At 42.2% G+C, this 134,934-nt stretch overlaps 3 protein-coding genes across 5 annotated transcripts; 1 reads left to right on the top strand and 2 right to left on the bottom strand.

Annotated features, from left to right (window-relative positions):
* The first annotated feature begins 14,884 nt into the window (after positions 1-14,884).
* Positions 14,885-34,212, top strand: LOC147197728 (uncharacterized). Its single transcript, XM_086126408.1, has 11 exons — positions 14,885-15,115; positions 15,394-15,515; positions 15,675-15,702; positions 15,774-15,820; positions 15,931-16,081; positions 16,182-16,455; positions 20,799-20,904; positions 22,233-22,379; positions 23,491-23,551; positions 28,847-29,010; positions 30,686-34,212. Exons 1-11 carry the CDS (start codon positions 14,950-14,952, stop codon positions 30,707-30,709), a joined length of 1,290 nt encoding a protein of 429 aa, XP_085982534.1. The 5' UTR covers positions 14,885-14,949; the 3' UTR covers positions 30,710-34,212.
* Positions 34,213-41,122: 6,910 nt separating this feature from the next.
* Positions 41,123-45,536, bottom strand: LOC147197727 (uncharacterized). 2 transcript variants are annotated; one of them, XM_086126237.1, is made up of 4 exons: positions 45,023-45,536; positions 44,210-44,431; positions 42,683-43,865; positions 41,123-42,319 (listed from the first exon to the last, which is right to left on the bottom strand). In XM_086126237.1, the coding sequence occupies exons 2-4, from the start codon at positions 44,346-44,348 to the stop codon at positions 42,133-42,135; spliced, it is 1,509 nt and encodes a 502-aa protein (XP_085982363.1). In that variant the 5' UTR covers positions 44,349-44,431; positions 45,023-45,536; the 3' UTR covers positions 41,123-42,132. The 2 variants fall into 2 exon arrangements, with proteins under 2 accessions (XP_085982363.1, XP_085982364.1); XM_086126238.1 differs by lacking the exons at positions 44,210-44,431; positions 45,023-45,536 and adding an exon at positions 44,063-44,190.
* Positions 45,537-66,478: 20,942 nt separating this feature from the next.
* On the bottom strand, positions 66,479-124,897 carry LOC147197726 (alpha-2-macroglobulin-like). Of its 2 annotated transcripts, none has more exons than XM_086126130.1 (36): positions 124,714-124,897; positions 123,062-123,242; positions 122,249-122,405; positions 118,953-119,005; positions 114,722-114,742; positions 114,169-114,337; positions 114,000-114,084; positions 113,664-113,781; positions 113,460-113,574; positions 113,263-113,372; positions 111,596-111,751; positions 110,565-110,801; positions 110,363-110,426; positions 106,597-106,742; positions 106,309-106,458; positions 105,059-105,256; positions 102,404-102,497; positions 101,877-102,021; positions 101,540-101,765; positions 101,119-101,245; positions 94,190-94,311; positions 94,034-94,085; positions 93,321-93,404; positions 93,012-93,188; positions 92,313-92,394; positions 89,908-90,064; positions 87,678-87,752; positions 81,261-81,423; positions 80,801-80,997; positions 80,501-80,716; positions 79,834-79,952; positions 76,001-76,091; positions 75,841-75,909; positions 68,482-68,587; positions 68,233-68,274; positions 66,479-66,940 (listed from the first exon to the last, which is right to left on the bottom strand). In XM_086126130.1, the coding sequence occupies exons 1-36, from the start codon at positions 124,794-124,796 to the stop codon at positions 66,918-66,920; spliced, it is 4,410 nt and encodes a 1,469-aa protein (XP_085982256.1). In that variant the 5' UTR covers positions 124,797-124,897; the 3' UTR covers positions 66,479-66,917. The 2 variants fall into 2 exon arrangements, with proteins under 2 accessions (XP_085982256.1, XP_085982258.1); XM_086126132.1 differs by having other exon boundaries at positions 101,877-102,018.
* Positions 124,898-134,934: the final 10,037 nt, after the last annotated feature.

The raw sequence follows: 134,934 nt of genomic DNA, 5'->3' as shown, positions 1-134,934 counted from the left end.
TGTTTTTATTCACAGAGACTTGGGACTTGAAAGTTGCAACGTGAGACTTACTTGCTATTTGCACATATGTTACACCTTTGTTGATTATTGGCAATATGCTCATTCCATTTATATTACTAAAATACAGTAATCGTTTTAGAGGTCGTGCAATATTCTTATTCTTATTGTTATTATACATTTATTCGGTACAAAAAAACCCGAAACGACATTCGAGAACTAATCCTAACCTCAGCCTTGTCTTTGCTTTTTTACATCGAAGATGACGTTTACAGAACGATGTGGGGACAAAATGATGTTTGTCGCAATGTCACCAGCAGATGGCCCCAGATTAACACGGACAACTGCAAGGAAATTTAATACTGCGAAGAATTACCGGCTGTAAATTTAAGGATATTTCATGTATATATCTACGAACAGTATGTATAATTATATATTGTAGATATGTATTTAATAAAATATATTTATGAGTGTAAAGGCATTGTAATTTGGTAGATCTCGATAAATTAGAATACTATGTAAATTTTGTATTCATTGTTCAATTCCACAAAAACACCAAATTCACTGCAGTAAGATATTTGAATGCATAAGACCATAAGCTACCATTTTCTCCTTTAATAAAGAGAACATGAACATTTCACATTTGATGATAGAATGAAAGCACTGAACGCTGTTGTCAATCAAGTTAAGACATGTCATGATCTAGGCTACAAAAATCACACTGATCTGCACAAATCATGTGTTTGTCCAGTGTTGGACTATTGTGCCTGGGTCTCGGATTACAGTAAACAAAAACACTGTGAAAAAATCTTATGTAGGGCATTAACATATTTCTTCGGTGTACATAAAAATGTTCCTACACATATAGAGACAGTCACTGGGAACCATGTTAAGTGAGTTATGTTGGTAAAATGGTATATTGATAGAATAGGTTAATTAATAGGTTGGACCCTTAGACTAACTAAATATAAGTGATTAAGTCCTATCTAATTAAGTAATTTGGAGTGTGCAGGCAAAATAATATTTTTTGATGCTGATCCCCTGTATTACTATTTATAGGAATAAATTGAGATGTAATGTTGGAGAAATAAAAAAAATAATACAACTGTAATGTGTAAGCACAGTTGATCTGTGAAGTCTGTAAATCCAAGCTTAGAACCTGTATTCTATTGAAAGATCATTTTGGTCTTGAACTGTATGTCACGCTGAATCAGTCCAAAGATCGGTGTGTGCTCAGTTGAGGTCTGGTACTCTGACTCTGGTCGAAACAGATTTTGATTGCTGTACTATAAAGAGAAATAGTCAAATTTAGATGTAATTTATGCTGTTTCTCAATTCCTCTGCTACTACCTCAACAACGCCCAGACAGTCGTTGAAGTGGTGGATGTCATTGCAAGATAGCCAAAAAATAGCTTATACAGTCGCTAAATCACTCTGTTTTCCATCCACTTTAACTTGACAGTTATTTACTCTTGCCGTACGCCATGGTGCACTCACGTGATCACGTGAGGTAGCTGCAAATGGTCAATATGCGCCAAGGAAGCATCATCTCAAAGCTTGCAAGACATCCACCGCGTGGGTGCCTTGACATATTAAATATCTAAAATGGCACGTGATAAACCTTTTTTGTTCTCATATTACCGATAAGCAAGCATGGGGTTTCAAAACTAAAGGGGGGGAAAAAAACACTTTTAATGCTCTTTTTTTCCTATTATTTAGTGCTCAAATATATTATGTTTTCAGTGTATTTTAAAATATATATTAAATAAAGGGCTTCACATGATTCCTCAGTCAGCATTGAGGCTGTGGGAATGATTACAGTTTGATAAATCACCAGTAGATGACAGAAGTGGTGGTTGATGGTTCATGAAGTGACGTGCGAAAGCAGTGTGGTGTTGAGAAAATGGCAAAATACCGGCACCTAACTTTACAACAGAGCTTTTTCAAAAAAGATGACCAAGTGCCATCGTCATCCCTGACGAACACGTGCAGACACACACACACACACACATGTGAAATGTGGGAGGAAACCAGAGTACCTGCAGAAAACCCACGCAGTCACAGGGAGAACATGCAAATTTCGCACAGGAAGGCTGGAGCCTGGAATTGATCCCATGTCCTCTGCACTGTGAGGCAGACGTGGAAACCAATCAACCACCATTTTGCCCTCATTTCATCAACTAAAATGTATATAATACACAATATCTTTGTAATGATGCTTGTCTGATGTGCATAGATGAAAGTTGCTCAAATGGGCTGTCACTGATAGAGCGCTGTTCTACCTCAGGTACTCAAAGCACTTATATTGTTACCTCATTCACCGACTGATGACGCAGCATCAGGAGCAACTGAGGGTTCAGTAGCTTGCCCAAGGACACTTCAGCATGGTCGCAATGGCCCGTGAATCGAACCACCAACCTCGAAACATCCATGCTCACACTCACACCTAGGGACAATTTAGAGTGTTCAATCAGCCTGCCATGCATGTTTTTGGAATGTGGGAGGAGTACCTGGAGAAAACCCACGCAGGCACGGGGAGAACATGCAAACCCTGCACAGGAAGGCCGGAGCTGGAATCGAACCCGGTACCTCTGCACTGTGAGGTCGACGCGCTGCCAGTCGACCACCCGTATGTGTGTGTGTGTATATATATATATATACATATATATATATGAATATATATATATATATATAGAGAGAGAGAGAGAGAGAGATTGATTGATTGAACTGATATTACTTACAGGCGGCCTGGTGGTCGAGTGGGTTTCTTACCCACATTCCAAAATCATGCATGGAAGGCATGACAATAAGTAAAGGACATTTATCGCTGAAAACAGGATGGTTAATTGGTACTTGGGAAATTGCTCACACTGCACCCTTGCAATGAAGCTTTTTTTCAATGACATAAAATTGTGTTTTTCATCTCTTTGACATGACAGAGAACATATTTACATTTTGGATTCTAATGTCTACCATCAGACATTTGTGGTGTGTTCTTGATTCAATACACTTATGAAACGTGACACAGTTTTCTTTGAACAACCACAGAATCCAAATATTTATTATTCATTGTCAAATGTCTCTGCACTGTGGTATGAACTGATTATGCAAGTTTTGTAATGTGTTCCAGTCCAGGCTGCCTTTCACCCACATTCAGTTGACATAGGCTCAAACTGACCTGGGACCCAACTAGGAAAAACGGGCAACCACAACAAAAATGGATGAATGGATAAATGATCCTCATTTCAAGCATAACAGTGCGTTAATCGGTTCTAATTCCGTTGGTGGACCCTCTCTTTGGAATGACCTCCCACTGAACATTCAGCAAGCCCCCCCTCGCTGCCCAACTTTAAAATTCATCTCAAAACTCATCTGTATTCTTTGGCATTTTATTCAACATGACTCAGACTTGATCTGAGTTTTACTGTTTTGTGCTTTCTCCTGTCTTTGTTATTAATTATTGTTTTATTGTTGTATAAAGTATATGATAGTTGCTCCATGTACAGCACTTTGTAAACAGCGATGGTTGTTTTAAAGTGCTCTATAAATACAGTGATGTTGAGTCGAGTTGAGTTAATCACACAATATTTGAATGAGTAATAGAGGTGACAAAACACCAAAGCACAAAAAGGTTATGCGATGCCAGTGTTTTTCAAACACTGTGCCGCGGCACACCAGTGTGATATTGTCAGATGTGCCGTGGGAAATTATCCAATATGTATGCCTGTGCGGTCTATCGCATGTAGTAAGTAAGCTTAAACTCCATCTCCAAACAAAACACCCTTCACTTCGAAACAAAATGTAGAGTATTTGTCTACATTCATATCAGGTCGTTTGCAAGTCATTTAGCACCAACCTTGACCAACCGGGGGGCGGCGGCGCTACGGTATCGGCGCGTCTAGGCGGGATTCTTATTTTGAGGCGTTCAGTCATAATCCCGCAGATGGTAGCCTCGCACCATTGGCTCCTCAGCCAAGCACATACACCAAATGTCTGAACCTGCGGTTCCTCTCGTACTGAGCAGGATTGCTATTGCGACAACACATTATCAGTAGGGTAAAACTAACCTGTTTCACGACGGTCTCATCCCAGCTCACGTTCCCTATTAGTGGGTGAACAATCCAACGCTTGGTGAATTCTGCTTCACGATGATAGGAAGAGCCGACATCGAAGGATCAAAAACTGTCTCCGTGAACACACGGAGAAACAAGCAACAGTAAATGAGAGAGCCCTGAAAGCAAGTTACCTTGTCGCTGAACTTAAAAGTCCTATTATAGCAATATAACACTGTAATTGTTAAAATGAGCTTTTTCACATTTTCAGCTCATGGTGTGCTTCAGGATTTTTGCAATGAAAGAAATATGACTTGGCTCGAACAAGATCGAAAAACACTGTGCTATGCTTCTCTGTCAGATCATTCCAGAGAAACAAAAGAGCATATTACCAGTTCTGCTCTTAAGTCTGACAGCTTGTGTTGGCATTTCCCACAGTGTGAGCTCTTTCTCTTTTGAGGTCAACCTTCATGCTGTCAGCTGAAGCCTTTTTATTCAAATGAAATCATAGATAATAAGCTTCCATTGTCAGTGTGTCCTGATTGATGATAGAATGGGGTTGAAGAATTAAGAATGAAAATAAGAGTTGCTGTTAAATGTCTGCATTGTCACCTTGCAGAAGTCTTTGTGCTCTGCAAAGTGTCTCACAATCATAGAACTTCAATCAGTTTCATTCAAATTCATTCAACAATTTAGAGCCACTTTAAAATGGTCAAATAAGTGGCCTAACCCAAAAATTATTATTTCAATGGCTCGCACAAATGACAATAGTTAAAATAATATTTAATTTAAAAACAGCTTTAGCTCTAGGTGGGTATTCACCATTATTTTGCACAGAGTGGCACTTCGCCAGGATTCTTTTTCTCTCCCGGAGCTAAGGGGGGCTTGACCGATATGTGGAAGTGCTGAGAAAAAAACTTTCGAGTTTATCTCAGCTTTCAAAGAATAATACACACTAGTGGTGCACAGTAGAAACGTATATTCATCATGAGGTATGAATTTGCCCGAAGGTAGAGAATTGGACCCGACTGTCCAATCGCGGTCCGTTTGACAGAAATGCCCAAATTGTACATCCATATTACCTTGCTGTTTTCCGCTGTTCTCATTGGGGAATGCCTGTTACACACTATTTTGAAGCCTCCGCACAGATGAAGTGCGGCTGGTGCTTTTTCCAACTGGGCTCATTTTTCCAAACTGCCTCTTTTTCTTCACTCCCCTGGGGAAAATGTTATTTTTAAATAGTTTTTATTTTTTTTTGTTTGTTTTGACAAGGGCAGCCGGGTGAACTCTTGTGAGGATAAAGCGGATCGGGAAATGGATGGATGGATGGATAATTTTTACAAAGCGATCCATTGCTGAGATGGTCTGCAAGCTAACTCCAATTTAAGGCGCATTCCGAAATTCACCCATGCACTACTCTGAGAGTGGGTCACGGACATACTGTAAATGGATGGACTATCAATCATTCCTGCACTGCTGAAGCCAGAGGGCAGCCATCTTACGTTGCCACTGTTACTGACAACTTCTGTTATTATTCACGGAAAACACCGTTATAAGTGCGTGTTTTAGGCTAACGTCTCTGAATGGAGTAATAAGAGCCTCTCAAACAACCTGCTTCGCTGTTTACATCGACCATTCAGAGTATATGACCTTAATATCGTGAATTGTGACCTCCAGAGGTTAGGTTTACATTTCGCAGGGAATTTTTTTCCTGATGGGCTTTGTTTTCATTTCATTGTTGATGGTTCTGGCAACATGTCGCAGATGATCATTTGACTTAGTAACTGACTTACTGGTACAATTGTTTGTCACACATGGTGGCTTTTTTGCACAAAGAGACAGAAAATAATGTGAAAATGTGGCAGAGAAATCAATGCATTTAAGTTCGGTGGGCTTAGTGATTAGCAACCTAAGATGTCTGCCAGTGGCTTCACTCCTTCCAATGAAGAGTAAGCGGCATTGTAAGTTCATTTATATATAAGTTCGGAGAGCTAGAGTGTGCTCTGGTCCCATTCCGAATGCAGCTCGCAATGGTGTACCCAGTCACAGCACCTAGTGGTGTTTTGGTGCACTCTGAATAGTGACAAATTTGAGCAACAGTCAAAGATTCCAAATGGTCGAAGTGAACCGGCGCGCGCTCAGCGTGTATTTCTGAATGCAGCTCTGGTCCGTAAGTAATAATAAGATTTACCCCATCTGTTCATGTCATCATGAACACAGATGGGGTACAGTTGCAAAACATAAACAGAAAAAGGAATTGTATTGGAACAGAATGGCTACTTGTCAACTTAAAAAATAAATAAATACAATCAATAAATAAATCAATTTCTGGGGTTGTTGAAGGGGGGCTGGATAGATTTGTGATGGGGCTGTAAATCCCCCCCCCACACACACACACACACACACACAGCCATTTCGTGCCATACATGGCACAGTGTCGACATTTTGTGCAAAGAGGGCAATATGAGAGGAATGATCTGAAAGGGGATCGCCACATCCAGATTTTTTATTCGGCTGTATTTCAGGATCATTCAATTGCCATTGAAGTATTAAAAATTGTCAGATATATTTTTGCATAATACCATTCATTCAATATTTCAAATGAATAAAGGTGGTGGTTAATAACAATTAAAAGTTAGTGTAAATATAATTTCAAAAGGCATTTATACTTTTTTCCAGTCATTTTATAAATGAGATATGTTAGCATTCTACCTCCTTTGTTGTCAAACGTGATCACGTGAGGGACCAGAAATAGATAATATCGATGTTTCGTCTCTTGAAAATTCACAGGACTGTAATTCCTCAATCCTCCCAGATGATGAGACTTCCAGTGTAACACACCCATCGTTATAAAACTCCTCTGCCAAGAGAAGTTGAACCTGTTTTGATTGCACTTGAGCGAGAGCAAAGAATAGACATGTTAAGAATCAAGACACTGATTTCCTGGAAGGTTCTAAGAGTGTTGGGGTTCAACACTCACAAATAACCACAAAGTAAAAAGAAAATCCCTCCGACGTTTTTGCTGTTGTTGTGAATTACTGTTAAATAACTGCCTAAACTAAATAAATTGATGCATTTGGTAACTTCAATTCATTTTATACCATTTTTTTTCTTTCCTCTCAATTTGAACCTCATATTAGAATTGTTTCTTGATTGAAACAAGTTCAATCAACATTCTTTGAAACCCCTAAGGCTCTTGTCCTACACTAGGGGTCGTGAACTCCGGTTCCTTGACAGCCATATCCTGCTTGTGTTAGATCTCTCTGTACAGTGGTACCTCTAGTTACGTATGTCTCTTCATATGAAATTTAATCAAGTTACGAAATCCTCAAAAGGAAATATTGCCTCTTGTTATGAAAGAAGTTTCAAGATACGAAAGGTAAAAATAGAGCATGGCTTGCTTCGCGCAGCTCCGTGTTTCCTGAACGCAACATACTTACAGCTGTTCTGCCATTGGCTATTACCAAGCATCATCCTGGCATCCCATTGGCGATGAGGGACCTATACAGCAGTGTTTTTCAATCTTGTTCGAGCCAAGGCACATTTCTTTCATTGAAAAATCCTGCGGCACACCACTACCTGAAAATGTGAAAAAAAGAGCTTATTTTAACAATTAAGTGTTATATTGTTACTATAAGCATTTTTTTAACATTGAAAATGAACGCAATATTATAACACATTGAATAGGAATCAAATCAACATCAAACCAATGTTTGGTGCATTCATTTTAATGGCAAGTTAAAATATAGTCAATGAGAACTTTAACTTGCTCAGGGTCGGATTTTTTTCTGTGACAGCCGGTTCTTTTTCTCCCGGCCGTTTGTGCTCTCCCGCAATATTGTACCAATCCCTTTTCCCATCTTGAGTCTTTGTATAATTCCAACATCATTCAAATGACTTTTCTGCTAAATGCCTCGCTTGAGGTAGTCCAGCTTCCATTTAGTCCGTATTTTTCCATCTGAAAATTTGCTTACAGCTTAAGCTTTACAACATATTTTGCAGAACAGACCTTTCTCACCCGAAAAAGAAATATCTCACCCAGTTTCACTGCTTGTTCTTCTATTTGGCACATACTCCGACAGCCATTCCAATTTTTAAAAAAACGCAGTTCATTTTTATTTTGGTTTGAGGAGTCGACGCATCACGTTCACTGCCTGGTCGTTTCGCTATGATAAAGGATTAGCATTAGTGTCACTTATGGAGCAGAGAACATAAGCAAGTGCTGTCAATGCCGTGATTGACTGCAGAGCGTCATTGCATCGTATCGTGTGATTGGCTGGACGCCTGCCACTCACAGAATTACACAGCAAATTGATACAGAAAAAAAAGTTGCATATCTCATTCATTTGCAGTGCGTTCACTGCGCTGGATAGGTTTTCTTGTGCACTCAGAGTGTACGACCAGCGCACAGTTGCGCAGCTTAGAGGGAACATTGGTGCCGTTGCATCTCCGGTAAATGTAAATCTAAATGAAAGATACCTTTCATTGTATTGCCTCACGTCGGAAACTTCACTTATCTCGAAGCATAAGACAATTTCCTAGCTGCTGCTGCTCCCTACCGGTATGGAAGAGTACTACATGATTACTCTTCCAGGCGATCGACTGCACAGGCATACATATTGTATAATTTCCCACGGTACACCTGACAATATCTCGCGGCACACCGGTGTGCCGCAAGCACAAGGAGATAGCTATGTGTCTATGTCTGATAGTTTTACGTAAATGTGAATCACCCTGAAAAAGTGTTCACCAGTTCGGCGATCGCTCACTATGCTGATGTTTGCCTTGGACATTTTTGAAGGATTGTTAAAAGCCGACAAAAGCAAATGTCCTTGGATCAGTTCTTTACAAAACGCCGAGCAAAAACCACTTCTGAGAAAGAAAATGACCTAAAGAGGGCAAAAAACGATGAGGATGCAGTTAAAAGTTAAATGACCATCATTTTTATTCTTTACTCTCTTCTTTGTTTTTTACACTATGCACAACTCTCATTTATTGTGCAATAATCTAATTGTAACATGTATCGATTACATATTTTGATGTTTTTTTTAATGCTTTAGAAAACATTTATGTCTGAATTTTGGCGGGACTTGGAAAGGATTAGGGCATTTACATGGAAAACGCGTCTCTGCTTGCAAAATGTTCTCGTTAAGAAATTTCTTCCAGAACCAATTCCAGTACTTCCGCAAGTAGACGTACCACTGTTCTTCAACACACCTGATTCAAAACATTATCTCATCAGCAAGCTCTGTAGAAACCTGAAATGATCATGATCAAGGAATATGAATAGAGAGAAAAATCCAAAACAGGCAGGGTATGGCTCTCTAGGAACTGGAGTTCCCTACCCCTGTCCTACATAGTCACAGCAATATCTCTTTGCTTTAGCTGGCGGGCAAACAGCCTTAAAAACATGTGCTTGCACTCAGAGAACAAGTGCACATTCTTGCAACCCTATAGGATTGTTCTCAAATCACCGTCGAGCATGCGGTATGCTTTGCAATGCAGAACTGTAATAGTATTTATGAACAATTCCAGTCCGGCTTCCGTCCCCGTCACAGTACAGAAACAGCTCTCATAAAAATCACAAATGATCTCTTCATGGCACCAGACTCTGGCTTAATCTCCATCCTCATCCTCCTTGACCTGAGTGCAGCTTTCGACACCATTTCGCACTCCATCCTCCTTAATAGACTCTCCACTATAGGCATCACCCACACCCCCCTAAGTTGGTTCCATTCATATCTCACTAGCTGCTCTCAGTTCATCCAACTCAATTCCTTTACTTCACAATCCCTCCTTGTCACTTCTGATGTTCCCCAGGGTTCTGTCCTGGGTCCCCTCCTTTTCATTATCTACCTTCTTCCGCTCAGCAATATTTTTTGCAAATTTGGTATTCACTTTCACTGCTTCGCGGATGACACCCAGCTCTACCTCTCCAGCAAACCCTACGCCTCCCTCCCACCCTCCTCTCTCTCTCACTGTCTTTCAGAAATCAAATCTTGGTTCACCCATAACTTCCTCAAGTTAAACAACAATAAAACAGAACTTCTCCTCGTCAGTACCAAATCCACCCTATTCAAAGCCGACAATTTTTTCCTCACAATTGACAACTCCACTGTATCTCCTTCCCCTCAGGTCAAGAGCCTGGGTGTCATCCTCGACAGCTCACTATCTCTCCACTCCCACATCAATAACATTACCCGGTCCGCATATTTCCACCTCCGTAACATCAACCGTCTCCGTCCCTCTCTCACTCCTCACACTACTGCTATCCTTGTTCACAGTCTCGTCACCTCCCGCATCGACTACTGCAACTCACTTCTTTTCGGCGTCCATCTCAAATTTCTCCATAAACTTCAACTTGTTCAGAATTCAGCAGCCCGGATCATTACGAGAACCTCCTCCTTCCATCACATCACCCCCATCCTCCGACAGCTCCACTGGCTCCCTGTTAAACTTAGAATCAATTTCAAAATACTTCTTTATGCATTTAAAGCCATCCATAACCTTGCCCCCCCCCCCATCTATCAGATCTTCAGATTTCCATTCCTTCTCGCTCACTCAGGTCTTCATCCTCCCTCCACCTCTCTATACCCTCTGCCCGTCTCAGTACAATGGGGTGCAGAGCCTTCAGCCGCTCTGCCCCCAAACTCTGGAACTCACTTCCACCCAATATTCGTAACATTGATTCTCTTCCTACATTCAAAACACAGCTCAAACCTCACCTATTCAGACTTGCTTATTCCACTTAAATTTATCTCCTTTTTATTTATAATTTTATCTGTGGTTTTATTGTTTGCTCATGCCTGTAAAGTGTCCTTGAGTGTTGTGAAAGGCGCTTACAAATAAAATGTATTATTATTATTATTACCAGGAACTGCAGCTCAGGTATGAATGGTATGAATCTGTCAGCCCTGTGATTGACTTCTGATCAATCCAGGGCAGTGGTTCTTAACCTGGGTTCGATCAAACCCACGGGTTTGGTGAATAAGTCTCAGGGGTTCAACAGAGCCTCTGCCATGGAGGTTAAGACCACCAGACTCAACATGTCAATTACTGGTAGTTATGACACGCCCGCTTGTCCATCACTGGCTGGTTCATTTTGTGCACAATTAAAAAACATACTCTATACTTCTTCTAATTGTGTTTACTTTACTAGGTGAGCGAGCAGCCAGCATGAGCGATCGAGCTCCCTCGGCGGTCGACCCATTGATCCAGCACGGGCAGCTGAGTCCACCCCTGGAGGGCCAAGTGCCAACCGGCTGATCGCGAGCACGGCAGCAGCGGCGGCTGAACTCGCTCGACCACCGAGGCAACGTGAGCTAGCGAGAGCCAACCAGCGTGAGCGAACCAAGGGTTAGGTTCAGAACTCCGGCGGCGGTCGACCCTTCGGGCTCGGCACAAGCATCTGGAGCCACCACTTGGAGCCAACTGGCTGAACAGTGAACCCGGAAGCAGCAGCCAAAGAATTTCCTCGACTACCGCAAGCTGTATTGCCTGGGGAAGCTAAAAAAACCACTGCCACGTCATCAACATCCGGGTTGGCAGCAAGCCCACTGGACACGTCAACAACTAGCTTACAGTGGGCTAGCAACAAAGCCCGAAAGATGCCTCCAAAACAGAAACAAGATGCAAAGCAGGACGAAGAATTGATGACCCTCATGCAAGTCAATGAATTACTCCTGCAACAAAAAGAGCTTTTTACAGCGCTCATGCAGCAACAACAGGATCACTTTAAAGAATTTGTCAAGATGATACTTGACACAACAAACACACGACTTGATAGTTTTTCTAGGGAAGTACAAGAACTTAAAACCAGTATCAACTTCACCCAAAAGCAGGTAGATGACATTAAAAAACAGCTAATAAATGAAGCTGACCACGGTAAAAACATGCAGACTGAAATATATAAAATATGTGACAGTCTGTTAATATTAACTGATAAGATGGATTACTTAGAGGGACAATCAAAAAGAAACAACTTAATAATTGATGGAATTGAGGAAACACAAGGAGAAACATGGACCGAAACAGAGCAGAAAGTGCAAAAAATCCTCAAGGATCAACTGCAGATAAAGGAGACAGTTGAGGTGGAAAGAGCTCAACGAACGGAAAGGCATGAATCGGGAAGACCTCGACCAAGGCCAGTGGTGGTGAAATTTGAAAAATATAAGGACAAAACAATGATTCTACAGAGAGCAAAATATTTAAAAGTCACCAAAATTTACATTAATGAAGACTATACAGATGTCGTGCGCCAAAAAAGAAAAGAACTGCTCCCGAAACTAAAAGCAGCACGTGAAAGAGGGGAAAATTGCCTACTTGAGGCACGACAAACTCATTGTCCACCCTTGCACCAGTACTCCAAGACAACAGCCTCGAGTTCAACACGCATTCTGAGAATTGATCACCACCAGACAAAAAAAACCTTGACTCGACTGATATAGGAAATACACAACAAAAACATGGACTTCAAAACCTTTGATTATGCTGACCACAAGACATTCGACCCTGAGAACAACTTGGACCCGGACAATAATTTCTTCAATCATAATCACACCATCATAAACTCCAAGTATCATACAGACAAAGAATTCAACACAAATGTAGAACTGAAAAATACACTTTCAGTGATTCACTTAAACAGTAGAAGTCTCAATAAAAACTTAACAAAAATCCAAGAATATTTGACTAAATTCAATAAATTTAAAGTAATTGCATATCAGAAACTAGGCTTGACGATGAAAAAACAAGTGAAATGAAAATTGAAGGATATGAAATATTTGCAACTAATAGGGAAAACAAAAAAGGAGGGGGGGTCGCTATATATGTAGAGAAAGCTCTACGATGCAGTAAAATCGAGAGCCTCACAAACACAACAGAGAATCGAATGGAATGCCTAACTATTGAAATACATATTAACAATGCATCAAATGTCATCATAAACTGCATTTATACGACACCAGGATTTTGTCTAGACACATTTAATAAAAAACTGACAGATATGCTAAGTGATTCCAGCGATAAGAAAGCACGAATAATATGTGGCGACTTTAACATCGGCTTATTAAACCCAAATGAACTGGTTGGGTTCGGTACCTCTAATAAGGTTAAGAACAAATAATCCAGGGTCTAAATGCTCTCCTAGGATAGTTCCCTGTACAACCCCAACACTATAGTATGTGGTCCAAAAAGAATGGCTCCAGTCCAATGAATGCATGTCATTGTCATTGAATTACAATGTGCTTGCTATTGTACAGCATTGCAGGGGTCATTTTTCTCGATGCAGTGTTTCGTTCTATAAAATGCTTACACACCAAGTTCCTGCAAAGGCTCATGGAGTGCAGGAATAAGGTGGATAGAACATATAACAAAGGGAAACTCTGATATTTACAGCTTGAACATGGTGAAATGTATTGGGGAAGTAATCAAATTCTCAGTACCATCTGAGAGAGTAACATCATCGTTTTCAGCATACTGACGACTCACGTGCCCATAAGCAGCACAGGAGGAAGTACAGATATTTGTGTTTTAAAGATTTTTTTGAGAATCACAAATGATGGCACGATATGCAATCAAGCTTCAAGAGAGAGGCCCTGATAGCAGTGGTTTACGCTCAGGTAGCCATGGTTGAGGTCCAGGTAGCCGTGGCTGAGGCACAGGTAGCCGTAGTTGAGGTCTTGGTCGCTGCGGTGGAAGGCCTGGTGGCCTGGTACCTTTTGTTTATGTTAGTGTTAATTGGAATCAATGATTTTATTACTGCTTTGTTTTTGTTTACATTTAGCCATAATTTCTTTATGTTCTGTCCAATATGGCTGCCCCTCTGAGGACGAAGGACGTGAATCAGAGTGCTTGAGAATGCTGACCCACAATAAGATGAACAATTTAAAGTGTCAACAATTTGAATCAATTACAAAATATAGAAATTACAGGAGAAAACATAAAATCGTTTTTTTTTTTTGGTTTGTTTGGGGGTGGGGTTGAAAGTGGGAAGTTTTGCGATGGATAGGGAACAGTTTAAAGTTGGAACAGATTGAATTGGTCAAAAAATATATACAAATTAAAGGAAGAAAAATCAAAACAAAAATTGTAATTTCAAAAACTTTGTTTGTTATTTTAATAGGGAAAATGTTGACATTTTGGTTAATTACAATTTTTGGTATTGGTAGGGATAAAATGAACCGTTTCATGTTGCAACTGATTGAATCAGTCAAAAACTGCAGAAACTAGCGGAGAAAAACAAAACAAAAATACAGTCATTATTATTTTTGTTTTTTGTGTGTGGGGGTGAGAATGATTAATTTTGACTTTTGGTGAGTGGGAATTTTTGGCATACTGAAAATCATTCGCAAGGTGAATCGAATGAGCTGAATGTTTTGAATTGAAAAATGAAACATTGTAAAAATGAATGGTGATTTTTGGGAGTGAAATGTGAATTTTTTTAGAAAAACGTGAATTTTTGGATTGAGAAAAATTAAATCACACCCCTCGTGAATATCTGGAATAGTTTGAAGTTGGAACGATGAGAAAGATTAAAAGGAAAATGTGAAAGCAGTAGCAAGTCAATAAATGTGTGAGGTATGATAGAAATAGATGACTAAAGCAAACGGCCTAGAGTAGCATATCACGGGCTCGGCCGTCACACAATTACACGTGACCGAATTCAGGAAATTGGCGGAATTAGAAACTGTTGTGGTCGGTTTATGAAACCCATGAGCAATGTATCGGTGGGCGTGGTTAGTGTCACATTACCAGGTAGGCGTAGTATTTGTCAACAAACCAAAACTGGAGGACGTTTAGACTCACGCGGTTTTGTGTAGGCATTTGACGGAAGGTTTCATTTTGTCTGACAGTTCATTTTTCATCGTATAAACAAGTTTGTTTTTAGAAGTGGGCCAAGATGAGAGGACGTTCGAAAAGACTGGAGGACAAAGAGCGAGTGCACGGAAGAGCCAACAGCGGCGCGCATCCACTTTCTGAGTCCTTCAAAGCTGAAGCACACGCAGCAACCTCGGATGCAGCTGCCTCCGGCGTGTGCGCCCAGGAGGCGGCCGACTGGGAAACAGGTACCATGACTTGATGCGTTGTTGAATGAACCCCTGGGTGTCGTCAAATACAGTATTTCACGATTATTCACGTCGAAAGGAACTACGTATTTAGCCTACTTAACATTGATAGGTTCCACAGCTCCAGACAGACGTGATTAAGTCTTCACTGCAGTGTTTCACATGCGAACAAATGAGCAGTTATTCAGCATATACTTAATTCCTTCCTTTCACGTGTGTGTGTGGGTGTGTGTTTTCATGTACAGTATTATGATACAATTTTGCTTAAATCATCGTAGCTCCAAAGCACTGCAGTCAAGATACCAAGAAGGTCTACCTTGGAGTACGTGTTAAGATGCCTGTCAAAGATCTGCTTCGTAACATCCGTATAGCCCAGGGCAGGGACCCCCAAGATCCTCAGGTAACCTTCACCACTAAATCTTATTTCTGGCTCTTGATATGAGGGCATGAAATAACGATAAGTGCTTTGACACCCATTCATTATATCCGAGGAGCGTGTAAGAGGCGCAACAATGCCTAAAGAGTATCTTGTACTTTTTTTTTTTTTGCTATTTACAAGCAGAGCCTGCACAGCAAACGAGTACAAGGTAAGGACCAATTTTTTCATTAAGTCCTTTTATGTCAGCTTGAGAGATCATAATCAATGTGTCGTTTTCAGGGGACAAGAAGCGATTTAAAACTCGCACAAGAAATCGAACAAGCAAGGTCAGTGAATGTGATAGCGCCTCACATGTCTGCCGGTTGCCATAAGATAATGTTAAGCATTTGGAAACTTTCAACGGACCGCAAATACCTTGGCTGTCTTTCACTCACAGAGAAAACGCCCCACCAGTAGCCTGGAGGAGCTAGCAATCATCGTTGAGGTGCTAGAGGAGGATCTGAGGACAGGCACCACAAACAGTTCCACAATCCAAATGTCCTCTCCGAGCTCACCAGTATCTCCTGAGTTCACTTTTGAGTCAAATGGTAATTCATTTGTGTCATAGAGAAAAAATAGATGTAATAATAAGAATCATCATCATCATCAATTGCATAACCTCAATTTCTACTTTTACTTCATTACAAGGTACAGGTTACATGAGTGATGAGTCTGATGAAATCATCCCCAGCCCCCCTTCCCATACAGTCTACTCACCCGGGATCGTAGAGTACCACCAAAGCCCACGCCCTCCTGGCTTCCTGACCACAAGTTTTCAGCCCATGTGGACAGGAGACAGTTGGTACGCTAACTGCGCAATGAGAGGCTCTGAGTTCTTTTGGGCACAGTTGCAGAAGGAGGAGATCCAGCTGAGGGACATCTCTGATGTAGCACTGTTGGCCACTGACCAACACGGCCAAACGTGAGTTTAATGTTCATAATTGTCATACAATTGGAAAAAGAAGTTCAAGAATAAACTAGAGTTGCAAATAGCTAAAAAGGACCCTTGCAGCCATGGCAACGTTGTAGAATTTGCACATTGGGATACTGACACTTAGAATTAGTTTTTTTTTTTTGAGGAAGTACATCACATTAAAATATATTTGAAAAAATATTACCTCAATAAAAGGTAAAAAATTAGTCAAAATTTCAAAGGAAATGAAAAATGGACTTCCTATTGTTTTTATGGTAGGGCTTCCCAAAACTTTTTGTTGGTCTTGAGCTGTTACATATGCCTCCAATTTATCATACCGCTTGGTGAAGCGTTCAGCCAGGGTTGTCTGGTTAAAAAATTCTATAAGGCGCAACAAAGCCATTTTTTAAACCGCACAGTAAACGAATGAAGTAGTGATTATTTTGAAAAATGTGATGTGTGTGCCAAGTTATATGTTTTCCCAAATGTAAGCAACGCCAAAATTAACATTTTACTTTGCAGTTAGGGCACTGCCAGGGTAACCATTTTGGGCAACATGAAGAGCTTTTCCTTTATTTTATATCTCGAAAATCTTAAAATGAAGCACCGATAGTTTCAAGCCAAACTGATGAAATCTGAAAGAGGAGTTATCACCCCCCCCCCCCCCAATTTTGCTGCTGTAGACTGCAAATTTCCCCAGTGTGGGACAAATAAAGGTTATCTTCTCTTATCTTATCTAAAATGTGCACTCGATAAAAGCCCCCAAATGGGGCCAAATTTGAAAGAAAATTCTAAATGGTGAAACTTCCTGTTAGGTTTAGGATTTGGATCCAAGGGACTTTTTTTGTAGGTCTTCAGCAGTTACATAATGGATTTTTTCTTGGTGAACAGCACATTGCCATGGCAACATCACTCAGTGAAACAAAAATCTTTGTTTTTCCATCTCATCTTGAACATCTTATGATAAACACCTGCAGTTTCAAGACAGTCGAATAAAATCTCCAAGGAGAAGTTCTAAAATGCGATCTCTATAAAAGGCCAAACTCGAAAATTCAAAGTGGAAGACTTCCTGTTAGGTTTGGCAAAAGTCTTCAAGAGACTTTTACGTAGGTTTTGGCCTGGTATGTGTGCAAAGTTCCAATTAGTTTTGTGCGTGTTTAGACCCTTAAAATCAGCGTTGTTTTCTTGGAGAACGGCACGTTGCCACGGAAAGAGTGTTTCATGTAAAATCACAAACATTATGAAACCAAAATACAAATATGAGCTATATAGGGTCAGACAAAATGATCTGACTCATTTGTAGGTTAAATAAAAGGCAAATAAAGAAATAAAAAAATGTTTTTATTTCCGAAAAGTACTTATAATGCCATTCTGTTTCATTATGTTTGAAAAATTAAGTGGAGTTCTGGCGGTGCGAGGTCAGCCGGTTGATTTTCGTTTCAATGCAGATCCAGTAGCTCTGAAGTTGGTAACCCCGAACAAGATCGGGTTTCGAGCTGGTACGGGACCATGTCTACCAAGATTGAAGTGTAAAAAGGAACGCTTGTTGTGTTGCAGTTACATATTCGTTTGTTTTGATAAACGTTTCCACAATGAAAGCGTGATGCTCACCAATCCAATTCATGGCAGCAACCGAAAAAGAAATGAAAAACAATGGCATTATAAAAAAAACAAAGTAAAATGGCATTATATGAAAAAAAAGACATTATATGCACTTTGCGAAAATAAAAAACACTTTTGTGTTTCTTTACTTTATTTGCCTTTTTAACCAACAAATGTGTCAGATCATTTTGCCTCACCCTGTATAATCAAGTTTTCTTTAACTTTGTCGCGGGCACAACTGAGATTTTTTTTTTTTATCGCACAATAAACTAGTGAAATATTTGATGACTTTTCCTAGCCTGGTGTGTGTCATGAGTTTTCGTGTATGTTTAGACCACAGATGTCAAACTCAAGGCCTGGGGGCCAGATCTGGTCCACCACATCATTTTATGTGGGCCGCGAAGGCAAATCAAAAATGTCAACTTCCAAGATGCTTCCTAAAATCTCTTCCAAATTTAAAAATTATCATATGTAATAAATAAGAAACATATTGTAAGCATTTTCTTGTGACCAAACCCCTCATAACAGCAACTTAAACAATAGTTGAATAAACTGTTTTTGACTTTTTTTTAATATGGTTTCAGTCATAGCAGCCGTCAAAGGGAAACGGTAACTAAAATGTGGCCCACTACAAAAATGAGTTTGACACCCCTGGTTAAGACCCTCAAAATTAACATTGTTTTTTTGGCGAACAGTGCATTGCCATGGCAAGAGCGTCACATGAAAGTTCACAGTTTTACATTATGAAGGCCTGAACAATCTTCCGAACAAATATGAGGTAGATCTGGTTAACCCACTAGGAGGAAAAACATAAAAACAAACAAAAAAAAATAAAGCATGCATTTCCTTCAGCAAATACAGTAGGTGGTGCTCCCACTACAAGGACAAATAAGTTCAGATATGTCCTCAGACCTGTATTTTCATCAAATGTGTGACATTTTGAGAAGATTGGATAATCTGGATCAAATTGCATCATCTTTTATCGTCACTGTGAATCATCAGACGTTGAGGCACCGTAATTGCCACGCCCCTCACTGAAAAGTCGCAATATTCGGACGAGAGCATGATCATCATTTTCAGGCTTTCCTGACAAATTTTCAGTTGAATTTGTTCAACGGGCTCAGTGCAAGACATTAAAATGCAAAACAAGACATTTCTTGTGGCGCAATAAGTATAACAAAATATTGTCATTAAGATGTTAAGCCTGTGACTGTTCATATATGTGAATTTTGGGACTTTTTGAAGCATGTGTAGAGGAGCTATTAAACATTTCCTTTTTGGCAGTGACATTGATACACTGAACCCATGAGGTATTTGAACAACTCAAAATGATGCCCTCTTTTGTTGTCCCAGGTCTTAAAATGGGACACCCCAAGTTTGAAGTCAATTGGATGAACCCTCTAAGACACTGGTGTCAAACTTGAGGCCAGATCTTCCCCGCCACTTAATTTTATGTGGCTCGCAAAAGCAAATCATGCGTGCCAACTTCGCTGAAAATCTGTACCATAATGTCAAATTGTCCTGTGTAATATATAACATTGAGATTTTGCAACAATTTTATCACCGTGTTTCTACACACTTGAACAATAATTGAACAAACACCAAACAAATAGTTGACGAGAGTGATTTCAAAACTATTACCCCATCAGTTTGTTAGGTACAAGTAAGAATATGATGAGATGATTAAACATTTCTTCGGTTTCACTGTCGTAACAGCCCTACGCAGGAAGACGTAACTTCAAAGTGGCCCGTGGCTAAAATGAGTTTGACACCCTTGCTCTAGGACACGGGTACAAAAATTTGACATTCAAAAATTCATAGCTCACTCCCTGTGCAGTTTAGCATTTGGCTGCAATGGACTTTGTTGTATGTGTCAGGATGCTTGGCATCCCTGACAATTTTCATCGCCCGAGGTCAAACGTACCAGGATTCGATTTTGTTTTCAAACCCAAGGTGGCGCTACATAGCCATTTTGTTTGAAGCAACTTTAAAATACTGTATTGACATTTTCACCAGGCCCGATGAGTGTGCAAAATTTGGTGAGTTTTCGTGCATGCTTGAGTCCTCCAAAACGTGATCAATCTGCACAATATTAATAAGAATAATCATCATAATCCTAATAATAATTACGATTATTATTATTATCCTACCAAACTTATCGGGGCTGCACATCGGTCATCACCCTAATTATACCGCATGTTAAACAAGTTAAAAATCAGGTTTAGCGATCAATAAGATATTCTGTTTTTCCACAGAAACTAAATTATTATAATCAACATCTTTTCAGGGTGGTCCGGTGGTTTGCGCGTTGACCTCACAGTGCAGAGGTACCGGGTTCGATTGCGGCTCCACCTCACTGTGTGGAGTTTGCATGTGCTCCCCGGGCCTGCGTGGGTTTTCTCCGGGTACTTCGGTTTCCTCCCACATTCCAAAAACATGCTTGGCAGGCTGATTGAACACTCCAAAGATGTGAGTGTGAGCGCGAATGGTTGTTCGTTTCTATGTGCCCTGCGATTGGCTGGCAACCGGTTCAGGGTGTCCCCCGCCTACTGCCTGAAGACAGCTGGGATAGGCTCCAGCACCCCCCGCGACCCTAGTGAGGAGAAAGTGGTTCGGAAAATGGATGGATGGATCGAACATCTTTTCAATGTAAATGTGTGATGGTATCAAAATGTAATACTGTAATATTAAAAGCTTTTTGTTTTGTATAGAACAAATGAATGGCTTTGTCTCTCTCCCTCTCTTCACAGGGCTCTCCATAGTGTGGCGAGTGATGGCAAGAGGGTGCTGGCCTACGCGATTGCGAAAAGGATGGCTGCACTCAACAGCTTGGACTTAAAAGACTCTGATGGAATGGTAAAATACAAGTTTGAAATACTGTCTTGTACTTTAGGGGGAAATTAAATCAAGGTTTATTGCCACCAAAATATTACAGTTTTTATTGACTGCAAAAGCTGAATTATCAATGTCTTTGTTTTAAAGTTCAATATACAGTCATACCATAATCCGTTCCAGAAGGCTGTTCGAAAACCGAAACCCCGCTTTTTAAAAAAAAAAATCTTTATTGAACACGTCTGCTCACAATGGAACGCTACACGAGGAAGCGTCACTTTCTCGTCTACCCGAGGAAGTGTCACTTCCTCATTTAAGGAAGGCGAGAGGAGTCAAGTGACGCATTCAAGTGTGCTCAGTTTGGTCGAGAACCAATTTTCGGTCGTAATCCAAGGCATAAAAAACTTGAAATTTTTGGTCGAGAACAGAGACGTTCGAAAACCGAGGTTTGACTGTAGCCTGTCCTGTAGGTGTTTATTAAGGTGTGGTTCAGATGTCAAGAACTCATAGGGTCAAAATTTGGGAGACCGGTGCCAGGGGGGTCATGAAATGTTTTTGTGCCAGCGCAAGTCTAGTCTGGCATGTTTGGGGGTGTGTCACGCCTCTCTGGGCATTCCGGCGCATGGAGTTGCCTCAGCCCCAACTTATCCAACAATTTTGTAAGCGGAAATAGTCTGCACTCTGCATAAAAATGGGCGTATCATCATTTTCAGCCTGGGGCAATGGTCTAGTTCAGCACGCTATTGAATTTGGTAAACGTGCTTAGACTCAGTGTGCGTGATGTCGGTGCTCCTGATGCTTCTCGCAATTCGGTGACAAAAACTAGACTCAAGTTTAGACTAACTAAAAGCAGGTCTATTGTGCAGCGCAGGTTTTGTAACGCAATTTTGGTGTATTTGATTGAGGCGCAGGCAGAAAAAGTCCATGCTCCACGATCGTGGCTGGTGGATTATAATCGTGATCATCTTCACATGTATGACCAAATATCTGCAAGGAGAAATGCAGTTTACCTGCCAATGTCATGCACGGAGCAAATGAAAGATGTGGTCACGATTGGACGGGAAAAGGATCGTTCCATCTATCAGTGGCGCAAACGGCCCGTGACGCTTAACTGTACCTATGCAAAGTGGAGCATTAACCCAAAAGAAAGAAAACTCCACACAATTCGTACAGTTACACTGCACTTTGCGCTAGACTTGCATCGAGCATGAAAATTCGGAATTCGGAAGTTGCTATTCCAAGCTGCTGGACCCATTTTTTGGCTCTCTTGGATCCATCAGATCTAAAAACAGAATAATACACTGAATAATGAAGATGTTGATTTGCTTATGAGCTGTCTTTTATGTTTTCAGACCGCCCTCCTCCTCGCAGCCAAACACAACCATCACCTGATAGTCGAAGATCTGATCAATTTAGGTGCGCGTGTCAGTGAAAGGAACAACTCAGGAAAATCCTGCCTTCACCTCAGTGCTGAGAAAGGCTTCATCCGAGTGCTTGAGGTTAGAAACTTGCTTTTCGTAATACGTCATCAAATGTGTCGAGTTCCATATCTGCCCATGTGCTTTGTCCAAGTGAATTTAAGTAATAAAGTGGAAACAATCGAAATACGTGCTGTAGGTGCGAATTTATGCATAACCAAACGACAAAGTATTTTAATGACATTACAGCATTGTCTAAAAAGGAGTGAGCCAAAGATGCATTTAATTTGCATATGTTAACTGACCTGGTACATTTTATTATTCTCAGATGATTGACTTTTATTCCATTTGCATTGAAGTACCGGTACTTCAATCCGTGTACCATTTTGTCTTCTATTTCCAAATGGTGACGCAAACCCACCCAGTTAATTGTAAAATCAAATTCAGTCCTTCTTTACGATTTTTGTGTTTTAAAAGAGATGCGTTGAACCTTGATGTAATGTAGTAAAATTGGAAATGAACTGACTTTTAACATTCTTTGCAACTCGATGGCCCTACATTTGGAAAGTACCAATTACTTAGAAGTCGCCATGTAAAATGCAAATCCACACAACTAAGGGAGTGTTCGGAAATTCAATCTGACGTCCTAAGTCTAATCTGAGAGTTTTCCATTACATTCCAATTATGCGGCGAGTTTCCTAACCATCTGGAGTGTAGCAGAGTGTGTTTGGCATGCACAAAATAAAACATTTTTTATCTATGTATACATGTATGCGTGTGTGTGTGTGTGTGTGTGTGTGTGTGTGTATACTGTATGTATATATATATAGGTATGTATATATATATATATATATATATATATACACATATAGGTATATATATATATATGTAAACGCATTTTACACAAGACATGGTTACAATGATGTAAATAGTACACACAGTAAAACATATTTTGTCTTTGTGTTCGTGATGCTGGGATACCTTCTGAATTATCATAAAAGTGTTGTTAGGATTAATTTACTTACTACATATTCTTAATACTTTGCAGTCCAGGGTGTGTACTTCTTTTCAATTTCGTCTTGCCATTTGACTCAGTCACGGCTCTTAATTGAGCTCAACCATCTTGCTTGTGGTTTCTTTCAAGCTAGCAACACAGGTGACACAACTTTCTCACGTGTCCACTTTATTTTAGGTTCTGAAACGCGCTATGCTGGAGGGTGTGTACATTGATGTTGAAGCAACCGATAAGTATGGTAAGTCTTTGTGGAAATCCGCGTTGGGAAATTCCTTCACTTAATGTTCTTTGGATCTCTGGAACAATATGATGTCATAAGCATTGGTGTTTTGAACTCATTGTTTGTGTACAACTTCATTTCATCGTTAGCAAAGGTGGAATTAGGTCACATGCTGTCTGCTCAAGTCATTAGTAAGTCCCCAGAAGTAACAAATTACGATGGCAAATATCAAGCAAGTCTCATCCAAGCTAAATTTTAAATGGAGTCAAATCATCACCGGGGTTAAGCAAGTCAGAAGTCAATTCATCCAATCTTGAACAGTCACAAAATATATTAGGGTGAGAATACAATGTTGTCTCTAATGATAGCACCAAAATTGTATTTATTATGTTTTTATGCCTCATAAAAGTTAAAGAGAACATCAGCGTGTGAAATCAAATTTATATGTCAATACTAGAGCTGTCAGTTTAGCACGTTTTTATTGGCATTAATTTAAATGAGTTTCAACGGGATTAAATTTTTGCTCCACTGACAAGGCCAAAGTTACCTGTATCATACAGGTATACGATGTTTGCCACTGACGCGATTGTTACTTGTTTGGAACTATTTTGTGTGGAAGGTTACAGTGTTCCGTGTCCATATAAATAGAGCGGATGGAGCTTCTCTGTGTTCGTCTGACAGGGATAGTGCACTGCAGTGGTAGCGACCTCGCAAAAATAAAACGTCTCCAGTGTTGTCATTGAACCAAGTGTAGTCATCCGAAATAATGTCTACACAAAACCGTCGAGAGACTTCCGCGCAAGAAGGACCAACAGAATCACCATAGCCTGACTGTTGTGTTCAAAGCAAACTTGAGAAAAACGAAGTATGCAACCATGGCTTAAATCCACTATAGGCTGAGTACTAGTTTACCTTAGAGTTGCACTTTATAATGTTATATTGCTCTGTTTTGATTCCATAAAAAGAGCTGTTAAAGCAGCTGTTGTGTGACAAAATATATCACACGATATAACAATTTCGATTTTCAATTTTGGGGCGTCTTTCTCTAAGTTTACTTTGCGCTTGAGAAGTTGTAATTGTCTTGTCAATATTTGCATTTTGCACATAGAAAACTGATTCATGATTCCATGTTGATGAGAGCATTAAAATGGGGAAAAATAGAACAAAAAAATATAAAAGGAAATTCAGAAACAATCAAAAATGCGTGAGTAATCACGATGAATTTTTAGTGAATTTGAGTTAATTATGACAGTTGCATTTTTAATTAGATTAAATATTTTAATCGTTTGACAGCTCTAGACAATACACTACACTTAAAAATATATGCATCCCCAGACACTTTTTCCATCAAAGTTTCCACATTTATTCATTAAATGTGTTACAAAATTAAAAATAGTCAAGACATGATAGATGAGGTTAGAAATAATTTTTGTTTTTAATCCATAAAAATTTGGTCTTTGAAACTTTGCTTTTATAAATCATTTTGTACTCGCAGAACTTTGGCATTCTAGCTGTCAATTTGTTGAGGTACGCTGAAGGCGTTGTTCTGAACCTGCATCTTGTTATCGTTGCAAGGTTGCAAACCATTTTATAGATGTAAAGCATTTTTTTGATAGCCTCTGAAAATGCACCTGTAGTTTGTTCCATTTTAAAACCTAGTCTCAAATGACTTCTGACATACAGCCAAAAGCATAATGGTAACTACTGTTGATGTCCCTTAGCCAAAAGGCCAATGTGCCCTGTAATTTATTAGAGAGTAAACTAATGCCAAGAACACAAGTGAGTAACATTTCACAACACTTAACCAATACTCTATTTTCAATGTGGGAACTTGGCACACTTCAGTACTGTTCTGAAAGATTCTGCATACAAACGCAATGCAATGCAATTTTTTTTACGCCGTGTCTGCAATCAACTTTTGGGTTGAGCCAGGTACTCGTTTCAGACGAGCATCCGTTTTGAATAATACATTTTTGCCCAGGATGAAGGTACTCTTTGTCATTATCCGTATCCACGGTGATGGAAAATTGCCATTGAATAACTACTTATGAAATCACCCGTCCCGTTCGGCGTTGGGCCAATCACACACAGTCAAGTCAAGTCAAGTCAAGTCAACAGTATTTATAGAGCACTTTCAAACAGCCATCGCTGCATACAAAGTGCTGTACATGGAGCAATTTAACATGCACAATAAACAGTAAGACAAATCGGTAATAAAGGCGGTAGAAAGCACCAAACAGTAAAACCAAGAACAAATCTAAGTCATGCTGAGTCGAATGCCAAAGAATACAAGTGAGTTTTGAGGAGGGTTTTGAAGATGGGCAGCGAGGAGGCTTGCCGAATGTTCAGTGGGAGGTCATTCCAGAGAGAGGGACCAGCAACAGAAAAGGCTCGATCCCCTCTGAGCCTCAGTTTAGTTCTTGGTACTTCTAATAAAGTCTGGTCCACAGACCTGAGGCGCCGGGCAGGTGTGTAGGGGCGGATGAGCTCAGAGACCTCACAGTGACCGACTCTCCTGAGACAGTTTTCCTTAGAAGAGCAGCCGCGCTTGACTCTTTCTTACACGTCCTTGGGTGAACTTGTTTTGTAACGTAAGCAGTGCAATTTGGAAAGCCAGTGTTCGTTCTTGAAATCTTGAAAGTTTGACAAACTAAAATTTGAGACAATTTAGGATGATAGTGCATTCAACTTTGATTATATCTTGCAGCTTATATCAGCATCCCTGACATTTTTATAAATGGTGCAACTTGAATTGTGAGAGTGTGTGTGCGCAGAGGTCCCTGCTCCCTGCCCACCAGCCAGCCCACCCCTCACTCTGAGGCAACCTAGTTGATCCTGCCAATAGAATCTGCTCGACGATTAAACCATGCAAAAGTCTAAGTGCATACGGCCCGTAACCTAAACTTGTAACCTTCCAAGATTTTGTATGATTGCAAGGACTCACAATTGTAGTTCTCCCCATCTGCCTTTGTGACAATTGTGCAAAAAAAGCTCTCTTGTCGCTTCATAGGGATCTCATATCCAACCTGTCTAGCTTGCACTCTCTTTTTCACCAAAGTGAGATGTGAATTCACTCGGACAGAATGTTGACTGATGAACCCAAATTTGATCACTTCTCCCCATTGTAAATCCCTCCCCTGCCACTGCTACTTTTCTGGCTGCATAAACAAATGCACGTTTGAAGCTTTATTAGTGGCGCGTTGGACGCACTCCTTTCTTTTTGAAAGAAGGGGGCGTGGGGGTCAGAGTGGAAGTAAATTTTAAACACACTTTTTTCCACACTGAAGAGACAATATAAGGAACATTTTGTTATGTTTTTAGGTTACATTTGGTTTGGTGCTCTTTTTGGCGCCACCTGTTCTCGTCATCAGTGTCCCTTGTGTTTAACCAATCAACTCCCTCAACCCTTTGTGTCTTGTCCAGGGGTTTCTCATTGTCTCGTCATTTTGCTTGTATTTAGTTCCCTGGGTTCTGTCAGTCTTTGTTGGATCATTGTGAGCGTCAGTGTGCTCCTGTCTTTTTGTTGTTGTTGTTGTTGTTACTTTGGTTTCTTGGATTTCCAGGACTTTGTTCGAATACTTCGAGTTCATGTTTTCACCTGTGTACCCTGCTAGTGTTTTGTTTGTTTTTTGTGAAATACATCGTGCTCAGTCGACCCTGCTCCTCCCTGCTTTTTGGGGCCCAACGACTCTACCACCTCGCAAAACCTGACAGAATCACCCCTTTTTTATTATTTTTTTAAATTGTTGTTTTTTGTTGTTTTTTTTGGAATCGACTGTTTGTTTCAGTGCAAATGAAGCAAGGCAATCACAATCAATGAAAATCACACACATCATCACATGTAAAAATAATGAGTAAATGACCAAAAAGAAGGTTTGTGTCATCGGGGCTCTGGCCTGCCTGTGTGGAATTTCCATGCTCTGTTCTTTCAAGCTCTGTGTCGGTTTTCTCTGGGTACTCCAGTTTCATCCCACATTCCAAAAACATGTGCATGGTAGATTAATGGAACACTCTAAATTGTCCCCAGGTGGGATTGTGGGTGTGAATGGTTGTTTGTTTCTGTGTTCAGGCTCCAGCACACCCATGAGTCTCGTGAGAATAAGCGGCTAGGATAATGGATGTTTGGATGATGCAGAGATGTTTCAAAATTCTTAACCAATAAGAATTAGGAGTGATTACTTATTGAGTTATTAATTACTTGATTAAATTATTTGCGGATGAGCTTAAGGAACACTATAACAAGTGGAAAAGTTGCAGTGATATGATGGCCTCACTCAATAATTTTTAGCTTGTAAATCTTAGTCCCAAGTGTGAAAATTTGTGGCCCAGGTCTAACTTGAGTCAAGTCATGTGATTCGAATATTTTTAATATACAGACCTATATTTTACATGCTGAGTAGGTATTAATTCAAAGATTTACATTCACATTACAATTTGGGGTGGGGGGGGGGGCATGGTGGGCCACTGGTTAGCTCATTGGCCTCACAGTGCAAAGGTGGATCCCAGTGGGACATGCCATAAACAACTGTCAAATTGCCATTCCATTTTTCCCTCACTCGTAAACAAGACCCTCGATCACCTCCACTTGGGGCAGGATCTCATCCTCGACCTGGAGAGGTGGTGATTTTCATCTCAATCACTCATGAACAAGACCCCAAGATACTTAAACTCCTCCACTTGGGGTAAGATGCCATCCCCAACCTGGAGAGAGCACTGCACCCATTTCCAACTGAGGACCATTATTTCAGATTTCGAGGTGCTGATTTTCACCACCATACCGGACCACCTCAATGCCTCGGCTGCTCCTCGAAATTATGTCCAAAAAGGTTATGAACAGAATCGGTTACAAAGGACAGACTTGGCGGGAATCCAACTCTCATTGGGAACGAATCTGACTTACTGCTGGCAATGCGAACCAAACTCTGACATCGGTGGTATAGGGACCGAACAGCCCCTATCAGGGGGTTCGGTACCCCATACTCCCGAAGCACCCCTCACAGAACTTCCCATGGTCAAATGGGAAGTTCTCAAAGTCCACCAAGCAGATGTAGACTGGTTGGGTGAACGCCCATGCACCCTCGAGGACCATGCTAAGGGTGTAGAGATTGTCCACTGTTCTATGGCCGGGACGAAAACCCCACTGCACCTCTGTTTTGAAGAATATAAAATCACTGTATAGCTGTAAATGTGTGTGTAATTCCTTTTTTAAATTTTTTTATTCTGTGCTTATATTTTTCTGATGATAATTTGAATTTTATCTAAAATTATCTAATTTTAACCACCATTTAAAATGTGTATTGTATGTGTTCACAGGAATGAGTGTTCTTCAGTGTGCTTCAGTGGCCCTCAAGGCGACGTTGCAGCAATTGGAATTGAGCAAGAACCTCAGTCAAACTGGACTCCACATGCTCCGCAAAGAACAGCTTCTAGAGACCCTGGAGTGTTTACTGCAAATGGCCAGTTACTCTCATGTCATGGTTCGTACTCGTACAAAGACTGTAGAAGAGTTAGAATATAGTCCTATGCATGTCCATAATATTTTTTTTTGTTAAACTATAGCATGTATCCAGTGTGTATGGACTGTAGGCCTACAACTGAATCATAAATGTGTATTATTCCATTATCCCACATCTGAACACTACTACAGACGTCTACCAACTCAAAAATGGCTGAGGCACACAGCACAGAAGCATAAAGAGCCAGATAACTGTTCAGCCCATCATAAAGAGCCACACCACACTGAACTGAAAAAGTAACTTGCAATGTCCAACTACAATAATAGGTACACTTATATGTACACTCTAGTTCAGGGGTCACCAACATTTTTCAAAGTGAGGGCTCCTTATAAATGCAAATGGCTACCATCTTGACACTTCTGAAATAATATGCTCAAATTACATTTATAACTTATTAATAATTTATGATGTTTATTTCTGTGAAACCACTGATGAAATTGATCCAATTAAGGATGCAACACTCTCTATAAATCTCTCCAAGTGTTTAGATTTTCAAAACATTCCTAGAAAATCCATCACCAATGAGCTATTTGTAGAACAGGCCTGCAGGCTATTCTTTTGGCTCACGGGGGCGTTGGTGACCCCTGCTGTAGCTATTTCTAATATTTTCGTTACCACATCCAGCGCAAAAAGTATTATAAATCGGTCTGTATTATATTATTCTATTCCACAGCACTGAACACGCAATCTTGTTAAATGAAAAAAAAATACAGCTCTTTGATTGTACCAAATAAGACCTAATGTCGTAGCTGGTCATTGTGACCAGTTAAAACTCATTCACTCCCAAAGACATATTTGTCTTTTCACACTCCACACATTCAACTGCGGATACGTGGGGGGGGGGGGTTCAATTTTTCCAAGACTTAGGGGGAAAAAGGGGGGGGGGGTCTAGAATTGGCTGGTACTGAATGTTAAGTGCTGCTAGCTAGCAGCTGTCTGCCAGCACAACTGTGGGAATCACAATGACAGAAAGAGTGAAGGAAGAGAAGCACATGACTTATTTTCAGCTGTCTTGTGTCTGAATCAGAGGAATTACAATTCTTTACAAATGTAACAAATGAAACCTTTTATTGCTATGCCAAACTTCCAAGTGACGTCTGAAAGACACCTGGAGCGTCATTTTATCTCATGCTAATATTGACAAGACGATTTCAACTTCTCAAGCGCAAAGTAAACTTAGAGAAAGACGCCCCAAGCATGAAAATGAACCACCACCCCGCCCCCACTAAAACAAGTGAATATCAAAACATGGCTGCGCTGTCAGAAGTGAACGAGTTAAGGCTGAACAGTGTTAGTTGGTCTTTTCAGCTAAGTGGCTAACAAACAAACAAGCTACTGTATGTCAGTGCTCTGGCTGGCCACCAGTATGCCCTGAATGTTTTATCATCAATCACACGATGACAATTTTTTTTTCAGCGTAGGGACAGGTGTTGGCTCAGGCTCTTTTATGCTAAGTACTCCCTGTGGTTTCACAATGACTTGTGTAGCCACACGGAGTACTTTGTCAAAACATGACCAAGTTACCAATTAAAGTACAGCGTAGTACAAGACGAACAAGCATGGTAGTCAGGTTTTTCATCTCTTTGTACTACATGTGATTAATCTGAAGTTCCTTTTCCTTCTGTTCTTTCCACAGGGGACCAGGGGTATGAACGCCTAAGCTGCAGCATGTCAGCTCAGTAAAAGACCCGACAGTAATGTTCTGAGTATGAACAGGCTTGGTTTGTGGGAGACCATCAAGTGTCTTCTCTCACGAATCCAGTTCTGTTACGTAAAGCATCTAAGGTTGTGTAAATTCCTTTTTTTAAGATCTTCACAAAGTTTAGGTGCCCATTAGATGGTTTCTGTGAAACTTCACTGTTTGTTACGTTTGAGTAACAACTTGCCTTCAGTGTGTGGTCCACTTTTATAATCCTATGGAAAGTTGCTTGTATTATGCTGTCTAGCTTGATGGGATATGTTGGTGTACTATGTGCTGAATTCGGCTCAGGTTACAAATCCATGACCAAGTTCAACTAAAGGGTAGGTTTATTTGTATAAACACCAATGCTACTCCATGCACGCACTAAACAAACAAACTCCTACAAAGAATGGATGAGCTCCATCACAGACAACAATTTGTTTGTTATCAGCAGACAATTAACTTACCTGCCTAAATACACATAATTGAACTTGTGTTACCAGCTAGGACAGTTGTGGACATGTTGCAATGGTATTAAATTACTGTTAGCTGACTTGACGGTAATGTGATTGTGCTACTGTAAACGTAGCCCAATCCAATGTCATTGTCTGTTTGTGTCAGTTTCCAGCATTTCCATCTTGATATACAGTAGTGATAATCATTTTATAACCATGATAAGTGGATCGAGATCATACTTAAATATGAAAGGGCGTTATATTGTGTGTTGAAAATTTGTGTTGGGGAACTCTGTTACTTTATATCCTCCTGACAACCAGTAGTTCAAATTTGTCCTCTGTAGAGGACATTTGTGAACCTAAATATCTCCCACCCAGTGCCTCCAATCGCATTAACTCCTTTTGTTACTCGAAAGAGGACATTCAGTGCTTTCCAATGATACCAAATTTGTAGGGGTTAGAAAAAGTAAGAAAATGGCTTCCCTCAGTGCAAGCACTTTTTATGGGAAGAGGAAATGTAATCCTTTTTATCAAACACATTTTGTCTTGAAATGCTGTTGGCATTTTAATTGTAAGACTCTTGTGAACACGTTAAAGTGTTGTTTGAGTTGTTTTAAGTGTATTTGAGCCTGTTTAAAAAATGTAGTGGGATTTCAAACATTTCTTTTGGAGTAGTCCAATTACTTCACATAGATTGGGGAATTTCAAAATAAATGTGATTGGACAACATTTTTTTTCCTGGTAGTCAGGAGGATATTTGTTTTGAGATGGCGTGTTTCATGCAGGCACTTTGGGCCAAATAATCTTGTGTGCACGAGTTTGAAAAGTGCACAGCTTGCACGCTTTTCTGGCTGCGTGCATTCTCCCATGGACTTAAGCACTTTTCTTCTTCCTCACTCCAGAGGCTGTAGTAAGTCTAGCGCCTCGTGAAGGTGAAACATCGTGTTGCATGTTTTGATGGTGTTAACGACCCAGCAACTCATGCCGACAGTGTGGTACACAACTGGCCGAAACCACTCAGTGACATTCACTGACTGCCTAATGGCCGTATGTCTGTCCTTGCCACATTACTTTGATGGCCGAACATATTAATTGAACTCATTCAATGCCAGACGTTCTATAGCCTCCTATAGCCTCTCACGTGAAAAAAGACAAAAAACGATGTAGTTGGGATTTAAATCTTTCTACCTGTTTTTTTTTTTCGGCTTCAAACCTGCAACTGCCAGCTTGGAGTTTCTTTTTTTTTTTAATGAAAGAGCGATTACAACAACTACAGTCATTGTAATGGCACAATGATGAGTTAGATAATGAATCATTTTTTGATTCCCTTATATGCTGGTCATCATCTTTGTTGAAGTGACATGGCGCAAGATCTATAGAACAGCAGGAACATCCACCGTCTTACTGCTGGACCCCCAAACATGCATTCAGTCATTAACACAGTATCCTAATTAAAATACATGTATTCATTTTGCGACCTGTTGGTCGACTGGTTCGCGTGTCGGCCTCATAGTGCAGGGTGCAGGGTTCGATTCCGGCTCCGGCCTCCCCGTTGTGGAGTTTGTATGTTCTCCCCGTGCCCACATGGGTTTCCTCACACATTCCCAAAACATGCGTGGCAGGTGAATGGAAAACTAAATTGTCCTTACGTGTGAGTGTGAGAGCAGATGGTTGTTTGTCTGTGTGTGCCCTGTGATTAGCTGGCAACCGGTTCAGGGTGTCCCCTGCCTACTGCCCGAAGACAGCTCGTATAGACTCTGGCACGCCCCCCGACCCTAAGCGGATCAGAAAATGGATGGATGGATGGATGGATGGATTTCATGCTGAATAGAAACTGCTTTCCCACAAGTAGTGTGTTTGACAAAGCGATATGCACCTCCCACTGGCCGCTACGTAACGTACGGTCTATTTTTATCTTTAAAGTGTCCTAAATTGTTTAAATGGATTCGAATGACATTCACATGTGTCAGGAAAACTCCATGCACTTTGATTTACAGCCAAGCTCAGACTTAAGTGAGTCACGCCTCTTTGAGGTTGCGCACAATTTCCCAAGGTGTGTCAGAAGTCTGGATGGAAGAATGCACATGCCAGGCACAGGCACGTTTATTTTAAAAAAAAAAAGTATTGCGTGCAGACGGTAGAATATAGCCCTTGGTGAATTGCTTTTCATTTATGTCACGCTTTACGATTTCATCGGGAAGTGTATATTTTTTTGCTCATTTACAACTGTTAAACAGTTTTTCAAGCCTCGCTTTTAGATCACGAGCAACACTTTTTACTCTACAACTGTTATTATAATTCCTGCATCTATCCATCCATCCATCCATTTTCCGAACCGCTTGATCCTCACTAGGGTCGCGGGGGGTGCTGGAGCCTATCCCAGCCGTCTTCGGGCAGTAGGCGGGGACACCCTGAATCGGTTGCCAGCCAATCGCAGGGCACACAGAGACGAACAACCATTCACGCCCACACTCACACCTAGGGACAATTTAGAGCGTCCAATCAGCCTGCCATGCATGTTTTTGGAATGTGGGAGGAAACCGGAGCACCCGGAGAAAACCCACGCATCTAGTCAAATATATTCCAGAGGCATTTCTCCTGTGCTATCATTATGGTGTCTGCCTTGAATACAACGACCTGATGTTACTTTCTGATCTTTTGTCATCGCTTCAATTGTATCTGTATTTGTGCAAAATGTTTAATACTATAACTACAAGTTGCTTTTTGTTCTGATTTTATGCCAAATATCCGCGGACGTTCTGAATACGTATCCTTCGTCATTGGCACGATGCATAAAGCATAAAAAAGGGATTTACAAATAACTGTTGATTTTGGGATTATTTGATGGCAGAGCCAAGTTGGCAAGGCTGGTATTGAGGCATTTATCGTGGGAGATGTGAAAATACAGCATTTTGTGCCCTGCACTATAATGTACTTCCATGTGACAAAGAACTCTCTGTGGCGATGTGCGAATATAACTGTGCATTGCCATCTTTGAGAACGAAATAAAGGCAATCTATTATCCAAGTCGTTTGTTTTGAAGGGGATTTGTGTTTGGCAACATTCATAAATGCAAATGAAAAAGAGCTGAATGAGTCGGCGGCAGTAGGCCTTCATTTTTTTGTTTTTGTGTCACTGCTTGCCAGCTGCTCACAGGAGAGCAAGCGAGGAGGGGCACGCCTTGAAAATGAATCAGCGTCAGACAGTTTTGTTTAATTTGTCATATTTGCTTTAAATATTGTAAGAACCTTGGAAAGGCATCGGCAAGTGTAAATTAAAACGGTGGATTTGAGAAATGCCTTTCATATTTTGAATTGTTCATAACTTTCATAACTTTGCTGAAAAGATAATTGAGTGATATTGCGTAAAGAATGTAACAATGCTTATCTGCTCCAAAACGTCATCACTGTGGAACTGGCACAGGAAATATACATATGGATGGCGTGGGGGCAACAACAAGGGGTCACCATTCAAGCTGGCACCGCCACTGCTTATACTATGAGACTGCACGATCAGCTGATTTGGTTCTGTGCTCTTGGGGTGAATTCACGACTGTTGGGGAAACTCCACTTTCTACACAAACTAGTTCCAAGTTCGGGTCACAAATTTTGAAATGAGCTCCTTCACTACATACTTCATAATTCCAAATTTGTGCTCACTGTTCTCCAAAAGGCCAACCTGGTGGTCCAGTGATTAGCGTGTCGACCTCACAGTGCAGAGGTACCAGGTTCGATTCCAGCTGCGGCCTCCCTGTGTGGAGTTTGCATGTTCTCCCCGGACCTGCGTGGGTTTTCTCCGGGTACGCCGGTTTCCTCCCACATTCCAAAAACACACATGGCAGGCTGATTGAACACTCTAAATTGTCCCTAAGTGTGAGTGTGGGCGTGAATGGTTCTTCGTCTCTGTGTGGCAACAGATCCAGCATGCCCCGCAACCCCTGTGAGGATAAGTGGATTGTAAAATGGATGGATAGTTTTTACAAAGCGATCCATTGCTGAGATGGACTGCAAACTAAATCCAATTTAAGGCACATTCAGAAATGCACCCATGCACTACTCTCAGAGTGGGTCACGGACATACTTTATATGGATGAACTATCAATCATTCCTGCGCTGCTGAAGCCAGAGGGCAGCCATCTTACATTGCCACTGCTACTGACAACTTCTGACAACTCCAGATTTTTTTCCCTCCTGAATTCACAGTGATCTTCGCATAAAATTCTTGAAAATTATAAGAGAAGGATCATGGCTCCACCCTGTCACCTGACAACATGATACACCGTCCACTGTTGTAACTGCTGTCCCTGAAAGTGCGGATGGTTGTCATCTTTGTGTGACCTGCGATTGGCTGGCTACCAGTTCAGGGTGTCCCCCGCTTACTGCCCAAGACAGCTGGGATAGACTCCGCGACCCTTGTGATAAGTGGTTCAGAAAATGCATGGTGAAAATGAGCAGGAATGTAAATAATCACTTTTTAATTTGAGTGCGCACCCTGAAACTTTCGACTTGCGCCCGGAAAATCTCAGATTAGTGGCCACGGTGAATGCAACATGCAGCGAGAATGAGACGTCCACAAAGCCTGCGGCCTCATTGGCGACCGTCCCATATTCAGCCACCGTTGAAGCACTCCGAGGTTTAGGTGGTTAAGTGATTGCATCCACAAATGAGCAGTGGCAAACATGTAACAACTGGTAAAGGTGTCAAGATTCAAATGCCAGTCATATTTTTGGTTTGGCTGATGCTTTAAGGCCCTGCCCAAAAAACCCCAAAGAGAATAGATTTATCACGCTGCAATGTGTGAAAACGAAGGCTGTATGCACGCAACAGTGACAAGCAGGCATCATAGGTGAATTATGTGTTATTCAATGGTAGAACTCTTTACAACCTCTAAGGCAGTGGTTCTTAACCTTCTTAGAGGTACCGAACCCAACCAGTTCATATGCACGTTCACCGAACCCTTCATGAGTGAAAAACAAAAATTCAACTTTATATAAACTCAAAACATAAAAAACACATTTATTAAAAACAGAAAAAAAGTAAATAAAATTTCAAGACATACAGTTTTTTTTTAATATCACGACAGTCACACGTTGACTACCGAGCGAACTAAATTTCCCGTAGCACTGATTGGACAAGCAGTGTGATGTGATCATCTGCAGCCAGCAAGTGGGCGTGTCATAACTAATTGCCATGTTGAGTCGGGTGTGTCTTAACCTCCATGGCAGAGGCTCCGTCGAAACCCCTGAGACTGATTCACCGAACCCCTGGCGTTTGATCGAACCCAGGTTAAGAAGCCCTCCTGTAAAGACTTTTTTTAGTTGTTTTGTTCTGCAATAGGGCCCACAATTGAGGTTTTATAGTAGCTTTTTAACTCGTCACAATGAAGAAGAGTGACAATTTAAGTTGTTTATTTGTGTTGCTCTTAATCACAAGAGGCCCTTAATCACAAGGCTTGACAGGCCCACAGTTTAGCGATTTCCATGGCCCCCTGGGCAAGGAAAACATTCTGGAAAATCCTTTCAGGGGGTAAAAAAAAGGAAGAAATCTTGAGAGGTAATCACAGATGGAGGGATCCTCCATCCATTTCTTTTTTTTATTTTTATTTTTTGTGATAAATGCAATTATTTTTCGTGCAAAGGACAATCAAGTTCAACTGCATAGTTCCTGTGTGAAGCACACACAAGTGTTTTTCGGACTTGTTCTACCGGTGGAGGCAGTGAATATAAGTGTTCTTTTTGGGGACTCACTAACTAAATGCATGATCCTGAGAAGAGAGGAAGCCACTAAGAAGATGAAAAAGTTGTAGCCACGCACATCAACTTGAAACCAACGACATTGTAACAGACAGCAAGAACAAACACAACAGTGAAATTGAAATTGAATATCAAGAGAATTATGATCACCACACACACCTTTGTGAATGTTTAAAGAGGAACAGGTGATAGATGGAAGTACTAATTATCTATACAAGTTAAACCGGTTTCTGTCTTCCTTGTGTCATTGCAGTTTTCTTCTTAAACAGTTCTATGTAAATGTGCACAGACCCAAAACGGGCAACGTTCGCTTAGTCGGTGAAGCGTTTAGCTTGGAGGCATCGCACCCACATAATAAATGGTCCCGAAGGGGAGTGGTGGGGGTTTTTGCATTATCACACAACAACACACTTTAATCACAGGACACTTTATGTGTCCCCACATGCATTCTCACACTGATTTCAAAAATGTCTATAATTTTTTTTTTTGGTAGCACAACAGGTTTTTGAGATATTTTCATTTTTTTGTTTTCAAATTGACCTTTAAAAGCCTGGCCAACACAGATTTTACAATACGTTGTGATTTAGAGCTATTGCGTAAAAAAATATATATATATATATATATACACCTTTTGACGAACCTAATGCTTCATTTATAAACATTGCTTGATATATTACAATATTAAGAGAGAGAAGAGAGAGAGAGAGAAAAAACTAGGACAGGGTTGGAATAAGCGCTCAAAAGTCATCTAGTCTCCTTGTATCTCTCATTTTAAAAAATGAGTAAAAATGTGTTGATCGGTGTTATCATTCCAGACAATTTTAAAATGTAGTTCAGTGAGTTGTTGTTTATTAAGGCACTTATTTTGATTTTATTTCACCTATCAAATTTTTTCTTATTCAATTTTAATGATCACTAACAATAAGACCCTTAAAATAGTCTCCCTTAAATGAGCCAATGCGGGCCCGGCAGTCGAGTGGTTAGCGCGTCAACCTCACAGTGCAGAGGTTGTGGGTTCGATCCCAGCTCCGGCCTTCCTGTTTGGAGTTTGCATGTTCTCCCCGTGCCTGCGTGGGATTTTTCCGGGTACTCTGGTTTCCTCCTACATTCCAAAAACATGCATTGCAGGTTGATTGAACACTCTAAATTGTCCCTAGATGTGAGTGTGAGAGCGAATGGTTGTTCGTTTCTGTGTGCCCTGCGATTAGCTGGCAACCGGTTCAGGGTGTCCCCTGCTTACTCCCTGAAGACAGCTGGGATAGGCTCCAGCATGCCCCGTGACCCTCGATCGTGAGGATAAAGCGGTTCAGAAAATGGATGGATGGATGGATGATGAAATGAGCCATTTTGAAGGGGTGGTGCTGTTTGATGCAAATGAACCTCTGCTCATCCCAACCCGCTTTGCAGAGGGGCCAATACCAAGTAGAGCCTCGTTACCAAGACAACCTGGGCAGAGCTAATGTGTCAAGTGAACAACCCAGAGTCTGAAGAGAAAAGCAAGCTCCCATAAAGGTGAACTAAAAGCATTTTTTCTATTTTCACTCACGGAGACAGTACTTCACAACCAGGCTGCCAAACTACACTTGTTGCACCAAATTCAAAGACTCCATGGAGTAAATGTGAAACCTCAAAATTATTATCACTATTCTAAATGTTACTTCAGGGCCTTTCCGCCATTGGTGAAGACACACAGAGAGCTGACGTATTAAAAACGGAAAGGACAACATTAAATGGACAATTGAGAAAGGAGGACACAGATGCACTTCGGACATAATGGGAGTTCTCGACCCCTCGCAGTCTGTGAGGGATCTACACTTAGTGTCGCCGAACAATATACATACAATACATACAATACATCTTTATTTATAGAGCGCTTTCAAATCGGGAACATTTTCAACTAACAGTTGTAGATTTATGTTCATTGCCTCAGAGATGGTTGAGTTTGCATCCCTCATAATGGAAACATGACGTCTGTCCCTTATTTCTTATCAACAGACATAACCAGACTTCTTTGTTTCATTTAATCCACCGACATCAACAACCATTCACCCGGCATCCAAATGCCACCCACATCCACACAGCCGCTCAGAATGAAACGAAACCCGTCTTGCTGGTACAAACATAGCTTTAGAGAGCTGCAGGCCATTGTAACAATACTCATCCACTGTTCTGCTCCACCACCACCACTGGATGTGCGCCGTAAATCCTCCCCAGCCCACATAAACCCCCTTGTTCTTGTTTTCGCTTCTTGCATCACATCTCCCAGTGCCATGCTCTTCCATCACACACACACACACACACACACATATCTATATCTATATATTGATATATATGTATGTATGTATAAATATATGCGTGTGTGTGTGTGTGCACTTTATATTACGCAGGTATACTTTTTATAATTTCTCTGGCGCATGCAGTTTGTCACACGAAGCAAGTTGCTGTAATTAGTTAGTATGCTGAGAGGGACACCTGGTGGTGGAGGATCCGCTTTGGGTTTTGGAAGCTGTTTATTCCCACAGACAATGTGTCCGTGGCTCCCTGTACAATCAATCTCATGTGCCAATCAATCAGGTGCTGTTTGCTCGCCAGCGTCCCTGTCCGTCGTCCTAGGGCTCGAGAATGGTCATCATTATACGTGAAATAAAAGGAGGACCTTTTTATTGTTATTCCACGTATAAATGTAGCTTCCTTAAACTGCACCATTCATGTGAAATTCGCAATGTAATTAGAACGGTATTATAGGTTAAAATATATATATATATATATATATATATATATTTTTTTTTTTTCAATTGGCACATTCAAATTTTCGGAATGCTGGAATTAAGTGCTACTTTAGTGACGTGTCCAAAATAATAATAATAACATACAATCGATATTTAAATAGCGCTTTCACAACAGCCACAGCTGTAACAAAGAAATATGCTAATACGGTATGCAATAACATAACGTAACATGTTAAATAATCTTTCCAGAACATACCGAGCATAATGTTCTTTCCAGAACATTTAACATAAAATAACAATAATACAACACAGAAAATCGAGCAAGTGATTCAGACTCATCACGTTCATTTTGTACTATTTGTAGCTTCAGACGATTTATTTCACAGCACTCAGAATCAAGTTTCACTAACACATTGTTAAATGAATAGGCTCCCTAATTTATATCATTTATAGCTTTACAGCTCCCAGTTGATTTGCATCTAATTAGACGTGTGTGCGAACGTGTACATGACGTACAGTTGTCGATTAATGTTTATCTGTACAGCATTATATTTGCAGTATTTATGGAGTTCAAAAAATGTGATTCCTAAACGGCATAACTTTTTTCCCCCAATCTTTAAACTATAGCTACATTTTTAATTACCTTTCACCGCAGTGTAGTACTTCATTCGGGGACAAAAAGCCACTTTCCATCTTGATCTAATCTCAATATGATTTCTAATACTAATTTAAAAAATTAAAAATTCATTTGTTTTCTTTGACTTTTGAATCACCACGACTCAAACTTGATTTTAGTTGTTTTTGTGCTTTCTATTGTCTTCATTATTGTTTATTCTTGTATAAATGATATTTGCTCCATCTACAACATTTTGTCTAAAGTGGTGGTCGTTTTAAAGTGCTCTATAAATACAGTTGAGTAGAATTAAATAGGTGCACTTCTCTGTCACGTTATGACCACTTGCACAATATGGAGACACTCTTTATAAATATAAATCCATCTGAATTAAATGAACAGGAGAGTGAATCGACACTTTTCATGTCATTCCCTGTCAGCCCGGTTCTTTATTCTGATGGTTCAACTTTGCATCTCTTGCGCCTTCATGAAAGTATTGTGAGATATTGCCTCATGCACTTGAAAGGCCTTCTACTGCTGCGAGAGATACCAAGAGACTTCACTCAAACACACACACACACAGATACGCGCACACGCCCTTAGCTGGAAGATGATATCGTCAACTTCTGCAGAAAAAGACAGGATGTTTAGTGGAAAGGTGTCAGTTTGATTCCAGCCCGCAGTGGCCGAGCGACACAAATGCAGCCACCAAGAGCAAAGACATGGTCATACTGAAAAGGTTGCCAGCCAATCGCAGAGGTCATACAGGCATCCGCACTTACATTCACACCGACAACTAAAGGAGGAAGAAAAAGAAAAAAAACAAAGAGTCCGAGCCAGGGATGAATGAGACATGACCGCTTTATTTGGCTGTAATTCACCTGATGCATAATTTCCTGACATCGGCATTGATCAATAAAAGGACCTGTATTCTCAGAATATCAAATTGGTCAATAACAACAATTCCGTCCAGTCACACTCATCGTGAGTTTATTGTTGCGTGATTGTTTTTTTCGCAAAATACAGCCAGAAAACCAAAGGCAGAAGAAGAAGGTGAGGAATTTTGCTGGGACAATGAATTATTTAGTATTTCTCTGAGCCCCAAAACCAAAACCTGAGTATGAATCACACTGGCGAAAAGAGAACAAAATCTTGACCACATGAGGTGGGAGAGCCAGAAGTCATGCAGTAAACAGAACAATGCCTTCAAATAACACTCACACATGCTGTTCTCAAAATCAAACATGCATTGGTTATTTCAGTGGGGTTAAGAAGTGCAAATACACAATAATTGAACAATACAAATCCCTTTAATGATTCTGAGTATGAATACTTATAGAGCATGTTTACATACCTTTTCAGCAATCCCTCCCTTCATCTTAACGCAAATGGTAAATGAATATTATTCAGTAAAAATAAAATATAATATATATACTGTATATGTATATAATTTTGTGCGGCTCTGCCTTGATGCCACCAATGTGTGTGTCACAAAAACCACACGCAAATTCAATGACTATCACTTTTTTTTTTTTTCTCAGTCGCAAGCGTAAAACTCAAAGTGATCACAAAGGCTTGTGAGTTCAATTGGGGTCACAGTGGTCACGGACAAGTTCAGCATCTCCTCTGGAAATCACGTCACTAAGGCTTTGTAGAGTTCATCGACACCCTTTTTTCTGTTGTTCTTGATGGAAGCTTTGTTTTTGTTTTTTTCCTGCTCTCCTCTCGGCAGATTATTGAAGTCAACTTTTTTTTTTTTTAAATACCAAAACCATGCAACTACCAGTTCGTTTGAACAAGACTTGAAACCCATCTGTGTTCTTGGTTTGTTAGGGAGTCAGCGTGGGCGCTTTTTAGGCACTGCCATCTTGTTTGAGCCGCTGACTGCGAGCCTTGTAGACCTCGATGAGTAAATCTTTCACATACTGAATCTCTCTTTCCACCGATTCCGCCTTGTCGCGAAGTTCCCTGTTCTGCCCTTCCAGTCCATGAAGCTCCTCTTCCAGAGAATCCAACTCTGCTCGTTTCCGCAGCCTGTACCTGCAGAGGAAATGTGTTTGTTGGAGTTACTTTTGGTTGGTTGCCTGGCATCTTGATGAATGAGATGAAAGAGTGTGGAACCTTTTGGGATGTCTCTTGGGATGTAAGGAGTGAGAAGTGCCGACTCAAATCAATTTACCGGACATATTGTACATTATCATACTTAATCAGGGTACTTCCTTTTAAGATATCCTTTATTTGTCCCGCAATGGGGAAATTACAATTTTGAGCACCAAACAAACTCCATGTCAACATTTGACATTGAGTAGCCCATCTTCAACATCCAAAACGGACTCCAAAACATTCAAGCGCCATGATGAACAGTTAAAGTGCGCGGGGGGGGGGGGGGGGGGTCAAGTTTACCTGTGAGCAGCAGTTTTGTTCTGGTCTCTCTTCTTCTGCTTTCTCTCCCCAGTGTTCAAATCCAAAGAAGCGGTACCAACCACAAGCGTCGATTTAATGGAGCACGGCTCATCCTTTAGCCTTTGGGTCGGGCGGTGGATGGGAGCGCCGAGGAGCGTCCCTTCGCCCTCTCCTCTGGACAGACATTCGTAACTTTGGTCCGCAAGGCATTCCGGATAGAGGTAGTGGCCGTGTTGGGGCTCCACGGCTTGCGACGGCTGGTCGAGTTCACCGATAAAGCTATGATATGGCTCTGTGCTGGCCATGGATTGCTGGAAGTAGCTGTCGGCAGCCATCATTGTCTCTTGGGGAATACTTCCAGACAGTCCTCCATCTTTGCTGCAGTGCAGGACCTCGAGTCCGGCGCTGTCATAACTTACATTGACCTTCACGTTGTGCATCAGCTGTCCCTCTCGCTTGTGGTGGCCGTCGTAGGAGCCACCCAGGCAAAAACTTCGCGCAATCTCTTCGCTGCAAAACATTCCTTCGGAAAAACAATAGCTCTCCTCTTCCTTCAACGATAAAGCACATTCTCTCACCTTCTTGATGCCACTGAGGCTGTTCTTGCTCACCGTCTTCAACGTGGAGTAGTGGTTCACAGAAAACTCTGTGCTTCCTGAGTAACTTCCCCTGGTGCCCCACGAATCCAGTCCGACGTCCTCCCCGACTTTCACCGCCTCGCTGATGATTCTTCGCCCACTGTTGTGGTGGTAACGGTGGTGGTAGTTGTATGGCGCAGGTCGCGCAATTTTGGATCTGCCCATAGGACCGCTACAGAAGCTGGCCAGGTCCAGTTCCCCTGTTGCCAAGGTAACAACCACAGGGCTGGTGTCTGATTGGCCGGTCCCATACGAGCCATAGGGTAACTGGTAGTAAGACTGTGAGCCCATTGCTTGGGCACCTTTGTCACATTTCGAGGATTTCTCCAACTTGCTGGCCGTGACTGTGGACTCGGAGCGGAAGTAGTCCTCCAGCTGAGCTAGCTCCTCCTGCAATAGAGAGGTCATGACCTCCAGGTCTGAGGGCACCTTGACATCTTGTTCTAATGGTGAGGGCGGAAGGGATGAGCTGGGAGACGACTCGGTGGTTGACACGAATGAAGACAAATCAACTTTTTCCGTCATCCAATCTGAGTGACCATCACCTACAAAAATAAAGATTCAGATGAATAAAATCTCATTTGTTCAGAATTTTATGAAAAAATGATTGAATAAAAAACTCAAATGCAGAAAAAAATCAAAATGCTTAATTAAATCATGTAGGGAAAAACAAATCAATGTTGAAATCAAACAAAAGAAAAAAATAAAAAATAAGAACTCCCAATAAAATCCAACAACTAACCGATCATCTGAAAATGATTGAACAGCATCGTCTGCATTCGATAAAAATCCACTTAGCTGTACTCACTGTACGACATTAGTCCCGTGCTGCACTGCGGCTCCGACCTCGGGATGTGGAAAAATAAAAAAGCATCTTGGAAAAACTCACCAATTAAGTGCTGCCTTTCCACTGGCTCCGCCCCCGTCGTGGGCCGCGATTGGCTGGGGCTAGCCTGCCGGAGAGGGAGAACGTGAAGTCCGCCTGTAAAAATGGGGTGAATTTTCTTGCGAAGGATCGATGCCGCCATTGTATCGTCTGCTGCGATTAAATTGTGAAATGGCCCGAATAGTGCAATTGATGGATGAAGTAGTCCTGGAAACACCTGAAGACCTGAGAAACAAAAATAAATCATCTGTTACAATTTTTTGTTTTCTCCTTCAGATGCTACAGAACAAATAATTAAATAAATACATTTACATCCATAAAAAAGACACAAAAACTGAATGTGAATCACGGGTTTTAAAGCCACTGCACAATTTAACACGTTAAAATAGTTTTGTTTAGTTTTTTTTTAAAAAATGAGTACTGTACTGAAAACAGTTGTCACTGATGTCATTGGAACAAATTAACAATATCCGTTTGAGGAACGACATGTCTTAAAAAAATAAAATTATTTTTACATTCCATTGAAAACATAAAAACTACAAAACACAAAAAATAATGATTGATTGAAACGATTATGAACATGTTGCATAAATCGACTGTTTTTTTTTATTACCTGAATTACCTGAAGCAACAAGATCAATTTTAATAATGGAAAACCAACGTATAGCATGTCATTCTTGGGTTAAAACAATCCCAAAGAAATAGTTTGAGAGTCAAGTGTCAATTTAAACTGAGTCCGTGGGGTTTAAGAGCAAAAAGTAGACACTGATGTTCACTGCTAAGTCACCCCCGCCCCCCAAAAAAAGTTGTACTTACCCCATAGTTCTGTGTGGTGTCAAGTGCGTTGCAAAAGCAAAGCACACGGAGTTTAGAACGACGACGGAGACGAAGCCACGCTTTAAAAAGCCATATCTTCCCTTTTAGGAAGCCAGCAATTGTTCGTGAAGCGATATTAGCGGCAAGAACACTTGAAGACAAAGTTTTTAAGTCGCTTACTTCTCCAACTCCAGACGCCCCGACCGGATCACATTTCATTAAATCACTCCGCACTTTCCAGAGTTCAGCCGCCTCTTACGTCATCAATTCGACGGGACTTTCCCGCTACCAATAGACTTTCGACTCACCATAACACTTTTGCATTACGTGTTTCTTTTGCATTTAGGTCGTTATTGCTACGCATTCAAGACAATTACTCCACAATTAATAAACAGTGGCAAAGTAAAAATTCTTTACAGCGGAGGAGCATCAGCACACACACACAACGCCACAAAAAAGCATAAAGTAACAAACTGTTTCCTTGAAATGGAAAAAAAATTATCCAATGTACGTAATAGTTTGTCGAAAATAGTTTATGTTGAATTCAAAGTTGGCCTCTGCCACACGTTTAAATGAAGAGTGCGCAGAAGTTCATTGCATGTGGCTCAGACAGCGGCACTAGGTTTTGATGTGCCTAAGCGGAAGGACACAGTATTGCAGCGTGAAGGTGTAACTTTAGTTGCAGCCCTGTTGCATCAGATGCGCAGGGGGACTCAACACCGCGGTCTCACTATTGGCTTATACTCGGAACTTTTTTTTGTGTTTGTTTTGTTTCTATTGGCCTACCATCATTCTTACACTGATTGCTAATCATTTCACATTAGCACCACCGAGGGAGAAATGTGTTACTGAGCTCCAGAAATAATCTAAGAATATAATATCCTTGTCAGATATACAGTAATTAAACAGCTATTGCACTAAAGCTTATTAAAAGTCTCTTTATCTTTATGCTTCCTTTTTTATTTAATGATCAGATTTAAATTAATAAGCATGCGATTGTGGGATAGGACACAAAGTGAAATACACTTTCAGTTTCAAAATGTAATTCATAAAATGATTGCTGCACACGATTAACATATTGCCCCCAACCTTTTCGAGATCTGTTTTGTTTCCTTTTTTTAAACATTAAAATTAATTGATTTGAATTGAATAATTTTTCATTATTATTATTACCTTTCTTTAGATCTTTTTTTTGGGTTCAACAATGTGGTTCTTGGAGTGAAATGTTCATACATCATTGCATAAAATACAAATATGTAATACAGAAGAATATAGCAACAAAAAAGGTAACGATTAGCATAGATGTTTCAAGATGTTCCAGGTCCGATTACAAGTTTTTGTACGACTTACAGTTTTACCCGAATGCATAAACTTTAACAGGGATTCTTGAAGCACAATTTCTAAAACTATTGATGACTATCGCAAAACCACTTTGCAAATCCAAAAGGACAAACACTGCTTTCCACTGAGTTTGTCATTCTGTAACACACACTTTGCAAAAGTGTGAGTTCATTCCAACCGCCCAGCACTCTTTTTGCAGAACTAGAACACACAACTCAGTGCTTTAGACTCAATTTCCAAATGATTAAGACACTCCCTGCAAAACTATACAAACCTATGGATACTATTTACACTTTTGTGTCCATTGTCTGGTCACACTGTCACAGGAAAATACTGATTCCGATAATTAGTTCACTTTGCAATCAGCCTGTGCGCTCTAAAGAAGCCACAGGTAATCTGTTGATGTGGAGTACAATTGAGGGAGCAGAAAGAGTGAGAATTAGAAGAGGCCAATGAAGAAGACGTGGAGAGGACAAGGAGAAGGACAAGAAAGTGAATGAGGAAGGAAAGAAAGAAATAGAATTACTGATGTCATCAGAGTTATGACAATGGACCGTGTAATCAATCATCGAATGAGCCAAAAATACTTGAAATTTGGACTTAAAACTGACTTAAAAAGTGACTAGCACAAAAGGGGAAATATTGGAAAGTGTACGCAGCATTTCAATTCATGCTACGTCTGCTAATTGCAAAGCTAGTAGCTGAGTCGTGTCGTTAACCAAATTTGTTATCTCAAGTTCTTTTTGGAGAACAGTCTATACCACCCTCTCCCCACCATTCCGGAACGGGTCCATACTCTCTTGTTTTCTTTTTTTTCTTTTTTTACCTGAACATATAAACAACGCAAATGCACATAACGTCTCTGTCGACATGACTTTGACAGGTGCTTGTCCCGCCTCCCTGACGGACCTGCGCCAGCGGACTGAACCTTGGAGGAAGCACGCAACGATTGGCCAGGGTCTGGTCGGCAACGGACTAGTAGAATGACATCTTGCCTGGTCCAAGACACAGAATGAGATTTATCTGCTGGTCTGACGGCGCGACCATCGTCCATCCATCCATTTTCTACCGCTTAGTCGGGTCGCGGGGGCAGCAGCTTTAGCAGAGAAGCCCAGACTTCCCTCTCCCCAGCCACTTCTTGTAGCTCTTCCCCGGGGATCCCGAGGCGTCCCCAGGCCAGCTGGGTGACATAGTCCCTCCAGCGTGACCTGGGTCGTCCCCGGGCCCTCCTGCCGGTGGGACATGCCTGGAGGCGTTCAGGAGGCATCCTAATCAGACGCTCGAGCCACCTCATCTGGCCCCTCTCAATGTGGAGGAGAAACGGCTCGACTCTGACAGACAAAAAAGTTGCGTAGTTTGACAAGGCCATTCGCCTACCTTATGTAGAGGGAACGCAAAAGTCATACATGTTTTTCATTCTTCTTATCAGTGTGTAGTTGGCATATGTGTGTACTTTCTAATATGACAGCTTGAGTTTGATACAAAAATAATTTTTTTTACGTTATGGTTTGAAGAGTTAAGTAAGACTTATTTGCAGGAGAAGTACAGCGTTTTGCCAATTTGGTGAAAGGTCTTCGTATATGTGAGAAGAATTTGGCAAAAATAGGCAATAGTTACCAAAAGTTGTCGTAAGCATCAGAAAAAAAATGTAATAACAACAGTCCCCCGTAAAGGGTTTGTAAAATGTTTGCTCAATGTAACTCAAGTTCAAGTCAGCAACACTTGCAATGCATTAATGCAGTTACAAACAATTTTCAACATCTCATGGATCACTGTTAGGCCCGTTCAAGCAACTGCCGAACTTAAATACATGTATTACATAACTGTACAGGATGTAACTCTTGGTTTTCTTATCAAATTGAATTTGGAAATTTATGACCCTACTGCCTTCCTTTGTGGAGTTTGCATGTTCTCCCTGTGCTTTCTCCTGGCTTTTTCCAAAATTCTGAAATCATGCTTCTTAGGTCAATTGACTCTTAATTGCCCATTTGACATGAACGTGAGTGTGAATGCTTGCAGTTATGCGGCTGTATACAGAAATATGGACACCCCCCCAAAAATTGCAGGGGCAATTGCATCACTCAAACAATTTATTAAACGGAGGGAGCATGTAAGATGTAAGGAGGAAGAAAAAGACACGAGCAACAAAAGACTACACCTACCGAGCTAATCTACCCAATGCAGGTAAGAATAACAAATGCGAGTGGGTGAAACAAAAGAGGAGCTAGCCATTGAAAACAAAAAACTAACAATTAAAAACAACTATGGTACATTACACAAGAGGATTGACACGAACCTAACAAGGCAACACAAAAGAATTAAAGTAATAATGATAATACAATATTTCCAACAGGATAACGCAAATAAATAAATATCCAGTACAAAAAAACACTGATTAATTAAAAAATAATAATAATTAAAAAAAAAAACCAGGACATCGGTCCCTTAGTGCAATTGTATGAATTCAATTGACCTTGGACTTTTTCTTCCACTGGCGTCTTCACTCAGAGATCCTTTTATGAAGGGAATTCGGATATCTAAAATCTTCATCCCTGGGTGTTATTGCATCTGCAAAAATAAATAAATAAAAAAAAGAAAGGAATCCACAATATTAGCCTCTGTTGCAGAGAGTTGTTTCCCAATCCCACTTGATTGTCTTTTGGTCAGCAAGAGCAAAAGTCCTTTGTCATCGTCGAGGAAGTGTCTTCCTCGGTCCCTCTGGGTTTAACAAAATGATGTGCTTGCTGAGGGTGTGGATTTTTGATCCAGTAGTTGAGTTAGTTCACTCTTTTTTTCTTTTGTTACAATAAAAAGCACATCATTTTGTCAAACCCAATGGGAGCAGAATGGGTGTTGGCGCTGGGATTTTTAATGTACTACAGGAGATCCATTTCGATATTGATGAAACGTTTGATGTAATCTAACTAGATAGAGAAATCAATAGTTGGTCAAAGACGTTCAGATTTATTCGTCCGTCCATTTCCCTATTGTGTACATTTCAGTCCAAAGTGTTTGTTACCCTTTACCATTCAAAACATAAATTTGCGGGAAAAAAACCCAACACATGTTTGCTGTCTTTCCAAGTAAATCTGGAAGCTTCTTGGGGCTCAGAGGTTGGCATATGTCTCCAGATGGATTGACCTTGTTGACCCCGCCTGTCAGGATAGATTTTAATAGGACGTCAACACTGAACAGGCCCAGCAGGAGGGTGCGAGCCAGAATGATTTTAATTGATCATCACAGAAACCGGCTTACTACGATAGGCTATCGCTCCTGGCGCCAATTCTACTGTCCCATAAACGATTGTAGCTCAAGATGGTCATGGCAACAACCACTAAACCAATCGGAGACGTTGCTTTTTTTACCATAGAATTATGAGTAGTGTTGTTTTTGCTTTTTTTTTTTTATTTAAATTGTGAATACTGTTTGCGTCAACACAGGAATGGAAGAGGGGGTTTATATTAAATTGTTTCAAACAGCAAATATGCGTCAACTGGGGGTGTAGTTCCTGAAGTTTCAAAATCACTACCTTTGTTCACACACTCTGGCAATGAACCCCCCACACCACAACACACCCCACCCGCTTTTTCCCTCCTTTGGATACCCCCTTAAATTGGATGCCCGGACGATGTCAGACATCCTCCTGTATGCCACTACAGAGCAGCATACACACGCACGCACACACACACGCACGCACACACACACGCACATGCCTGGTGAGGGTCAATCACGTTTTTTTGTTTTTTTTTACTCATTTGTAATGTATTGAAACAACAGATGAGAGCTTTGGAATTTTTTTATTTTTTATTTTTATTTTTTATTGTTCATTGAACATATTAAATATACAATACAGCAACAAATGGGCAAGAAATGAAGGCAAGCATGATATAAAAAAAGGAAAAGAAAATAGTCATCATCACAAATTATATGTTCAAAGGAGTAGGAAGTAAAAAAACTTATGGTACAAGAAAAGAAGCCTCACTTACCTCAAAAAAAAAAAAAAGAAAAAACACTCCAAAAGAAATATTCATGTCATTTCAGACTTAGTCAGGGTGGAAGGAATGATGAACAGTTCCAAATCCCAGTCAGTGTCGGCACAAAACCTTGAGGCCTGCTGGTGATAATAATAATCATAATGTCAGAAAAAGCCGACGACAATGTCTGAGATTTATTTCGGCCTAATCAGATGCACTTTAAATACAATAGTGGAAGCTGTGTGCTGACTGACTCCCATTTAACATTTGAATGCGATTGGTTAATTCATAATTTTGGGTTTTTTACACTCTAAACAAGGAGTTGCACAGTTATAGGAGACAATGGTGGAAAAGGTTTTGAAATAATTTGTCTTTATTTTTTCCATCACAAAAAAACAGGCATTTGAACACAGGTGTGTCGACTTCAGGTTTACTGTCTAGAACCATTGCCAGCATTTATATCTATATATTTATATCGCATTTTGAAAGACCAAAACAAAATTAGCGAAAATAACATTGTTAAACCTCTTGACCTATCTGTGTATTGTTGTTCAATGTCGACTTTGATTAAAATGTAATTCCAATTACACACACATATTCACAAGTGAGAAAAAAACCCAAACATCCAAAAACACATAGAAGTGAACCCAAGCTTATCGAAATGCATGCTTACTCTCCCAGCTCCCAAAGAGCTGCTGGTTGTCAGCTTTGTCTCTGCATCTTGTGACCCTCGGGCGGCTCAAGGGCATTGGGAGCAGTGTGACAGGAAGGACAGGTTGATGTCGGACAGAATGGCTGAAGCCAAACAAGTCTCACTCCGCTCATTAGTAAAACCAGGATAGCGCTGCATACTCCCTGGCTCCAGTTTCGCTGCCTCTTCTCAGCTTCCCCCGCAAACCAAAAGCTGATTGAAGCACCCTAGTCTTCCTGTTGCTATAGTAATAGGCAACACTGGCTCACCCCTCTCAAAAACATGTTTTTGGCATTCCTACCGCCATGGCTTCTGCGGCCTCCCCCTTCGAGCTCTTACACCCCCATTGTTTACAGTGTACGTCTTGCTATTTTTGCCAACAGTGCACTTTTTTTATTATGCATGATGCGCCTCTTTAGTCTCGCATTAATTCGTAATCATTCCGGGTCTCGGAGAAAAAGAACGGGGTGCTATGTGCAATACCCCTGCAAGAAATTTGCATCCCATCTGTTCCATAAACTTTAAGGTGTTAGTTATGAAGCTATAGAATGAAGCCCAGCTCTGAGAGATGTGTTGCTTTATTGAAGATGGGGTTTTTTTCTCTCCAAATGATCTTGATTTAAAAAAAAAAAACAAAAGCATTTCAAATTGAAAAATTGTCCAGAAACGTAGTCCTAATCTAAAAATGACCTGTTAATCAACGGCAACACTTTTTATTTCAAGCATTGTCTATCATTCAAACTTCAATTTCATTTTCAGTACGATTGGCAGCTTTTTGTGCAATATTGGCCTCCGTCTGTTTCGTTGTACTGTACAAGTGTACAAGGAGCCCTCTCCAGTGGTGTATCGCGGGAAGGGAAAGCCTCCTTCAAAGCCGCAGATGGCCACGCACTCACTCCTCTACTCTGGCACGTTGGCATCAGTTACACCATAATTTCATCACCAGCTGCTCCTTGTGAATCCAGCTTTACATTAACTTTTTACAAGGATTGGCAACACAAAGGCAGGGGCTGCACAGCAGTGCCAGCGCTTGAACCCATTTTGCCCGCGATAGTCAAGAATTTGTCTCAACATATTATTTGTTGCTGAAGCGCTGTATTTGTTGAATGAGAAGAATTGAACCAAATCCCTCCAGTCAGAGCAGGATTAAGAGGAGAGAAAAAAACAATAAGGATTTAAAATTTTTTTTAAAAGAGATTGTTTCAGTGTGCAGGGCTGTGTTTGAATGATGGCTGGTATATTGTTTTGATAAGTGTTCCCGGAGGAGAGTAAGCCTCGTTCTCCTCGCATCTTTGTGATGGGGAAGTGGGCGCCGTGAGACCGTCAAAACAAGTCATCATAATAATGAAAGCGTTCATTCTGAAAAACTGCAGAGCGGCAGGCCGGCTCACACTAACGCAGGAGCGAAAGCACACACACACATACACACACACACACACACACACACTACATTCAAATTAATTAGTTTAAACACGAAGCCAAATGAGCATGTTAGACCCTGACATGGTGATAATTATACTCTGGCACTTGGGGAGTGTGAAAGAATATCAAATAGAGTCTGATCCCATTGATAGACACTCGTCTTCCCGTGATATCATCATTGACTGCGTGAGATGGCTGAGAGAGACAAGATATAATGTTAAATACAGTTTACATTTACATATTTGTTATCAAAGCGGAAAAGCAATTAACATAAATTTGAATTTGCAAATCAAAACACATGAATTAATGATCAATTTAAGTCAGACTTGAAGTCTGGAGACCGATGGAATATTTGTACAACATCATGAAACAAAAATCTGCGTGAATACTTTTTATTGGATGGATCACATTTTGCATGCAGAACCTCTAAAATATCCGTACTATCACGTAGACCCTCACCCATTGCATTCACTGGAATCGCTACATCTTTAGTTAATTTCATAAGTGATTCGTTGATAGTTTAATGTAGTATATTTTATGTGATGATTTTTTCCCCCACTCTTTCTCCATCATGTGAAGCCTTGATATGATGATGCAAAAGTCCACAATGTACACAATTTTGGCTTGTATCAACTATACTGTATATAGTAATATATGAATTTAAAAAATATATAATAAAAGCAGCTCACAGATGGCATACTGCAATATGGGGCCAATAAGAGGATCATTTTAAGTCATTTTATTTTGAAAAAAAAAGAAACAGCCCAAATTCCATCATGTTCTATGACAAGGTTCAACACTTATCACAATGCAAATACGAACCACATGTCACCCCAGTTCCTAAACAGTAAATATGAACTCACAATCAAGAGACTTGAGAGTACATTTTTGTGACACAATAACACTTATACACATTGTAATGCCCCTCAGAAACACTTCTATTGTTCAGCATGTCCTTGTATCTAAATAAAGCACCAAAATATTCTTACAGTACCACTAAAAATCAGTTGAACAATGCCACAATAATGCGAAGTACTGTAATTGATAGAAGATAGACGTGCAGTATGAGACTGGTTAGGTGTGTAAGAAAAGTGGTGTTAAAAAAAAAACAATCATTAAAATTGCTTAAATTGATGTGTATTGCCAAGAAATCGTGAGAGAATTAACATAAAAAGATGTTCTTCATGCCTGAAAAGGAAAGAAAAATACAGTACTGTCAAAATTTATTCAAGTGGCTTCATTTGACACTGTTCAAACATTGGTGCAAAAAAAAAAAAAAGTGAAAAGGTTTGCCAGAGCGTCGCTATTCTTTGATGGCCTTCTATAAACATGACTGATATTCATGAAATTCCTTCATGCTGAATGGAATGCTGCCTACGATATTATTCGCTGCCCCGTGTAGAATTCAAGCAGGACTGCGGAGAGAAGCCGAATGAGTCAATGAGTTTACATCTGGAGAAACCCATATTACTCGATGACTGTTGTCTTTTCCACCACAGTCTCGCATAACAACATTGCAATTTGAGAGAACCGATCTGTCCCAGTGTTTTCAAGTCATGGTGGTCTCATTATAGCCGATTGTTGGTAATTGGGTTCCTTTGATCTGGGAGCTGATGGGAGCTGTGTTTTGCTGCAGTTCAAACATTGTTCTCTCTACTCCCTCAGCACCTTCTGAGAGCCCCGTGGTATACAGTAGATGGAGCTGCTGCCTGCCAGTGGGTGTGTGACTGAGCGAGACAGAGAGAGGGAGAGAGAGAGAGAGAGAGAGAGGTGAATGAATGTGGGTGAGATGTAGACAGTGACAAAAGTCACTGGCTGCTATATCAAGTGAAATTCAAGTAAAATGTGTTTTTTACAATATGTACAAAGCGGCCCCAACATAGTCAAAACACAGCATCTGATTAATATTGGGTTTGTGGAATATGAATTAAGCAGCAAAATCCACCCATTTTTAACCATCTCACGGGGCGGCCGTTTTGACACTTTCTGGCGCCTGTAAATGACATCACACGTAAAGCAGTAAACCAAAACAGTGCGATTCATCTGTTGAGCCAATGACCGATGATAGAGAGCAGAAGTTTTAAATGCTTCAGAACGATGCTAACAATGTAAAATGAACTGGGGTACTTGTAAGACCTCTCAGAATCCCTTAGAAGTAACCACAAAGGAATATAGGGAACCAGAGGCACTCAGCTCTCTAATCTATTCACCACCCACAGCTCAACATATCCCTTCTTGTGCACAGTGAACACAAAAATACACAAAGCCCAAGGATTTTATTCTACCACTGAAGGATCAGATGTGGGGAGCAACAAGCTACAGTGATGTCATAACATTTGCTCATGTAAAATTTTGGTCACATTGTACTGAGCAGAGTAGTTTTTATGCAACATTTTTTTTCCTTTGAATTAAGTAATGTTGTTATGAAGGAACACTACTTTTACTCAAGTAAACTTGGGTTACATTCTGTTCAAAGCTTGTATTTATTGTTGCTTGTAATCTATTTAGAGAGACTTCGTGACTCGTGATGCTTGATGAAGTGTGTCAACAAAAAAAGTTAATTCGAAACCATTTCTTTGGGCTGAATTTGCCGAGGCCAATGTTATTTCACTAAGAAAATATTTTAAAGTGATATTATTGGACAATATTTGAATTTGTATATTCCTATTTTTTATTTTTGTCTCTTTGACACTCTCACTATTGAAAAGATAAATTACCGGTAGTAAGTGCTTAAAGTTTCCTCAGTATTTGAAGATTTTTTTCAGTGAACAATTAATTTGTGTCACTCACGTGATTATTTGGAGGACTACTTTTGACTTTTACTCGAGTTATATGAATCTAGAAAGTACAGATACATTTGAGTACAATTTTTGACTCCTCTACCCACCTCTGTGTGAGATTCATACAGTCTCTGATGAAAATTCTCTGCAAGTGTGCTCATCGCCGGCTCATGTACCACCCGTGTGAATTTATTTTTGTCCCCATGCTTTGGAATACAGTATTGGTAGAAGATTCATGCAAAGGCATGCATTAAACAACAGCTTTGGTTCACTGACTTGAGCGAGGCCCGCTCTGCCCAGAGGCACAAACTGCTTCTTTGAACATCCAAATCTGCATGCGGTGCCTGACTGTCTTTTGCGACACACTGGAGGATGTTCTCTCACTGCCTTTCGATGTCTGACATTGTGTGCTGATAGAGAGTCCCTTGGACAAATTTAAATGTGTTAAAGATTATTCCATTGAGCTCATCAAGCCCCAGTCAATTGACTTGAATAAAAATGTATTTTGTTGGTGCACAGGGAAAACATAGACAACTCATCAGGCAGAGCTTGAGCGTCACACTTAAGCCTAATGAGAATCTGTTAGTTCCTGGCTTGAGTTGCGCCCTGTACGAGTCCACCACCCAACATCACCAACACACACATGCGCTTGTGCACACACACTTTATGTTTTCGTTACATTGACTATATTTTATTATCAAGCAAGAACATTGCGACAGCAAAGACTTGGAATGAAGGAAAGAGAATTAAAACACGAAAAATCATGCACTGCACCAATGAAACAGCAACCTAAACCCAGGGGTGTGCAATGGGAAACTGGAGCGCCTCCCAAGGGCCAGGTTAACATGTGAACCCTAACTTTGTCTTCATCCTTTTTCATGAATTTATGAAAAGCATATTGTCTTGGCTCAATAAATTGCGACGTGTGTCAATATGTTATGTACATACATAATTCATCGAGGTATGTGGGCCAAGTGCAAGTGGTGTATGTGGACCAGAGTTGGGCCAGAACAATTTTGCTGACTGATCATATCAGTCATTCCTAGTCAGGGGTCCCAAATATTTAGAGAATAGGCATGAAGTGTAATATTATTGACAGTGATGACTTAGAATAAAGCCAATACGTACATGATTGTGTTGAGTTGTGTTCCATATCATGTTTTTGGAGTGTGGGAGGAAACCGGAATACCCAGAGAAAAGCCACGCAGGCACAGGGAGAACATGAAAACTCCACACAGGAAGGGCAGAATCAAACACGGAACCTCTGCACTCTGAGGCCAACGTGCAAACCAGTCGACCACCGTGCTGCCCGGACACTTCGTATGCACTGTGCAACAGCATGTACAGATCCTTTCCATCTGCCTGTCTTTGTCTGCGGTCTTTAGAACCTCCGGCCTCCAGTCAGCCACCCATAGAGGGAAGATCAGCAGGTAGCCTTTGCAACAGTGTGACCTCAAAACTACCATGGTGTTACTTTTACCGTCTTATGCGGCAAGAGCAACGTTAACCCTCCCGAGACTGTTGGTGGGCATGAATTCACGGCTCTGACCTTCCGTCTCCTTTCATGCCCGATTTCCTGGTGGGTCATTAGCTCCCAAAAATGATTTTTCATCTTCTCTCATGACTATCCCGTCTTTCTTTTTGGTGGGCAATAAATCATGCATGTTTCCAATCTTTTGGGGTGAAGGTCCAAAGTGCCTCTTTACTGCCGATTCTTGCCAGAATTGAACTAATTCAACTTAGCCAGCTTTGGGTATCTCTTTACATGTTGATATTAATGAGCTGCCTTTGACCTGTTGTGGGTGTCTGCTGACCTACGGGCTATTTTGCTTGCAGGAGAAAGGGTACCGTATTTTCCGGACTATTTTCTTAAAAGCTCACAGCGAGCCTTAAAATCCGATGCGCCTTGTGTATGGTTATTACGGTAATATGTCAACCCCAAAATGGCTCCTTGCTTACAAAGCAGAGTTCAAACTCAAGGCGATCGGTTTCGCAGTTGAACATGGAAATAGAGCAGCGGCAAGAGAGTTCAACGTTAACGAGTCAATGTTATAACTTGCTGTTGGTGAAGTGAACTGTGTCGCTGCTGTATTAAATACGTTTTACTGACATCTGATCGTCGCGATATAAATCAGGGTGGAGTGTAGTGTTCTGATGGCATTTCCTTGAGCGTAGCTCCATCTAGTGGATGCATTGTAGATTGTGTCTTATAATGTGGTGTGTCCAATATATGAAAAAAAATTACAAAATAGGCCATTCATTGAAGGTGCACCTCATAATCCAGTGCGCCTTTTAGTGTGGAAAATATGGTATATTAACACTGCTCAAAAGCAAAGAAAAATAAACAAAAAACATGATTTCAATGTCATATTTTTCAGGTCAGCAGGTAATTGAAGAGCAGCGACGTCGTCTGGCTGAGCTCAAGCAGAGAGCAGCAGAAGAGGCTCAGTGCCAGTGGGAGGCACTCCATCGCTTGCAGCCTCACCTCAGCACCTCCGCGCCCCCCTGCTCCCCAGCAGTGACCTACAGTCCTACATTGAGTCACAGATCTGCAGGCGCCCCTCCTCTGGTCCAGCACTCCATCCTACACCACCATCCAGCATCAGCCGGAGAGCAGCCCTACGACACACTGAGCCTGGAGAGCTCAGACAGTATGGACACCAGTGTGTCCACAGGCAACAACTCCGCCTGCTCGCCAGATAATTTGTCCAGGTACCCACGACAACTTCAGCCATTACTCTTGCTTATACTAATCGCTAATGGCACAAAAAAATCATTTTTCTATCAGTGCGGGCATTTAAGGAACTTCAGAAAGTGCACAAAATCGCAACGAAGTGAGGTGTTCGTCAAATGAATGAGTGAATTTGTGAGAAGTGACCTACTTATGCCATCAATATACAATACAACCCCCTCGTGGGCAGTGCTATAGCAACACATATTTTAAGAACCAAAGAAGGGCCCAAGATTCTGAATAATCCCATTGAGCTATTTTATGACAGATTCAGTCAGGCACACAGATAAAAGCACTCACAGGCACCATTTCCCAAACTGCTCCCCGCCAGCAATTGACTTTATCTGCACGTTTTAATTTGGGGACCATCTGTAGGAACCAGTTTGTGTGCCGTGTCACAAAAGCGTTTGCTGCAGGAAGCTCTCAGCTCAACATGTTCGCAGCTTTATTGTAGCTCACAAGAGATAAAACTGTATTGGTAAAATATTTTGCAAAACTGTAATTGCATTTCTACGCTCGTTAAAAGTGCATATTGGATTCCAAGGGCCTAAATAGAGGAAACATCCGTGTTTCTGCTCAGTCAGCATCAGTCCTTATTCGAATCCCGTTTTGACACTGTCATGTCACACACACTATGAACAAAAGTCTGCATTCATTTTTCTGGCTCATCACATTCTGAGTTTGTCAAAATTTTCATTTGCGGTGTGATTAAAATGTACCTATTTCCAACCTCATTCTGCAAAAGCAGCCTGTCCTGGTGGAAGTACAGTTTCTCGCCTACAAACATGAAAATATTGAAATCGGCCACAGACTCCTTTCCTCTGATGCTTTTTTTCGGTAGGTTGTTTTTCACGGATTTCCACCCTGAAGAGCAGAGTTGCTCATCACTGTGTAAAATCCTGATGATCTCAGAAACCATTTGAATGCAGATGCTGTGTTTTTATTTCCACCAGAAGTGTTGGAGGAACGGATGTGCTGAAGATGGAAGAGATGGAGAAAATGCTGAAAGAGGCACAGATGGAGAAAGCCAGACTCATTGAGTTTTGGGTATGTGTCAATACAACAGCAGCGGAAATCAGATTTGCCTGATTGATGACGTTTTGGTGTGACGGGATCAATGAGGAGGAACGATTCAATACTGTAATGAAGTCCTTTCATTCCTTTTTATCAGTTCATTGTCTGCCAGATGTCACAGTGTTAAAATAGTTGTCTGAATGAAAAGCTTGTATGGGGATAGAATGTTGTGATGAGCGCAAGGACAACAGAGTAAAAACATCAAAAAGATCCATATTGCTTCACATGTACTCTAGTCAAAATGATTGAAAGAAAAATCTCTCTTTCAGGAACAGGAGAGCTTCGCTCGCCATCAAATCAGAATCAGAATCAGAATCGCCTTTATTGTCATTGTATAGAATACAACGAAATTTGGGTGCCGCTCCTTAGTGCATTTCATCAAAAATGTTGGAAGAAGAGCGGAAAAGGAGGGAAGAAACAGAGAAAAGACTGCAGGATGAAACTCTCCACCGACAGCAGCTGGTGGAGAAGGAAGTGAAGTTGAGGGCCAAGAACTTCTCCCAAGTTGGTAAAAGGAGACATAATTGGAAATGTGATGTGTGAAATAGCCTCTCCTCAAAAAGAGATAGTTGAGTTTGACAAACTTGGGCTTCTGAAGGTGTCTGGAATGAAGTCTCTCCTGCTTGATATATTTGGTCACCCCCCGCACCCCCAAATGCATATACTGGTAATGTTTTGTGCATGTTTATAAGGTTTGTAAAATAAGAGCTCTCAGATTCAAAACCAAAGTAAGAATAAAAAATAATGCTGGATGCATGCTGGAGCTGTCATCAAGCAGCAGGCGGGGTACACCCTGAACTGGTTGCCAGCCAATCACGAGGCACACATAGACAAACATCCATTTCACGCTCACAATCACACCTTGGGAGAATTTGGAGTGTTCTATTAACCTACCGTGCATGTTTTTTTTTTTTCGTTTTTATTGAATGGTTACCTCAGCTAAACTGGCAAAGAAAGATGAAAAATAACATTTCTTCTTTGGTACAGGCAAATAAATAAATAAATAAATAAATAACCCACAAAAATGGTCCACAGTATTTTGTAGTATTTTTGAGGACATCCCAATCCAACAAATCTTTCAACTCTCAATAAGACTTTCGCACCTGTTGACCAGTAGCACATTTTTTTCCGTTCGGTTAATTTTTATTCTAGATTATTTTTGTCAAGATATTATCGTGACTACAGTGGGGTTTTCTCACTTGAGAAAAAAAGCCCAAGATGGCCGCCTGTGCGCCAGTGTGTTCGGCGACGCTCCTGCCATTTCAGGTTTTTTTACTTTACCTCCCCAACACCGTCTCGGTTGGTTTATGATCGCCGATCGTTGTTATTGATTTAACAACACGTCGGAGATTCGGCCGCGTTTTGGCAAGACGGTGGTGAAAAGACGCTACCTCCGTTCTTGGCTAACCTGCCGGCTAATCTCTTCCGCGTTCGCTCGCCCCCTTCACAGAAGCGCCGCCGCCGTCGCCGCGGCAAACGTAGCGGTCAGCTCGTGAAGCTAAAACGGGATCTGAGACACACTTCGATCGCTCCGGCATGGTGTGCCTAACTCCAATTCGGGTGTCACATCCCGGCTCGATTACTGCAATGCCCTTTACTTTGGAGTCAGCCAGTCCTCCATTAAGCGCCTTCAGCTGGTCCAGAATGCCGCTGCTCACCTCTTGACTGGTACTCGTAAGAGGGAGCACATAACTCCTACTCTGGCATCCCTTCACTGGCTCCCCATTCATTTTAGAGTTATTTTCAAGATCCTTTTATTTGTTTTCAAATCTCTGAATAATCTCGCACCACCTTACCTCTCTGAGCTCATCCGCCCCTACACACCTGCCCGGCGCCTCAGGTCTGCGGACCAGACATTATTAGAAGTACCAAGAACTAAACTGAGGCTCAGAGGGGATCGAACCTTTTCTGTTGCTGGTCCCTCTCTCTGGAATGACCTCCCACTGAACATTCGGCAAGCCTCCTCGCTGCCCATCTTCAAAACCCTCCTCAAAACTCACTTGTATTCTTTGGCATTCGACTCAGCATGACTTAGATTTGTTCTTGGTTTTACTGTTTGGTGCTTTCTACCGTCTTTATTACCGATTTGTCTTACTGTTTATTGTGCATGTTATATTGCTCCATGTACAGCACTTTGTATGCAGCGATGGCTGTTTGAAAGTGCTCTATAAATACAGTTGACTTGACTTGACTTGAAAGTAAAGGTGCAAACAATTTTGTGTGATTTTTTTAAACATAATATCATAAGGCAGTGTTTTTCAACCCGTGTGCCGCGGCACACCAGTACGGCACACATTGTCAGGTGTGCTGCGGGAAAATATTCCATTTGTATGCCTGTGTGGTCTTTCGCCCAGAAAGTAATCATGTAGTACCCTCTCATACCACTAGGGAGGAGCAACAGCTAGCCAATTGCCTTGTGTTTCGACGAGAGACAAGCGAATTTTTGACGCATGAATGCAGGACGACGGTGAAACAATATATGAAAGATGATAAAATACTGTTTTCTTTGTGTTAATTTGATTCCAATTCAAGCTGTTATAACGTCATTCTTCAATGTTAAAAACGGTTATAGTAACAATATCACACGTTAATTGTTCAAATAAGCGGGGGGGGGGGGCACATTTTCAGCTAGTGGTGTGCCGCGAGATTTTTTTTTCAATGAAAGAAGTGTGCCTTGGCTCAAAAAAGTTTGAAAAACACTGTCGTGCAGAGGTACCGGGTTCGATTCCAGCTCCGGCCTCCCTGTGTGGAGTTTGCATGTTCTCCCCGGGCCTGCGTGGGTTTTCTCCGGGTGCTCCGGTTTCCTCCCACATTCCAAATACATGCATGGCAGGTTGATTGGAAGCTCTAAATTGTCCCTAGGTGTGAGTGTGGGCGTGGATGGTTGTTCGTCTCTGTGTGCCCTGCGATTGGCTGGCAACTGATTCAGGGTGTCCCCCGCCTACTGCCCGAAGACGGCTGGGATAGGCTCCAGCACCCCCCGCGACCCTAGTGAGGATCAAGCGGTTCGGAAAATGGATGGATGGATGTCATAAGGGACTGTTGCGTCACCACCCCTTAATATCCACAACAAAGCCATCAAAATTGAGCATTATTACTATTATTGTTGTTGTGAAAGCAGAATTTTGGATCTAATTAGATTCGGGTTTCTAACTTACGGTCATGACGCAAAAAAGGTTGCAGACACATGTTTATAGGGTCTCAGCTATCATGCAGAGCCACATTTTCTTGACAAAGTGCTTTGTCAGTCAGTTTGTTGTTTTTGTGGGTAATATTTACTGGGGAGGTCAATTTTTGGGGCAGTATAAAAAATATATATCATTTTTGTACGTTTTGCTTTGCAGGAAGGTGCCAGATATTCTATTTCTACCTATCTATATTTGGTCTGGCATTAAAAAATAAAAACAGAGACAGCAAGAATGACTGTGGTTGTACCGAAGGACATCATGTGGCCAGTTGCATATAGAAATGTTTTCCCAAAGCGAACATACGTGAAACGACAATAAACTCCAGATGATTATGTTGCCCCTTGTGCTGAAGAAATAAAGGTCTGATTAAATGAATAAATAAGATCAAATAATGCACGCTGGATACACTACTGTAAGTCTGGCAACAATTGCAGCAAAATAAAACAAACAAACAAAAACGAAGCCTGATTATACAACATATACTGTAGCTTTCTAGTCGAAGACTTTGCTTGATGAATGTTTTGGGCATAAAACGCCTTCAAAGATGCACAAAAATCTTAAAAATGGCGATGTCGGACGTGTGCATGGCAGACGATTGTCCCCAGAATGATGACCGAAAATGTCCGCTCCAATCCAGACCTTCCGTGCGCCGCGCTGTGATTGATCTGCCGGCGTGAGCTGTGGGACACTTGTTCACATTCAGCCCTTTGAAGTCCTCTGAAGGTTCCGCTTAAAGCCTCTTAAAGCGCACCTTGCTCCTCGCGAGGAGGAGATTAGTCGCGCCGTCGTTAAAATGCACGTCGCGGCGGCGCTCTCTGAGGAGGCTGATTGAGATGCATCACTTGAATGTCTCTTGACCTTGAAGAATAAGTAAACGAGAAGTGACACGCCCACCTTGCGAGGGCTGTTAATTCCCGCCAATCGTCCCCCGCCGCTACGAAATCATTTGGCCTCAATCAAATGAGATGCAAACAAGAGGCAATTTGACCGCTAAACAGGTCATTAGCGGTGTCTTAAACTATTCCTCGAAATGAAGTAGCGCATCTCGACCTACCACTCTTTAAGTTGCCTTGCCGAGTGTATGTGCCCGCAGGTAGAAACGGGGCGTCGAGTTCCCCCTCGGTTCCTTGCTGCACTTCTGCAGTGGCTGATGAAACAAAGTGCAATGATGTACCGGAGTCTCGTAAGAAGCCAGTCGAATCTCAACGTACAATAAGAGCAGGGCCCAAAGTGCTGCGCTTGTCATTTTTCATCCATCATCGCAAATACTGTCCAACTGTGCTCGTCCTCACAGTTGGACGTGTTGTTTTTCAGACGTGTGGCGTGTCATGATATCAGATAAGGTGCCACTGATTCCAACTCAAAAGTCGCCATCTGATTGTTTTTTTTTGTGCCTTTTCCTCCTTTAGACAAACACGAGACCAAGCTGAAGGGTGTGATATACTTCCAGGCTATCGAAGAGGTTTATTACGATCACCTCCGCAGCGCCACCAAGGTATGCTGCTCTCCCTCATGCTCTCATTTATCTTTAGTTCTTCTTTCAATTGGACCCCTTCTTGCGCACACCATTCTTTTGCTTTCTTTTCCTCCACTTTGGTACATTTGTTTTGACTGGCTGCTCTCACTTTTGACGAGTGTATGTATCCACCACACTGCCAATTCACATTTCTGATCGTACTCATCCCCGTGGTTCAAAAGCTTCCAGTGAATGGGAACGACTGAATCCTGAAATCCTCTGGTTGGATTTATGTGTCAGTAGTGTGTTTTGTTTGATCTGCTAATCCGGGCTGTTCCCTCAGCTCTCCCCCTTTTCCCCGGACCCCAGTTGAATGTCATGTGTGTAGAAAACTAGTTCTTACCTATTCATATGAAATAAAAGATACATTCCTACATTTATGAAGGAAGTTTTGTCTTACTTTTATTTCCAAACAAAGGTACAGTACTGTGAAAAAAAAGTGGCGATATATTAGTTGTTTTCTACATCATAAACACTCCCTGCATGCATGGGTGGAGGTTTTTTTTTCTTTTGGTATTTTTCTCGATGAGCACAAGTAGAAGGTGGGGTTTTCACCACTGTGGGAGGGAAAACAGCATACTCACAGCCAATCTACCGGTAAGTTGCTGCCCACTTTCTCTTTAAATTTAGTGCAAAAAGAGTCACACGGACGACGGAATAAAACATTTTTCAGAGCATAATGGACCAGGAAATGAGTTCAAAATGAACCAGTCTCGTGTACAGCATATCACATGTCACAGAAATCATGTGAAGCAGTCCAAAATGTCCAATGTGGCAGTGTATAGGGTATGTTATTATTTTGATAATTAATTGGCCGAATTTTTTTTTCTGGGAATCAAATGCCATATTCATTCATTTTCCGATCCATTTTATCCTCACAACGGTCGCGGGGGATGTTGGAGCCTATCCCAGCCATCTTTGCGCAGTTGGCGGGGGACACCCTGAACCAGTTGCCAGCCAATCGCAGGGCACATAGAGACGAACATCCATCCACGCTCACACTCACACCGTGGGACAATTTGGAGTATCCAATCAGCCTGCCATGCATGTTTTTGGAATGTGGGAGGAAACCGGAGTTTTTACATTCGTAGAGTTTTACATTACTTCTATGGGTAGATTCCGCATGAATTGAGACACTGTAAATACCTCAAGGACATCTTATCGTGCTGCCCACCCGAAGTTGAACCTTCCTGTCTGTCCTATAAGTGAACAAGGCTTCAGTTTCATTCAGCTCAAGTTGGGCCTTTTTTCTGTGTGCTCAAAACACACGCGTTCGAGGTCAGTCAAGCATACAATAAAATGAAACTTTTAAACATGATAACTTTGAGTTCGTCTATACTCTTATCAAAGGTACAGGTGGCTCACAAACCAACATAAAATGATTTTCCAGGCCTTTCCTGCAGCCTCTTTCAGTTCTCTTTTGTTTCTGAGGGGGTTTCTTTCTTCACTCTCCTCTTCGGGTGGTAAAATGCATGCTCTATCGGGTTAAGGTGCATTGAATGACTGGGCCAGTCTGAGACCTTCCACTTTTTCCCCCTGATGGAAGTCCTTTGTTGTGTTGGGATTGTGTTTTGGCTCGTTGTCCTGCTCCATGAAGCTTCTCCCAATTATTTTGGATGCATTTTTTAATGTTTTTTTTAATTTTTATAAAGTGGCAGAGAAATTGGTTTTGTAGGCTTCAAAAGTCATTCTGCTGCGACCGACATGGATTACATTTATCAAGACTTTGAAAGAAGAAATAGCCACACAACAAGATGCAAACCATTCACTCGCAAAACAAGTGAAAGGCCAGATTTGATTTAGCAAAGAAATACAGTACAGAACAAATTTCATGGCCTGATGAGACCAAGATGAAAACTACTAAAGTGAAAGGCCAAAGTATGGAGAAATAAAGGCTCTGCTTATATTCCAAAACACACAAGCTCACCTGTGAAGTATGGTGGAGAGGTAATATCATGACTTGGGTTTGCTTGGCTGCTTCTGGAACTGGCTCACTAGTCTTTATTGATGATGTACTCTGTAACTTGTGATGGTAGCAGCAGAATGAATTTGAAATTCGACAAAACCATTTTGTCTGGCGATTGACAGAAAATGCATCCCAAACTGACCGGAAGAAGCTTCACCATGCAACAAGAAGAGAACCTTGTAAATGAGTGTGAATGACAAATACGTAACAGTTAACTATACTGCCATGGCAGATTCGATTGCGGCTATTTTGGTTTATGTAATAAGTGCTTTTCACCAACCCAACAATCAAAACTAATGAGCTAATTGTCCACATCAGTCATCTCTCATTCAGCAGCACAATGCATCGCAACATTGCCGCCACTGCACATTCTCATTGTAAATGGGAGCACACACAGAGTGACTTATACGTCTGCGTCGGCTGTGAATTTGTGAGTCGGCAGATCTGTCATGAATGTACCGGTTCGTAACAAGCACGGGAGGAGGATCTGGAACTGTGCGTGGATGAGTAGGGCGTAATAATTTAAGGATGTTGTGCCTCAGATCGTGACGTTTACCCTCCTAAAATTATTCTAAAGTCCTAAACATATTATTTCTCCCTTGCCTTTACTCTTCCTACACACCTGGTGTGTGCAAACCAAATTTGACAATGGCTAGTCTGTTGATATGAAGGCTCATGTTGTCAATATTGAAAAAAAAATGTGCAAATATACTGTATAAAAAAAGAAGGTGCCTGGATGGAAATATACAATTGAAATGAAACACGACAATATCTTTATGTTCTTGATTGTTGTCCATTTTATTTTATTGTATGTTACTGCTGTGGTGAGTTTTTTCTTCTTAAAAAAACACACTCCATACCACCACACATATAGCACTTTTTTCAAAAAAAAAAGTGTTTTTCTGCAGTTATTGTATGTACCATCTGCCACTTTGAGTTGAAAAACATGGATTTGACAATCATTTTAAACCAGTTACAGAGCACAGTCTGATTTTCTTGGTTCCAGTGGGTTGAACATGTTAAAAGATTTCCAGTGTTGAGGCGAGGCAGCAATAACTAATAAGTGAATTCAGAGTTTGAAAAGAAAGGAACAGAGAGAGGGAAAGAACATCATTTGCAATCACGGGCATTCCCTTAAAAACAAAACACAGGAGAGAAAAAAAACACGCCTACAAGTTGAATGAACATCTGAGTTGTCTCCTCTCTGGTCATTTAAAGCTGGTTGAGAACGTCACCTGAAAAGCAGACATAATTTTCTGTGTTTTTACATGTTACTGTATACGGTCACATTGTATGTCTTATATAAGCCCAACCCAAAGAATGATCCCCATTTTTATATTTACAACCCTTCCACATGAAGGCAACTGAGGAAGGGTCTAACATGAGGTGTGGGAGTTGGGGAGGTGCAAAAGGGAGGGGGAACATGCGACACAAGTGGACGATGTTGGAGTCAACACTCCCGGATCCCACTGCCTTTGTGCAAACCGAATCCTGTAAATAGTGGCAAAATGTATGAACCAAAACTAATTCTGGCAAAGTTCCCAAACAGACGAAGGAATAAAGTGGAGAAATGAATCAATGGATGGATGACGGCTATGGCGAGGAACTAATTTGGCTGCACTGATCGAGAGGCAGTGGTATCATGGACACACGAGGGATCGGGATGACAAACATAACAACACAAGACAATAATCCCGACACAGCCAACCGGCGGGGACTGACTACAAGCACAACAACACCCCCACCACCCTCTTAACTGAAAACAACTCGGCCCTTTCAAACAGTGGTGGTTCATCTTTGCAGGTGGTGGCACACCTGAAATTAGTGGCTAATTAGGTCACTGTCCCTTGCGCTGATTGGTCAGCTAAGTTGTGAACAGGGGACAACAAGCAGTAAAGAACAGGGGAGAGCTACCGCACCCATGCACAAAACAAAGTAAATGGCCACGAAATATCGTGGACCGTAACACACACACACACAAACGTATATATACACACATCTATACACATCTCTATCTCTCTCTATATATATATACTGTATATATAGAGGTTTATTAGTTTATATATATATATATATATATATATATATATATATATATATATGTGTGTATACACACACACACACACATACATACAAAGATATATTTATATACACACACACACATTTACAAGTCCATTTTATTAGAAACCCATGATAAAAGTCTAACATGTTCACCGCTGTCCAACTAAACAAAGCTAATTAACTACAGCTTTTGTTAAACTGGAGGCTTTTCACATCTTATGTCACATTCTTTGTTCAGTACTTGTTGGGTATAACCCCCCCCCCCCCTTTTTTTTTTGTTGCTTTTTTTGTTGCAAAAATCTACAGGAATAGCAAACCACATTTAGTTCAGGACAACCTCAGGCAGGTTGTCCTGAATGAAATGCATTTTCACGGCACATTTTTCCTTTCTCAAATTCCAAACGTTTGTACAAAAATGTTTCAATTTCCACAATATCATATGACAAAGCAGATCTGTGTGACTTACTCTCTGCACAGGGGGATATGTACTCTGTCACGGCTACATCACCTGCACATAAGATCATCCTTTAGTGATCCCAAGAAGGGAAATTCTAATTTTACAGCAGAACAAGGTAAAGCAGCACACACATACAAATTAAAAGGAATAAAAATATGAACTATAAACTGTCATATACAAGGACATTCGAGTTACAAGCAAGTGTTACATTAGAAAAATGACAGACGTGGACATGAATGTAACAGAAGAGGATCTTACTTGTCTGGTAGTAGTCGTACACTTTCACCACAGCTGCTTTCAGGTTCCTGACAGGCACGTCCTGCTCCAGTGTCATGCTGTAAACCACCGTCTCACCTTTCTTCAGCTGCAAACACAAACATACTGTATGTCACTGAAGGGGCTTGTGCATCAGTCGCTGGGTCTCTAATTGAGAGGGTGATGGCTTGATCCATGACATGAATAGTTTGGCATCATAGCCCTGTGCAGTAAATTGAAGAAAATAGGATAGCCAACAGGTCAATTCCAATTTTATTTTATTTTTTTGCCCACATGAGGCATCTACAGTGGAACTTCGAGTTACGAATTTAATTGGTTCTGTGATCCTATTTGTAGTCAAGTCAAGTCAAGTCAGCAGTATTTATAGAGCACTTTCAAACAGCCATCGCTGCATACAAAGTGCTGTACATGGAGCAATTTAACATGCACAATAAACAGTAAGACAAATCGGTAATAAAGGCGGTAGAAAGCACCAAACAGTAAAACCAAGAACAAATCTAAGTCATGCTGAGTCGAATGCCAAAGAATACAAGTGAGTTTTGAGGAGGGTTTTGAAGATGGGCAGCGAGGAGGCTTGCCGAATGTTCAGTGGGAGGTCATTCCAGAGAGAGGGACCAGCAACAGAAAAGGCTCGATCCCCTCTGAGCCTCAGTTTAGTTCTTGGTACTTCTAATAAAGTCTGGTCCACAGACCTGAGGCGCCGGGCAGGTGTGTAGGGGCGGATGAGCTCAGAGAGGTAAGGTGGCGCGAGATTATTCAGAGATTTGAAAACAAATAAGAGGATCTTGAAAATAACTCTAAAATGAATGGGGAGCCAGTGAAGGGATGCCAGAGTAGGAGTTATGTGCTCCCTCTTACGAGTACCAGTCAAGAGGCGAGCAGCGGCATTCTCGACCAGCTGAAGGCGCTTAATGGAGGACTGGCTGACTCCAAAGTAAAGGGCATTGCAGTAATCGAGCCGGGATGTGACAAAGGCATGAATTACTGTCTCAAAGTGTTCATGTGAGAGGAGAGGTTTTATTTTGGCCAGCTGTCTAAGGTGAAAGAAGCTGGATTTAACAACGGCACCAATTTGCCGATCGAGTTTGAAATCACTGTCCAGTTTAAGGCCCAAGTTTGAGACTGTTGACTTAAGATAAGGAGACAGGGGGCCCAAGTCTACAGGATGGAATGTACAAGGGCCACTGGGACCAAACAATATCACCTCTGTCTTCTTTTCATTGAATCTCAAGAAATTTTGTGCCATCCAGGTTTTGATTTCTTCCAGACAGGATAAAAGTGGCCTTAATGAGAAGGCGTCTTTCTTGCTCAGTGGGACATAGATCTGGCAGTCATCTGCATAGCAGTGGAAGGGAATACCATGTTTCCTTAAGATGGAACCCAATGGGAGCAGATACAGCGAGAACAGCAGAGGCCCCAGAATTGAGCCCTGTGGAACACCACATGACAGGGGAGCAGTGCGTGACTCAGAGCAGCCAAGGCTGACACAGAAGGTTCTGTCAGCTAAATAGGACCTAAACCACTCAAGAGCACTGCCGCCAATGCCCACCAAATGCTGCAAACGAGTCAGCAGAATACTGTGATCCACTTTGCCAGGAGGATGTCATTAGAAACGCGTAACAGGGCTGACTCCGTGCTATGCATCGTCTTGAAACCTGACTGGAAGACCTCCAAGATGTTATGTTCATCCAAGAAAAATTTCAAATGCATGTGCACCACTTTTTCCAGAATTTTGGAAATGAAAGGCAGTTTGGAAATGGGCCTGAAACTTGACAGCACATCTGGATCAAGACCAGGTTTCTTGATCAAGGGTTGGACCACAGCATGTTTAAACTGTTGGGGAACTACACCAGAAGAGAGGCTGCTGTTGATGATATCCAAGACTGATGCGCCAACACTCGGGAGAACCGAACTGTTCGTAAATCGAGGTAATATGTCCCATTTAAATGAATGGAAATGCAATTAATCCGTTCAACCACTCACTCACTCATCCCATGGCCTAAGAGGCCGTAAGGGTGCCATGGTGGACGTCTGGGCAGTCGGGGATCTCCAGCACTCTCGGTCCTTAGCTGTTCGTAGCAGGGTCTGGAAGCTGCAGTCAGTCCATTCCTTGATGTTGTCCATCCAGCAGTTTCTCTGTCTGCCTCTTCTCCACTTCCCTTCCACTGTCCCCTGTAGGATGGTTTTGGATAGCGAGGTATGCCTTGTAACGTGGCCATATCAGGCCATTTTGTGACATTTTACCATTGAGAGTACAGGCTCCTGTTCTCCAGCGAGGGTGGTGACTCGCTGTCTGACATAATCATTTGTCCGGTGTTCTCTGTAAGATATATGGAGCATCCTTCTGTCGCTCTTGTTTTCAAAGGACTGAATCCTGCGTTCTGTGTCTGCTGTGAGTGTCCAATTCTCACAGCCGTATAGTAAGGTGGAGAGTACCAGTGACTTGTACAACCTGACCTTCACCGTGAAGCTGATGGTATTGCTCCTCCAAATTCTGGTCTTGTCATGGCTGATGTTGCTATGCCTATTCTTGCTTTAATCTCCTTTGTGGAGCTGCCATCCTCACTCACAAAGGACCCAAGGTATTTGAAGTCCTTAACCACTTCCAGGGTTTGCGTGTTCATTGTGATGTTTGTTGGTGTTGTTTTATTGTGGCTATTGACCAGTATCTTGCTTTTCTCTGCACTTATCTCCATGCTACCTCTTCCAGTCTGGTGGTAAGATCCTGGAGTTCAGCTTCGCTTTTTCCCATAAGGTCTATGTCATCAGCGAACCAGAGGTTGCAGATGGGTCTTCCGCCGATGGATATGGAGGTGTGGAACTCTTCAAGGGCCTCATCCATGATGTTTTCCAGAAAGACATTGAATAGGACAGGGGACAGAAGACATCCTTGGCGGACACCGATCGATGTTTTGAAAAGTTCTCCCATGGTGTTATTAATGAGAACTGCACTACTTGAGTTTGTGTAGAGCGATTGGATGACCTGGATGAGATTATTGTTAAAGTTGTAGTTTCGGAGCACCTGCCACAGCCCCTCATGCCACACACGGTCAAAGGCTTTTTTAAAGTCGATGAAGTTGTGGTAAAGGTCATGTTGATGCTGGAGGTGTTTCTCGATGAGTAATCTGATGTTAAAGATCGACTCCGTGGTATTCCTTTTTGGTCGGAATCCTGCTTGTTCTTCTTGCTCTTTCGTCTATTCAGGATGATCCATAGCAGCACCTTGCTTGCGTGGCAGATCAGGCTGATGGTCCTGTAGTTCTGACACTGCCTTGAGTTCCCTTTCTTAGGGATGGGAATAACGAGAGATTGTGTCCATTTTTGGGGCCATTGCTTGGTTCCCCAGATATTTTGACAGATGTGTGTGAGTACTTTTATTGTCTCATGCCCTCCATGTTTCCAAAGCTCTGAGGGATGTTATCGATGCCAGGTGATTTGCCAATTTTCAGGCTCCTTAGTGCCTCCTCCATTTCAGCCTGTAGTATTGGCGCGTCTGCATCCTCGCTGGTAGTCTTTGTGGCATCGGTAATTATGTTAAGGTTGGGTTTTATTGTGAAATTGTAGAGTTCCTGGCAGTACTCTGTCCATCTTCTGGTTACTGCTGTCTTTTCGGTTAGCAGAACACCATCCCCATCTTCTATTATTGTTGCTGTATGTTGCCGTGTCTTTGTCAGTGTCTTCAATGTGGCGTATGCTGCTTTACTGTTGCCCTGTCGTATCCCTGCGTCTATGTTTTCACACTGCTCTGTGATGCACTTCTCCTTCGCTTCCCTCATCCTCTTCCTGATATTTTTGTTCACCACTAAACAACTAAATATGGTTAAAAATAGACATAATACAATGTAGAAATGCGGACTTCGTATCGGTCTGTCGTGGTAAAGAAGGAGCTGAGCCAAAGGGCGAAGCTCTCAATTTACCGGTCGATCTACGTCCCAACCCTCATCTATGGTCAGGAGCTGTGGGTCGTGACCGAAAGAATGAGATCCCGGATACAAGCGGCCGAAATGAGTTTTCTCCGCAGGGTGTCCGGGCTTTCCCTTAGAGATAAGGTAAGAAGCTCGGTCATCCGGGAGGGGCTCAGAGTCGAGCCGCTTCTCCTCCACATCGAGAGGAGCCAGATGAGGTGGCTCGGGCATCTGATTAGGATGCCTCCTGGACGCCTCCCTGGTCCCTTCGGGTATGTCCCACTGGCAGGAGACCCCGGGGACGACCCAGGACACGCTAGATAGACTATGTCACCCAGCTGGTCTGGGAATGCCTTCGGATCCGCCGGGAAGAGCTTGAAGAAGTGGCTGGGGAGAGGGAAGTCTGGGCTTCCCTACTAAACTTTGAAGTCAAGATGGTGCCCAAGTAGGCAGCCGTCGGCAAGTGCTCTCATGAGCCTTGCTTTTTTAGTTGTTTTTGTGTTTGTTTTGTCACTTTGTCTTTGTTTGCCTGAAAGTCTGCGCTGACCAGCTGGCTCCGGTCTTCACACAAATCTTCAACAGATCTCTGGAGCTGTGTGAGGTCCCATCCTGCTTCAAACAGTCTACCATCATCCCAGTTCCCAAGAAATCGGCAACATCGGAACTGAACGACTATAGGCCTGTCGCCCTGACGTCTGTGGTCATGAAGTCCTTTGAACGCCTTGTGCTGAACCACCTAAAGAACGTCACCGGACCCCTGCTGGACCCTCTCCAGTTTGCCTACCGGGCAAACAGGTCTGTGGAAGACGCGGTCAACATAGGTCTGCACTACATCCTCGAGCACCTCGACAGCACAGGGACCTATGCAAGGATTCTGTTTGTGGATTTCAGCTCTGCGTTCAACACCATCATCCCGGAACTCCTCACCCCCAAACTTCTCCACCTCGGTGTGTCCCCTACGATCTGCCAGTGGATCCTCAGCTTCCTGACGGGACGGACACAACAGGTGAGACTGGGAGCAACAACATCATCAATACGCACCACCAGCACTGGAGCCCCACAGGGATGTGTCCTCTCTCCACTGCTCTTCTCTCTCTACACAAACGATTGCACCTCAACAGATCCAGCTGTCAAACTCATAAAGTTCGCTGACGACACCACGGTCATCGGTCTCATCAAAGACGGCGACGAGTCTGCGTACCGCCAACAAGTGGAGCAGCTGGAGCTCTGGTGCAGCCGACACAACCTCGGGCTGAACACGCTCAAGACTGTAGAGATGATCGTGGACTTCAGGAAACATTCTTCTCCACAGTTGCCCCTCACACTATCCAACTGCCCCGTGTCAACCGTCGAGACCTTCAAGTTCCTGGGAATCACAGTCTCCCAGGACATGAAGTGGGAAGTCAACACCATCTCCATCCTGAAAAGGGCGCGGCAGAGGATGTACTTCCTGAGGCTGCTGAGGAAGCATGGCCTGCCACAGGAGGTGCTACGACAGTTCTACACGGCAGTCATCGAATCAATCCTGTGTTCTTCCATCACGGTTTGGTTTGGGGCCGCCACAAAAAAGGACAAAATCCGACTTCAACGGACGGTTAGGACGGCGGAAAAAATCGTTGGCACCGCCCTACCCACTCTTGAGGACTTGCACACTGCAAGAATCAAGACAAGGGCACGGAAAATCCTCCTGGATCCCCCGCACCCTGCCCACCACCTTTTCCAGCTACTCCCCTCAGGCAGACGCTACAGATCCATGCGCACCAAATCCAGTAGACACTTAAACAGCTTCTTCCCTCTAGCCATTAACTCCTTAAACAGTCACTGACGTAGTCACTCTTCTTGTACTACAAATACTGCTACTGGTTACTCTAAAATGGTTCAATGATTTGTTGTTTACGATGATACTAATGCAGCGTGTTATACCGGAGACAAATTCCTTGTGTGTTCTACATACTTGGCCAATAAAGATGATTCTGATTCTGATTCTGATTGTTACGTCGTGTGGACCTGATGTAGACTTTTTTCAGCATTTTTTGGCCACGACATTCATCAAGGAGGAGACTTTGTTCTTGGTGGTTGCGCCTTCTCGGCAGCATGGGTATACCAGCACTGTTTTTGACTGGGAGGAATATTGGCGCCATTTGACTGTCGTTGCTGGACAGTCCCGGGGCGCTTGTGTCTTGCGCCTGTAATGGGCAGCATTTTTCACAGCCCCGCTTTGTTCAGCGGAGAGATCGGTGCTGTTGAACGGTCTGCGGCTGGATGGATGTAAGGCTTGAGGAGCCGCCGATGCGGATTTGGAACTGGGAGTCGCGGCTTGGAGTTTGAAGCGGATTACGTGGGACAGGAGAAGTGAACTAATCTCTTTTTGTCAATGGACGCTACAGCTTCGTGTTTGCTTTCAAAACTTAGCTTGTAGCAGACGTGTGCACATTTTCAGCATGACGTCTCTGACCCACTGGTGAAAGGACACTTTGATCCTCTCCTCTTTCATCTATAACTGCTTCAGACAACAAAGTGTATGCAGAAAAGTGGTGAAGATTGCACGACTGTCTGTGTCCTATGTGTTGTGTTGTGTTGTGTTATTTTTGTTATTTTGACTTCAAAATGGCGCTGCGAGAGTGGCTGCCTTTCCAGCAGCTCCTATATTTTGTTGTTCTACTTCTTCCTTTCATAACTTTGCTGCTGTGAATTGGGAATTTCTCCATTGCAAGACTAATAAAGGTTTTCTTATCTTAAAGCTGCTGCCCCCGCGACCCGACCCCGGATAAGCGGCGGAAAATGGATGGACTGATGGACACTACTATAAATAAATAAAACATGGCCACTATATACTGCTCATTAACTTTACCAGAGGAGGGGAAACTTTACTTCTGTAAAAAAGGTTTATTGGCCAAGTATGTAAAACACACAAGGAGTTTACTTTCCAAGTTACAACCCATCCAACAGAATGAGAAGCCTGTCGGTTCACTGTTAAGCACTCTTTATAAGATGAATTTGCTAATATTGTATTTTCATCATTTTTATCATTATTTTTGACTGCCAAAATGCATTATATATGATATGATTTGGGTTTATAGATTGAATCAGACTGGTTCTAATAAAAACAATCCGATACCGATCCAGTGGAGCGGATGGAACTATCTCAGGTTCCATATTGCACGTTATTTTGCGTATTTCATTCTTAAATATTCCCAGAATATATTTCTGGTCGTTTACTCATTGTCGCAATGTACACACACTGGTATGAGATGTCTTGCTCAAGTACACCATAGCTGTGTGTCCAGGGATGGTCTTGAACCAGTGCCGACATGATGGCAGGTGACGAGCATAACCACTGTCCTTACAGGTGCAAAATGTAAATTTTGACTCACAAATTACGATGGGAAACCGCTTATTTCGAGCTTTCAATCCAAAACATTTAAAAAAGTCATACCCCATCCAAGTAGATGTTGATATAACCTTCATCCTGGTCCACACGCTTCACTGAGTTGTCGTTCCTTAACTAGAACATCACAGAACTGCCATCAGTGTCATTCAAATGATAAAAGTTGACACAGATATTTGAAGGTAGAGGAAAAAATAATTGAATTTACCGACTCCAGAGAGCCTTTATCCAAAATGTGTCCAGACAGGAGTTTGACGTTAATGATGACCATGTTCGTCTCCTCCCTCCTGCCCTGATAACTGTAAAAACAAAATGGTTTCTCTGTAACTCTTGTAAAAAAAACCACGAGCAGACATTTATAAGATGTGATCAAAACAGAAAATAAAATAAAAGGCATTTGGCGACAAAATGATTTACACAAGTCAAAAGTACTAGAAATATTAACACAGTCAAAAAACAAAGTAGGTAAACAGAAGGTATCATGGGTAGAAGTCTAAACGTTCCTGTTTAAATGGCGAAGGGTTGTGAGCACTGCAGAGAGAGGGGCACAAATCTAAAAAGAACTCAAATAAATGGGCATCGCTTTTGATGAGTTTTTTTTTCCTTTCAAATATTGATGTTGGAAGAAAAAAAAAAGGGACTCGAGGCAAAAGGCATTTTCTCATCAGTGGCAAAAGGAATGGTGCTGGAGCACCACTCGGGTGGTCTGTTTCAGTCAAAAAGCATTGAGGGTTGTTCGCACTGGGGCCGTATTTTCGTGCGTAGCGCAGGCCTTGTTCAAAGCGCTTTCTAATTGTGCGCAGGGATGGAGTTTCCTTTCTTTTGGTATTTCGTGTGCACTGTTGTGGGATGAAATGCATCTGATATCAACAACATTTATTTATTTAATCATAAGATTATTCAAGGTCATCTGAGCAAACAAATTATTTCAGTGTGTATAAAACTGGTAAACCTTCACATTCATGTCAGTGCCAAAGAAGTCGCTCTCATCTTAAAAAGAGTGGTGACCAATGTTCGAAATTAACACCCGCCAAGCCAACCAAATGCGGGTTAAAATACATTGTGGCGAGTTTTGAAAAAAAATTACCAGCCAAGATTGGCCAGTGCCAGTCAGAAATACTGGGTTGGGCATCAAGTCTTGAAAAGAGCCGCCCAATACTTCCATTGTCGTTTGCGTTTTAAATTCGTTTACAATACCTCGTTGGCCGACCGGAAACAGGGCTTGCTGAGACCAACGAAGTGTGCAACCATGCGTTTCCTGCAAGTGCACCTGGTGGTGATGACAACTGTGGCTAAATTTTGTGAAACTAAATGAAGAGTCACATCAGTGCAACACTGTAAGATGATATTGTGCAAAGGAGCTGATATGACAATGATAAGTTGAGGGCTTGGTGCTGCCTCAGGCTCCAAGTCAAACAAAGCCTATAGCGCGCTGAACTTCAGCGTCCTAATTGAGTGAGTTCAACAATAAAATATGTCTATTGCCAATATTGACGCAACTAACGACGAAATGGTGGGTTAGCACAAATGCAAATAACAAGCTAACATTAGCTTATGTACAGTATGTTCTATATCAAGCGAGCATGTGGTTCCACAACAGGCATATTGTAAACACACTCTGTACATGCCGCTAATCTGAACCCGGATAAAAAATTGCCCAATTTTTGACTGTCAACAGAGTAGGTTCGACCGGCAGTGGAATGGATACTCATTTACACTCATGTGTGAGTTTATTTTCAGGAATATTTCCAATAATTGTAATGGGATTGTAAAAAAAAGAAAAAAAACCCACTTATAAATTCAACTTTATAAATTTGATATTAACCCTTTCACACCTGTGAGAAACTGATCGTAAAGTTGATGAAAAAGTGAAACGTTTACAGAAATAAATTTGCAGACAGTTCATCCGTGTAGGGAAAGATATGTGAAGCTATACTTATTTTTATATGCACTGTGTAATTAAAAAACAGCTAGGTAAAAAAGCAAAACAATGATTTTTCAAGATTTTGGCATGGTCAGTGGCCCTATCAAATGAAAACAAGGAAGTGGGAGATGTGAACAAACTGCAGTGAAACGCCTCTACAACGAAACCTAAATGGGCGAAAATACCCCCTAGTGTGAAAAAATGTTCATGCATGAAAGCCATTGTGACTTTGCTGCTCCCCCTGCAACGAAAAATCCCGCTGTTCTGTTATACGAAATATTTTTCTCACTGTGTAGAAGTCTAAATACCGTCATACGATGCAGACAAATGACACGGGCCATTTCTGTGCTGCGAGCCGCTAAAAATGACCAACCATAGTTTGGATAATCAGAAAAGAATCAAAATCAAGAATCATTTGGATCCGTAATCGAAACGAGGAGCAGGAAATGGAACCGGAATGGTTCAAATTCAAATGACGCCCAAGCCTATGGGACGCTATGTTTTGTTCTCTGTCATTTGTACCCCTGACAATGACTTTGACAGCTCCAATAAATTCAGTGCCGTAATGCCAGATAAGTGCTTCTCAATTATTTTCTGTCATGCCCCCCCAGGAAGAAGAAAACATCTCACGCCCCCCTGCGTGACTACAAATAGTATCATTTGTCTATAAAATTGTAAAAAGTACACCTTTGCAAAACACTGTATCCTTATTAACGTATAAGACTCAACTGTATTTATAGAGCACTTTCAGCAAAAATAAGACAATAAAAAGAAAGAAATATGGACAACTTAGAACAAAGAATAGCTTTAGTAAATGTAACAGAAAAGATTTAAAGTGCATCTGAAATTCAAAAATAAAATTAAATCCTTAATTTAACTACCAACATTTTTTGACTGACCATGTCAAACCATACAATACTGAAAAATAAAATTACATAAAATAATGCATTCAAACTGATCACCAACATTGACTCAGGAGCACAATATAAAAAAAAAACTTTAAACTGCAAAACAAAAATATATAAAATAATTTGTGCAGATTTTTTTAAATCAAAGATGATGTCTGGATTAATGGCTTCAAGTAGCAGGCACAAAGCGGGATGACTGTTGCCAGTATTCGGCACATTTTCGCTGAAAAAACTCAAGTGGCTTATCAGCGTGATTGTGGTGTAATGTCTTTGAGTGACGCCTTAATTCATTTGGCTTCATGCCGTCCGCTACCAACATTTTTAGACACAATAAGAACATCGGTCTTTCCTCGTCTCCCACCGTAGTCACAGTGAAGCTAAGCGCTACATACGCTTCGTTATATTTCCTCGTCTTACCTTTTGGGAAACTTTCATTTCTCTTTGTCTCTCTCCGTCTGTCAACTTCGTGTCAACACTTCATATTCATACTCTGTGCTTTGTGCAAAGTGCGCATGCTTAGTGCAAACAAAACACAGAGCGAATGCTCCCTGCGCACACTCTGCCGATGAGAGTGTCACTGCCCCCTAATGTAGTGGAGGTGCAATTGCACTTTTTTCTTAGGACAGTAAAAAACAAAATCTAGATAAAAAAGCATGTTCCCCAAGGTCAAACGTGCCCCCCTTGACGGAGCCTCATGCCCCCCCATTGGCTGCGTGAATGCCTGTATTTGACACTACAGTCTGGAGCTAGCTAAAAACAGCAGAGCTCAAGTTCAAAGAGAACTGGCTAGCTGAAATTCTGAATGGCTGGTAACTTAATAGTTACCAACCACTTTGGATTGCCTTCAAAAAAGCACATTTAGAACCCTGGTGGTTACCGCTGATCTGGACAATCAAATAAAAAAACGGTGCAAAATATTGTTGACTCAAAACTCTCTGATTATTCAGTGATATAAAATTAATGAAAATTGGTAGTATTTTGAATTAACATTTCTGATATACAACCTATTTCTCCTTTTGCACCATTTTGTTAATTAACACAAATAAATGTGTCACATCCAACTCAAAAGCAATTTTGAGTTATGAAAAAAGATTATATTACACTGCATCATATTATACACAGCAGACATTAATTGCAGTTAAATGGGCTCAAAACGCTTTGCAGGACATTTTATGTGTGAAAATCATTTATTTATTGAAAGACACTCACCTGGCATGGACAAAGAGGATGAGCTGCGGCTTGCTGGTGTTGCACTTTGACATGATGGTGGCAGAGATGTTGAAGGCGGAAAAGTCGGGAGGAGGGGGGATATTGTAATGCATGGAGATCTGGTAAGGAACAAGACCAAAACTACACTTTTATCTCACAAATGCACGATGTTGAAACTTGACAATCAAAATCACGGGTAGAGTAGGAATCACATGACTGCATGTCCCTCAATGGTCAATCTGGATGAAATAATCCTAATAGGCACTAATAAAGGCTAATTCATTATGAGACTGTAAGGTCACCTTTTGCAGGGTGAAAAAGTACATATATTGCAAAGCTGAATTTTTTTTAGGTACCTACAGTTTCATTATATTTGCAACTCACAATTGATAGGTCAAATATTTAGTTTAAATTCATCATTAAAAAAATCATCATTATAAAATGCTTTTTTGGATTTGGGTGCCTTTTTCTTTGCTTCTTTTACTAATTTCATGAAATTATTGATAATTGTAATAATTGTTGATGATAATCGTGGCATATTCATAATTTTATTCCCACCTCACAACAATGAACCCAATAAATCATTGGGTTGGATTGATGCCAAACCATTTGCATGTGAAAGGTGTGTCTGCCAAAAACGTTGATACGTTGCCAAGTGAGATCTTACCTGTGCCAGAACACAGCTCTGCCCCTCGGCTTTAATGGTGTATTCTCCGGGGACATCGCTCAGCTTCTCCTCCTGGTACAGGAGCCGATTGCTCTGGTCCACGACGAACTCCTTGTTCAGACCTCCTAATGACGTCACCGTCACTGTGGTCTTGCCCCCAACGCTGTACGTGACAGCACCGTATTTCGCCAGCGCCTGCAGGGCCACCACGGTGTCCTGAAGAGCGCAAGCGTACAGAGTCAAAGTAGTCTGCCTGGATGGTCGAAACTTCTCCAAACTCCTGCTCGCAGCTTTGCTTACCTGCGTGGAAGAGAAGCCTCCGTACGGATTTTGCTGCTGCGTGAGCCAGCGCACGATGCCGGAGCTATAGTCCAGCCCAAAATCTGGCAGGGCGGGCCCGGAGAGCAGAGCCAGCAGCACATAGGAGGTGATCTCCACCTCAAGAGAATCCACTCCTGTCCCAGAGATGCCCTCTCGGTGCCAGTGGCGGGTTCCCCCTGCCACGACATTAGCGATCAACATGGATCACAGAAATGACTGGGGAGACATTGCGTTGTTCAACAATTGAAATCAGCAACATGGAATCAAACGAGAGAATAGGGCAGCACAATAAAATGCTACTCTAAAACTCAACTTTGCTTCCAACTGTCAGAGCTAAATTCATGTTTATTATTGCGATTGTCGATTTCAAAAGGCGCAACAACAGAAACGATCTGGAAGCGAAGCCACACTGATTGCTGTGAGTCATATTATGATGTACCCATTGTAGTGGACTGCTGGTGCAAGTAGGTGATGAGTTTGACCCTCGTCTCCTCATCTCGGGCCAGGGTGAAGGTGTAGGACATCAGCGCTGTGGTGTACAAGTTGTCCATCTGGCCGGCTGCCTCCTTCAGACAACCCAGACACCTCTGGATCACAGGATCCTGTCACAGAACACACCCAAAAATATAAGGGATCCAGTCGTCTCCATGGGGAACTCACACAAATAACTACGATGTGGATCCTTTAGGGCAGGGGTCCCCAACCGCCGGTCCGCGGACCGGTACCGGTCCGCAGGGCATTTAGTACCAGACCGCACAGAAAGAACTTGCCTTAATTCCGTTTTATTTCGGAATACGAAAGATGTTTTATTTTGAAAAATGACCAGATTCTCCATTACATCCGTCTCTGTCACGCTTGACACGCATCAAACCACGCTTCTGCGTCACGTGACCAATAACGCGCAAAAAAAAAAAAAAAAAAGATTTTAAAAAATTACGGCGACTAAAACAAAATTACGACGTAGACTGGACATAAAACTCACACTTGAGGTGTCATTGTCTCCTATTACCACGAGATGGGACCGTCTGGTTGCAGAAAATCAAGCTCGGGGCTGTGGTGAGTCGTCATTTTCATGCACTTTGAATTTGCATTGTATCGTATTTTGAAGGCATTAAACATTACCATCGCGATCAGAGTGTTGCCGCCAGATGATACGCTCCTTGTGTTTATTGTTATTATATTTCGAAAACGCCAGAGTTTTCATGCAGTTCATATCATATTATTTTGTTGTATTATTTCCGTCACACCTTAAATGCCGGTCCCTGAAAATATTGTCCGACATAAACCGGTCCGTGGGGCAAAAAAGGTTGGGGACCCCTGCTTTAGGGTGACGCCACCAAAATTTGAAGATCTTGCTTCTTAGATGAAGTAGGTAGGTGACTCGAGCTAGGCCGTTCACCCACTCCAGGCTCGGCATCATCCTACCCATCCACACCCTTGGCACACATATTCAGTTAGACCCAATTAAGACTGTAGAGCAGTGGTTAGCAAACTACGGCCCAAGGGCCAGATCCGGCCCATTGGTCTTTTTAATCCGGCCCGCCAAAGGTTGGTACACAATTAAGGTTCAATGTGAATGATTGCATTCATTTCATTTGGACTTGTAATGACAGGCATTTCAACGCCAGGTGGCGCAGTTGCTTGAAGTTGCAGAGCACAGGGAGGGAGGGGGAGATGAAGAGAGAGGGAGAGAGATAGCGGGAGAAATCTTATCTACCATCTGCGGACCTCTGTCAAATGGAAATTCCCGATCCCAGTAAAAAAAAGAAAAATCTAACAAACAAACAAAAAAACAACAAAGAAAAACATATGCATTAAACTTTCTACTACTATATTATATGAATAATCGATTCATAACAACGAAAGTTCCGAAAGCCATACGGAAGCCCGCAGTAGCGCCAACTCAAGCAAATCCTGCTCGATACAACGGAATAAGTGTGTCTGTGCCGTTATTTTCTATCATTGGATCCAAAATGGCGACATGTAAGTGACTCCTGATTGCAGTGAGCTTTACTGGAATTGCAAAAGTTTTTTAATTTCATTCATTTAAATTTACGCCCTGTAGATCATGACATCCAAACAAAGAGGAACAGTAATGACCGCGGAAGAGAAAGTGATATGTATCTGATTAAATGAAGCGTGTTACAAAGTACGAAACATTCAGGAGACACTTGGAGTCGGAAAGACTCAAATGAACGAGACTTTGAAAAACGAGGAAGCGATTCTTGCTCATTCCGATTCTGGCAATTTCCGTGCTCAGAGTGAATTGCTTGCGGCTCGACAGACAGTCGAGTAAATGAACGTTTCCTGGAATCTGACTGGACTGTTATCGTGCAAAAAACATTCCGTAAACTGGACTGCCAATAAGAGAGAAGGCAAGCTCCATAGCGCTAACTATGAGCATCGAGGATGTCGAAGCGTCCCGTGGCTGGCTTCAAAAGTTCGTTGCACGACATCTGCTCAACCCGTATTGTTTTGTGTTTTTTGTTATTGTAAAGTGTCCTTGGGTGTCTTGAAAGGCGCTTATAAATAAAATCTATTATTATTATTATTATTATCAATGCTGTCATGTGTGGTGATCGAGGGGAGGTAAATTTAGAGACAGCGAGTGAGTGGAAAGAAAAGCCACCAGGTCTCTTATTCGTCTCATTTTGTAGCAAATAGTCCTAACTTTGTTGTATTTCGTTCATATACCTGTACCTCTATTGTATGCTGCAGTTGTTGTGTTATAAACAGTTTTTGGGCAATATATTGTTGCACTTTGTTGCTTGTCTTGTCATACATGTATGTTGTTAACATACTTGGACGTTTATACAGGACATATACCACAGTTGTTTCACTGTTCTCATTTTAAAAAAGTATGTTAATACTTCAATGCTTTTGTTCTGTTGATGTTTGGTATGGACTGTCGACGTGTGCAGTTTTTTATATGGACCATATCTTGTGCTGACCCGGCCCACCTGTCAAATTTAGAAATCAATGTGGCCCCCGAGCCAAAAAGTTTGCCCACCCCTGCTGTAGAGTCACACATTGTCATGTGGGTGAAGCAGAGTTGCCCTGATGTGCGTTCGCAGCTGAGGGAGTAGAAAGAATAGGAACCATTTTGGAGGGATTCCACTTTCTTCCACATGTGTCTCGATCTTTCTGGCATTTATTAAATAGTTCAACTGAGAAGACGCAGCCTTTTGGTAGTTACTGTTAATATTGCAAGTATTAACAACAACAACAGTATTTATAGAGCACTTTCAAACAGCCATCGCTGCATACAAAGTGCTGTACATGGAGCAATTTAACATGCACAATAAACAGTAAGACAAATCGGTAATAAAGGCGGTAGAAAGCACCCAACAGTAAAACCAAGAACAAATCTAAGTCATGCTGAGTCGAATGCCAAAGAATACAAGTGAGTTTTGAGGAGGGTTTTGAAGATGGGCAGCGAGGAGGCTTGCCGAATGTTCAGTGGGATTAAAGATAGAAGGACCGGGTGAAGGTTCCCATAGAATCTTTTTACTTGGGCAGGTCGCAAAAATGAAATATCTGTTTGTAAACTTCATAGGTGGTCAGGCTATCTAGAGAAAAGTGATAGTACTAGTGCATGAGTTTGATAAGATTTCATTTGAACTAGTAACAGAAAAGGCAGACATTTGACACAAAGTGAACAGGCTGGTTGTTTCAATAAGAATAACGCAGGAGTTATCATCCTCTGATAACTGAGAGAGGAATTTTTGCAGCATTTGCATTTCACTTTTAGAAAACAGATGTAGGCCCTTAGGCACAGAATATTTTTTGCTGTGTTTGTCAGAGTTATGCCATTTGACAGTGAGAAAATCACTTCCAATTTGCAACTTGTGAAGGGCATAATAATTGACCCGATTGACTGTTTGGAATTTGGTTGATTTATAGTTTGTTGAATATTGTGTGCACCAATCAAATTACCACATTTTCTTCACGATAAGGCGCTTCGGATTATAAGGTGCACCTTCAATGAATGGCCAATTTGAAAAGTTTTATAAATAGGGCGCACTGTATTATAAGACGCATAGAATAGAAACTAAAATAGTGGCTGCGGTTGCGCTATGCATCACCCGGCGGTGGTTCACTAGAGGGAATACAGTACAATACAAAACAGCTTTTTTTGTATTGAGCCTTCACAACCGCTGCAGCTGTAACAAAGCCATGAGAACCGGTCACAAACACGGACATGAAACAAATACAAATGGCATTACAAAACAATAAATAAAAGACAAAAGTTATCAAGACAATTAATTCAATAAAAAGGCACACAAACCTTGTGGGCTCACATCCACATGGGGCTAAGTATCTGTCGGAGTCTTGCTTATCTCCTTCTTCCTTCGTTTAGTCAGTAGTTAACCATGCTTTTGGTGTTATCTTCCTTTCATAATGGCTGCACAGAGCTCAAGTAGTTGTGTGTTTTGAGTGTGTGTTGGCAATTGCATATGTCAATTAGTGTTAGTGCGGGACCCACTTTGGGAACAACTGGTTCCTGCTAATAATCATCACTAGATGGCATCGGAAGACTAACAGGGAAAAAAAACTCAATGGGGACTGAGACACCATATATACAGAAGGCGCATCGGATTATCGATCGCACTGTCGGCTTTTGAGGAAATTGAATGCCTTATCGTGTGGAAAATACAGAACACAACTCAGTAAATCTCTGATCAGCTTGTTTGATTCTTTATTTTCCATTCCAAACAGTGGGGCTAATTCACTCAACACCGACCCCACAATTTTGTCCTACCATGGATTGGCAGCTAAGCCGGGTGAAGATCCAAAACCACAGTCAAAAGCAACCCGCTAAAAATTCTGAAAAAAGGCAAAGCCAAAAAGTAAGCAAAACAGTTTCACTGGGTGCAATACGGTAGTTTTATCCAACAGCCTTAGCTCCTGACAAGCAGCACATACTCATAACGCTGAGTGATGTTGTCAGTGCGCAGCCAGCGTTGATTGACATTGTGCGCGTGTAGGTGTAATGTGGTGGCTTGGTGATGAAGTGCTGCCTCCAGAAATGGAAATACAAGCCACGCTGTCTCTCTGGGACGTGGGGGATCACATGCGCTTCATAGTTACCTCCCGCTTTTTGAGATCGACTCAACAAGTCCAGTCATCGTCATAGTGAAAGTCTACTTGGAATTGCCTCTGTTAATGAGGGGATGGGGTGAGCAGTGGCTGATTTGCACAAAAAATGCATTGGTAAATTTGATGTGAAGTGGTGATGTCCGAGAGTTTGGGAGAATTTTGACAATCGCATGTCACCAACATGTTTAGACCCCCGGTAATTATTTGTAGAAAAAATAATGTGCAGAAACTGAGGAAGAATTGACTGTCTTACTTGGATACACTGTTGATTTCATTATAAAAAAATCAAACGTTTCCCCTTTTTCAAAATGCCTATCCTGTGTTGCTTATCCTGTGAGTACAAAAAAACGAACCAAGCACTAAAGCAGTCTTCCTCAACTGGCGGACCGCGATCCACGACCGGACCGCCGACCTCCTCTGTCCGGACCCTCGGCAAATTGTATAAAATAAAAAATTATAAAGTGATTCTTACGTTATACATTTTATATTTTTGGACTATAATCTGCGCATTACTGCGATCGCTTGTTAAAATTATCCGTTGTATTCTTTGCGTGCACGAACAGATGTAATGCAGAGGACCGCAGCAGCACGACTTTGTGTGTATAATGTTTGACTAACTGGAGACCCTGGCTGAGCAGGGCATGTCGGCGATAACGATGCGCTGATTGGCTCCTCTAAACTTAAGGTGTGCCCATACATAAGCGTCAGCACGCGTCTATCCCAATACACACGCATTCACAATGGATCATTGTGTCAGGAAACAGACGCATGCGCGACGCCACAGTGTGCTCACAGCTTCAGCCCAGGAGAGCCGCACACAGACAATTAGACAAAACGGATCGCGTGAGGTTTCGATTGTGTGCAGTTTTGCTCCCGTCTACCCGGGGATCTTTGCAGCTGTTTAACAGCAGAACACCGCAACATGGTAAATGAACATCCCAATGGCGTCCTCAAATAATATTTGCATGCCTCAGACATTGCATTCACCTTTAGTGGAAGAACAGCACTGCACATTCCTGTGCTCCCTTGTGTCAGTATTTAAAATGGTTTCTTAACTCCTCTTCTGATATATTTTTTAAGTGATTTCAGAGGGGATGTGAAAAGGGGAATTGTACAAATGAAAAGGATATTTTTGTTTTCATGTTTAGTATTTATTTTGGTAAAATTTGTATTTTGTTTTGTTTTTGTTAAATTAAGGGAAAAAAAGACAACTACTGTTTAACAAAGTTAAAGTAAAAATGTCTTATTTCCCTAAAAGGGCTATTTCTATAAGCAGGCACAACTTAACAAAATAAAAGAGTTCCTCTGCCTCAACACAATACCTCTCATTATTTGCTGTGTACTGGCAAAGTGAATAATTGTTATTTTCATGCACACCATTATTGGTTGGTTGTGAGGAGTGTTGATTTGTATAAGCTTGGCTTTACCATACTAAATTGGCATATAGCCCTGCTCCCCATGACCGCCGTGCATGGGACCGGCGGTCTTATTAATAAGACCTTGGTCTTATTAAAAAAAAAAAAAAGTGGACCTACAGCATTTCTAGTTGAGGACCACTGCACTAAAGTGACATTTGACACCTACTACCATAACGTCGCAACATAAACAACAGCAGCAGAAAGCACAGTTGGCAAGGTGGGATGAATAGAAACATAACCACATATATTCACACTGAAAATGAAGACCCAGCTAAACATGACACCCAGTGAGGTTGGCTGCCAAATGTTTTTGCAAATGGGAGTGGCGTCTGACTCACTTTAATGTCGGAGTCCAATTCCAACAGGGCGGCAACGATGTAAGCCGTCAGGGACACGTCGTCACTCACTCCTCCCTGATGGGACATTAAAAGAGGCATTCATGGATCATTCTAGACTTTTCATTTTGGTCCTGTTACACTAAACTAGCAAACAGGAGCTATATGCAGAACAATATAAACAGTATATCGCTGCCGTTGGGTGGAATCCTCCATCCATCCATTATCTGAACCGCTTTATCTTCACGAGGGTCGCAGGCATGCTGGAGCCAATCCCGGCTGCCTTCGGGCAGTAGGTGGGGTACACCCTGAACCGGTTGCCATTCACACTCAGTCACACCTCAGGACAATTTAGAGCGTTCAATCAGCCTGCCATGCATGTTTTTGGAAGGTGGGAGGAAACCGGAGTACCCGGAGAAAACCCACGCACGCACGGGGAGCATATGCAAACTTCACACAGAAAGGCCGGGGCCATAGCAACCAGGCCCCGTCCTGAGGAAAATGATATTGACCGCAAACTGTCAGCAGGTTGTGAAAGACCACTCAATCGCAAATTCCAAGAGCAAGTAAGTACATCATCTGATTTTTTTTCACCTTTTAAAATCTGAGGACATTTGACACCTTCAACAGATGAAATATGACAAAAATGGTGATTTGGTCTCAGCCCCAAAACAACTCTGAAGATCCCATTAAGCTTACAACTCATTTCCTGAGGCATCACCTGCCAACGTTTGCTTGTTTTATTGTTGCTACCTGTTGTTGTTGTTGTTATTGTTTTCAATGAGGTCAAATTACCGTAATGGGAAATTGGATTCAAGAATTTTGCGTCTCAAAATCATTTCACTTTTTGTGAAAAAAGTTCAATGGCATTTTATCACGGCTGTTATATCAAATGCATTCATCGGAATAGCAAATCGACACTTTATACATACTGTCCTATATTTACACGACACTCACAATTTAGGCTGTGTGCATCATGGAACATGCTGGAAGGACAGTCACAAATGGGGATGAGAAATAATTATCGTCCCAATATTTGGGGAAAAAAAGGATGTCACTTGTTTCACCCAGATCGTGCAAATTGGGCCGATATCAAATACACGAACGTTACAACCAGCCCAAGTCTGCTCAAATCTAAAAACATTTATTCTAAATATTAACACGTTAGACGACATCGCATTACAGTAAAAATTGATGAGTCCCAGCGACTTTCCGCTGCACATTCAACATTTCGGACGAGATCGCTTCACGTGACCAGCGGGGACCTCCATGAATTTATTGTCGGATCCGGCAGGCAGGTCAGCCGAGTCAAGCTATGGCTCAGCTAAATGCTGACAGTGAAGTGGTTCAGAGAATAGATGGATGGACACTGCACTGTGTCCCACTACACCTGTTGGAATGTAAATGGCGACGGCTCGTTGAAGTGCAGCAATGACGAGCGATGTCAATTTTTTTCACATGATAATCTTTTGTTTTTATTTTGGTGCTTGAAGATGTCTTCCCATAGGCCTGTCACTATATCAATTTATCATTCGATGAGCACAAAAAATGGACTGGATAAATGGTCATTTGCATACGTGTTTGTTTACATACTGCATCAACATCCCTCGCCTGTCTTGTCAACTTTGTCGCTTCTGTGGGAGTTCGCACTCACAAGTGCGTGCACACTCACACACACACACACACACACACACACACACACACACACACACACACACACACACACACACACACACACACACACACACACACACGCACATTCTCACTCATCTGCAGATACTCATATGATAATAGATTGGTTCTCGTCAGATTGTGCGAGTGGTCACATTGTGGCGGACAACTCTGGGTTCATCATGTGTGCGAGCATCCTCCTCCCCCTCCTCCTTTTCCTCCTCCTGGGCAATAAGCCCCCGTGAGGGACTTGCTCCCCCTCCCGGGTGCCACACCCGGTACGACTTTCGCTGGTGCCTCGCGAGGTTCACACCCAGTGCCCCGGAAGGGCCCTCGCCTGATTATTGTTGAAGGAGGGCACTCCCACTCCGCTCCGTTCCGGCGGGCCGAGCACCGGGCGCCTCACCTTCGGGTGAGACCCCACCTCCTTCCCCGCCGGCTGGTGGGCATTTAGCCGTGTCTGGGGCCCAAGAACCCCAGCGTTCCCCCCTCGCGCCACTCGGAGAAATCCCACCACGCGAGCTGTGTGCGAGCATGTCAACGAGCAGACTGTGGTCATCACCTTCATGCCATTGTGGAAGAGTTTCCCCACGGATCGGATGCAGCCGTCACTCCCTTGCTTTGAGTACAACCACTTCTTGGCATCTAAAATGTGCTTGGGCTCGACAAAGATGTAAGGCCTCGCTCCACCAAATGACTTCATCACAAAGGAAGTCAGCCTAGAGAGAAAAAAAGTGTGAGAGAGAGAGAGAGAGAGAGAGAGAGAGACACTTTTGAAAACATATCAAAGCACAAAGTGCCTGTGGCGGTAACCCCAAATTGAACCCAACCATTGAACAATCACACAACGATCTTGTGTGTGATATGGAGCCTCTGGGCTACAAAAGAGTTCAGCTGAATCTGACAAAGGGGCAGCAACAATTTTGAGTACCAAATATCAAAATCAATGAAATATTACAACAGTGGGACAACGCCAGGATCACTGTGTAACGTTGTTTCGACTGCAAAAAATATTCAAACACAATTGTAGAGGGTGGTCACGAGGCAAAAAGAAGAAAAAGCTTTTGTTCATTTCCCCCTAGGTGATGTGCTTTAAGGTGCTATATAAATCAGAGTTTTATTTTGGTGATTAATTATTCACATAAAAGCCCCCTAAACCCTTGTAAAGCTGTCTGATGTGGTCAAATTAGTTTTGCCCAGTCCTACATTACCTACTTCGTAAACGCAACACATTCAAGCTGTTTCGGCCAATCTTTTGTAGCAAATAATAACGTGATTGGACACTTGAGTCGTTGTTCCTACAACAGCCACCCCCATACATATTCACCAAGTACCAAACTGCCCAGCATCCTTTCAGCGAGCAAAATAAATATAAAAAAAGCAACAAAAAAAAAAACCAGTTTGTCCAATCCTCCCCAGGCGATGTGCTTTAAGCACATTAAACGCAAATATTAGCATTTTCTGTCAGCAGCTTGACGAAGTAAATGGCTGGATTTTTTTTTTCTGCTGCCAAAAACAGATGCGCACGCCTGCCTTGGCTGCCATTTTTAGTCTCATATCAAATTAAGTGTGAACTTTAAGCTGAATAAAGTCGATGCAAAACAAAACACAAAGTACTGAAAAATGTTCTCGAACATCTGATGCAACTGCACTGTGTGTGTGTGTTACGTCATTTATTCTGGGGTTTCTTTTTTTGGGTCATTTCAGATTATCATCAAGCTTTAACGTGAAATCAGTGACAGGCTCAAATACAATCGAAATATTTTTGTGACAGTAAATTAAAAGTGTAATGCCGCAAGATGAGTGAATCACATTTTGCAAATAGCCACAATGTAACAACATAATAATAATAATAATAATAGATTTTATTTATAAGCGCCTTTCAAGACACCCAAGGACACTTTACAATAACAAAAAACACAAAACAATACGGGTTGAGCAGCGGCAGCCAAAACGCGCCAGCGTTCACTCAACCCAAAAGTCAGAAACAAGGGAGGGACAGGGGGAGAAAAAAAAACCCACGCTCGAACATAGAAGCAATCAGCAACTGCATTTGCCTGCTGAGGTGTACACAAACTTTCCTCCGTGGTGGAATCACTAAAAGTCGAACTGCAATGTCATCACACATCACACAAAAACCCAGCGGTGAAATGTTGCATGACTTCATGTTTTACAATCAATAAAGTCAGTTCAAGGCTTATTTCCACAGCTGTACATCAGGAGTTCTTTTTCTTTGAGTGATTCCATCACAAGGGTATAACTGCTCGCAAAGAGAAAAAAATGTTCTGATTATTGTTAAATAGCAAAATTCATGCATTTATACATTTCATAAAAACTTCGTTTTTTGTTGTTTTTGTTGTAACCCTTTCATGCAAGCTGTAACCTGATAACATGATAAGCTCTCCACTGTAGTAACCGCTGTCTCTGAAAGGGTTAATTTTCCCCAAATATCCATTCATCCATCCAATTTCTGATCCGCTTCGGGTCGCGGGGGTGCTGGAGCCTATCCCAGCTGTCTTCGGGCAGTCGGCGGGTACCTGAACCGGTTGCCAGCCAATCGCAGAGCACACAGAAACGAACAACCATCCGTGCTCACACTCACACTTGGGGACAATTCAGAGTGTTCAATCAGCCTGCCATGCATGTTTTTGGAATGTGGGAGGAAACCGGAGTACCCGGAGAAAACCCACGCAGGCCCGGTGAGAACATGCAAACTCCACATTGGAAGGGCGAACCCACGACCTCTGCACTGTGAGGTCAACATGCTAAACACTTAACCACCGCCTTCCAAACATCCATGATGGATTTTTTTTTCTATTTTTGAAGTTAAATAGCCTTTCAATTGCAGGGGTTATTTTTGTATTGCGCTTTTTACCTTCAAGGTACTCAAAACTGTGAAATGCCAATCATTTGAAATCGCTGATACAAAGCATCATCATTGATGAACGCTGCGGCTTTCCTACTGACCAGGTGTTGCCAGATGCATCGCTCTTCCCAAAGGCGCTGTAGGAGCCATCGTCATGCTTGTAGGTGAGCTCCCTTTGGTATCCTGGAACACACACGCATGCACAAATACACACGTCCCGATAAACCACTTGCAGATCTTTATGTCGTTCCATTTATTCCTTGGCGACCGACTTTTCCTTCAGAACTATTGTGAAGCAGTGTACAAAGATGTGATTTGGCAGGACCATTTCAACCGCTGGAAAGTAGTTTTTTTTAAATCTTTTGTTTGGTACTCCCTCCATGTACAGCCCTGTGCTGAAACATAATTGTTAAGATTAAGATTTTGCTCGATGCATGCAGCGAGGGGGACATTTGTGCAACGCCTGGACATGAGGATGACAGGTAGGACAGGCTTTTGTTTTAGAATACGGTGCCATCTATCCATCCAGGTAAGAACGACCATGGCGCAGCAACACACGGCGGATTACCAGGAAAAGCTGGCCATGTTTCGCTTGTACTGCAGTAAAACGTGTCATGTTCTGCTCGTCTCACTTGGCTTCCAAACATTAAATACAAAGGCAACTTAAATACATGTGGTAGGTTAAATTTTTCCTTTCCCAACGATTTTGATGATAAAAATTGGACTGTCCCTGATGCTTATCCATTTTTCATAGTCTTGTTTTGTGAGCCCCTCCTTCCATGGTGGGAATGATGACTCACCGCTCTCGAGGAAGCGCGTTGCCTTGTCCAGAATCTCAGCAGTCAGTTGATCGGTGCTTTTCAAGTAGTTGAGAATGAAGATGTTGGGGGCAAAGAGCAACATGTTCTGCTCCCCGCAGCCATATGGCATCGCCAGGAGTTGGTCCAGGTTCTTCATGGCTCGGCCCATCAGGTCACCTTCATCAGGAGAAAAATAAATAATAATCTCATGAGGGACGGTTCTACGAAGAGAAGTTCTTGAGAAATACAATCCAAGAACATAAACAACAGTTTTTAAATTTAGTGTCTTTTATTTATTTATTTTTTTACCAAGAACAGAGATAGTGGCTCTGGCAGATGCAGCAACAAACATTTCTGGCATCAGAAGAGAGATGTTCTTTTCCACGGGTCCCTCTGGCAACAAACAGTATGCAAAAAGAGTGAGCGAATTAGAATTGCAGTTAGTGTAATAGGACCTGAAGGAATCTATTTCCAACGTGAGAAGTCAGTATCTACCGGTACTTTCAAAAGACTGCATTCATGCGGGTGTTTTTTTTCTTTGTTTTGTGCATTATAAAAAATAAAGTAAAACTGACGACATTTAGAAGCATCCAATAACCCTTTCAAAACCCAAATATCGTCAGTATTTACATGACAATGTGGAATTGTGACTTGTGGGGGTGGATGCTTTCGCGTGGGAGGACGGTGGACGTCCAGCGCCGAAACGTAATTGTCAAAATGGAGTGGGGGGAGCATTAAGGTTTCGCTTCTTATAATCAAATGGCAATTGAGTCTTTTTTTTTTTTTTATGTAAGGATCTTTCATGGGAAGAATGATTGAATACCTAATTAATTCCAACCAAAGTGACAAGTTCCAAAATGAGCTTGCACACAATGAAGGCAAATCTAGATGATGGACTAACCCCATTTTTGGTATGACAGCAACAAACCAAGAATTCATCCATCAAACTCTTATGTGAGCAAAACAGAGAGCTTCAAAACCCATGTTCCAAAAGACTTGACGAACAAGTTGCAAAACCGTACCTGCAGGACAGAGGAGCGCGTTGTGACTGACTGACTGGGGCGTTCCTTCGGCCTACAAGAGAAACCAACATGGGAAATGTCGCCACCACTTCCACAATCAAATCTACTGACGTTCGGTCAACGCAGTCGGATCTGGAGCATCTGACAGGGACTGACCTCGACCAGCAGGCTGCGGGCCACGGTGTCAATGCGGCCCACGTCAGGGACAGAAGCCACCTCATTGCCGCACAGCACGCTGGTCTTCATGGCCTCGGCGCTCACCTTCAGATCGATCTTGCCTGAATGCAAAAAAGCAGTCTTTTTCAGAGGTCGCGTGAAGGCATGCGTCTTCACTCAGACCTTCTACAAATTTACCATCAACATCCCATTTGTTTTTTGAGGTTACCCCCACACTCCACCACCCTCTCTGAATGTCACTTTCTCGCCCAGATTTCAGTTTTCTTCACAGTCATTAATCCCTATTTGTTTCCTTCTTACTCTCTTACTCTTACTCTCCCCATACCAAATGATCTCCCGCCCCCTCCCTGTTATTCACATCCCAAAATTGTTCTCACTGAGGCCGAGTACAGATCAGCCCCTGAGGGAGAGGTTTCCAAGTATTTCATCAGTGATGCTACCTGACATGTTAGTACAAGTGATTGTCAGCACGCCTCAAAGAGGAGATGGAGCAGCACGATTTGACACTCAGCAAAGATTCGTTCGTCCTCATCGCTGCTTGATGGAGGCGATTAAACCTCCTCCACTTTGTGCCATAATCCATCTCGTTTTTGTTTCACATTGTCATTCCCTTTCAATTGACTAAGTTTTACATTTTACTTTTTTTCGCACTTATTTTTGTCTTACCTTGTATAAACCTTAATATACTGTCGACATTTAATGGACGACGAGCAGTTTTTTTTTCATATGCAGAGATGAAAGTGGACTTTCCTGAAAATTCCGGAAAGAAAAAAAAAAAATATATATATATATATGTATGTATGTGTATGTATATATATATATATATCCAGCGGCTGGATAGCTCAGTTGGTAAGGCATCGGTTTGGCGTACGGGAGACGGTGGTTTGAATCCCGCTTGGGGCAAAAATGAGCACATAACACCATCCAGTGTGGGTCCTTAGGCAAGATCCTTCACGCTAATGCCTACCTCATACAATGATGAGAGACAAGACAATAAAACGAATGACATGCCGGCTCAGACGTCGCCTGGCCAAACAAGGTCTGCGTCAGGTGCTGGGGAACCAGAGCACCTTGATGAAAAATGGGCTACTAGAACAAAGCGGAGATGGGCGAGATGCGATAACATGGCTCTGTTGGAATGCTTTGACTCAAGCAACCCTAGTCAGAGGGGTTACATGCAGAGAATGTGGGCTAAATGGTTACTTCGAAACCCACAGTCACAGTTGACCACAAAACAACGAGTAGCTCAGTGTTCCAACATCCACAAACGGCAACTGCTGTCACAACTTGAGATTGATGAGGTACAACGCAGGTTCCATGGTGAAGGGCCCCAGGCTGCCAGATCAGAGGAGGAGGTCATACCAGAGATTGGGAGGCAAGCCCCAATGAATGCAGATGATGAGATTGGGAGGCCAGCCCCAATGAATGAAATGCTGAGCGAGACAGCAACTGATCATGGCGAGAATGAAAGCGGGGCAACCTAGAAACCAACTACAACAGCGATGTGAAGTACCACCTGAAAGCCTCATGGAAAGTGTGAATGCAGCACTGAGGGCGATCCCTACCGTAACGATCACGGAAACCAATGAGCTGATATACGCTTCAGCATCAGTGATCCTAGAGATGCTTGGCAATAAGAGCAATCATGGAAGCCATGAGATACGTTACCCACCATGGAAAAGACGGTTGGTGGCTAAGATCAAGGCGGCTCGGAAAGATGCGAGTCAATTGACGGAGGCTCAGAGAGGTGTGATGAAAAGGCCGATACCCGAGAGGTACATCCAGATGACCATACCTGAAGCACTCGAAACTGCCAAACAAAGGCTCCAAGCCTTGTCCAGCCGCTTAAAGCGGTACACGAAAGAGAATGAGGCCAGACAAATAAACAGGCTGTTCGCAACACAACCTGCGAAAGTGTACGCTCAGTGGCAGGGTCCTAACAACAGAGCTGACCCACCAAGACTGGAAACTGAAAGGTACTGGAGAAGGAGGTTGCACATAACAGCAGTGCACAATGGCTGGTGACCCTGAGCACAGCAACCTCCCTGAACAGAACCCAGTTACCATAACAGTGGCAGACATACAGGAAAGAGTCTCGGATATGAAGAACTGGACAGCACCAGGCCACACCTACTGGCTAAAGAAACTCACAGCACTCCATGAGCGCCTAGCAGCACAAATGAACCAGCTGCTGAGGGATGGGACTCACTCAGGATGGCTAACCGAAGGGCGAACAATCCTGATCATGAAGGATCCCTCAAAGGGTGCAGTCCCATCCAACTATCGGCCAATAACCTGTCTCTCCACAACATGGAAGCTCATGTCAGGCATCATTGCGGCTAAGATAAGTGGACACATGGATCAATACATGAGCGAAGCACAGAAGGGTAGAGATACCAGAGGAGCCAAACATCAGCTCCTGGTTGACAGAACAGTCGCACAAGACTGCAGCTCCCGACATACCAACCTGAACACAGCCTGGATTGATTACAAGAAAGCCTATGACTCGATGCCACATACATGGATCACTGAATGCTTGGAGTTGTATAAGGTGAACAGGACCCTAAGAGCCTTCCTTGCGAACTCGATGAGGATGTGGAAAACCACACTTGAAGCGAATGGCAAGCCACTTACCCAAGTGTCCATCAAATGTGGCATATTGTAAATTTCCCCAGTGTGTGACTAATAAAGGATATCTTATCTTATATACCAAGGTGATGCACTCTCCCCACTGCTGTTCTGCATAGGACTGAATCCCCTAAGCCAAGTAATCACCAAGACAGGCTATGGATACCGCCTGAGAAATGGAGCTACGATCAGTCACCTCCTCTACATGGATGACATAAAGCTGTATGCTAAGAGCGAAAGGGACATAGACTCCCTGATCCACACAACCAGGATCTACAGCTGCGACATCGGGATGTCATTCGGGCTTGAGAAATGTAGTCGGATGGTGACTAAGAGTGGAAAGGAAGTCCGCACTGAAGGGGTCTCACTCCCTGAAGGAACAATAGCAGACATTGAGGACAGCTACAAGTACCTCGGTATACCACAAGCCAATGGCAACCTCGAACTGGCAACAAGGAAAGCGGCTACGGCCAAATACCTCCAGTGAGTGAGGCAAGTCCTAAGAAGCCAGCTCAATGGCAAGAATAAGACCCGGGCAATAAACAGCTATGCCCTGCCAGTGATCAGATACCCTGCAGGAATAATAAGGTGGCCAAAGGAAGAGATTCAGACCACGGACGTTAAGACCCGAAAGCTCCGAACCATGCATGGAGGGTTCCATCCCAAATCCAGCACCCTGAGACTGTACGCAAGCCGTAAGGAAGGAGGCCGGGGACTAGTGAGTGTGAGAGCCACTGTCCAGGATGAAACATCCAAGCTCCATGAATACATCAAGGAGAAGGCTCCAACGGATGACGTACTCAGAGAATGTCTCAGACAATGGGGAACAGAGGATGAGGTGCTGGAAGAGGGACCATCACGGGAGGACAAGCCCCTACACGGGATGTACCGCCGGACCATAACTGAAGTGGCTGATCTCAAGAAGTCCTATCAGTGGCTAGAGAGGGCTGGCCTGAAGGACAGCACAGAGGCACTCATCCTGGCTGCTCAAGAGCAGGCCCTGAGCACCAGAGCCATTAAGGCCCAGATATACCGTACCAGACAAGACCCAAGGTGTAGGTTGTGCAAAGAGGCACCTGAGACGATCCAACACATAACTGCAGGGTGTAAGATGCTGGCAGGGAAAGCCTACATGGAACGCCATAACCAGGTGGCTGGCATAGTCTACGGAAACATCTGTGCGGAGTATGGGCTGGAAACCCCAAGGTCAAAATGGGAAACACCTCCAAAGGTGGTGGAGAATGACAGGGCGAAGATCCTGTGGGACTTCCAGATCCAGACTGACAAGATGGTAATGGCGAACCAACCAGATATCGTGATCATAGATAAAGGGCAAAGGAAAGCCGTTGTAGTGGATGTAGCGGTCCCAAGTGATGAAAACATCAGAAAGAAGGAACACGAGAAACTCGAGAAATACCAAGGGCTCAGAGAGGAGCTGGAGAGAGCCTGGAAGGTAAAGGTGACAGTCGTGCCTGTGGTGGTCGGAGCACTCGGGGCAGTGACCCCCAAACTAGATGAGTGGTTGCAACAGATCCCGGGAACAACATCGGACATCTCAGTCCAGAAATGTGCAGTGCTGGGAACAGCAAGGATACTGCGCAGAACCCTCAAGCTTCCTGGTGGAGGACCCGAGCTGAATGAGGGACGGACACCACCCGAGGGGTGAGACGAGGATATTTTTTATATATATATATATATATGTACACACACACACACCTGGCCCATCACGCATGAATTAGTTTACACAAAACCCTATTCAAATACTCGACATTAAATGATTGATCTTCCTTTTGTGTGCACACGTGCACCCTTTGTGGCTTCCGTTCTTGCCGAAATTTCGAAATCTCTGAGATATGGCGAGGCCATGAGAATGCGAGGCGAAGGTATTACTGTTGTGGCGACGCCACTCGAGCTAAGCGCGCCTCAGTAGGAGATAGTACGCTGTTCTCTGCTGTGCGTGCGTCAGTGCGAACATGTACGCAAGCGCATCTTTTGATTTCAACCAATCAGCGCCGACAAAACCGACGTCACACATGACAACAGCTAAGCTAAGCTAGCCGAGACGACACTCGAAGTCGGACGGACACGTTTTTCTGCCAATCTGTGTGTTTCCCTTTTTGTCCAAATATATTTTTTACGACAACAACTGTCTTGTCCACGGCGTCTTTTATTCGTTCCACTGGGGTTTAGCAAGTGTGTTTATCAGGAGACGAAAATCTCTTCACTGTTACTTGTGTTAGTGCCTCAACATGGCTACGCTCGTGAAAGCAAAACAACGAACTCAAACGCGTATTCGTTCAATGTTGTCAACTAATATCCGGATCAATTTTAGGCAATTTTTCCTCAATTCTCCGGAGAAATTTTCATGAAAATTTGAAAATCCGGAATTCCGGGAAAATCCGGAGGACTTTCATCTCTGCATATGGATCAACTGAACTTGAAACATTTACATTATTATTCATTGTTCAATCCACTTTTATCTTCCCAAGGGTCGTGGAGGGGGGGGGGGGGGGGGGGTGGGTGAGCTGGAGCCTAACCCAGCGTCGTCGGGCAGTAGGCGGGTGACACCCTGAACCGGTTGCCATCCAATCGCAGGGCGTACAAAGACAAACGAACATCAATGCTCAGACTCACACCTAGGGACAATTTCGAGTGTTCAATCAGCATGCCATGCATGTTTTTGGAATGTGGGAGGAAACCGGAGTACCCGGAGAAAACCCACGCAGGCCAGAGGAGAACATGCAAACTCCACACAGGAAGGCCGGAGCCGGGATCGAACCCATGACCTCTGCACTGTGAGGTCGACGCGCTAACCAATGGCTCACCGGGCCGTCCTTACATTATGATGTGGAACACAATTTTTTTTTAATTAACCGAAAGAGAGAGAGAGAGTGTTTATATTTTAGTGATGTGTTTATAAATGATTGTGATTATTTTTACATTGACCGAAATAAATGCAGATGTAAGCCACCTTTGTGCAATTTGGACTACCGTAGTTAAAGTGCATGTTGGCTCCAATAACAGACTTTTTCTTACTTATACTGTAGTTTGGAGACTGTCCACAACTTGAGCTTCCCTCTCACAAATTGATCCAATCCTTTTTTTATTTAATACCCTTCCTTTTTTTTTCAGATTTATTCAGTCTTAAGATTATCAGATAATTGCGTGAGAACAGTGGTACCTCTACTTCGGAAATTATTGGTTCAGGAATAAATTTCTTGACTAGAAAATGTAAGGAGAGATGCATTTTCCATGTAAATTACTACTTAATTACTTCCAAGTCGCCTACAGTTCAGACATACATGTTTTCCGAAGCATAAAAATGCATCAAAATATGTAACAAATACATGTTACAAATACAAATATTGCACAATAAATGAGAGTTGTGCATAATGTAAACAACAAACAATAGAGTCAAGAATAGAAATAATGGTCATTTAACTTTTAATTGCGTCCTCATTGTTTTTTGCCCTCTTTAGTTCACGTTCTCTCTCAGAAGTGGTTTTTGCCTGGCGTTTTGTAAAGAACTGATCCAAGGACGTTTGCTTTGTCGGCTTTGAACAATCCTTCGAAAATGTCCAAGGCAAACATCAGCATTGTGAGTGATCGCCTGACTGGTGAACATTTTTTCCGGGGATTCACATTTACGTAAAACTATCGGGACACCGCATGGCCCAAGAGGCGACTGACGAGGACGCTGCATAAAGACATCTATCTACACGCATATACACATACGGTAGAGGTCCCTCTTAGCCAATGGGATGCCAGGATGATGCTCGGTAATAGCCAATGGCAGAGCAGCCCTAAGTATGTTGCGTTCATGAAACTCGTAGCTGCGAGTTGCAACCCATACTGTATTTTTACCTTTTGTAATTTGAAATTTATTTCGTAACAAGAGGCAATATTTTCCTGGTGAGGCGTTTCGTAACTTGAAATTTTCATCTGAAGAGACGTTCGTAATTAGAGGTACCACTGTATTTCAAATATGATGAATCTTATATGATCTGGTTCTTTGTGTGGTCTATGCAACAAAAATATATGCAGCAGAGTCTTACTTGAATTGCCACTTGGTTTAAAACTAATATTATAATTTAAAAGAAAAAAAATTACCCGAAAATGCCAAAATATTCAATCAAGATCCCAAATATTCAGTCATGATGAAGAATGAAATAGACTGAGTACAAATAGCATTCTACGGAATGAATGATTCATGAAAGATCACAGCAGTCAAAGTGAAATGCAGAAGGCAAAACAATTTCAAGTGATGTTGTTATTCTTACCAAGGGCGGTTGGCGTGACAATCCAAGTGAAGGTTCTGCTCTCCTCACTGCATAGACACACGTTGTATTGGCAGTCGTCGCAGTTTTTGAAGGTATACGTGTCCGACTGAGCTAGTGTCACTTTCACCTGCAAACACACGACAGCGACATATTTGCCAGTATTAGAAAGAAAACAGTAGAATACAGCAAGTTCTTCAGGAGGATCTGATCTATCGAAGCATGAGGTGGAGGGAAGTTACAATTCAAAAGTCATCTATGGCGAGAACATATGCCATTAACACCATTTAATGTGGAAAAAATTGCAAACTACAAAAGTCTGTGATCCAGGACAGACGCCAGTTTCCATCAAGGAACCAAATGAAATCATTCCGAATCCTATCCAAGATGTTACTTCTTGAATGAATCATTGATATTTATTTACCATGATGCACTTGGAGAGATAGTTGAAGACAGTGGCCTTGAGAGTAAACACTTCCCCACGAATGACAGAGTAGGGCAGCGTGAGACTGACGAAGAAGGGCTGGAAGACAGTCAGCGCCGTGGTGGGCGCCACGCCGAAGCCCACAGACGAGACGCAGAAAGCTCCAGCGGCCCACTTGGTGATGGTGTCTGGGACGGTCTTCTCCAAATTCACTGTACCCATGTCTCTAAACACACGCAGGCATTGCACGCACACCAAGTGGCTTTGAGCTCAGACCTCACAGAGCAACTTAACTTTTCAATAAAGTTGTGATTATCTTCCATTTGAACATATTTACCCAACAGAAACGAGGTCCCAGATCCATGTTTCTGGAAAGAAGGTCCTTATGGTCTCCTTCTTCTCCTCCTTAGTTTTCTCGACACTTTCTTTACCAGAGACCCGCATCACATTGAAGGCCATGGAAACCGGGGTGTCGTATTCTGCTCCGAAGACATAAAAATTTACGGTACCTTTAAATAAGAATCAACCACAATCATCTGCCAAAACATACTTGCTGTCCATTACATTTGGATAAACAGAGAACAATATCAGTGGGGCATTTAAATACAGTGGAGGCATTCGCCTTGCATTTTCGCAGTTGAAGGAATGAAACTTTGTGTCCTTGCACAACAAAGTAGAGCATTTTGAGTTCCCCAGAAGAATGAAAATAATCAAAAACGATACATGGTAGGCTTCAGATGCCACACTGTAACGATTTAATTCCTGAAAAAAAAAATCAAGTGGGCTCTGATGAGAAATCCACAAGCAGCTTGTGCTGCAACCTCACAAACTAGTGGGGATTAGTATATACTTTAGCAAACATACCAAAGTCCCCTTCCTCGAAATCAGCATACATATGTCGTTGGCAGTTGTAGGGTTTCTTCACATCAGAATTTGTCGAAAGCTTGACTCCAATCCCCTGAAATAAGAGAGATAGATTTGTCAAGTCACAAAACCTGAAAAACAACAAAACGACTACTCCTACGCTGCTGCAGCAGCAGCCAAAGTGGTCGCAGCAGAAGAAAAATGTCTTCCGTGTAAAGGCAACGCAATCTCGCGGCCAAGCAGAAGTGGACACGGTGATCTCTCAAGTCAGCATGCCGTCATTATTTCAGGCCGGAACTTATGGGCCGAACTCCATCCCTCGTCGGCGAATGAAATGAAAAACACACACAGCTGACTGGTAAAATAAAAATAACGTGACAATGTCATTGCCGTCTGTGAGACCAAAAGATACACAAAACAGTTTTATTTTGCTTTATTCAGCTACGTGTCTGCTTGTTTAGTGCCTGCTTGTGATGTAGTACTGGTAAGTATGTTCTTGACGCCGAGTGGCTATGGCCGACGGCAAACTAGGCTGGCCTGAAATAATGAAGCACGATGACTGACGGAATTATGTGCCCACCACTGCATGTTATTGTCGTATTTTGTTTCCTCACTTGTGTTAAGATCAGATCAAGGCTTCCTGTCTATTTTTCAATTTCCAATTTTTAAACAAAAAAAACCTGAAGATGAATCGTGACTGTTCAACAGAAGCAGCAACATTGCCTCTGAGTAGGTGGAGGAGAGATGGCCTTTCAATGCGTGAATGTTTGGAATCTGTGAGGGAAGATTTTAAAACTGCATGAAATTTGTCTCAAAATTAAATGCTCGCTGAGCCACAAATGCACATTCAACAATTCACAAGCAGAATTGAATACGGTAATCCCTCGCTTATTGCGGGGGTTACGTTCCAAAAAGAACCAGTGCAAAGTGAAATCTGTGAAGTAGGATTTATTTTTTTAAAAAAGAAGCATCTTGAGAGTTCAGGTTCGGTTCGGTTGTCCCAATGCATTGAAACGAGACGAGTCATTGGATAAATGCTGCTTTTGTCCCGCCCATTGGACGCTCAGTGTCTTTGGGAGTCTATGGACAGTGGGCGTGCAGAAGCTCAGCTTTTCTTCATGCTGATTGGATGATCTCTCTCTGAGGCTAAATCTCTTTTTGATTGACAGCGAAATGAGCCAATCACCGATCTTATGTTGAAGGCATCCTTTTCCTTTATTTGAAAAGGAACAGAGAGTAGAATTCCTGTACTGTAAAAAATAAACGGACACATTATATGATGTAGGCCGAAATTGAGCTACCCCTCCTTGACAGACCAGCATCCGCCACTGATACAATGAAACCAAAGACCAAAAATTTGCAAAGGTAAATTTGGCAAGCTGTACAGAGACAAGGTGCGGAGACTGTTCACATCGATCAGTGCCTGAGCCAATCAGGTTGCAGAACACAATTCACTGTTTAAAGAGCATTAAAAAACTGCACTAAAAAAATCCGTGAAACAGCAAAGCCGCGGAAAGTGAACCGCGTTAGAGCAAGGGATCACTGTAGTTCCAAATGATACGTCGTGATAATTGCATGGTAAATAAATAAATAAAAAATAAAAACATAAAATTACGGATATATTTGTGAATCTGAAAAAACAAATAAATATCTTAGATAAAAATATTTGTGTTAAGGATTTTGAGACAAATCTCTCCCCCTACTTGTTTGTTAGTTTGTTTTATTATTGCAAAGAGATTTCCTGTGCAACAAAGATGCACAAGATTACAGATCATATTTACTGACTAACTAACCAGCAGTTAAATGTAACTGATTTTCATGAATCGTGCTCATTTTCACAAGCGATCACGGCAATCACTGCAAACTTTGACAGTATGAGGAAAAATTTTATCGAAGTACTTAACAACCAGAATACGGAGTCAATGCACAGCAATTTATTTAAACTTGGAAAGACTTTTGTGTTTGCAGGCTGGTTTCACTGTGGGAATGCACAGTATAGAATTAATCAAATATGGGACTTCATAGTATGAGAAGCCATGAAGCCAGCTGATTCAATTCGGAAAATTATGGTTCTTTGGGCAAATACACTCAAACGTCCTTGTTCAGTCTTAATGCCATTATATCTGGTATCTTTGAGTTGAAAACGTTTGGTACGGATCCACGCAGCACGAGGTAACCCACCGATTGCTCCACTTTGAAACATTCAATATGGCGGCGTCATTGAAGGACATTACGTCAAGGTGTGGTCTATGTACAGTATACTTGATGTCTAAAGTCGGGATGCTCAAATCATTCTAAGTGAAAAAAAATCTTCTGTCCACTGTGAATAAGAATGATGCAAACTAAAGTAAACAAGTTCTCGCCTTTGGACACACTTGTTTTGCCCATGCTCACTTGTACCACTCAAACACACAAACACACAACAACTGTAGCATTCATGACACCTTAAAGTGACACGGGGAAATAGGCTATAGCAAACACCATTTTCAAAATAGAGCTTGCAATGGCAGGTCACAGATCGTAAACGGACCCGATGTGGCCCACAGGCCCGATACTGCCAAGCTGCACTTGATAGGCACATTCCCGAAAAATAAAACCGGTCAATATCAGTTATACTGGATGTAGCCTCCTTAAGTGTAAAGTCCAAAGCCTTACTTTGAAGATGCTGAAAACGTCATCTTTATTAGTGGTTGGTTCAAAGTAAAGTGAGCGCTTGCTTCGCCCTTCGTCGACATCCACCAACATCTCAGGTTCAGGCTCTGGTATGGGCCCAGGAAAGCAAGGATAAGGATCATAGTCTTCAATTTCGTGCGAGTATCCCGACAGCTTCTGCAGAGGCAGCTGATTGTACACCTACACAGAATTCAACACAATATGATCAAAACTCTGTAGCAAAAGAGTGGAGTTTTATAAAAATAAAAAATCAAATACATTTTAACATTTCCGAGCAAGTGGGACAGAAAACCGATGGATGGATGACTACAAAATACGACTGTATTTTCCACACTAAAAGGCACACTGGATTATGAGTGAGTATGGGTAATAGGCCATTCATTGAAGGCCATTCATTCACCTTCAATGAATGGCCTATTCTGTCATTTTTTTCATATATTGGACGCACCGCACTATAAGACACAATCTACAATGCATCCACTAGATGGAGCTACGCTCAAGGAAATGCCAACAGAACTGTAGCAACACCACTCGAGTGAAGCGCGCCTCAGCAGTCCATAGTCCACTGCTGTAAAACTTATTTAATAAAGCAGAGACACAGTTCACTTAACCATCAGCAAGTTATAACATTGACTCATTAACGTCCGACTCTCTTGCCGCTGCTCTGTTTCCGTGTTCAAATGCATAACCCGATCGCCTTAAATTTGAACTCTGCGTTGTCAGCATGTCTCTAGCAAGGAGCCATTTTGGGGTCCACATATTACCGTAATAACCATACACAAGGCACATCGGATTTTAAGTCACGCTGTAAGCTTTTAAGAAAATGGAAGGCTTTTAGGTGCGCCTTTTAGTGCGGAAAATACGGTAATAAACTACCTGTTTAAATGGCATTTTGTGTGGACAGAGATTTGTTTAGATAACTTGTTGACCATATGATACAGGGGAAGCAAATCTTGGGTTTACGACATTCCATTACGACAGCGGTGATGTAACTTGAATGTGGTGTACATCAGTACAGTACATTGTTTTTTGGACAATGGGAGCAAGCCAGTGTGCCCAACAAGAACAGTCAAAGGCAGAGTGAAATTCCGCAGCGGACAGATTTAAACCCTAAAACTTCTCATTCTGAGGAAATTTGTTCGACTGTGCTTTTTCGATGAGTATTTTTTAGAAATTAGCGTATAAACAAGGGGGGTGGGGAATGTCTTGGCATGAAGTAGAAGTTGCCTGACATAGCCAACTGTGAGTTCCCTCTCTGACTGCAGCAATAGGATGCTCTGGTCAATGGCTCGAACAGAGCACAAAGAGCCAGGCTGAGCCTGGAGTTTCAATGTGGTTTTCTCTGCTGGAAGCTCCTGGATGGACGGGAATTTAAGAGAAACCTGAACAGAAGACAACAATTGGGGTCAGTGGCGATTTCAAATGATCTCTTGTTTAACACCATTTACAACATTAATTTCATTCAGAGGGTAAGTACATATAATTTGTCAATTGTGAATTTGATAATCACCAGGTACAACCTTGTTTTTGAGACAGAGTTGGATGGGGAAGTCGTAGCTATCTGCCACAGCTTCGCCACCAGGCAACACAGTATAAAGTACAACTTGTGCAAAGGGCGCCAGGTCGATCACTTGATGCAGGGGGATGGTCACCTCCCCTTTGTTCACTGACAGAGGCAAGAACAGGATGTTGCAGAATGAAATCCACAATGTTTCAAAAAAACGGTCACTTTTCATGGTTTTAACTAAATAAAATTACATTAGAAATCATGTTTGACTCACAAACACATCCAAACAAGAGAATAAACCAAGCTAAAATGTTAATTATCCCCCCCCCCCCCCCACACACACACAAATCGCCACATTCTGCTCTGCCTTGTTTTGTTTTGTGTTTCAGCACCAGCTGGAGAGTTGGGCGTGACTTCAGCGGTACACCTGTCTCGAGTCAGGCAATCAAGATTCAGTATATTTAAGAACTGCCAAGATCATGTCCCATGTCGGATTATTGCTCTTATATTTTAAAAAAATAAATAAATAAAATCCTCATCTCACCGCTCGGGTGGTGTCCGTCCCCCATTCAGCTTGGGTCCCCTTCCAGAGGCCAGGAAGCTTGAGGGTTCTGCGCAGTATTCTTGCTGTTCCCAGCACTGCGCTTTTCTGGACCGAGATGTCCGATGTTGTTCCCGGGATCTGTTGCAACCACTCATCTAGTTTGGGGGTCACTGCCCCGAGTACTCCGACCACCACAGGCACTACTGTCACCTTTACCTTCCAGGCTCTCTCCAGCTCCTCTCTGAGCCCTTGGTATTTCTCCAGTTTCTCGTGTTCCTTCTTTGTGATGTTTCCATCACTTGGGATCGCTACATCCACTACAACGGCTTTCCTCTGCCCTTTATCTATGATCACGATAGATGGTTGGTTCGCCATTACCAGATTGTCAGTCTGTATCTGGAAGTCCTACAGGATCTTCGCTTGGTCATTTTCCACCACCTTCGGAGGTGTTTCCCATTTTGACCTTGGGGTTTCCAGTCCATACTCCGCACAGATGTTTCGGTAGACTATGCCAGCCACCTGGTTATGGCGTTCCATGTAGGCTTTCCCTGCCAGCATCTTACACCCTGCAGTTATGTGTTGGATCGTCTCAGGTGCCTCTTTGCACAACCTACACCTTGGGTCTTGTCTGGTGTCGTATATCTGGGCCTCTATGGCTCTGGTACTCAGGGCCTGCTCCTGAGCAGCCAGGATGAGTGCCTCTGTGCTGTCCTTCAGGCCAGCCCTCTCTAGCCACTGATAGGACTTCTTGAGATCAGCCATTTCAGTTATGGTCCGGTGGTACATCCCGTGTAGGGGCTTGTCCTCCCATGGTGGTCCCTCTAACAGCACCTCATCCTCTGTTCCCCATTGTCTGAGACATTCTCTGAGTACGTCATCCGTTGGAGCCTTCTCCTTGATGTATTCATGGAGCTTGGATGTTTCATCCTGGACAGTGGCTCTCACACTCACGAGTCACCGGCCTCCTTCCTTACGGCTTGCGTACAATCTCAGGGTGCTGGATTTGGGATGGAACCCTCCATGCATGGTTAGGAGCTTCCGGGTCTTAACATCTAGGGTCTGAATCTCTTCCTTTGGCCATCTTATTATTCCTGCAGGGTGTCTGATCACTGGCAGGGCAGAGCTGTTTATTGCCCGGGTCTTGTTCTTGCCATTGAGCTGGCTTCTTAGGACTTGCCTCACCCGCTGGAGGTATTTGGCTGTCGCCGCTTTCCTTATTGCCAGTTCGAGGTTGCCATTGGTTTGTGGTATACCGAGGTACTTGTAGCTGTCCTCAATGTCTGCTATTGTTCCGTCAGGGAGTGACACCCCTTCAGTGTGGAGTACCTTGCCTCGCTTAGTCACCATCCGACTACATTTCTCAAGTCCGAATGGCATCCCAATGTCACTGCTGTAGATCCTGGTTGTGTGGATCAGGGAGTCTCTGTCCCTTTCGCTCTTAGCATACAGCTTTAGGTCATCCATGTATAGGCAGTGACTGATCGTAGCTCCATTTCTGAGGCGGTATCCATAGCCAGTCTTGGTGATTACTTGGCTTAGGGCGGGGTGCCCAAACTTTTTGGACCAAAGATCGACTTTTCGTTCAACCAACCTCCCGGGATCGCCCCTTACCGCTCACGCACGGGCGCACACACACACGCGCGCACGATCGGGCACTCACACATTAGCGCGCGCCATGATGAGAAGCAAAACACAGAAGCAAGCGATGCACTTTTGCAGCTTGTTGACTATCGTAGCTCACACATACCATTTTAAAGTGCTTCCCTCAGCCCTCTGGATTCCTATTTTTTGCCTGTGCCCTCTGTGAACTGTACACAAAGCAAACTCTGAATGAGAATAATGACGATCAAAGATATAGCGCAACAGCTCTGATCACAAGCTGCAATTGCAGACTGCTGAGCGCTAACAACTTCCGCTGACGTAGGTCACACACCACCATAGGTTAAAGATTTACCTGCTTTATTTTATTTTATTTAAAAAATATTTTTGGGAAAATGAGACTGATAGGATGATTAGGGTGCAGTGTACATTAACACAAAAAATATATTACTAACATGTACAAAGACACACAAATGTTTTTTGGGGGTTTTTTCTCCTCTCCATCTTTCGGATCTAATTGGGACGAGTCCTAGATCTACTGGTCGATCAGGATCGACGTAATAGGCACCCCTGGCTTAGGGGGTTCAGTCCTATGCAGAACAGCAGTGGGGAGAGTGCATCACCTTTGTCTATGCCACATTTGATGGACACTTGGGTAAGTGGCTTGCCATTGGCTTCAAGTGTGGTTTTCCACATCCTCATCGAGTTTGAAACGAAGGCTCTTAGGGTCTTGTTCAGCTGATACAACTCCAGGCATTCAGTGATCCATGTATGAGGCATTGAGTCATAGGGTTTCTTGTAATCAATCCAGGCTGTGCACAGGTTGGTATGTTGGGACCTGCAGTCTTGTGCGACTGTTCCGTCAACCAGTAGCTGATGTTTGGCTCCTCTGGTATCTCTACCAATGCCCTTCTGTGCTTTGCTCATGGATTGATCAATGTGTCTACTTATGTTAGCCGCAATGATGCCTAACATGAGCTTTCATGTTGTGGAGAGACAGGTTATTGGCCAATAGTTGGATGGGACTGCACCCTTTGAGGGATCCTTCATGATCAGGATCGTTTGCCCTTCAGTTAGCAATCCTGGGTGAGTCCCATGCTTCAGCAACTGGTTTATTTGTGCTGCTCGGTGCTCATGGAGTGCTGTGAGTTTCTTTCGCCAGTAGGTGTGGACCATGTCCGAGCCTGGTGCTTTCCAGTTTTTCAAGTCTGAGACTCTTTCCTGTGTAATTGCCACTGTTATGGCAACTGGGTTCTGTTCAGGGAGGTTACTGTGCTCCTCTCTCAGGGTCACCAGCCATTGTGCACTGCTGTTATGTGCGACCTCCTTCTCCCATATGCCTTTCCAGTACATTTCAGTTTCCAGTCTTGGTGGGTCTGTGAACGCAAGTGGGGCTGCACCGGGGTAAACACGCTTCTCTTTAGTCAGCAGCTTTTTTCGTGTGAACGCTCCACAAAATTTGCACCAGTGTAAGATATATCGCAACTAAATACGTCGGTGCAGCACCGATGCAAATGTGTGCCGTGTGAACACCCCTATAGATGAAACTACCACAAGTCTTTTGAATGTGGAAGGAGACCAGCCTAGCTTGTGATAACCGATGCAAGAACAATTAAATGAATTCAAATTAGATTACCTGTGCCCACTGTAACAGCCACTGGAAGACGGCCATGCTGCACAATTGCTCCTTTAGACATCACCTAAGTACACATAAATTCAAAGTGTGACTTTACCCACACAGACATTTGAAACTTGTGTGTATTCAGTTTGCTTTTTACACAGTACAACAATTTCTAGTACAGACTGAAGTTGCCAATACTGAGAATGACTGAACTCACCAAGTAGAAAAAGTCTAAGTTCTCCTGTCTCTTCTTGAGCTCCTGTCCCTGAATGATGTACTGAGCTCGTACCGTGGCGTCTTTGTCACAGGGGATCTTACCGCTGACCTGCATGAGCTTCAGAAAACTACTACTCTTTGAGTAGAATGCTGATACGCCATGGTAGGCTGCCCTGTATTCGGGTCTCTGTATATCTGGTAAATACGGCTCATCATCATCAACCAGTTTGGACTTGGCCTATTAACACAAAAACAAGATGATGGTGAGATTCTAAGCCACCGGCAAATTTCGGGTCAGCCGAGTCAACTTTGATCGCTTCTGATAACTTGTTTCTTTCTAATATATCCTTCCATTCAAAACATTGCAGTTATCCAATGGCAATTTAATTTTGTATACATCAACAACTTATTGTTGGGCCGGTAGGGCGGTTTTTCGACCATCATCATCTGAATGCAGCACATACGATGCCTATTTTAAACAGTTTAAATCAGTTTTCCAGAGTCGTTACTTCCCTAGCTGGTGCATGAATATTAAAAATGAAGAGAAGTTTTCTTCTGGCGGCCGACAGACACAAGAAAGCCACTGTTCTCAAGTTCTATAATTTATTAATTTTATGATTCAACATCTGCTTAATGTTCTTCTAATGATTTGTTACATTTATAATCCTGTTCAGTACACAGTTGCAAAACAACAGAAACTTATCATTTTACTAGTAGCTTTTAGCTAATCTGAATATTTACAAATCTCCTCTTGATACACTGACAGAACTTGTCAACATCGCTTAACTACTGTGAAAACCTGCTTTTCATCCCTGTAAAACCGTTCTCTTGCCTCTTTATTTTGTGATGATGAGAGGAAAGGAGGTGGCAGTCGCAGAGCGGAGGGGTGTCGAATCAGTGACGTGCCTCTGTTATCAAATACCTACTCCCCAAAAATGTTTCCTACCAAAGTTTTGGCGGCCCTTCGGAGCAGCACCTCTTATGCCACGCATATGGTGGATTTCCCCCCTTTTTGCGTCACTGGTCACAAACCTTAAGGCTCACATGGTCCTTCCAGTTGGTGGTGTCCAATGAAAACGAGGCGACGCCTTTTGTGTTTGTGGTGAGTGTTAAGTTGACTGAGTCCGGGGCAAATAAGTACACAGGTTCATTGGCGACGGGTTTTTTGTCCGGACCCGTCATTTTGATCTGCAAACAACAATGAGGACAAATGTTTAGCCATTCGGATGGACAAACCTGAAAATAGTCCCTTAAATGGCCAGGAAAATGAAACATGTCCACATCATGCATTTCAGCAATGTAATATTAGGGGTGTGGTCAAGTACGGTAGGGTCTGGTTAGTGCTTTGGTTTTTTGGACACCATCCTGGCTACTGAAAAGCAGGCGGTGGCATACCATCAGGGCCTTCAAAGCCTTTTCTGCTGGCACAGACGTACTCACGCTCGCCACATCTCGTTCTTTTGGTCACGAACCATAGCTCGTGACCAAAGGTAAGGGTTGGAACGTAGATCGACCGGAAAATAGAGAGCTTTGCCTTTTGGATCAGTTCCTTCTTCACCACGACAGACCGATACAAAGTCCGCATCACAGCAGACGCTGTACCGAGCCGCCTGTCAATCTTTCCTTCCCTCCTGCCCTCCCTTGTGTACAAGACCTCAAGATACTTAAACTCCTCCACTTGGGGTAAGATCTCATCCCGACCTGGAGAAAACACTGCAGCCTTGTCCGACCGTTTCAGACTTGGAGATGCTGATTTTCATCCCAACCTCTTCAAACTCTGCTACGAACTACTCCAGTGAGAGTTGGAAATCCTGGTTCGAAGAAGCCCACAGCACCCATATCATCTGCAAAAAGCAGATGTGCAACACTGACGCCACCAAAGCGGAGCCCCTCAGTAACTCGGCTGCGCCTAGAAATTCTGTCCATATAAGATTATAAACAGAATCGTGGCAAAGGGCAGCCTTGGCGGAGTTAAACCCTCATTGGAAACTAATCCGATTTCCTGCCGTTAGTGTGAAACACACTCTGACATCGGTGGCATGGTGACGGAACAGGGGGTTCGGTACCCAATACCCCTGGTGCACCCGCCACAGACTCCTTGATGGACAAGGTCAAACGCCTTCTCCAAGTCCACAAAGCCCATGTAGACTGGTTGGGCGAGTTCCCATGCACCCACAAGGACGCTGCTAAGGGTCTATAGCTGGTCCAATGTTTCACAGCCGGGACGAAAACCACACGGCTCATGCTGAATCTGAGGCTCAACTTCCCAATGGACCCACCTCTGCAGCATTGCTGGAAACACCTTACCAGGAAGGCTGGGGAGTGTGATCCCTTTGTAGTCGGAACACACCCTCCGGTCCCCCTTCATAAAAAGAGGGACCACCACCCCGGGCTACCATTCCACGCAATGTTGCAGAGGCGTGTCAACCAGGTCAGCCCCACAAGAACCAGAGCCTTGAGGAACTCCGGGCAGATCTCATCAAACCGGGACTTTGCCACAGAGGAGCATTTTAACCACCTCACTGTTACGGTCATTCAAATCTATCACAGTGGTGTATTAATGAAAAACATTGTCATCTCTCACATCTCTGGATTTGACCTGAATTGCTTCACTGCTTTAAGGTGCAATTTGTCCTTTGGCTTATTGGTTGGACTTGGTTTCCTGTTGGCTTTTACAACAATTCAAAAAGAGTGAGTACCTTTCCCTCAAATGGGATGCCGGGCTTGTACGCTTCAGGTACATCTTCAAAAGTGACTGTTCTGATAACAGCACTGAAGCGTGTCCGCCCTGTCCCTTTCAGGATCACACCTAAATGGGAAATAGGGTAATCAATTAGAACCAGTTCTCAAGTCATGTTGGTAACGAGATGGTCAGTAAAATATTTCACCAATTTACCTGTGCCATGCTCTTCCAGTTCAGCAGCCACCACAAAACTATCTTCATAAATATTCTTATTGAGGGCAAAATCTGTCATGCTCACCGTTTCTGTAGCACAGCCACTATGATCGGTCTGGAAGAGAGTCACAAGTTTTTAGACGAATGCAGTTCAGGGATTTACACGAAGGCACAGACAATAGAAGTTGGAGGTCAGCTACTCACTGTCAGTTTATATGTCTTGCAGATGTTTGTCTTCGATTCAAAATGCCAGTAAAAGTGAACAGCATTCCGACAAAACACCGCCTTGACTGTACCAACAACTGGCTTTCCGTAAGTGTATCTGCAGATAGAAGCAAAAGTTATTTTCTTTATTATTACTTATGTAACTCGCAGTAATTCTGATTGCTGTTCAGAAATTAATTACATTGAAATAGCATGAGTTTCAGGGCTCTTTACAAGACATTTTCATTTCTTCAGTTTAAAAATCTTTCTCTAGCTTTCTTCCTTTTTATAAAAAAAAATGAGGATGAGCAAATGGAATCGGATTAAAACACTTACTTCCCACAAACCTTCAGCGTGACCTGCTGGTCCAAGATTGAAACCACACTCGGGAGGTGAACAGTTACCTCAAATTTGGGCAAAACTAAATCATGAACAAGAATAAATGCTCATGAACCAAGAAGGAAGGTTAAGCGAGCACAAGCATTTCGTCGCAACTATAGCAGACCATATTCCTTGATGTCAAAGCTGTGGGAGATTTTCTCTCCTTTGTCAGTGGTGGCGGTAATGACGTAGGTTCCTTGTGTTGCCTCCTCAATCATGGGATGGGAAAGATCAAGGATTCCCGCTGAAACAAATTTATCCAACCACTGAGCAATCCGATTGGAATTGGGGTCCTACATGGACAGACAGACAAAAGACAAAAGTGTGATGACTGACCCTCTGTCATCGTGGAGTTGCAAGTGACCATCACACCATCACAACTTGAAGAAGGACAGCACAATTCTTTTAACTTCATGTGGCTCGTGATCAGTGAGAATTCCAGCTTTGATCATTGTCGAATGAAAAAAAAGCTTACATTCTTGTCCCTCCGTGTTGTGCCAAGACCATATCAACATATGCATGCACAATTTTTTGAAATTCATCTACCAATGATCCATTGAAGTGCCTCTTTAAGTGACACACCCACCATATTATGTTTCAAATGAGAAATTTTCACTGTTCCTCTCAGCCACTCAAGAGAATATCATGTCAGTGTGGCTCAAAACGGCGATTCTTACCTGAAGGTCCACCATTGTGTACTGAAAAAGAACAAAGAAGTCAAACTTATTAGGTGCTCGTATCACGTCACATACACACATACGTGCATCCATCGTTTCGAGGTGTCAAATTATCACGTTAATTGCGATTAATTAATTACAGTCTTATTTCGCGCATTGTGTTTTGTACTCGCATTAATCTAAATTTTAATCTCTAACTTTATTGTTTCTGTAGGTGGGTTGCCTTTTTCCAGTATCTCTTTTTAATGTGTTGGCTTCCTGTGTTCGAGTTGTTGAGTGTGGGAAAACTACTGTCAGTCACAGCCTGAAGCAGACATTGATTGACTGTCATTATGTTTGGGCTTATTTGGCAAAAGCTGACTCGCTCGCTCCCATTGGAGTTGGGCGGGCTATGTAAGCTGCGGTGAGGGGAGGAGAGGTGAAAATGGAGGAGCATGTTAGAGTTCTCGGCACAATGAATGGACAATTTACATTCCAAAAACACCCTGACGGCACTATTGATAAAGGTAGAGTGGTGTGCCTAATTTGTAAGAAGGAGTTTTCTTACCACCGAAGCAGCTCAAGTTTAGTCTCCTACATCAATGCAAAGCACCCAGTCGCAAGTGCAGCTCCGGCGAACGTTAAACCCGAAAGTGTGATCAATAGAGGAAGCCATCGCAAAGCTTTTCGCCAAACTAAACTTAAGGAGAACATGAGGCATGAAGTCAGCATAGCTGTTGTGTCCTCTGTAGCCTATTCGAAGTGGTTAATGTTTATTTCAGCACTTTATTTTGTCATGATGAACAGTGTTATTTCTGTGCTAACTTACAGCAGTGTGATTTAAGGGTCTGTTTTATTTATTATCTGACGCAAGTTCAGTGTTCAGTACTTGTATTGCTCAGAAAAGTGTTCTTACTGTTTTTGATATGTTAACCTAAGCACTTTTTATGGAGCTGGTGTCCTCCTTTAATTTTATTTTGTAATTGTTTGGAGATTTACAAAAACAAAACAGTGATATTCCCCCTGGTGGACGAAACTAAAGGTTGCAGGTAGGATTTGTGATTAGTGTCAAATAGAGCAGAAAGTAAATGGCTTGGACTGCATCTGTTCAAGTCTGTATAAAAACAATCAAATACTTTATAATCCCACTTTTTTGTGATGTGAATCTTTTCATCTGCCACAATGCTCAATAATGTAATGAATTTAAAAAGAAAATAGCGGTTTTCTCAGCAATTTTTAGATGAGATTAAAATAAAGATTAATTAGGCCAATTAATTACAGATCATAATTAATCGCACCATTTTCTTAATCTCCTGACAGCACTACCATCGTGAAACCTTTGCTGCATCCTGTTTCCTGATAACACGATAAGCTGTCCACTGTAGTAACCGCTGTCGCTGGAAGGGTTCATTACACGTTGTGAGTGGCCATTCCGCCAACTTTCATCACCACTTTCCTGTAGTTATCTACGCTCATCAATATTTGTTTTTATGTCAATCAGTTCACTCAGCCAATGAAATGTCAAGAAATGAATGGATGTCAAGTTTAGCTTACGAAAACCCCTCTGTTCCGATTCTGATTGGTTCGCTGTGGTGTTCTTTAGCAGGGCAATGAAAACACTGAACATTTCAGGAAAGACACCGTATTGTTCAATACAGTAAATATTCCCATCCCGGAATTCTATGGAAAGGAATATCCTTCACCCGGAATAAAAACCTATGCATTAACATTTTGACTACGATATTACGTGTTACCGGAACTTGCGTAAGCGGAAATTCCACTACCCGTAACCAGGATGAAGGTGTAATGCCGCGGGAGCTTAAGTACACGCAACGCCCACCCGATGCGACGGAAAAGACACAACGCTGAAACAAGTTTTCACTTCGCGTTTTTCGATCATCCGATTCTAAACGACGACGTGTAAGTGAGTTTTTATTGCCGTGCGTTTTACTGTAATTGTGAATGATTTTAACTTTATTCACTTACATCCTGGAGAACGCGACACTAGCTTAAAAGCAGCACCCACTCGACATGACCGAAGAAACGTGCTCGCTTCGCCGTTTTCATTCATCAGATTCAAAACGAAGACGTGTAAGCGACTTTTTATTGGCGTGCGTTTTACTTTAATTGCGAAAGATTTTAACTTTATTCACTTACGTCGTGTAGATCATCGCATCGAAACGTAGAAGAACTGTAACGACTGGAGCGGAGCGAGTGAAATGCATCCGTTTGAGCGAGGTTGGACACAAAGTTAAAAAGATCCAGCAGACACTTGGAGTCGGAAAGACGCAAATCTACGAAACTTTAAAAAACAAGGCATCGATTCAACTCCTGATGACAAGCCACCATCCAGCAAGGAAGCAATGCAAATGGCAACAAAAATCCTTCAGTATGCACAAGAATTATCAGACATCGGTGATCAACAGTACAGTTACTTGCAACTAGCAAGAAAACTGTATGACACGCGGGCAAACATTGTCATAAACCAAAGAATGCATCCAACAAAACAATCCAAAATACACATTTTTTTCCCAAGACAGAAAAAAAAAAAACATTAAAATACTGTACGTATTTTACCGTTGTGATTTTTTTGGGATACACCTGTATTGCAGTTTTTGTTATATAAACAGTTTTTGGACAGTATATTTTTGTATTTTATTGATTGTGTTGTTACACGTGCATTTTATCAACATACTTGCAGGTTCATAAAGGACATGTACCATGCTCATTTCCCAAATGAGGAATTTCTGTTATCAGGACAAATTGGACAGCGCAAACACGAGTCCGTACTAGAGAATATTTACTGTATATGCATAATTCAGAGACTGAAAGGGTTCATCCATTTTAACTCAAGTTTTTATAGGACAACGCACTGTATTTAAAAAAAAAGGCTGCTAAAAGCAAGCAGGTATTTAAAACTGCTTGTGTTTCTGGATTGTCGATGAAAGAGTTGTTAAGGTGATATCAAATCAGGAATTTCAAAATAAATTGATGGATGTGATTTTTATTTGTCAAAACACCAATTTTTTGATATAGAATTATTTATTTTAACAGATCAATGCAATAACAGAAATATGACAGATTCAGAGTTCTTTGCAGAAGAAAACTTGTGCTCACTGAACATTGCGTTGACTATTTTGGGAAATGAACAAAACGGCAATAGCCAAACAAATTGGAACAGTGTTTTATTTGTCAGTCAAAGCATCTTGAACACCACTGCATTCCCATTTCCTGTTGTTTCACCTCACAAATTGTGTGTGAATATGATGCCGTCACTGAGCCAAAATGTCAAAGAAGGAACAGAGAATGCAATCCAAAAGTAGAATTACTAGATAGTATTCTCCCTTTAAGGGTTGTGGAGAGTGTAGATGTGACATCGGAATGTGCAGACAAGTTTCTGATGTATACATTGTTTACTTTCCATGCCCAAGACTTGACCTTTCATCTTCTGGCAAAACAAAAAGGGCAATATTTTATCTCAGATAAGCAACAAGACTGAGAATGTTACAGAGTGTGCTATACTTCATAATTTGTACTCAGATGGGGTTTAAATTGGATGAGCAAGGGTGTTGAAGTCACTGGGCTGAAAATGTTACAGTGCATGCTGTATTGCATAATTTGTAATCAGATGGAGTTTAAATTGGATGAGCAAGGGTGTTGAGATCACTCGTTTTAAAGTATTGCTTTTAGTCATTTAAATTACTATTTAATTTACAACATTCCATTAAATATTTATAATTTCTACTTTTGGCCCTGTAAGATTGATGACTGAGCTACCGTTAATACTGTAGTAAAACATCACCCTCGCTGTTAGCTGGCTGCTTTTCATTCAAATGAAAGAAAACCAAATCCTGATCCCATAGACAAATTCAGCATGTGGTAAAACAGGGAAAGAAAAAAAAAACTGCAGTTCTCTCAATCCGTTTTGGCAGATCTTCAACATGCACTGCAGATCGTTTCCCCACTAATGGAAAAGGCCTTGAGCCTGTATTGATTCAGATGTTTGGGTCAAATGCAGTATGAGGCAAATGAACTCTGACAGCATGTTTATCACACTACTCCACACAGCGTATCACACCCACGCCGGCTTCAAAAACCAACAAACAGCTCTCCGTTCACCTCCCACTCTCTTGAACAAAAATAGTGGAACAAAAAATGTTCTTAACATTTACCAGAAATCACACCAGACAAAGTTCACCGTTACATCCACTTTAACGATCACTCAAACGACAGAAATCAATTGAAAACTTACCAGCCGGTCCACAGGGATGAAACTGGAATCCATGGAAACTATTCGGAACTGCACTGTAAAGAAACATTGGCAGTGAAAAAAAGTATTCAAGCACTGCATTGTCGACATTACAGGGAGGGAAAAGCACATTTGACAACATTCATTTGTCCTGCTGTGAATGTCATAATTACAGATAGATTATACACAGTTTTAGACATTAACAGTGGCCGGATGGCCCGTGGGCAATGGGCTGCAGTGTCAAAAAACTATTCCCACCTTCGGACGCTGGCCCAACCAGTAAGAAAGGTAAGAAAGAAGTAAGTCAGATTCACTGAAAATGGCCCAACAGTGTATTTTTAGTTTTGGACCAAATTGCTTTTGTCACTGAAACATCCCAGCAGAAACCGTATGTTGTTATGAAATAATATGATGAGCTCACGCATGACTTTATATCGGGGCATAAATTAGTCTCATGTGGCTAGCTTCAGCTAGCATAATCATCGCTAGCCGTAATAGATTCATACCAAGAGCAGCAGGGTCGCGGAACAGAACAACACATGATTTGTCGGCAAATTATTATGGATGTATATACTAAGACAATAGTGCTTGCTAATGACAAGTTTATTAAGAATTAAAAGAATATTATTCATTGTAGTACTAATATTATTATTACAGTCAAACCTCGGTTTTCTACCATAATCCGTTCTAGAAGGCTGTTCGAAAACCGATTTGTTCGAAAACCAAAACAATGTTTCACATTATAATCAATGTAAAATTTTTAATCCGTTCCAAGTTAAGAAAACAACTTTTTTTAAAGCCTTTTTTCAACTATTTTACACCATAAACTGTATACACATTTAATAAGAGAGCAAGTAACAACAAACTACAAACATTTTGTATGTTTTATTTTTACAAATTTTAACATAAACATGGACATTGTAACATAAAAATTGAACATCTCTCTTTCTCTCATCGTGACAATTGTAGATTGAATTCTTTTACACCTTGAATTTATAAACCCTGAAGTAATGGCTGTAACTATGGACGCGCTGTCTGCAATCCTACGCTACGGTACAAGGTAACATCCCTCCATCCATTTTCTGAACCGCTTTATCCACACAAGTCTCGTCCATATTAAAAGTTTGCTGGGGAATATATTCCTTGGCCTTGGTGAGATTTGAGATTTTCAAACTCAACTTTGAACTTTTCGGCAGCTTCCTTGTCTGAACTGGCTGCCTCCCCATGATGAATCACTTCTTTTCCTCAACTTTTCCATCCATCCTCTGCTTGCTTTAAAATCAAACTCTTCAGGAGCAATGCTAGGATCCTTTTTTATCAAATTTCCATACTATCGTCACAAATCGTATCTTGGCTAAGACTGTCCCTGCTCGCTGTTTCTCATTTATGAAAATAAGCAAAAGTTTCTCCACTTCCGCGAATATTTGTGGCCTTTGTTTGCTAAACATACGAGATCCTTTAGCCACATCACTGACTTTACGATGGTCTTTTTTTTTAGGATGCTGCTGATTTCGGTAAGTCGAAATCCTTAGCCAACACAGACACACGCACACGCACACCTGATTCATATTTCACTATCAAATCTTTCTTAAATTCAATACTTTTGCGCACTATATTCCTATTTTTTCACCAGCTTTACTTCCACTTGCTTTCTTTGGTGCCATGCAGAAATAACAGTCCAATTTTCGTAGATCTCAACAAACACATCTGCTTTTTTTTATCTTTATTGAACACGTCTGCTCACAACGGAGGCGTCACTTCTTTGTCTACTGAGGAAATGTCACTTCCTCGTGTAAGGAAGTCGAGTGGCGCATTCAAGTGCGCTCAGTTTGGTTGAGAACCGTTTTTCGGTCGTAATCCGAGGCATAAAAAAATCGAACTTTTTGGTCGAAAACCGATTTGGTTGAGAACAGAGACGTTCAAAAACCGAGGTTTGACTGTATTATTATGGTTATTATTATTATAGAAGGCGGCCCAGTGGTCAACTGGTTAGTGCATCGGCCTCACAGTGCAGAGGTGCAGGGTTCGATTCCGGCTTCCTGCCTTCCTGTGTCGAGTTTACATGTTATCCCCGTGCCTGTGTGGGTTTTTTCCGGGTATTCCGGTTTCCTGCCACATTCCAAAAACATATGTGGCAGGTTAATGGAATTGACAAAATTGTCTTTAGGTGTGAGTGTGAGCGTGAATGGTTGTTAATCTGTGTGTGCTCTGCTATTGGCTGGCAACCAGTTCAGGGTGTATGGATGGCTGGATTATTGTAGAAGTGTTTGGACAATGCGGACCAACACCAAGACGCTCTACACCACCAACATTGCAGCTGTGGCTTACATCTGCTTGTTTACAGCAGGGGTCCCCAACCTTTTTTGCCTCACGGACCGGTTTAATGTCAGACAACATTTTCAGGGACCGGCCGCAACACTCTATGGTCGCTATGGTAATGTTTACACGGGCCTTCAAAATAAGATAGACCGCAAATACAAAGTGCATGAAAAATACGACTCACCATCGCCGCATTTTATGCAGATTGGGCTTGGTGCGTGGTAATCTCGCGTTGTGATCAATCCGCATTTTAAGTAGGACTCCTGACACTGTCGATTAAATTTTGCCTTCTTTTTCTTGAAAGTCATAGGCCCCTCCTCTGTCTCCTGTCTGGGCCTTTCCCCCTTCCCAAAGAAACTTTCCAAAGACCTTTGTTTTTTACTCATTTTGCTAGTAACTGGGTTTCATTTTAGCGGTAACCGATCACGTGACCGAGAAGCGCGCCTCCACCTGTGTCAAGAGTGACATATTGTAGACGGATGTAACAGAGGATCCGGTAATTTTTCAAAATAAAACATCTCTCAGATTCAGAAATAAATAAAACGAAAGTAATGTAAGTTATGTATTCTTTCTGTGCGGCCTGGTACCAAATGACCCACGGACCGGTATCGGTCCGTGGCACGGGGTTGGGGACCTCTGGTTAAGAGTGTTAATGGTGGCTTTGATTTGAGATTTTGTTGAAGCAGCATTCTCTGTGTCTTTATCATGGCTACTATCATCACAACGTTCGATTATGAAAAGCCATGTTTGAATATTGCGCTAGTGCGCATTTGTGACGGCCTTGGCTCGAGTCATGGACTTGAAGAGGGGTGTGGCATTCGTGAACCGAGGCCACAAGCAGCTCTTCTGGCTCAGAAGTACTCACTATTGTAAATGTATTGTTTTACAAGTGCAAAGATAGATTTGGTTGTATTGCAACAAACTATTCCATCCCAAAATGCTCTCTCAACTTTTAATGTTTTGATTGTGGCGATACTTACCGGTCTGCCCAGGTTTGTAGATGGGTTTATCAGTCTGGACAATGTGGATGAAAGCAGGGGGCACAATGAGGATTTTGGTCTTTTTGTTCATGGTGGCACTCTCCCCTTTCACAGTGACATTTATGGTTGCCACAGTACTAGTGCGCACTGCCGGGACCTACAGTGCCAAAAGACATACACACAGACGCCAACAGATATATTGTAAATAAAGGGAGGGGAAAATGAGAAAGAGATGGAATTCGTACAAATATTCTATTACCAAGCGGCCCTGTGTTGCAACAAACCACTCCACAAGGTCAACTATGAAATCACTCCATACTTTTAAGCATACGCTTTCACTTGTTTTTACAGTGCAAGTGGAGCTGTTATTACATAACGAGGGGCAGCAACTGCTTCCAAAATTTCTAAGGGCCCTTTTTTGGTCCATATGTGTGTGCGTGTTGAGGGACTAAGAGTCGGGGGAGGGAATTTTTTCCAGAGGAATGCAGGTACATTGCTGGGCTGCAGTAGAACGCAGCCTTTGTTGAGCTGCAGGTCGAGAAATGCCAGACCAATTCTGACACAGCTAGAGTTTAACTCGGGGGGGGGGGAATCAAACGCTATTATCACTGAGTGGTTGGGGTCACTTGGGCGGTCATTGAAAAGGAGCAAAGCTTGTTTGGTTGCATAACAACGCACTGTGGGGAGACAGTCCAGAGCAGTTATTTGCTAAAGAGCCGTGCTGATAGCTCGAGTCATGGCGCCAGCTAGATAATTTGCTACATAATGATGGATGGACGAACGGAAAGATGGATAGATAGTCAACAAACGGACCTGAAAGTTCAGACACTGGTAAAAGTCCTGTTTGACTGCCTTCTCCAGGATGACGGCGCTGCCAGTGTCCGTGTCCAGGGTGATACTCAATGCAACAAGCTCCGTGGGCCCCTGGATGAGGGCACACAATGTTTCCTGTGACCCTCCTCTAACCCGGGAACTTACAGTCACGGCGAATATGCTGCATGGACCGGAAAAACACAAACATTGTGCGAGTAAACAAGTGTAACGTGACTGGATTTCTTTTGAGACAGCAAATGTAGCAAAATATTGAAAAGTGAAAAATTTTACATGAGGGCTCTACACGAGCTTGTGCACTGGTATCACGAGTGCTGCCAACTTTTTTTTGTTGGTCACACCAACAGATTTGGTCGCGCCATTTTTGTTGACAGGACAGCATAACCATATTGGCTGATGTATCGTCATCTCAATGGGCAAAGTGTGGTTTTGTATGATGAAAAGACTGACAGTGGCTGAAGATATACAGTACTGTATTTGCAAAATATTTTACTGGAACAGCTTTGTAGGCAACAAGCAGTGGATGACAAAAAATTATTTTATATAACTTCAAAAAAGGACAAAAAAAGGAAACAATACAATGGCAAAAACCTAAAACATCAGTAAAAAGCAGTCAAATAATTGCTTTCAGCTAATAAAACCTAAATTTTGTTATATTTGTAGGTTATTAGCTCAACAAAATATTCCAATTGTGCCATTCAACAATTAAAAACAAAAACATGACATTTTTTATACACTACTGACGTTTTTATTCATATGCAGGAGTTTTGAAAAATCTTAGGGCACCAAAGTGTTTGATTTTTATTCCTCCTATGACTTTGGGGTGTGTAAAATGTCATTGAATATTCAACGAGTCTGAAGAATGGAACCTTAGTGGTTTGATTAGACATTAAGACCAAAGTGATGAGACCATGGTTGTATTAGAGTAAAATAGTGATTTGACCCCATTCACACATGCATACATATATATATATATATATATATATATATATTGTATATAGCTTTGTATTATAAACAGACTCAGCTTTAACACCGAGTGAATCAATTTGTGAGTAACCTGAGACACGGTTGTTATTATTTTTGTAGTCATACTTTTACTGCCATTTTTTGAGGGGGGGGGGGCATGAAGTTTTTGTATAGTTGGTGCCATGGCTCAATTAAGGTTGTGAATCACTGCAAAAAAGTGTTTACTTGCAAAACATGAGTGTTGAGTCACCAACTACTAATGAAAAGTGAATGAAGCAATATTGGTGAGTAAACAAATTATTTCTTCCTTCTCCAACTACTTTTAACCATAGCCTGAAATCCTTGCACGTTGCATGAGAAATAAAGGCCATATTTGAGGTTTTGCTTGGTGGGGGGCAGAGAATACCATCGCCTCGGATCCCAAAAAGAAAATTATATGACGACGTCGTTGGATTGAAGCAGTACTTTGCAATGCAAACGGTCGATGCGACAACGCCAAACACACGCTCTCATATTACGCAAATACATCGGGGTCAAAATGCTGAGTGACAACGATAGAAAGATAGTCTTCATTAGGCAGGACCTGTGTCCCGAGTTTATACAAACATCGTGCGGAGAGCAACGTTATGACTCTCGAGATCACCCGGGTCAAGATTGGCTCCACTTACGTGTCATTGAGATGAGCCGATGAACCACTTTGCAAAAAGAGAGACGCCAGTATAACCGCCAAGGTGTGGAGGACAGGTGCCATGTTTGCACAGCACACACAGCGCGTTGTTCCGACTGGACTGAAGCTTTCTGCACTGGAGCCCCGGGACACCGATGCAGACTCTGCACAAACTTTTTGGACTTTGTTTTTTTATACCCCACCGAAAAACCGCCCCCCACCTCGCTTCACGAACACTCCCACTCTTCTTTACCCTGCAACCAAATAAATTTCACTTCCCAAAAGTTCAAGCTGCACTGGCCTGCTGCCAGTTGTCCACAAATTCACAAGAATCTGATAGTTGTTGGGGGTGGAGGGGAGGGGTTGGAGCAATATGGGCTTTTTTTCTTTCCTTTTTGGAGCTCCAGCCAGATCGTCATTCACAACTGACTGCTCACAAAATTTTCAGGTTATGGGCTAAATGTTAGCATTTTTTTTAAACATAAAAATGTACAAAGAATTTTGGAATTCACTGCCTCAAAGACAAGTAGCTACATAAGAAACAGTTCAAAATCATGTCACTTTCATTCTGATCTCCACATTGGCATTTGGTCACATTATTTATTGACTGCATACTTCATATGTATTTTAAATTTAGATTGAAAAAGAGAGGATATAAAACATACATTACAAACATAGCCAAACAATATTGTGTATATGTTGTCTGCAATGTAAAAATGCAAGATCCAGCAAGGTGTGTGACTGAGCAATAAGAAAACCTTTATTAGTCTCGCAATGGAGAAATTCCCAATTCACAGCAGCAAAGTTATCAAAGGAAGAAGTAGAACAACAAAATATAGGAGCTGCTGGAAAGGCAGCCACTCTCGCGGCGCCATTTTGAAGTCAAAATAACAAAAATAACACAACACAACATAGGACACAGACAGTTGTGCAATCTTCACCACTTTTCTGCATACACTTTGTTGTCTGAAGCAGTTATAGATGAAAGAGGAGAGAATCAAAGTGTCCTTTCACCAGTGGATCAGAGACGTCATGCTGAAAATGTGCACACGTCTGCTACAAGCTAAGTTTTGAAAGCCAACACGAAGCTGTAGCGTCCATTGACGAAAAGAGATGAGTTCACTTCTCCTGTCCCACGTAATCCGCTTCAAACTCCAAGCCACGACTCCCAGTTCCAAATCCGTATCAGCGCTCCGCGCAAACGCTCCTTTCTTCTCATCGTCGGCTCCTCAAGCCTTATATCCATCCAGCCGCAGACCGTTCAAAAGCACCGATCTCTCCGATGGCGCCGACATTCCTCCCAGTCAAAAACAGTGCTGGTATACCCATGCTGCCGAGAAGGCGCAACCACCAAGCAATCTCCTCCTTGATGAATGTCGTGGCCAAAAAATGCTGAAAAAAGTCCACATCAGGTCCACGCGACGTAACAACAAACACAAAGTGACAAAACAAACACAAAAACAACAAAAAAAGCAAGGCTCATGAGAGCACTTGCTGACGGCTGCCTACTCGGGCGCCATCTTGCGCTCCGCGCAAACGCTCCTTTCTTCTCATCGTCGGCTCCTCAAGCCTTATATGCATCCAGCCGCAGACCGTTCAACAGCACCGATCTCTCCGCTGAACAAAGCGGGGCTGTGAAAAATGCTGCCCATTACAGGCGCAAGACACAAGCGCCCCGGGACAGTCCAGCAACGACAGTCAAATGGCGCCGACATTCCTCCCAGTCAAAAACAGTGCTGGTATACCCATGCTGCCGAGAAGGCGCAACCCTCAAGCAGTCTCCTCCTTGATGAATGTCGTGGCCAAAAAATGCTGGAAAAAGTCCACATCAGGTCCACGCGACGTAACAACAAACACAAAGTGACAAAACAAACACAAAAACAACAAAAAAAGCAAGGCTCATGAGAGCACTTGCTGACGGCTGCCTACTCGGGCGCCATCTTGACTTCAAAGGATAGATCTTCACTTCAATAGAGTGACACACTATCAACACAGTTTGCCCACTGTGGTGAAGCGCTTCATGAGGCCTCAATTACCCATCACCAAACACCTCACTCAAGGATCAAACCCATAACTTGCGTCAACTTGCAACTGTTATAAATGCGCAGCGCACTGACCGTTGAGCTAACCGTCCCTCTCGTGATGGAGCCGGAAAAGAGCCGTTCAAATGACTGGCTCTTTAATGTATTTCACCAAACTTTAAAAGTACCAATCTCCATCCAGCCATGATCTGATCCACTTAATATTTTACTCGTAAAATAACCACAGGCACATCACAGTTCAGTACTTTACATGTTTAAGTGACAGGACGAATTTGATCAAGGCAGACGCTGAGCTCTGCAGACATATTTAAGTCACCAATTCATTCTGTATACCAGCTCACATTGTTGCCACACCATGGCAAGAGCAGTGGCATTGCTCCACTGCACAAGTCGTAGCGATTGGTAGATATATGTCACGTAACACGGTGGTGGTGGACCCCAAAAAGCAGGCAGGAGAGAGGAGCAGGGTGTATTTGAAGAAGTGCATTGATAAAACACAGAAAGCTAAATCCTACACAAACAAAGTCCAAAGTAGCAAACAAAACCCATGACTGAAGCTCAAAACTATCAATAACAGAAACATGACAAACAAACAAACAAACAAACATGACAGCAGCAAAAAGCAACAATGACACGTTGGGCTGGGAGTCCTTTTAAAGCACTAATTACCTAATGACCAACAGGTGTGCAGCTGCAGGGGGAGCCCTACAGTGCCACCTGTTGGTCCCTAAACCGAATCATGACAATATAGATGTCATTAGGGGTGTTCACACGGCAATATTTGGTCCGGTGCTACGCCAGGGCTGCCCAAGAAGAGTGTTCACACGTGCAAATTAGCTCCGGCGTAGCCCTGGAAAACAGTTTACACCGGACCAAATTTGATCCACCTCAGGGAGGTGGTTTAAAAATTTGCTCCGGAGCAAATGCTTGTTAGCGAAGCAGCACCGGTGTAAATTTGCACGTGTGAACGCAACTGGGTTAAATTTGCTCCAGAGCAAATGCTTGTGAAGAGTTTACGTACGGCGAGAATGCGTTGCTTTCGTGCTCTGTCGGACTTACGTCATGTGTTTGTTTAATAACGACACAAGACTTGGCTGGTAACATCTTTCCTTTTGTAGGAGACTGGACTGTCTCGGAGTTGTTTGTGTAGTTTGTTCCTTTGTTGTGTGTTCACAACCCCCCCCCCCCCCCCCGCCCCCCATATAATTTATTTTGTGATTTCCTCTCTTGATTTTCTGTTTGGCGCATTACGTGTTTGCTTTTCTGAGTGTCATTGAAGTCATCGTTGATTTACATTTTCGGGGGCGGTCACTCTTGAGCAGAAGGCACGGAGACCGAGAAGGAGAAGGACGTGCCTGTCCAGTAGTCGCTTGAGTTGTGTATACGTTTTAAAAAGAACCAACATGACAGCTCATTTGTTTTCTGTCGTTTTGCTCCGCTGCAAAAACTGCCGTGTGAACGCAAGTGGGGCTGCGCCGACGCTGTGTCGGTGCAGACACGCTCAGCGGCTTTGTACGTGTGAACGCTCCACACAATTTGCTGCGGTGCAAAATATATCGCAACAAAATACATCGGTGCAGCGCCGGAGCAAATGTGTGCCGTGTGAACACCCCTTCAGTCAAGACTGTCATTTGTTCAACGTTTACATGACCCGAGTTGCTTTGATTGGTGCATTTGGCAGCGATTTAAATCAGCTGTAAACACTCCCACAGCAGCATATCCCATGCACCTGCAGATCCTTACTTACGAACATCGGTCTCAACTGCTCTGGCTCACAATTGCGCAGCCAGAGTTACGCAAATCACGAAAATAGTAGTCCTATGTGAGTTGAGTTAAAAAGAGATGTAATTGCAACAGAAACTGCAGGTTCAACATTGTTAGGGCACCATAATGTGCAGAAAAGACAGGATGAATGGAAAAGAAAAGGAAGACCTATATTTGCCACATGGGCCTGCAGCCAGAGAGCGACTTGGCAGGAGAGTGGGTGACCAGAGCTGGCTCGTACCCGCCAACAGCTCCTGGTACCACTGTTCGAAATCTGGTTTGGGCAATGGAGGCCTGATGCCCTCAGACCGGTACAGCAGAGCCCACAGAGCAGCAGCAGCAGAGTGAGGGAGATGCGGCATGGGAAAAAATGGTAAAATGAAGAGAAAACAATGCAGAGATTAGAAAGCATTTCAAACAATAAGAAGAAAAGATGAAACATTTTTTTCAACTTGGAATTTTGTTCTTAACTGCAGTATGCTTTATACCCTCGAGCCGCTATATCCCTGTTTTACATTTCTGTATCCTAATTCGACGTGTCTACTGCAATGGCCCAATTTCTCACAGGAGCATTAACATGTTCATCCTGTTCCGTTTTACGTTATCTTTCCTTTAATTGTAGCTCCCGTGCAGTTTGAATTAAGAAGTGATGTCCTTCCTTGAGCAGAATTACAAATCACTGCAGACACTTTCACTTGTTCATGTAATGACTGATTTTCTAACAACATTCAGCAAAGTACTTTATTTCTATAGCTCACCTATCATCACAAGATGTGGTAACTAAAACCGAAATCAAAAAGGACTTTCCATGCATGTTACCGGTAGTTCTCCAAAGTAATTAGCAAAGAAAGATGAAAGAAAAATATACACGCTGTACTTGAAGATGCATGTCCACTGTGAGAGGCGGAATTAAAAAAAAAAATCTGGTAATCACTTTTTTTTCAGACTTTATGTGCATGTTTATTGCTGAAAATAAATATTTGAACACATGATAAAATGTATGTCAGTATTTGGTTTGTTTACAATTACAGAGACATTTCCTTTTGGACACACTGCAGCAGGAGTTTTGGCCCTCTGTGCCACAAAGATCTTCTGTAAATCTGTCAGGTTGCAGGACTGTCTCTGAGCAATGTGGACTTTCAGCTCCGTCAAAAGATTTTCTGTTGGATTCGGTTCTGGAAACTGACTAGGCCGCTCTTGAACATTTATATCCTGCTGACTACCAGGAAAAAAAATGTTGTCCAATCACATTTATTTTGAAATTCCCCAATCTATGTGAAGTAATTGGACTACTCCAAAAGAAAATTTTGAAATCCCACTACATTTTTTAAACAGGCTCAAATACACTTAAAACAACTCAAACAACACTTTAACGTGTTCATAAGTCTTGTAATTAAAATGCCAACAGCATTTCAAGACAAAATGTGTTTGATAAAAAGTATTACTTTTCCTCTTCCCATAAAAAGTGCTTGCACTGAGGGAAGCCATTTTCTTACTTTTTCTAACCCCTACAAATTTGGTAACACTGGAAAGCACTGAATGACCTATTTAGAGTAACAAAAGGAGTTAATGCGATTGGATGCACTGGGTGGGAGATATTTAGGTTCACAAATGTCCTCTACAGAGAACAAATTTGAACTACTGGTAGTCAGGAGGATATGCTTCTTACGGAGCCACTCCTTGGTTATCCTGGTTGTGTTCTTCGGGATCAACGTAATGACAGCGGACCCATCTTTAATGCTCAAACTGAAGGGGTTTGTTGACCAAAATCTCACTGAACCTGGCACCGTCCATCCTGTCCTTAAATTTTTTTCACTAACAAGATCAAGTGTGCATTTTTATCCACAAAATGTAGGTAGACCTGCACCACTCATTCGAAAATTAAGATAAGATAAGAAAACCTTTATTAGTCTCGCAATGGATAAATTCCCAATTCACAGCAGCAAAGTTATCAAAGGAAGAAGTAGAACAACAAAATATAGGAGCTGCTGGAAAGGCAGCCACTCTCGCGGCGCCATTTTGAAGTCAAAATAACAAAAATAACACAACACAACACAACACATAGGACACAGACAGTCGTGCAATCTTCACCACTTTTCTGCATACACTTTGTTGTCTGAAGCAGTTATAGATGAAAGAGGAGAGGATCAAAGTGTCCTTTCACCAGTGGATCAGAGACGTCATGCTGAAAATGTGCACACGTCTGCTACAAGCTAAGTTTTGAAAGCAAACACGAAGCTGTAGCGTCCATTGACGAAAAGAGATTAGTTCACTTCTCCTGTCCCACGTAATCCGCTTCAAACTCCAAGCCGCAACTCCCAGTTCCAAATCCGCATCGGCGCTCCGCGCTCACGCTCCTTTCTTCTCATCGTCGGCTCCTCAAGCCTTATATCCATCCAGCCGCAGACCGTTCAAAAGCACCGATCTCTCCGCTGAACAAAGCGGGGCTGTGAAAAATGCTGCCCATTACAGGCGCAAGACACAAGCGCCCCGGGACTGTCCAGCAACGACAGTCAAATGGCGCCGACATTCCTCCCAGTCAAAAACAGTGCTGGTATACCCATGCTGCCGAGAAGGCGCAACCACCAAGCACAGAGTCTCCTCCTTGATGAATGTCGTGGCCAAAAAATGCTGAAAAAAGTCCACATCATTTCCACACGACGTAACAACAAACACAAAGTGACAAAACAAACACAAAAAAAAAAGCAAGGCTCATGAGAGCACTTGCTGACGGCTGCCTACTTGGGCGTCATCTAGACTTCAAAAATTACATGTCTAAGGCGGCCACACTCGGCTGGCCTCCTAACTGAAGATTTGATGATCTGAATTTCAGTCTGTCCATCCATCCGTTCATTTTCTGTACTGCATATCCTCACTAAGGTTGTGTAAAGGCGTGCTGGAATTTTCAAATTCCAACTTTGGAATTTCACAAAGACATGGCAACTGGGTTTGTTGTGGAGCTCGCTGTCCGACATCAATGCTGCTAAAGTGGACACTCAAAAAACACATGCTGCACTGTGACACAGAACAAAAGCCAAAAAGCCTACTTCCAGGGCCGGTCAGCCGATGGCTTCATGAACTGGCTGCCAGGCGGATGCGAACATACTCGACTACATTAGCGGCTGGCGTCCACAACATGCTGTTCCATGTCTGGCTGGTAAGAGGCGGATTTGATCCTGCTAACCTCTTCTGTTTAATGACTGAAAGCTAATTGTTGCATTGACCAGTTGTAACTTTTAACACCACCGCATAAAAATTGCTGCGGGGAGGCGTCCAAGCCTGACTGCCTCCTGAGACTGAACATTTTAGCCGAGCTAAATGGCCGAAAATTTGACAGTCGATATATGCCGAGGAGCCATGTGCATATTCATTAGTTTTAGTGGTCACCGTTTCAGACACTAGGTGACAACAGAATGTGACAAATCAAGCAATATTACAATGCTTGCCTGCTATGATGTGGACAGGCAGAGATGGGGGTGGGGAATAACAAGCTAAGGTGCAAAAGGGGGCATGCAAATTTGTTGTAAATCTCATCACAAAAAGCCCTCAAATAAATCACTCCAGATATTTATACGCGGCTGAATTTTAGTATGAACATAATCTTTACCTATAATCCTATTATACAAGTGCAGAAAAAAAGCCCTAAAGTATGGTACTTCCACCAACAAGCTTCTTCCTCCAAAACATGGCAATTAGAGTGAAGGCCAAAAAATTCTATTTCGGTCTTATCTGACCACATGACTTTCCCCATGACTCCTCTGGATTATCCAGCAAACTTCAGATGGGCTTGGACATGTGCTGACTCAAGCAGGGGAGGCTTCTTTGTGATCCATGATTTTAACCAAGACGTCTTCGTCAATTGTTTTATCAATAGTAACTTTTCAAACAATGGTACCACCTTTTTTCATGCCCTCCGATGTACAGTAATTCTGGGCTAATTTCTCACCTTTCTCACCATCATTGAAACCACATGAGGTGTGATTTTGGGCTGACAGTCATCATTAGCCTCTTCCATTATCTCACAATTGCTCCAACTGTTGATCTTAATTCACCAAGCTGCTTGGCAATTGGCCCATAGTCCTTTCCAGCTTGCGGAGGTCAACAATTTTGTCTCAGTTGTCTTGCCCTTAGTATTGGATGCAGTCTGACTGATAGTTCGGTGTTTTCCTAGTACTTATGTATAGTGGACACGTTAGCATGCACAGACAGGAAGAAGCTTCAGCATTAGCATCTGTGGTGACTATGATGTTATTTGTTCATTTAATGGTTTAATTATTGTTTCCTTTTCCACCGGGGTGGTATCTCCTTCAAGCTCCAGTCTTCTACCACAGGCCTGGGAGCTTGAGTGTACAATCTTAGCTTTTTCCAGTGTTGCACTCTTCTGCACAAGGATGTCAGAAGCTGTTCCTGGTAGCTGCTGGAGCCATCCATCCAGTTTGGGGGTAACTGCCCTCAGTGGCCCAATCACTAGTGGCACCACTGTTCCCTTCACCCTCCATTGTCTCTCGTATTTCTCCAGCTTTTCGTGTTCCTTTTTCCGGATTTTGCTATCATTTGGGATTCTTGGCGACTACTGTCTTCTCATGTTTATCCAGCACCACTCTGTAAGGCTTGTTGGCTATGACCAGTTTGCCAATCTGGATCTGGAAGCCAGAGGATATGGATGTGTCAGAGGAGTTCAGAAAGCATGAATGGGAACACTGCCTGTGTTTTGGTTGTTCTTTAGCTTTGTGTGGCTTTCTCAAGCCCAGTTTTGACAAAACGTGTTGAGAGGTAAAGAACGTGATATAAGAACACTTTTCAGAAATTTATAGTGCACATACACTGTCTTCTACATTATAGTATTAGGTGTACAGTATTGTGCTTTGCATTGTTCTTCTAAATAATGTGCTTTAGAATAAAAACATTTTAACCGTCAACAATAATATTAACTTCTGGATTCTATTGAACAATACTATGTTGATCATAAATCATTGATTTATTTTTGCAAAATGAGTACAAATAGTTTTCACTGATTTCCTGTACTCAACACTTTAAAAAAATTGTATGTTGTCAAGAGCTTCATTCATTAAATAAACAAATGCCTCAACCAAAAAACATCTTTCACAATCACATAGCATTAACGTAGCAGACCATCTTCAACACTGTATCTCAACAGCTATTAAAAGTGTAAACCCAAGGAATAATTTCTGCCTGCCTCTCACTTGAGAATGCAATAATTGCCTCCCAAAGTTGCTATTTGGCTGTATACTGCCATCCATCCTCATAAATTTTACTTTAAGGATTTGGGAGTTTTTCTTCCTTTAAACCCTCAGCAGCCACCACTTGAAGGGTGAGATGGTACATTGTCTTGCATGATAGTTATTATTTCACAGCTCTAAATAGTTTCTTTAATAGTGGACAACACTAACAGAACCGACACCTCAAACAACACGACGACACAAAAAGCCCTCTCCACTGAGATGTCAGATGTCACATGACTGCCATCCTGCACAGCTGCTGTTATATTCTGTCAACCCATCTACAGGGGACACTACAGACCATGTCAATTTGACCTACAAGTATTCGGCTTCCAAAACCCGTGGCTGCATCTTGCAGACAAAGCAGTTCTGGTGGTTGTACATGATGACCAATATTCAAGGAAGAAATCGCTGAGTTTCTGCTCTCATCGCAAGCTTCATATACTCTATAAAAAGGGGTGTGGAACTCATTTCACATTGTGGGCCACATACGGCCTTGTAGATGTCAAGTGGGCCGGACCAGTAAAATTATACCATCCTCTGTGATAAATAACCAAAATAAAATGTCTTTCCTTTATTTTGGTCTAAAGAAGCACAAGAACATTAGGAAAATGTCTAAATTTAATGAACATATATTTTTCAAAACATTTCATGAAGCACCTTAGATTTCCTTCGACAAATGTGCAATTCACTTTTATCAATTAAATTTAATCCCTGCCGCCACCTTACAAACTAAGGAGAGTGCAGTTAAATGTGTAAAGCATAAAGTATTCACGTCATGGATAGCGTCTGCTGTGTTGGGTCTGTCTTTGTGACAGACTGAGACTGCTGTTGTCTTCTTCTCTGATCAAAACAATGTTGTCTTCTACTCTGATCAAAACAGTGTGTCCCCTAGCAGATGCTCCATGAATTGCATCTTATTAAATTATTCATTCTGTGTCTTTTATGCATTTTTTCCACTTTAAATTATCCTGCGGGCCTGATCGAACCTTGGGGGCCAGTTCCGGCCCGCGGGCCGTGTATTTGACACCTGCTCTATAAAATATCCTCTTAATTTTTCTTATCACATACATACACACCATAAAGCATGCTCTTAAAGGTGTTATGGGTACGTTCAAGGTAACTTCATTGTGTACATCGTCGCACACTTTGATTACATTTATTTTTAGACTCCTT

Source organism: Hippocampus guttulatus, chromosome 12, assembly GCF_054856545.1.
Source record: "Hippocampus guttulatus isolate MCC_2025c chromosome 12, RoL_Hgut_1.0, whole genome shotgun sequence".
In the NCBI taxonomy this organism is placed as follows: domain Eukaryota; kingdom Metazoa; phylum Chordata; class Actinopteri; order Syngnathiformes; family Syngnathidae; genus Hippocampus; species Hippocampus guttulatus.
This window is presented reverse-complemented; position numbering and strand designations above follow the sequence as displayed.

What these genes read in the sequence shown, in the direction of transcription:
- LOC147197728 (XM_086126408.1), top strand. Translation starts at nt 14,950, where the DNA reads ATGAGAGGACGTTCGAAAAGACTGGAGGACAAAGAGCGAGTGCACGGA. An exon ending in CAAGAAATCGAACAAGCAAG is followed by an intron (nt 15,821 to 15,930) that starts GTCAGTGAATGT and finishes TTTCACTCACAG; the next exon opens with AGAAAACGCCCCACCAGTAG. An exon ending in TAAAAGACTCTGATGGAATG is followed by an intron (nt 20,905 to 22,232) that starts GTAAAATACAAG and finishes TTATGTTTTCAG; the next exon opens with ACCGCCCTCCTCCTCGCAGC.
- LOC147197726 (XM_086126130.1), bottom strand. Translation starts at nt 124,796, where the DNA reads ATGGCACCTGTCCTCCACACCTTGGCGGTTATACTGGCGTCTCTCTTT. An exon ending in AGAGCTGTGTTCTGGCACAG is followed by an intron (nt 79,953 to 80,500) that starts GTAAGATCTCAC and finishes GTTCCTTACCAG; the next exon opens with ATCTCCATGCATTACAATAT. An exon ending in TCAACATCTACTTGGATGGG is followed by an intron (nt 68,588 to 75,840) that starts GTATGACTTTTT and finishes TTGTGTTTGCAG; the next exon opens with CTGAAGAAAGGTGAGACGGT.
- LOC147197727 (XM_086126237.1), bottom strand. Translation starts at nt 44,348, where the DNA reads ATGGCGGCATCGATCCTTCGCAAGAAAATTCACCCCATTTTTACAGGC. An exon ending in GGAAAGGCAGCACTTAATTG is followed by an intron (nt 43,866 to 44,209) that starts GTGAGTTTTTCC and finishes TTATTTTTGTAG; the next exon opens with GTGATGGTCACTCAGATTGG. An exon ending in AACAAAACTGCTGCTCACAG is followed by an intron (nt 42,320 to 42,682) that starts GTAAACTTGACC and finishes TTTCCTCTGCAG; the next exon opens with GTACAGGCTGCGGAAACGAG.